We start from the raw sequence: 131,073 nt of genomic DNA, 5'->3' as shown, positions 1-131,073 counted from the left end.
AATTGATTTTTATGATATTGCTTTGATTCAATTTATTTAATTTCCCTTTGGGATAATAAAGTATTTTGAATTTATTTTAATATATCATTTTAGTATATGATCAACTTTATGTAACTGAACAATGGTGCTGGCCCTTACTCATTAAATTTCATGATTTTGTACTATGTTTTCCTTCAAATGGTCTATGCCTCAATATCAATAGGATATTTCATTAATTCTTCTGATTCTGTCTCAAACATTCTATTTGCCTTGTGTTCTACAAAGGGACCTTTGTTGGTTTCATGTTAATTAAACAACCCTTTACAATCACTTTGATATTGTTCCACTTTTATTGTAAATGTCAGGAATGCTCTACATAAATAAAGGGCTATATATTGAAAAATAGTGTGTGGTGGCTTGATAATAATCGCATTGCTTCTCTGTATTTTTATCTTTTATTACCATTCACATTAGAATTATTCATAGTAACACATTTTGAGGAATAAATCAAGTTGATGTTCAGGAACGGTGCACGCTTGCATTTGCAGCAATATTTTCTTTCAATACTATAACAGGGGCTGGGTTCTTATATAAAGGGTTAATAGCCAGTTTTTTTACATAAGTAACCTTTAGGCAGCAGATGGTGACCTTTCTCCCTCCGCTGGCCATCCATGGGGTGCCGAGGCATTCCTTCACACAGCTGACCATGTGGAGAAAGGGCCCAAGTGACCATCTGCCTCTGGTGACCACAACAATAGGTTGCACCCTCCTGAAGTGTGCTAAGGACTTTGGCCTTTGTGTTGACTAGAAGCTGCTGAGCAGAGTGATGTACTACGTTCATTGAGGCTGTAAAGTTTGTGTTTTTACCACTTTGATTGGTATTATTTAAGTTATAAACAGTCCAAAGAGTTTGCAGGACCAGTTTAGAATGGAGATGCGCCAGATAGATAACAGGCTAAAATGATTATTTGCTCCAAAGTCCAGGTATTATGGTGATTCTAAAAATTAACCTAAAAACATTGAGCAGTTCAATTCAGTTTAGCTATAACACCAATGTTGGCATTATATGGTTTTAAACCAGCCACAGCTAAGAGAGAGATAGAGAGAGATAGAGAATAGATAGATAGATTGAAATTAAAATTAAGTTGAAAAACATAGAACCAATTAAAACAAATAAGGTCAAAAACAAGTATCTAGTAGTGAAAAGCAGTAAAATAGGTTCTATGATGAGTTTTAAAAGGCAGTCAAGGAGGACGTGGTTATTTCCAGTTCACAACAGCTCTATCAAGACACTTTAACAGCTGGAGATCCAATTTGTGTACAGAAATATGTTCAATTTAATCCAATCATTTTAGATTTAATGAAAAACCTTTGGTTTAAATAACAGCATGCATATTTGATCATATTTATAATACAATGCATCCAAGTTGAGTTTATTATGATGACAATCAATTAAAAAAAAATTTCTTTTAGGAATCCAGCCAATTCATTCACTAATTTTGCAACAATCCTTTCCTTTCTCTAAACAAGCACATGACAACAGGGAATGGTTGGCTGCATGGTGTTGTTAACTTTGCGGCAATTCCTTATTATGAACTTGCATGTGGGGATAGGAAAGAAGGAAGGGAAGAAAAGACTGCCTTTTAACAGAAGGAAACCTCCTCACTCAGTGTGAATAGCCATCTGCTGTGACTGATGGAGAGTTTGAAAAGACAGAGCAGACAAATGAACACAACCAAAATTCACAAAACAGAGGCAAATCAAAACAGAAAGAAAATCACAAAGTCTTTGTGAAGTTTCTGGTAAGGCTCTGAATCAGTTGCATGTTCGCCAGTTTTTACTCCTAGTTCTTTCAACATACTCCTATTTTTTATTGATAAACATATTTTTAGGATTAGGGTTTCACCTTGTTTATTACATAATTTCTCTTAAGGATTTGTTTTTGACAAATAATTCCCAAGATTGGACGAATCTCATTTAAAATTTGATTTAGTTTGTCTATCATTGTCAGAAGATTATAGTTCTCACTTCCGGTGGATAGTACATGAGTTTCTATAACCCATGTCCTTGCTGTAGAATATCAGTAAATATATATGACATTTCATTCAATTCAATTTTACTTACTCACACCAGTGTTGTAGTACTCGAGTCCGAGACTCGAACTCGAGTCCGAGTCATTAGCTAAATTTAGAGACTCGTGACTTGACTTGGACTTGAGCACTGATGACTCGAACTTGGACTCGGACTCCTACATTCAGATCATTCTGACTCGGAAATTGAGAAAAAGACTCGACTTTTGTTTATATCATTAGGCTATAATTTTAATATGTCATTAGAATATTATTTGGTGTATGATTTTAATATCTAAATGTCGTACCGCGCACGTGACGTCACCATCTAATGAGCAACGCCCCTTGCCGCTAAGGTTGGGCAAACAGGGTGAGAGCGCACGTAGCAACCAGCCCTTACACATGCAACAGATACAACGGTATGACCGACTTTTCACAGCTGTTAAACTTTCACAAGAGGATGTCCAGGCGCCCATTTTACTGGTAGAACTGTGGAACAACATACCAACGTTCAGCTGAAACGATGGATTGAGTTCGAGGGCTCGGAAAGACGGGCCGAGTTGATAGAAAGGTAAGTCGTTGTTTTTCTCCTGCTTGTGTTCATGCCGTCATCGCCGTTTTTTTCTGTTTGTAGTCACCGTCCAGAATCGGTATAAATTTTCCCCCGCCGAACATTTAGTCCGGCCCGGTGGCCAAATGCATTATCATTATCCAACGGCTGTATCCTCGCTGCATCGCTCAGCTCGACCGATCTGCTCCAGATCTGTTGTGAGTCATGGGGGAGGGCTGCCGAACGCGTTTGTGGGAATCGCCCGGTGGACGGGCGAGGAAAATGCGTAACAGCATCTGCGGTGGCGGGCGGTCGGCGGGGCGGGGCGCGAACCCCGCCGGCCGGCCGGAGCCGCGGCGGTGTGCGAACCCCGCCCGCCGGCCAGAGCCGCGGCAGTGGCCAATAGGCCGAGTGCGCTTGGCTGCGAGGGCCGATCGACGCCGCTTGCGGCTTTAACATCCTTCATATGCGGCCTATCAGCGTACCTCGAGTCGCTGTTGCGCGTTCCATAACAACAATGTTTAAAAAACCATGGTTTAGGAGACGTCTTAGACTTGAAAAAGTGGTAGTTTTACCGAGTAAAACCAAGGGTAACTACAAGCGAAAGAGTTATTATTGCATGGAATGTTACTGCTTCATGTCATACATCACACGTCAATAGTGACTCGACTCGGACTTGACTCGGATGAGTAGTGGACTCGACTCGGACTCGACTCGGATTTTTTTTTTAATGACTTGGACTTGACTCGGACTTGAACACTGGAGACTCGAACCTGGACTCGGACTCGAGGCATAGTGACTTGACTACAACACTGTCATCTCAAGGCACATTGTAAATCAATGAAATCATCAAACAATGCAGACATATTGGTCAAACAAATTCCTATCTAAGGAAACCCTGCAGACTGAATAGTGTTTTTACCAAGCAGCATTCACTTCTCGTGAAAGAGCGTAGAGCCACAGTGGACAGTGGTCTGCATTACCGATGGCTTTGCTGCAATGCCTCATACTGAGCATGCATGTAGCGACAGTGAAGAGGAAAACCTCCCTTTTACAGGAAGAAACCTCCGGTAGAACCAGGCTGAATGTGAACGGCCATATGCCGCTACCAACTGTGGGTTTGAGAAGAAGAAGCACTGTTAGAGGGGGTAATGGCAGATGATCTGCCCCCAGGATGGGATCACAGCTAACCCAAACGCCAGGCCAGACATAGCTAATATGGAAAAAAAGCCAAAGAGACCATAACGTTGAAATAACAAACGATGCAAATTGGAGAACAGTAGGAGAACTCAGCAGAGTTAGACAAATAGACCTAGATGTCCTCTAGCGAAACTAAGCCTATAGCAGCATAACTATAGCGATAGCTCAGGGTACCATAAGCCACTCTGACTATAATCTTTGTCAAAAAGGAATGTTTTAAACCTGGTCTTAAAAGTAGACAGGGTGTCTGCCTCACGGACCAAAACTGGGAGTTGGTTCCACAGGAGAGGAGCCTGATAACTAAAGGATCTGCCTCCCATTCTACTTTTAGAGACTCTAGGAACCACCAGCAGACCTGCAGTCTGAGAGCGAAGTGCTCTGTTAGGAACATACGGGTTAATCATTGCGCTGATATATGATGGCGCTTGATTATAAAGGTCTTTATACATGAGAAGGAGAATTTTGAATTCTATTCTAAATAATAAATTATAGAATTATAAATTATATATAAATTATAAATGAAGAATAAACATGATCTCTACTTTTAATTTTCAGCTGAACTCTTGTTGAAGCATTTTGGATCAGCTGAAGACTTTGAACTGCATTTTGTGGACTTCCTGACAGTAAAGAATTAGTAATAGTCCAGCCTTGAAGTAAAAACAAATGCATGGACTAGTTGCACAGCGTCACTCCTGGACAGAATATTCCTAATTTTGTAATATTACGGAGGTGAAAATAGAAACCCCTGCAAACCTGTTTAATATGGGATTTAAATGACGTGTCCTGGTCAAAAATAACACCGAGGTTTTTTACTTTATTACCAGAGGCCAATTTAATGGCATTCAGATGAAGTTTAAATTTCATTAAATATTTGTTTTTAACAAAGGGGAAAATATAGAGTTAAGTGCAGATTGGTACACTGCTCATAAAAAAAAACATGTTTTAAAATGACTCAAAAAAGCTGCTAATGTTTAAAATGGTGAAGGGGCAAAATGATGAGAAATAGTTTTCTTGGTTATTAAGTCTTTAAGTTATCGAGAGGAAACCTTTTATTTTCGTGAAATAACGCAATTGTCATTGTTATCAGTTCTTACTGCTTTCACTGTATATGTGGGCTGTTATATACATCCTTAAGCAGTTAATTACGTTACTTGGTACAGAAATGCTTGACCCAAGGGACTTTTGACTGATTACATTTCTGAAATGGTAAATATAAGAAAGTTTGTTCTGTCCTGATTCAGAAAAACACATTGAAGCCTTTGTTGTGTGGATTGAAAAGTGTTTCTAACTCTTTGCTTCTATGTTAATATGAGCTCAGTCTTCTCACAAAAGTAGAAAATGTCAGGCTGAGCTGGGTTGCATTGGGCACATGTCATTTCTTTGAGTTTGAAAAGAAACAAAAAGTGAAGAGAAAAGAGAAAAAGAAGGTCCTGGGAGGGGACGGAAGGACGTGAGGACTAATTTGCAGGTGAATTAGATGACACACTCCCCTTTGTGGTCATTGTGCTGCTCTCTGGCCAGATGGCCTCGTCAGCTCCTTTCAGAACTAAAACCCAAACACAACAGGAGCAATAACACAAACACACACTTATGAGGGATTTAGCCCCTCTAATGGACTAATTTGGAAATCACAGTTAATGTTAATGGATATAATTTTAAGCCTGGCAGCACATTCCTTATAACTGTGATTATGAAATTTTGCATAATAAGACCCAGAAAATGCAATTACTGTGTAGTAAATTTCTTCTTTTGGTTTCTAAACATTCAGCTCATGTCCCATTCCCCCATCCCTTTATAGAGACACTTATGAACCCATTCATCTGTGGCTAACACAGAAATACTGCCTTATAAGCCTGCAGTCAGTCTGAAAATGTATTAAACTGAAAATATGACCAAAAACTAGAGAACTTCCATGTCAATAAGTTTAACATTATCCTATTGATACAGAGCTCAGGTTAGTATAAAAACGAAATGTCGAAAGTTTTTTTTTTTAAGTGGAACTATAAAAATGAAGCTGTTTAATATTTCAAGTTAGAGTGCAAATATTTCGCTAATGAATAAATTAGAAAAAACGAATACCAGAATTTTCTTGAATTTATATTGGCATTAACAAATAGTTCAGTTGATTTAACTTCTCCATGTTCTCCAAACCAAGCTGAGATTCAATTAAATTTATGTTAATATATAGAACTATAAATTCTGATTTTGTGTAAAAAGTAAGGGGCCATTTTGGATTTCAAAACAAAACTGACCAGTGAAAAATCTATGAAGTGTGAATTCACAACTTAAGCTTACTTGTTATTAACAGAACTTTCAGATACACCTTCCATATATTCATACAGTTATTTTTGACTTTTGAAATGAAAAAAGCCAAAAATTTAATTGCATGTTGATATATATAGTACTAAAGAGTTTAATAGCTTGTAGGCTTGTCCTAAAGTGTTGCAAGCAATAGATCAGTTTTTGCTTTCAGGTAAAAATGTCACCTGTTTAGCACATGAATGGTTATTAACTGGTGGGCAGCGTGCCTAAAAATGTCATTCACCACAGAATTGACTAGTGAACAAGCTGATATGCTGTTATGTCTCCTTTTATCTGGATGGAAATTGATAATGATTGTTCTGACAGAAAAATCCATAATAAATGATTTATTGGCAAAAATAATTAAGTGAAATATTGCTTTGTGTCAAATACATCATTCTTTTAAGTTAGCACATCCATAAATAAAATAAATACAGATAAACAAAACAGAAAAATAGAATAACAAAAAAGATGGGTTGCTTTTTGATCCTTAGTTCAGTCCATCAAATTAGAATAGAAACATAAAAGTTTTCCGAAGCACGCTCATCTTAGAGTCCGACACTGAGTTTCCTTGTTGAAATTGGTTTGAAAAGGACTGATGATGCTCTTAGCTCCTATTGACCGTCTCCTCTTTGTAAAGTAATCTGCCAAAAAGAAGAAGAAAGACAACTTTAGTGACCCAAAGCTTCTGTTTTAACTATTTAACGATACATGTAGCGCAAAAAAAAAAAAAAAAATCTAATAAATCTTTCCTTATACCTGTAATTCTTGCATTATTTGACTTGACTGCAGGTTTGGAGAGTGACCTCTTCCTCAAGACAGGCTTCATTTCAGCAGGACGCTTGAGTGCGTTGGACATACTCAAGCAGTTCTCTTGGTTGGGACCAATGTGTTGATCATCCTCAGCTTTTGGAGAGTTAGTACCAACTGTTGGCTGCCGGCTCTCCTGATAGAAAGAGGCAGCGCGATCTGCAGGTATTTCCTCCCACTGAAACCTGCCCAGTTGCGGTGTCTCATGCTGGAAGTTGAAGTTCCACCGCCGGCTGTCCTGCTCCATGATCTCCTTCAGTTGCAGCTGTAAGTCCTGCCGCAGCTGGTCGTGGTCCACTGGCCCGAACAGACTCCTACAAACAGACTCTCTGCTTCTAATATTCATCATTCAAATAATTTTGAAGGGGTTTGGGTGGTAAGACTCCTCTGACAGAAGATGCTGTTGATGAGTTCCTCTGGTCTACTCTGGTCCACCGCATCCTGCAGGGCAATTTAAAGGCTACGGAGCACACATTGCTTTGTTTGTACACAATGAGCGGAGACTTCTGATTGGCCGCAGCTGTCTGTACCAGGGAGAAGCAACGGAGGGGGTGAAATTGGATCATTGTCTGATGGAAACCATTGAGACCCTTAAAGCCTCCAGTTCTTGACAAGGAGAGGTCAATTTAGAATTATCATGACAATAGAGATGTTTTTCCTGCTGAATGCACTGTTGGTCAATAGGGTGGAAACACTTTAAATTTGGTAATTGAGAGTTACTTCTGATAGCATCCAGAGCTTATCTGTTATTTACTAAATAACCAGTGGAACATGCCAATTGATGCTAATTTTAAAATCCTCATAAGGTAAAAATGTTAGACGCTGTCCGACTGGGTGCTCAATAACAATGAAAGTTCAGTGCAAAAAAGGCACAACTGTAACCGTCGGATGTGTAATCAATCTAATCTGCTATAAACGACAGGAAATGCTAGTTAATATTGCTTAACCTCTGTTTATCTCACACAGTGTTTGAAGGATTGGTACCTGTAAGGTATTCCTGAATCCAGGAATGTGGAACAAGCAAACCAAATCCAACAAAACAACCATTTTCTCGGTTTAAGTGCCTCAGAGCACATTGAATGGAGCAAATGAATCAGCACTTAAAACCCTTGGCACAACTCAGTTTAATTTTATTTATAAAGAGCTCCTAAACACAAATTGAAATCAAAGTTCCTAACAAAGAATGACAGTCCTGAGAGCAAACGGCTATGATTATCGCAGAAAACAGAAAATTGGATGAATTTAAAATGTACAAAGTTAGATAAATCATAAACAACACCATTCACCCACTCACACAGGACCCCTTCATACTCACAACAGAGAAAACAAAAGGTTTAGTGACAGGACTCTCTGGCATAACCCAGGATTTAGCCACTGATCTCTTGACAGCTCTAACCTGTGAATCACGCTAAGCTTTTGCAAGAACACATTGTCTCCCAAAATGTGAAACGTTCTAAGACATCCAGCTCCTTTATTTGCACTGCTTTGTGCATCTCTCCTTGCATTTTGTGTTTCATACACACTTACCTAGATACACCCTTTAAACTGCTTGTCAACACAAACACTGAATCAGCCAATCACACGGCGGCAGCGCAATGCATTTAGTTACCTACATGGTGAGTACAACTTGTAGAAGTTCAAACCGAACGTCAGCGCAACGAAGAAAGGGGAATTAATTGACTTGAAATGTGGCAGGGTCGTTGCTGACAGGCAGCTAGTCTGAGTCGTTCAGAAGCTGCTAATCTACAGTTGGCAGCAGCTGTGAGGACGAAAATGTGTTCATGTCAGAAGTCAGAGTAGAATAGGCTCTTGAGGGAAACAGCAGCTCAAATATCCACTTGTTACAATCAAGATATAAGGGATATTATCTCTCAACTCACACTCTGTCAAACCTTGATACAGATGGGCTTCACATGCAGCAGACCACATGGGTTGCTAACTAAGAACAGGAAAGGCAAGCCTAAATTCACCCTGAAATTTTATATTGGATTGAAAAAAAAAAAGATCTTTGCGTAATCTCATGGATCGCAGTTTCAGCTGAAATGTTGCCAACATAAACCACCTGATCATCATTTAAACACAGCTCAACGTGTTCAGTGTTTTGCGATGATGGTGTTCCTCTCCACTTCCATTGGGATAATGACCTTTCACAAAACTAAAATAATGTCAAACTGATATCATATACATGACAAGTCGCTATACTCTAACGACCCTTCACAATCAGCACATCTCGAATCCAACAATGAATGCTTAGGTGGACCAATGGATTCACATAATGGATGTTCAGCTGACACATCAGCCTAACCGATGGTCTAACCACATACAAGCAAGGTGTACCTAATAAAGTGACCAGTACGTGTAAATTTAGTCCTCGGTATTTACACCAGAAACATTTCTTTAGATTTTCTGAATAAGTCTTAAATAAATGTTGATTGCTATTGCAATAGATCAGGAGTTCATGTCAAGGTTTTTGACAGACCTTTACCAACAAAGCCATTAAGTGTGGAGGGCGCCACATGTTGTAGTGTTCTCTTTTTATCAATACAGATGTTACCACTGTGAGAAATGAAGACTGCTCCTATGAATGTCAGTAAGGATGCCACAAATGTATAGTGAGCAGCCTGCTTAAATGGTAAAGGTGTGGTCCTGATTGAGCAGAGTGGACTGGCTAACCAACATGCAAAGCAATGGTGCACAAGAGCTTCAGGGATTGGCCGGGGGGACGGCATTACCTTTACGGGACTTCCTGATGAGCCAGGTGGTTACCTGGAGGGGGTAACCTCTTAGTCTTCCCTGCCGTGGTTGAGGCGCACAAGGAGAAAGGTTTTCGAGTTGGCCATGCCGGAGAAACAAGACACACCTCTGGTGAGTGACTACTGTGATGTCTTTCTACCTTTTCAACATCATCTAAAAGTCTACACATGCAGGGAAATGATGAGCAGTTTTTCTAGTCTCTAAAAGCTGCGTCTCTGTCAGAGTATTGCAGCTTCTGCACTGTAAGGGAGTGAGTGCTTTCAGCGGCTCCCTTATTCAGGGGTCACCACAGCAAGTCGTCACAACTTGCAGACAGACTTTGTAGACTTTTTACACCGGATGTCCTTCCTCACACAATGGGGTATGAAACCAAGAGCCTCTCTATCAAAGGATGCAGAGTTAGGTCGCTGCAGCACAGAGGGACAACATCTTTGCTGTATGTCAATGATCATGAACAATTATGGTATAATCAGTTTAGAATTTGAGTATCTTATAAAACAGAATTGTGGGACTTTTTTTCTGGGGAGGATGTAATTACCCTGGTGCATTCTGTTTTATTTATGTAATTCAATGTTCCTAAAATTCCCCAAAGGGGACTTTATTTCATATAGGTTTTTCTTTGCAAGTCGCAATAATAATAAAAAAGAAATGCTTCAAGAATTCTCCCTGGAGTAGCGGCTTGAGACTGAGTGAGCAAATAACTTTATAACTTTAAATATGAAAGGAAAAGGCCTTTTGACAGAATCAGGCTCAGCGAGGATGGCCTGGTCCAACTTCTGTGTACCAGATTTTGGTCTTTAAGGCTGCAAGAAAAACATGGAAGATTTTAATAGGACATTTGTCACATTCTTGAGGGGTCTGAATTCTGGTTGTCAGGTGTACATATTCTCATCCTTTCCTTGTTCTTTAGTTTTGCCATTTCCAGTGTTCTTTCCAAGATGTTGCCCTGTTAGTTCAATTCCTTTGTTCTTAGTTTTCTAGTTTATTTTTTTAACTGTTTGGAAATTATTCCTGTTCATTTCTTCACTGATTTTCGTTGGCTCTTGCTTGATTCTCTTTTTTTTTCATTTATTTACTTTTTGCCTGCCATTTCCATTTCCATTGCTCTGGTGTCAGTTCATTTGCTTGAGTAAGAATCTTTGTAAGTTTTCTTTATTTTTCCTATGAAACAGAGTCTAACTTATTAACTTGTTTTTAATGGTAATTGTCTTCAATACTTGCACAGGAGAGGAAGCTAACAAAGCTTTAACTCTTGAGATACACAAAGTAGCATAAACTTTCAACTGTATTTCCGCTCAGACTGTGGGAAAGCTCAGAATGGTGGACCTTAAGCAAAGTTTAAGGTGTGTGTGCTTGAACTGAACCTGACCTGTGGGGGGTGGGGTTGGGTTGGGTTGGTGCCTCTCCACAGCAGCCATTGGGTGAGAGACGGGATGCACCCTGGACCGGTCGACAGTTCATCACAGGGCAACACACATACAGACACGGGACGTTTAGAGAGACCAAATAAGACATGTACTACCTCAGTCCCATATTCAGAGCACAGACCCACATGCACACGGCTCCTCATCCTTTTCTCCACCTTTGCATGCAAATGACCCTGTTTGCATACCCAGTAGTCGTTTTCCTCCCAGACTCAGACCTGTAGTCAAATAAAGGCTTCCATGGCAAGCTGCGTCCATAATATCAAACAGACTGCAAACCAGACATTCACTTTCTTTCTGTGCATCATTCCCAGCATCACCGTTTTGTTCCAAGGTTCACAGAATTTTTTTCCCTTACTTTAAATTGGACATGCTTGTCTCCTACTTTCCTAACAATCTTTCATAAGTGCCTGAACTGACCATGCAAATAAGAATGAAACCCTGTGTTTACATAGGCAAAGGGGAAATCTTATCAATAAAAAATGTGTTGGCATAATCACTGGGAGGCATTTATTTCTAGGAAAATATTTATTCAAAGATGTACTTCCTGGTGATGTTTCCACTGTAAAAAAAAGGCACAGCAAAATCCAAAACATATTTTAAAAACAGGACAGACTGCTTTTTAACACTAAATGATCTAAAAGTATGAACGTTTTCATAAGAGATGTGGAAGCTGTTGTCATGGGCGTTGCATTTCTTTAGGTGGAACCAGAGTTTTTGTCACTGAGTTAAATGTGAAAGGTTTCTAGCACCTGATTTGGTCCAAAACCTTCAGCTATCTGTAAGAAAGCTAAACATGAAGAGGGATATATTTACCTGAAGACATTAAAGGTTTTGCAATGGTTGAGACAACGTTCAGAAACTAAACTTGGCATGAAATCTACGGGGGTCATGTGAATAGTGTCGTGGACCAGATAAGTCCTCATGGTCTCATAGATGTGAGAACTTTATGCAAGCCAACGTGGACAATTATTAATTAAAAAGTCAACCAAAACTTTATTTAGGAAGTGCTTTAACATACCATAAAGCAACCAAAGTGATGCACGGGTGAATAAAAATGTAAGATAAAAGCCTAATAAGAGCAGTGGGCAATATTGGCCTACTGTTAAAAGCCAATGTAAATATGTTTTCTAAAGAAATTTAAATTCATTAAGAGTTCTGGTAGACCTTACAGGAAGAGGGAGGCCGTTCTATAGTTTAGGAGTTGCAGCTGAGAAGGCTCTGACTCGCCAAGACATAAGTCGCGTCTTAGCAACCCCTAAGAGCATCTGATCTTCTGATCTCTACAAGGACTATAACGATGTAGGAGCTCAGAAAGATAAAGAATAACCCTGTAAAGATGTGGGATTCAAACAGAGATCCACAATGAAGACTGAACCCTAAATTTACTAAAGGTAATGCATTTGTATATATGTATATATGCGTGTGCTGGCTTATGCAACCAGGTTTCCCAAGTAAATGTGGTTGCTTTACAGTTGAATTCTGCAGGATGTGTGTGATATTAAAGGTGAATAAAAAAACATTTTTTTTCATGATCTCATGTTTTATCTCATAGGAAAATGTTCTTTTGTAACACGTTTGTAATATTTTGAGTTTCCCTGTAAATGTAAGAAAGACAAATTTTGTTGATTTTGTTTTAATTTTTTTCTTGAATCAAACAAGTTTCCCGTTTCATAAGCCCAGCGCATTTAGTCCTGTTTGATCTATTTGAAGGAGCATGGTTGCTGTGTGTGTTTTTGCTCAAGCAATTGGACTGGATAACGCGCTTTGCATATGAGGCGTGAATGAAAATTGTGCCAGCTTTGCATTAACCACAAATGCCTATTACCCCCCTCTCCGTCCATATAAGGGATGTGAGTGGTGAGTGAGTTTTAATGGATTTAGTGGAAAACGGGCCTAATGTCTGTGTATTCATTTGTTTGCAGAGGCCACTGCAGCCGCAAACACGATGCCTCCAGTGTGGGGACATTCTGGAGTGGTCAGAGGAGCACAGGTGTGTCAAAGCGTTGTCTTGATTGTTTGTGGAACACAGCACGAGCGTCTCACCATGAAAGAGCACAAAAGTGTTTTGTAAAACTAACTTTATCTTATACTTGAAAATAATCTATTTTTTTTCTCTTTAAATAAACCCTAATTGCATTCTTTCAGATCAGTGCACTAATTTGGCGGCTTGCGAAAGGAGGCAAACATTTGTGCATGACTAAAAAGTCTTAACTGGATCCAAGTAGATTTTTGATTTTAATTATTCATGAGAAATAGTCATTTCTAAGCTGCTGAATAGAATGCTTTGTATAACAACGTAGCTCTTAGCTCCATCGTTAGGAAGGAGGATTAGTGACAACGCAGCCAAACCATAAAGCTTTCAGGAGTCCTCCACTGATCTCAATTACTTGTTCTATCAAAATTCAATCTACAAACTATACAAGTTCAGGATGTTTTCACTTTGTCTAGAACTAACAGGACTTTATACATTAAAAACAAAACTTCATTTCATAAACCTCTAAGCAAGACCCACATGTTAGACAAGCCATCACATTGCACCACATTATTATTCTAAATGCTATATGTCAAAATCACTTTACTGGAACCACAATAGCCAGGAGAAAAGAAATTTAGTCTCTATTTATTGCTGCACCCTTTACGGTTGCTATGGCTATTTGCCTTCCGCTTGCATGACTGCCTCAGCTGCAGGTAGGGCTTGTGAAGGCAGCGTTAAAGAACTGCAAAAATTGAGAAGGGAGGGACTTACAGGTATAACGTGTTTACAAGTCCAGTCTAAGTCCGTCTTTTGATTGATAATGCCAAGTTCCATTAGTCAACATGAGACTGCCGTCATTAATAAATGCGCTGTTATTTTAATGATTATCTGGGGAGGAATATGGACATATGTGGAGCAAGAATTCATTTAGACAGATGAATGTGGCATACACTGATAATAAATCTACAATGCTTTAACAATATATTTCCCCACTTGCAGATTTTTTCTGTTTTAACCTATTTGTTATAGTGGTTTCAAATCATCAAACACATTTAATATCAGAAAAAGATAACCTGAGAAAATACTAAATTAAGTTCTCAATTGATAAGGGAAAATGCAAAAAGTAATGGCACCCTAAACCTAATAACTGGCTGTGACAACCTTGGCCTCAACACTTTCCTTCAAGCATTTCACTACCGAGGATCATGGCACAAAGTTGTGAGTCTGAAGGCGGCCGACGGAATGGATGGATTGGGAGAGAGGATGGGTCACCCATTGTTGGCAGTCCTTTTCAGCCTCACGAGAGGGATTTCAAGCATTAACAGCATGTTTAAGATCAAGCCACAGCACTACAATCAGATTTATTTCCAGGCTTTGATAAGGCCACTCCAAAACCATACATATTTTTCTTTGATTTTTTTTAGCCATCCAGGAGTGGCTTTGCTGGTCTACTTTCTTGTCCAAGTGCATACCCAAAGTGCATTTAATTTTAAATTCACAAACTGATGAAGTTGTCCTTCAGGATGTTCTGATAGATTTTGAAGCCGTAAAGCAGCCCCAGATCATCATTCTACCACCACTATGTTTGACTGTGGGTAGTGGTAATATATTACGAGACAGACAGCTTCCAAAAACTCAGTCCACATCATGTTTACAAAAGCTTTTTTTCTTACCAAAAAGATGCAATTGTTTCTTTTTCTCTTTTTTTTTGTTCAGTAATGGTTTCGGACTCAGAACATGGATGCGTTTTTTGCCCTGTCTCTTTGTTGTTCAGTCATGAACATAAACCTTAACTGTCAAACCTGAGGCATAAAATAAATATATTTTTTGTGACTTCTTGAATGAATTGCTGATATGCTCTTGGAATAATTTTGGCAGACCAGCTTTCCTGGGAAAGTTTAAAGCCATTCCATGCTTTCTCCATTTGCAGATAATGATTATTACTCTAGTTCACAGTTGTCCCAATGATTTAGAAATAGTTTCCTTTGTTTGTTTGTTTTTTGCCTGTTCTTGAGTTAATTAATACATGAACTCATCATTTTAAATACGTTCCTTGTATTTGCTCAAAGTATCTTTGTCAGATATTGAATTTGTTTGATTATCCGATACATTAAGTCACCAACAAAGGCAAAGGGAAAAGCACTTTGCAAGAGAGCAAATGCATTTTCAAAGCACAGCACACAACACAGTTTAGAGGTTATTGTCCCAATCAAATTTAAATCCCCTTATGGGGTATCAATTAATGTTGATTTGTGCAAGTAATAAGATATTTAAATTTACAGTACATGTCCTATCAAGGCACTTTACAATAAAAAAGTAAATTTTCAGTTGAATCATACAAACCGATTCCAAGTTAAGTACACATAATTCAATGGATCCTACGTATTATTACAATGCAGTTAAGTTCAGTTTAACTGTCAAGTAGGTTAAAAGGTTTTCCATCTGAGGAAACCCAGTGAATTGCATCAAGTCATTGACTTTCTAAGCCGCTGCGCTCCTACTGGCAAACCAGATGACGCTTCTGTCAAGAGAAAAAAAAACAGAAAGAGAACATAAAGTTAAACATTAAAAATAGCAGCAAATAATGCAGAATTGGAGAGCAGTAGGAGAATGTAGTAGAATGAGGAAAAGTGGTCATTATGTCCCTGCATCCTAACCCTATAGCTGCATCACTACAGAGATACTGTAGCTCAGGATAACCTAAGTCACTCTAATTTTATGCTATATCTAAAAGGGAATTTTAAGCCTAGTCTTACAAGCAACCAGGGTGTCTGCCTCCTTTCTGTACCAGTGTGGCTTTACTTACCTGCAAGTGTCACTGACATCTTATGAACTGTTTTTTAGAATATTTGCCACAAAGTGAATAGCATAATAACCTTGGTAGATAAAACTGTGTTTCAGGACAGATTATGGCTTGGTAAATTGTTTTTCAAGAGGTGAGGTGGGGGTCATATGGAATTAAATGTTTCCTGTTTTGAGCTAAAGATGACTTTATGACACTGAACAATTATCTGTGTCTTTGTAGTGTCCTCCTTGGCTGCTCATGTTGTTCCACAGTGGATGAGGCTATTGAGAAAGTAGCCAGAGGCCTGGGCAACAAAATGAAGAAGAAAACTCACTGGGCAGCCGGGAGAGTGGGTGACATTGACTTTATTGGACCTACAAAGACTAAAGGAAAGGTGAGATTAAATAATGCAAAAGGAATAGATAAAACATAATTAAATAAAAAAAAGCTGCAGTCTCATTAAACCTTGCAGAAATTGATTTGTTCCTAACATCACATTTCTCTTGTCTTTGTGCAGTTTGTGAGGGTGTGCAGCAGCACAGACCCCGTTTTGATTTACAAGATGCTGACGGAGGAGTGGGGCCTCTCTCCTCCACACTTGGTAGTGGCGTTGGTGGGAGGAGATGAGCTGGCTCAGATGAAGCCCTGGCTCAGGGACACTCTTAGGAAAGGGCTTGTGAAAGCTGCACAGAGCACAGGTTATAATCAATGGGCCAAAGCTGACCTTGGCTTTTCTCCGCAAGGGAATAACATGTCTCTCCAGCCTTCTGCTGAGTTGTGACAGAATTATTATCATCAATAGCATTACAGTATATATATTTCACCCAAGACGTTTAAAATTTAAATCAGTTTGCTTATTTGCACTTGGTTTTTTTTTGTTATTCACAATGTAAAATTGCATCGTTCACTTTTAGCAGAACCTGCGCATTATTATTTATGAGCAAATGGACAAAAATCTAATTTGCAACGACTGCTCTTATGTAATCTGAGAAAGAACCCTCTGGTCTGATAGCTCCTAGAAACTCGCTTATACACTTTCTTTTTGACTTAGCATGAAATGCCCAATACACTTGACATGCATGCATGAAGTCACATTAATAATGGCCTTTTAGGGTTGCATTTGAACTATCAGCTATCCAGTTTTGTCTGATGGTTCTTTTTAACAGCAATAATTGGATTTACACATTTAAATTATTTGTGTATTTTCTATAATCCCTTCATACAACACTAATGATGCTTTGTCAAATGTCCCTTGGTGAGTTCAAAATAAACCACACACTATCTGTATTCATCAAACAGGTTCTGTCAATTCAACCCAATAATAATAATAATAATAAGAAGAAGAAGAAGAAGAAGAAGAAGAAGAAGAAGAATAAGAATAATAAGAAGAATAATAAGAATAATAATAAACATTAGCATTTACTCAACACTGACTGATTCTTGCCACTGACTTGGCTTTTGACCATAGGCTCCAAATTTTCAACAGGGTTGAGTTTAGGGACATTTTAGAAATATTTGCCTGCTTTATTAATTCTAAAACGAGCTTTGATGTGTTTGGCATTATTGTTGAGTTAGGGCATTCATTTATGGCCAAGCTTTATCTACCTAGCTCTTGTTTAAGGGTAAAGTGGACGACTTTAGAGTCTGTCATGCTTTTTAATTTTTCCATCTCATTCCTGCAATGCAACAGCACTATAGGAAGCAAGACAGCCCCACAGAACGATGCAGTCACCAGCCCCATGCTTGACAGTGTTTTTTTAGGTTCGAAAGCCTCAACTTGAAAACTTTTCAAAACAGATTTCTATTCATGGATAATGGAATGGCAAAAGCAGGCTAGCGTCAAGTTGGAACAGCCCTAACCTCAGCTCTGTTGAAAATGTGTGGACTATGTTTAAGACCTGGGCCAGTGTCGGAAAGACAACCAAAAAAGGATTATTTTTCTTTGTGTCTGTTGTATCACCATTCCACTATGGAAATAAAATCATGCATGTGCATCATTAAAAGCTGCATATATGACATTGATTGCCTTTGATTAGTACATATGAACTTCTGAGCAGCCCCTCTTGTGCAACTGCTTCTCTGTTCTTCAGGGGCCTGGATTTTAACTAACGGCCTTCGCTTTGGGATCACCAAGCATTTGGGCCAGGCAGTGAGAGATCACTCCTTGGCCAGCACCTCCTCTAAAGTGCGTGTTGTGGCCATTGGCATTGCACCCTGGAACATGATCCACAACCGAGAAGCACTCCTCACTGCCAAGGTTTCTACTCGCACTGCAGATACATAATACATGGCCACTAAAGGCCACACTGTCATCTCTCAGCAACCTCAACAAATGTGTGCTCTCCTCAGTCTTTGTGCACTCCTATAATGATTTTCTTAAGGTGGATGAGCCAGCAGTATACAAACCGCAGGACCTGCCCCATGGCTCAGTGTATTCCCTGGACAGCAACCATTCTCACTTTGTGCTTGTGGAGGAGGATCCCAACAGACCAGGAGCCACCAGTGAAATGAGAGTGAAGCTGCTCAAACACATTTCCCTGCAACGCACAGGTTATGGAGGTAAAATCCCTCAGGCCCTGGCTAAGATAATCTTTTGTGAACACAGGGAAATAAAATTTCATTATTTATCATTACTTGATTAAAAGTTCAAATTTAGCATTGCATTTTACTTGTGAAAAGTAAGGTATAGTTAACAAGAAAACACAAACATAGGTGAATAGCCAATTCCAAACAATTGCAGCCTTCATTGTTTTAAATTATACATGCATTAAGCATTAAGCCTTTTTTTGGATTGTGATGTAGTACATAATACATGCTGCTGCCTCATATAGAAATATCCTAAAAGAAACCATGCTTTATATTTTATGACCCTTTGGTATACCGTGCTAAAATCAAAATGTTCCAGCACTGTAGAAAAGTGCAATAGTAAAGTTAAGTATTCTTTTTCAGCCACTAAACTTTACTATTTCTTATTCAAAGCCATCACTGTGCAAAGTTAAAATAAAACAACCAGAAATACAAGCAGCAGAAGCTTTGGGGCGTTTAGAGATACTCTGCTAATCTCCTTTCCATTATTCAGAGATCAGTTAGAGATTTTTATTTTACATCTATCTCATTATGTACTTTTTGGAATGTGATAATTTCTAGAATATTTTTCACACTATTTATTTAAAGGATGATGTCAAGTTGGCTCTAACCCTGGAAAAGATAACTGAGCACCACAGTATAACAATATACTAAATGGTTTTAGCTTTTTAGATGCTAAAACTATTTTAGGTGTGAAAACGTATTAATGTATTTTAGTAATACAAAGTATAGAACACAATTCACTGTGATCAGCTTTTAGAAACCAGATTTTTCTGCAGCACTGCATACATTATCTCTGTTTTTAATTATACAGACTTGACCGCTCAGCTTGTGTGCAAGACATTTTTCTCGCTGTCCCTAAACATTAGGCATGACACAACATTAGTTTCTCACTTAACTCATCAGGCACTGTATGCACCATACACATGCTGTACATGTTTTTTTTTTTTTTTCAAAGTTGCCAAAAACAGGATCAAAATGAATTAAGTATATGTTGATATATTCCACCTGTTGCATAGACTGTGGGAAAGAAATGATGCCTGTTAAATATATTTGTTTACAAAAATCTCTTGGTTTTTTCGATGTAGGGAGAGTGCATGACTGAGAATATAGGGCCTGTTAAAAGTATTTGTACCTATCAAAAGCACAAACTCCTTGCGATCTTGTATAATATGGATTACACAAAGTCTTGCATGGTTGTAAAGTAGAGGGGAAAAGATTATATGATTTTCATAATTCTTTCCAGATAAAAACCTGAACAGGTGTTGTGTGTTTATGTTGAGTCCCCAAAGTCTTTTTAAGGTCTCAAACAGGCTTTTATCCAAAATGCTCTGCATCTACTTCCATCCATCCTTCAGTCAACTCTATTAAGTTTCTCTGTTCCTGATGAAAAAAGTATGCCCACAGCATGATGCTGCTACCACCATGTTTCACCATGGAGAAGTTGAATTCATTTTCTGCCACAGGGCGTTTTTTTTTTTTTTTTTTTTTTTTTCTGTTTCTTTGGTGTCAAACTGCCAAGTGGAAAGTGGAATTTTGGTCTAATTTTAAATGTGTTGATGAATTCTCCTAACTGGGCTTTGGATATAGCTGCAGCTACTCCATAGATACCGTGGCCATCTCAGCAGCTTTGTTGATAATTGGATGGATGGATAACTATGTCTTTGCAGTTTTGCCATGGTCATCCATTTTTGCGCTCCGTGGGATTTTTAGTTTTATTTGATTTTTTTAAGTTTGGGCTATTGTTTAATTAACTAAGCCAGTTTAAACATCTCCACAACTGTATCCCCTGATCTGCCTGAACTATTCATTGTTCATCATGGTGCTGTGTGTCCACCAAAGTTCTCCATTAAACTTTCAAGGCCTTCACAGAGCACTTGTAGTTGTACTAGGATCACCTTACACACACACGTTGGCTTTGTTAACCAACTTGGCAACATCAAAAGGCAGTTGGAGGAAGTGTATTTTATTCAAGGCTATTGTAGTACAGGGGACTAAAAAGGAAATATGTATTGTAATTCTTTTTCAGATAGTCATTTGAAAAAGATTTTAAAAAGCATGGACATTTTTCTTTCCACTTCACAGTAATGCACTATTTTGTGTTGCTTCAAAATATTCAAAAAATACACTGACGATTGTGGAGGGAGCGTTGAAAAATGCACAAATATAAAAACAAGATAAATCAAAGGATGGTTTGTTGAATACCCAAGGCCTAAATACTGTAGCAAAGTGTTGTAGGCGTAGATGTGGCAGCACGCCTTTCAGATGTTCCTAGTTTAAGCCACATGTAGGCATAATAAATGCTTAAACTTAAAATGATGTTAAAAAAAGGAAAGAAAGAAATTGTTCCAGGGTTATAAGCAGAAACTGAAACTATATAGTTGCTCTTTTTTGTTCAATAAAAAAGCATGACAATAATTGTTAAGCAACCACATGAAAGCAAAGTCTTTTTACCCCTCACACAGTTAAACGACATCAGAGTTGTAAAACATAAAAATCTGCATTTCAGGAACAGGAAGTTTTGAGATCCCTGTTCTGTGTCTCCTGGTCCACGGGGAGCCCAGGATCCTAAAGGTAATCACTTTCATGTCCTTATGCTGTGTTAGTCATTCAACAGTTATGGAGATATAGCCCAAAATCATCTCTCAGGAAGTCAGATTTTCTTCCTTTTAATGTCAGTGGTTTGAATTTGAACCACTGAACAACTCTGAACAAAGTTATTTAACAAATAACAAAGTTATGCTTGAGAATCTGACTCTGTGCCATCTCCCAAAGTAGCAGCCAAAGGCAGACTAAGAACAAACACTTGATATTATCATAAAACTGATCTCTTCAAAAGAAAAGAAAAAACTGCCCAACAATTATGTTGCATAAACATGGCGATAACAGAGAAGATGGAAGACTGCATCATTATCTAAAGAATGTGGCCGTCTACTGATAAAATTCTTTTATCTCCTTGCAGAGGATGTATAAGGGCATTGGAAATTCCACACCGTGGCTGATTCTGGCAGGCTCTGGAGGAGTGGCTGACATCCTAGTCACGCTGATGAACAGAGGCTGCTGGGACGCAGACAGTGTTCATGAGCTGCTGTTGGACACCTTTCCCAATGCCCACCACAGCACAGACATCAGTAACTGGGTCAAGCTGGTGAGAGCCATGTGCACAGCGGGGAGGCAGACACTTACAAAGATATGTACTTGTCAAGTATTGAGCACTGGCATAAAAGTGGGGCACACTGGGAAACAGTGAGACAAGCTAGTGTGTGGATTTCATGTTTATCTTAAGAAATTGGGTAATATCACCTCATTATACCAAGACAGACGAGAGAACGATTGATTGCTTCGTGTATCGAATGTTTTTTGTTACAGTTTTATTGTGTTTAAAAATAATGATATATTTCACTGATTCCTGGAAACTGACTGTCAACCTGCCCACCAGATCCAAAAGATACTTGATCACGGGCATCTTCTGACTGTCCATGACCCTGAACAGGAAAGCTCCGAGCTGGATACTGTCATTCTCAAAGCTCTTGTCAAGGGTAAAGTTCTTCTTGCAGAGGAAATCCTTTCCGTTGCACAATTTCTGGATTTCTGTCTCGAAAGAGCTGTGCCTCTTTGAGTTATTCATCGCCTTTGGACCTGTTGCCGTTTCATGTGCCTGTGTGTTTCTCAGCCTGTAAGAGTCAAAGTCAAGAAGCTCAGGACTTCCTGGATGAGCTGAAGCTGGCCGTGGCCTGGAACAGAGTGGACATTGCCAAGAGTGACATCTTCAACGGAGATGTGGAGTGGAAGGTCGGTAAATACTAGACCTTCTGTCAATCTGTTTCCTATCTTGTCATGTTTGTTGGTGCAGCAAATAAGAAGTTACATTTGTCTAAATGTATTAAACGGATTTTGTAGAACATCAAGTCCTGCCACGTCTTTCATGTATGTGTGTCAGTTTTGATGTGCTCATGTATTTTATGATATGTTTGGATTGAGATGAAGGGATAGAAATCAAAGTGTTCCACATAAGGATACGGTTAATTGCTATTGCAGGAATATTACCATCTTGTTGTTTTGTTTGTTTGTTTGTTTGTTTTTTGCTATTTCAAGAATCAACTGACCATTTGGAGATAACATTTTAATGTTCTGAGTTTTTTAATAATTATTAGCCAAACTATTCAGAGTAATATAAGCTTCCATCAGATGAAGCTGCTCCAAAGTCACTTTGCAAAGGTGACTGAATCCGTATGAGTGCAAGAAGAGCTTCTGCCTGAAATTGAAATAGCAGTGGTAATGTTATTACTGGGTCACGACAGCAATATAAAATGGCCGTTTAGGATATTGGCATCATGGCTCACTTCCCAGGGCAGCATGGCCTTGGGGGAATCACAAGAATGTACTAAAGAAAATGTTATATTTTCCACCACAGCTGGTGTTTTCAGCAGATTATTTACACATCCAGTCATTGGGGCGTAGACGCTCCCCATCTATGTTGTTGTGTGCTCTGTAAAAAAATAAATATATATACAATGCCTGGGTAACAAGAAAGTGGCATTGTTTGCTGTCCGATTTGTAGCTTCAGATTCATTATCTAATTTATTAGTTAGTAATTAATTCGTTTTCAGACGTGATGAAGGAAAATGCTGCCATGTCTTGTTCAAAAGGAAGAACAGGCTTGCCCAGGGTGCATTTCATGCTGGAATCTGCAATGGCAGCATTCAAGTCTAAGTGCAAACATTCCCAGCAGTGATGCTTATGTGCAGTACACCCAGGGCAGATTGCCATGAGGGCATCAAAGGATCCTGCTGAGTCCATGCTAACTTTTAATTTTTTTTGCATTATTGTGCAGTGTTAATGTATAGTACAACTAATCAAACCACAAACTTGTAATTCCAACCAAATTTCCATATACCGTACCATACTACTGCTATTTACCCCAGGCTGATATTTGGTATAGTATATAATACAAGCTTTCACTCAGGGAAAAGTTGAAGTCTGTGTTTCGGTGCACTCATCAATCAGTAAATATTGTTTTGAAGTTTACTATCACTATTATTTTGTTAGTTTGTCACATCATACTTGTAACATTTGCTAATTATCACAAATGAATGTCTTTGCCAACAGGGAATCTTTTTTTTACCTTAGACAACACACGCTTTATGGTACGGCAAGTCATTTTATCCATACGGCTGTGTAGTTATGATAGCTATAAATCCATTCAACACACCAACATTTGTATTTATTGACTTAATAACTGGCTGTTGATTATAAGGTGGCATAAAAGTAAGAACACCAGTGTGTGCTGTAGTAAAGAAGTCAATGAGCTAATCAATACAAAGCATTTCTTTAAATTACTTTATGACTGATTGTTTTAAAACCCTATCGCAGGCTTGCGACCTGGAGGAAGTGATGATGGATGCCCTCATCAATGACAAACCGGACTTTGTGCGCCTCTTTGTGGACAATGGGGTGAACCTGGGGGAGTTCCTCACCTACGGTCGCCTGCAGGAGCTTTACTGGTCTGTGTCGGAAAAAAGCCTCCTTCACAACCTGCTTCTGAAAAAGTATGAGGAGAAGCAGCTCCTGCTGGGGGCAGCGAGGACACCTGGTCCGCCAGGACACCATCCCACTGAGCAAGGGAAACCTCGCTTCACCCTTTTTGAAGTCGCCAAAGTCCTGAAGGACTTTCTGCACGACTCTTGCAAAGGCTTTTATCAGAAGATGCCAGCAGTGAGTGATATACACAGACTGTGACTTACATGGAAAACTGATTCAACCTGATAAAGTTCCAACTTTAAATATATGTTTTTATTCTAACAAATCAGATAAAAAAACAATAAATCTTGGTCCACTCAATTTACAGAGGACATTTAATCTTAAATTGACATTTTCATGCTAACTCTTTCTTTACCAGTTGGATTAAAACACAAAATGTAACCAATATAATGACCACAGTTTTGTATTGGTCACACCTCTTTCTATCTCCAGTCACATAATATATTCTCACCATAATTTCAGAAGGAAACAGCCTGATTATCAAGGTAAACCAAATCACCTAAAGAAATGCAATACCCCGAGGCTTTTGTTGAAATACGACTTTATTTTTGCATTTGCAATATTCCACGGTCTACAATGTCTTTCGCATCCTAATTGTCTTTTGGGCTTTGTTAAATTTTTATGAGATGAAGAAAAACGAAGCAATCAGGGAAAACTGACCTCCTTCGCAGTCATAGTAATTGTTTTTCTTTTCAGTAGCGAATACCATAAATCGTAGGCAATGAATTTTGTGCAGACTGTCTGCAGCTGCCCCATTTACCAAACATGTTTAATACATCCAGTGTACTGTCTGTGCACCCCAGGAGAAGCCAGCAAAGGGCCGACTGTTCCATAGCCAGAAGAACCTTCCCGAGTTAGAAGAGCGCTGTGAACATCCTTGGCGAGATCTCTTCCTCTGGGCTGTCCTTCAGAACCGGCAGCAGATGGCTAACTACTTCTGGGCCATGGTCAGTCTTATCAGCTTCTTTGCTTATTTCAGCTCCAGCTTGTTGTATATCAATCAGCAGCACCCTAAATATGCCTGGCACTGGAAAAATCTACTCAACCAAAGCTGCAGGGCAGTGTGACTTATACACAGAGTGTGTAACTTAAAATGAAGGGTGACAAGAGGCATGACGCCAAGCACAGAGCAGGTGTAGGTCAGTCCTGCCATATGCAAATGTCACTCCAGATAAAAGAGCCCTGTAACTAGGTGAGCTAAAAAGCAATCTTATCTTAAAGAACATTATTGAAATGAAGGTCATGTTGCTTGCTGAGGCAGTCAGCCTGTGGTGAGGTAGGAAAAGCACGTCTAAAGTCCTGATGAAGTTAATGAGAAATATGCCCTGACATGGTATTGATGCTCTTTGAACGGGTTAAATGACACAAATCAATGATGATCCCTTTTTGATTTAAACCCATTTTCAAGACCCCCCACCCCCCTCCTCCTCCTCCAGTCATCCCCGCAGTGAAGCAACCAATTATTGTAATCTCAAAAGTGGTCACCTTAATGTGCTCCTTCCTGGCTTCTTATTTCAAATATTATCTTAAAGTCTGGTAATTGCATGCAGTGTCTGCAAGACGTTTTGCCTCTCGCACTGTGGCCTGGATAGCACCATTCATAATTTGACTGTTTGATGTGTCTCTCCCATTGAAAGCCTCATCAAAATTATTCTAGCAAGTCAGCTCATATTTAGTACATAGCCAACATGTATATTTATATATGCATGCATGTGTGGTTGTATATATATATATATATATATATATATATATATATATATATATATATATATATATATATATATATATATATATAGATAGATAGATAGATAGATAGATAGATAGATAGATATAGATATATATATAAATACGCATATTTATGCAAACTAAGAAGTCAAATGACGGACCAGGATGGATAGAAATTGTTGTATATTAATAAGGCATCGCAGAGTAAGATCCCAGAGTCTATGCATACTCTTCATTTAAACAACTGTATTGCCAGTTTTGTGCTGATGTACTTGTAAGATGTTATTAACTGGCTGTTATCTGATAAGGATCGAACAGGCAGTGTTACAAAAAAAAAACTTATTATGAGATATCCGTTGTACAAGTAGAGTATCCTTTAAATGGTATACTCCTATGGGCCAAAGTCTTCCTCTTTAAGAGAAAGCCATCAAATTGTAAATCCTTACTTGCAAGCAAATAGTTCAGCAGCAAGAGAAATATGCCTATATGTCATCTCTTTGAGAGATGGAGGTTAATGCTGATAATAATTAGTTTTAAAACATGACATTCTTCAGATACGTAAATGAAGGGAAATCACCAAAGCTTCTTGAAACACATTAAGGTTTATTAAGCAAAACGAATGCAGGTAACTCTCCACATACACAGTGACTATGCCTAATAATCTTCAGATGTTTCCCCTGAGGCCAGAACTCACGTGGAGGGAGAAATGATCACCCCATACAGGTTAGAGACTGTTGTGCACACCTCCTCAGGTCACCAAAGAAAGGAAATTGCACTACATGGGGAAATCACACCCGTGATTGTTAAACAGTGTGAGAAAGACAGGTCACTGGTATCGTTGCTGGGTATGCCAACGTTTTCAGCCATTCTCTTCATTATCTCAGGGTGCCCAGGGCCAATTTCTCCTCTCACAGTATGGAAGCACATGGGCATAATAATCAAAAAGTCTGGCTATAAAGGATTGTTTAAAGACTTTGTCTCTTGTTCACTGAACATTTTAGATTCTGTGTAAAACCACAAGACATCTAACACATTCAGGCCCAGACAGATATTATGGCTTCGGTTTATTCCAGTAAGTGATTAAGATCCTCACACAAAGATGGCAATCAATATTTTAAAACACAACTGTACTTTCAATCAGGAAATGTAACCTGTTGTAAATCAAGTTAGCCGCGATAAATTACTTCTGGCTCTCTCACTGAAATGAACTGAAATTGAACCCTGGGAGGAATGAGAGAAAAGCCAAATTAAATGTAGATTTAATTGTGAGCAGTGTTAAAGCCGCATTAGAGAACAAAGTGGGTTATTTTCTTGTTCTTCGATGACAGGACAGAGGTAAAAAAAGGGCCATGAATACATTTAAAGGGGTAGTTCAGGATTTCTGTGGGGACATTCTGGTGTGCCACAAATGATCTATGAGCGACGTGCCCTTCAAATGCAACATGAGAAAAGCGTTTATAATCCGCCTTACCTTTCTGTCAGGTAGTTAATCCAGCTGTGAATCCTGTACTTGTTCCATTATCAGTACATATTTTACACAGGAAGATCACAAGCGGCACGCCACCTCCCAATGCAAACATGTTGACAGTTGAAAGGTTGATAGAAAAGCATTTGTGTAAATTCATTTTTAAAGTCCACTGTGGTCTTGGCCATTAGCTTTTGGTGTCAGCATCAGCTAATTTGGATATATACTAAAATTTGAGAAATTCTTTATTGTCACCGCGTGTTACCGAGGAGAAATTGCTTTTTGGCTACTCTGGCTAGGAGTACACATAAAAGACAAACGAACAGGCAATTAACAAGGGTTACAGTGTTTTTTTATCCCCATTATAGCGTTCAAAATATTTAAAAAAATTAAAAAGATAAACATTCAAAAGTTTGTATGAACTAGTTGTCCTTCATGAGTCACAGAAAACAAATAATGAGCTAATAAGGTGCTTTTGTGCAATAATTTGATACTTCATTTACAGATATTCTGAGATAATAGTGATAATAGTGAACAAATATAATAAATTAAAGTGATTGTAACATATGATGGGCCAGTTATCCACACAGGTAAGATATTGACTGCTCAGAACATTTTAACAAAACCTCACATTAAATAAATCCATACCCATTTAAAACAACTGTTTGAAGTTATTATTTTTTTTTCTGTCCAGTAAATTTAACTCTGTGGTTACTGCCTCAGTCAAAGGATCAATTATAATCCATGACATAATGTGTTAAAATCGTAGCTGCTGCAGTATGCACAGTGATTGAGATGCAAAAATAAATCCCTCCCAAATTCACTAGATATTTCCTCCAGACCCATTTCTTGGATCCAGCTTTCTTTTAATCCTTCAGGGCCCCGAGGCAGTTGCAGCGGCGCTGGCAGGATGTAAGATTCTGAAAGAGATGGCACGCCTGGAATCTGAGGCTGAGTCCGCGCGCAGTATGAAGGAGGCCAAGTACGAGCAGTTTGCCCTTGGTGAGTTCCTAAACTGTCCGCTGATAAGAGCCGACAGCGTGGTTATAGAACCCAAAGGTCAAGCGTACCCTAACTTCACTCAAACCAGCGTTGCCTTCAAAGAAGCACAAAACAAATCCTTCTAGAAGAGATAAAAAAAAAATATCTAAATCTAAACGCAGGAAATTGTCCAACATGGAGGATTTAATCGGTTGACACTTTACTGACTGTTCTTTCTGTTTTGTCAGACGTCTTTGGAGAGTGTTATTCCAACAGCGAAGACAGGGCCTATGCCTTGTTAGTGAGAAGAACTCACTGCTGGAGTAAATCCACGGTTCTCAACTTGGCAACTGAGGCTGACGCCAAATCTTTCTTTGCCCACGATGGGGTTCAGGTAACAAAAAGATAACATTTGGCCTCTTGGGATTGGAGGCCAGGTTTTTGACTCAGCCTGGGATTCTGTTGCAGAACAATTGTGAAGACTGACTTATACATTTAGTTTACTTTGCAGCTTTCTCATTACCATTATTAATCAGCGCATTGTATTCCTTTAGATACTTCATGCAGCATATTTTTGCCTTGCTAAATTTCCCTCCAAGATATGTCCTTGTCATTAGAAAGTCATCATTGAGAGTTAATTGGTATTCAGTATCAGCAGGGAAAGTTAGCACGCAGCGAATAACATCTTTTATTTAAAGGACACAGTTGGAATATTGTTGTCTTTTTTTTACTTGGCAGCAGTTAATTATAATTCAGTACAAGTGTATTTAATAAAAAGATGAGAGATGACACGATTTTGTTAGGGTGTTGATGGCTAAGCATCAGGTACCTCTATGTATAAGAGACTGAACTCAAACTGCGGCTGTGGTTTTGAACATAGTTCGCATGCCGTGTGATTTTTCTCCTTTGCTTCGTTATATAACTCTTAATGTGTGTTGTCTGAGAAAGCAGTCCCAATGCTGCATGGTGTCAGAATAGACAGACCCATAGTGTCCCCTTGTGGTAAACCTTTTCCATGCAAGTTAATTTCTCTGCCAGAAGTAACCCTAACGACAACTCTCGCCACAGGCTCTCCTCACGAAGCTTTGGTGGGGGGCTATGACCACAGACACAGCCATCTCCAAGCTTGTGGTCTCTTTCTTCATCCCACCCCTTATTTGGACCAACCTCATTAAGTTTAGGTGACAAATGTGTACTAACGTAGCTTGAACCATGCAGATGAATTGTGTTTTTTTTGTTTTGTTTTTCCCCCTCTGTGCACTGACACTGGTTTCTGTTTTAGTGATGAGGAACTGGATAATCGTGACGGTAAGAAGGAATTTGCGGAGCTGGACAGCCTCGATACGGAAAAGGCTTTACTGTTAACGGACGATGATGACCCTTTGTGAGTTTGCCTTCGGCAGTGTTTCTGCTGTGAATCTGTTAATTGGCTGTCAGGAAAACTAACTGTCAGAAATTTGATTAAAATAAGCCTGATCGTTTTGTTTGTTGTGTCTTTAGCATTTAGTCCAAGGCTTTCAAAGCATTTTTCCTCACTTTTCTGTTTCTGACCTCAAAATACATTTCATCATCTGTTTGCAACATTGTATGTGCAATATCTTCGGATCAATGTCTTTGTGGTTTGGTTCCTTTTTTTCAGAGATGCTTCACCTGGAGGTCAGACATCCCAGAGCTGTGCCACGGTTTGGTGGCGCTTCTTGCTCCGACGCTGGCGTCGCTTCTGGAGCGCCCCTGTCACGGTGTTCCTCGGCAACGTCATCATGTACTTTGCCTTCCTCTGCCTCTTCACTTACGTGCTGCTCCTAGACTTCCGCCCACCGCCCCCGCTCGGTCCTGGAGCTCCTGAGATAATGCTCTACTTCTGGGTGTTCACCTTGGTGCTGGAGGAACTCCGACAGGTGACATATGTACAGAATTACACATGATCCCCACATAGTGGGCCTAATAGTTTTTCTCAAAGGTAGCTAAATACTACCAGTCCTTTTTTTGGGGGGGACGGTTTCTCAGGAATATTCAGTTATCTTATGTGGGGACATCACACCTTTTGTGAAGGAGCAGCACTTTTAGGAGATGTGCTAAAGCATTCGGTCCTGACAAGTCCGACACATCTGAGTGGGCGATGATGTGATTTTCTAGAGTGAGCTCATTCTCTGTGGGGAATTACTCGCTCTCTGGGAGCCAGGTCATAGAAGCATGATCGCTTCTTGCAGTGATCCCTTGGAGCCTTCCTCCCCTGGGCACAGAGGACCCATATAAGTTAGGACTTCACCACTGCTCCACACACGGTGCACACGTTGTGTAATTGTATCTCTTAAGCAGTGTGCCATACGCTGGAATTAGCTGGCACATTCGACGTTGAAAAAGCTACACTTATTTAACCAGGACCTGGTATGCTTTTGCAGATAAATAAGTTAAACATTAATGTTCTGGATTATTGTATAATAAAAATTAAAAAGAACATTATATTAAGGCAACAGTTTTTGTTCTGTGACAGAGTTTCTTCACTGACGAAGAGATGAACATCCTAAAGAAGTTTAAGCTCTACGTGGAGGACAACTGGAACAAGTGTGACATGGTGGCCATCTCGCTCTTTGTTGTTGGGGTTTCCTGCAGGTACTTAACAATAACGTCAATGAAGAAAGCCATCTAGTAAAAATATGTGGGGTTGCCGTTTGATGGTGTCAGCTGGAGTACTAAAATAAACGAGTGAATTATGGAAAAAAATGCTGTTTAGGACCGGTGTTTGTCTCTTATTCCGCAGAATGTCCAAGGGCACCTATGAAGCGGGAAGGACGGTTCTGGCCATAGATTTTATGGTTTTTACTTTACGTCTCATCCACATCTTTGCCATACATAAGCAACTCGGGCCCAAGATCATCATTGTGGAAAGAATGGTGACCAAGATCAAATGATTCTGCTGAGAAATTTCAATTCACAAAATTTCAGTCATGAATTAAGACATATTAAGTCGAGTAACGTGGCCATTAAGACGTAAAATATCCATGTCTTACAGATGAAGGACGTTTTCTTCTTCCTCTTTTTCCTGAGTGTGTGGCTAATTGCTTACGGCGTAGCTACACAGGCTCTCCTCCACCCCAACGACCCAAGGATTGACTGGGTGTTTCGCAGAGCCCTATACCGCCCTTATCTGCACATATTTGGCCAAATCCCCCTGGAGGAAATAGACGGTAAAGAACAAAAATAACACCACGTTGAAGGAAGCCATTAAATGAGTTTGAAAAACGAAGAAATTTTATTTTTTTATTCCTGAAAAATATATTGTAACTTTATTTATCACTGGCTTTCTTTCAACCTCTCAAGCATCTTAAACTTTTCTAATTTTCTTGTTTGTTTCTTCTCTCCTGAAATTTGCCCCAGCTGCTCGAATGCCAAAAAATAACTGCACGAATGACTCGAACGAGATTATCATGGGTCTTCGACCGCCGTGTCCCAACGTCTACGCCAACTGGCTGGTCATTCTGCTGCTAGTTATCTTCCTTCTTGTCACCAACGTGCTTCTGCTCAACCTCCTTATCGCCATGTTCAGGTCAGCCAAGGGCTCAGAATACTGATCAAATGAATAGCTGCCATGTAAATAATTAAAACTGGATTATTCTTTTTGAATCAGAGTGGCATGCAAAAGTATTCATGCCTCTTAAATGTTGTTTTTTTTACAGTTTATAATATGACAACCACAAACCTCTGTGTGCTTCATTGGAGTTTTATGTGACAAATCTACAGTTGGGGAGAGAAATTAAAATCTGAAATGTGTGTTGTGGGGATACAACAAACATGTAAAAGAGTGTAAAAGGGATAATGGAAATGTCAGTGTTTTAAAAAATTATAATATTTTTGAAAAAGTTATATTCATTGAAAGCTGAGTGGATAGAAAAAGTGAGCTTGTAGGTGGTGAAACCGTACAGCAAAAGTGTTGCATCTGTAATTGCAGCAAAAATGTGGCTCTTCAAAGTATTTAATCCATTAAGTCTGAATATACCTGTGCAAATTCTCAGTTATCTGGGTCATCGCAACAGCAAACAGGCATAAATTGGAGGCAACCAGACTTTAGTGTCAGGGACCAGTTTTTGCTGTGTGCATCCCAGACTGAACCGAAGGTGGTTTCTGTAATCAGCAAGCTTTCTGGAAATGCGCTCAACATGAGGGTATCTTTCCCAAACTGTAACGCAACATGTCTGTGCAAATTTTATCGGGGTCATCGCAACAACAAAAGTCCGGTTGCCTCCAATTTGAGCCTGTCTGCGGTCAAGTCTGAATAGAAACAGATCACTGGACATTTCAGAAACATGTAACCTGTTCTTGTACGTTAACAATCAGTCACTACTTTATGTTGGTATACATAAAATACCAGCACATAAGTAGAGGTTTGTGGTTGTAAAGTGTCAGAGTCACAAGTGATAGAGCCTTCTCTGTAGCTGCTCCCACCCTTTGGAAGTCTCTCCCCAAATACATCCATAATTGTGCAGACCTGTCCACATTCAGATCACAACTAAAAACGCACCTCTTTAGAAGAACTGCTTTAATGTGTGCACTTTTTTAACCTGTAGTCTGCTTATCCTGTGTTTTGTAATGTCCAGGGTTATGTATTTAAGTGTTATGCTTCTAGATTTTGGTGTATGTGTTGTAGTTCTGATTTAATATCTCCGTCTGATTACTGTAAAGTGTCTGAGTTTTTTTGAAAAGCATATATATATGGTTATTATTTGTTCCCCAATTTGCAGCTACACCTTCCAGGTGGTGCAAGGTAATACAGACATCTTCTGGAAGTTCCAGAGATATAACCTGATTGTGGAATACCACAGCCGCCCTGCACTGGCCCCACCCTTCATCATCATCAACCACATCTTTCAGCTCTTCCTCTGCATGGTCAAACGGCCCGAGTCCAAGCAGGAGCATCTTGGTATGCAGGTTCTAGAATCACATTTCCATTTGGGACTTTTAAGCCATTCCAAGTTGTTATTTTTTTGGCTAGTTTATGAAAGATGAAATACTTCAAAGCGCAGTGTTGTTTTCTCTGTGCCTTGCCTTTTATCTTCAAGGGAATTCTGTTAGAGTGTTTGGTTGCCTCTGCCTGCATGTGCCTGAGTGCTTGTTTTCTTATGCGTTGGCAGAGAGGGAGCTGCCGGCAGGACTAGACCAGAGGCTCATAACATGGGAGACGGTGCAGAAAGAGAATTACCTGGCAAAACTGGAGCGCCAGCACTGGGAGAGCAGTGAGGAGAGACTCAAGAGTACCTCCTCGAAGTAATTATTTTTGGAGTTTTGAGGAGTGAAAACCTGTCAACTCTCAGTCTGTCAGATCGTTATTAGCTAATCTGTTTCATCTCCCTTTTAAACCTATACGTACACTCTGTGTTCAATGCCAGACTATTTTAAGCTCAAATTTGATGAATTTGCCAATTTAAATTTTTAGATTCAACCTCTTTAAGCGTTTGTGTTTTTGTTTAGGGTTCAGAGCTTGCTAAAGATTGTTGGTGGATTTAAGGACCAGGAGAAGCGGCTGGTGTCAGTGGAAGCTCAGGTAGATCACCCTGAGCGTTGTATGGTTGCTTTTTAACCACCTTTTAGGCTGTGACAGTCCTGAAAGACAGGCTGGATAACCCTCAGTCATTTCTGTGCTTCTCTGCAGGTCAGGTACTGCGGAGAGGTGCTGTCCTGGATGGCGGAGTGCTTTTCACAAAGCACGCTCAAATGCGGAAAGGATGCCCCAAAAGCTCCAAGTCAGTCAAACACCACAGACCTGTGACAGCTGACAAAAATGATACAAGACAACGGAGAGTCTTATGTCCAGTTTTGCACTAATACTGCGTTAAATTTTAGCATCTCTGACAGGCAGCAATGCAGACAGCACTGCAGACACACCTCAGAGTCGCCCGGAGCAAGAAGCCAGACATGAAGAGGAAGACTCCAAACCTGGTCACCCAGGATATGGAGCCAGCAAGAAATTTCCCTACATTGATGAATAATAGTCACAACGCTGACTTGTAGCAGATGGCCGACCCAATTCTTCCTCTTCTCCTTACACTTCTCCTTACATCCTGACCTTTCAGTAGTTTGTCCTCTTTTTATGTAATGATAGAGAAGCTCTGGTCACTTGGTTTATCCTCATTTAAAGGAGTGCAAGTGTGTTACCATTTTATTCCAAAAGAACTGTCCACTCGTCAAGCTGGAATAGCCTTTATGATTGCGTTTATTTCAGCAGGTTGTTAAAATGCAGGAAATGAAATCAACTTTCAAACGTGCCACTTGCGTATGTTAAAATGTGGGTTCCTTATACAGAGAGCATCAGGAACATTTGAACAAGTAACGAATGACAATCTTGAAAAACCAACCCCCTCCCTCCCCCTCAACATTATTGAAACACGTAACATTTACATACTCAGATCATGACATCATTGCAAGACAGAAAACAAAAGTAAACCTTTACACAGTTAGCATTTAAAGGCTCAATACATTGCTTTGTGACTGCGAGCGATTACATTACACTTCCATACGTTCGGATTCAATTCACTGTGATCACATTACCCAGGAACCGGTGTGAAACAAATCAAACACCACAAACAATCATATTAAAATCAACTCGACTTACTGCAGCCAAACAAAACTGTGACAAAGAACCCCCAGAACATCTTCTGATACTGCATGACGGTATGCCTTTCTTTTTCTTTTCTAATTTTCTCAACATTTTAAAGCCAGGTTGCTCAGCGGATTTGAAGCTTTTAAAGAGTACCCCAAGTTTAAAAGGGCTGTTCTCTGGATGACTTTATGGAACATGTCGACTGGGAGTTTTCATTTCAGCACAGTTAAGAGTTTTAGCCATTTTCTATCTTCTGAAAGCAAACTTTGCTCATAAATCTTCAAGCTTTGCTCCCACCTCCACTAAATATAAAAGTGGATGTTAGCCTCTCATTCGGCTTGGGGAAGCATGTCTTCAAATGTCAGGCTTGTGGTATACATGTTTTTATGCCTCATCTTATCTCACTTATTTGAAAAAATAAATAAAAAGAAAACCTCTACGGGCTTTTTCCTTGCTCATCTGTCAATTGAGATTATATTACATAAGCGTTTCTCTTGATGCTAATAAAGTTATTTCCACACAGCTCAAAGCTATTTCTGCAGGCTTGCTAGTTTTTTCTTTTTATTCATTTGCATATTCTGCACTTGACACATCTGTTTTCACACGGATCCCAGAACGGGTGGAAAACATATACGGGAAATTGTGTTTTGAAACCTTTCACACTTGAAATTTGATTTCAGTGTTTTCTCTTACTTCGGACTGCAAGGTTTGTCATGTGCAATTCTGAATCAGCTGCACTGTATTTTGTTTAAGGATCTCAACAAATTAGATCAAGAACCCAATTTTGAATTATTTCAGTACTTTACCCAAAAAAGGAGAGAAACATTTGTATTTTAAAATTAAGGATTATTTTAGATTTACTTTACACAGGTAGATGGAGTCCACATCAAAACTATAAATGTGCTGAATTTCGTCGGCAGACTCTGCATCCATACTCATATTTAGATCTGAAAGTGCTATATATGCTTTTACCTGTATATTGTAAGATGAATATGTTCAGTCTTAGCATGCTCTAACAAATAATAATAATAAAAAAAATCTGTTAGCATTGGAGGGGGAATAATATTAGACACTTTTATGTAAGGCATCAATTAGAATCGGAGTTGAATACATATTGAGAGAAACAGTTGCAGATATGATACAAATATTAGAGCTGTGATCAAAAAATAAATTGGTACCTAGAATTATTTCCTCAAATGAATGAAAGCCAGAGATCCATTAAGTGAAAAAACTGCGTTGAAGTGGTTATCAGATTATTTGAAACTGTTATTCAGAAACTCATTGTGTCTGAGCCGTACCGCACCTGCTACCGTGCATCGAAGAAAAATCCCAGATTAAAATCCACCAGGTCTTGAGAGCAAGACACAGAGGTCCCTAAAAGACATTCATGGAAACTACAAAGATTCAGACACTGGAACACGAATAAATACCAGAAGATTCACTCTGATGAATGAGAGCGGATATGATTTTTGCCACTTCATGATAAACAGGCAACACTGAAACACTGGTAGTTGTGCTCTCTACAACTGGCATGACAACAATCCCACGCAAAGGAGCTTGACCTCATTCTCTCGAAAGCGACGCTTCGGGTCCTCTCGGCTGTACGGCTGGTCCCTCTCGATGAAACGCGCTATCGAAGCGCGGCGTAACCTCACAGCGGATCAGCAGAGTGTCGTCTTTTATGTAAGCTCTCTGACTCAGCTGCTGCAGGTGCATGAAGGTGACGTAGCCAAATCCTTTAGGGTTGCGCGGATTTATGGGTTTCTGAAAGGCTTGCAGGTCTGGCTTTGTCTCCATGACTTCCATGTGATGCTGACTCTCGGGTCCCTGGTCTAATATGGCAAGCCGGATCGTCCCCTGAAAAGGCCAAGTCAGCTGCCCGTCAAACGTCCCTTGCATTGTGTGGACGAAAAGCGAGATGTAGTTGGAGCAGCGCGGGGCGTTGGGCGTCTGCAGGTGTAGGCGCAGGCACAGCTTGTAGCCTGGACGGCCCGTGTAGAAGCCGGGGCTGTGCTCGACCACTGGCAGGCCCGCTTCTTGGTTGCGCTGCAGCGCAGAGAAACCCCTGAGGCGCCAGACGAAGATGCCGTGGCACTGCTGGGCCTCCAGATCCTTTATGGTTTCCTCTAGCGTCGAGACCCTACGCCTGAGCTCCGCCAGCTGGCCTGTCTGCCGAAAAAAAAGGGGGTCATAAGGTTAGTTTTAAAAGGCTTTGGTAATACATGGTATACTAAATTGAAGACCGTTATATTTATATGAACAGATCAATTGTTCTGTAACCTGTTCTAATCCACCAACCCTCTCCTTGACGAGGTATAACGCAACATCTATTTATATGGAACAATTTAGGGAGATGCATAGAAAGTCTCTTTTTATGCAGAAAGCAATGAGTGACACAACTCAGCCTTGAGCATTTATGAGAAAGTGTTGCCTTACATTTTAATCTCTGATCAATCCTCTCTAAAAATGTACATTTCTAATACATATAATCCACAATTTGGAACAAACACATTTCTTCCATTTATTACGGAAGCATTGCACAAACCAAAGCCCACCCCCCCCCCACAGACCAACACAGTGACAAATTCTTCAGGTGATTAAGCAGTAAGATAAGATCTGTGTGCAGCAGATGGTCCGAAATAAATAAAATAATTTTTTGAAAGACAGCCTACATTTTAGCGGAGATCTTGCAGATAAATAAATCTACCGAACGGGTTTTTTGGCTTCCAGACATAGCCGACATTTAATGGAAGGCATCTCTTGCTGACTTGCATACAAACTTTAAAAGGTAAAGTCAAAAATAAGTCTGCACTGTGTACGGACAGAATGTATAAGAGGGCTTAACAGCCAGAAATGGAAAGGATTCCTTATATTTCTTGAGCACGATGTTAGTCTGACTCACACACAAGACAGTTCAGTGGTTTGCTGATAAATCAAACCAATACTGTGCCCAACATCAATGTACAATGCAATAAATTCCTCCTTTTTCTACAGATGGATTTGTTATTAGAGACATTTTCCAGAAATGATAAAGAGTTGCTTCCCCCCCGTTTCATCGCACTCGGCCCGCTCTTACTTGCGTCTCTTTTAATATGATGAGCTCACGCAGCTGGTGATCCTGCTTCACCAACCGCCCATCCATCTCTATGAGCCGCTGCTTCTCCTCGCTGGGCTGGCACGAAGCTGAGCTGATGCTGCAGCTCCCCGCTCCTCTGAGGCCGCTGCAGACTGGCACCGACGCCGCCGCCGCGCCGACATCCTCACAGGAAACGGAGCTCCCCAGCGTTCGGAGGGGTTTGGGATTGGTGCCGTTGAGGCTGAGGCTACGCAAATACTCAGCCATGTAGCGCATATGCATCTGTGTGAACTCTTGCATGTGCTGGGCCAGGTCATGGCGCTGCATCTGCAAAGTTGAAGCACTTTTTGGTCAGACGCATTTGGTCACGTGACAACTAACTGCTGGGTAACAACTTCTCGATAAATATATATATATTTTTTAAATTGTGGAATAAAACTAAATCACATACCCTTTCCTTACATCCAAAGATACTAAAGTTACAGGCAATGGGTGCTTTTGGGCAATCTGTATCACAATGGGATTCCATCTTAATAAGAGAAAGAAGAAAAACAGTCAACACAAATCAAGTTTTTAAGAAAAGCCTTTAACAAAATCAGCTACGAATGCATGACGGAAGACTGTTACAAGTGAGTTGAATTTACTACAACTGAACTGATATTTTATAATTCAATCATATGTGCATTGTGACTGGATGTGGAATACTTCCCTAAAGTTACAATAAAGAGGAAAGCTGGTAGTTGTAAACAAGCCCAACGGCTTGCAGCTCATTTCCTGCACCAGACTGATTTGTGGCTCTTACCTGGTCTCTGGTGAGATCCATCTCACAGTATTGGCATCTCACGCTGGCAAACGGGCACAACTGCTCGTGCAGCTAAATGACAAACCAGAATAAGATTATAAGAAGACCGATCCCTGTTGTTTTTAGTAATAATAATTAGTAATTATTAGGAATGGCCTTGTACTGAGGTAACATTTTGAAACACCACTGGACAACCCGCCATTGAGCTGCATTTAAAATGTTATTTTTTTCCCCCCCATTATTCTTCCTGTATATTCAGACTTGCATTTAAATAGATTTAAACATGACAATATCTATTGCCAAGCATGAAAAATATGTTTATTTTACATAACATTAAAGTGAACTCTCACTCCACAAGTTCAAAGGTCAGTACTGGTAGCCCTTTGTATGACAACACCAATAAAGTGGCTCTCAGATTCAAAAAGGTTGGTAACCCCTGGTTTAAAGTCAAGCTAAACATTATGGAGAAACAAAAACTATTAATTTCTTATGTTTAGAGCAATTTCAAGTTAATAATCTGTTTTAAATACAAATTAATATAAGAAATGTTAATAAACTTGATTAATAGCCAATAAGAATAATTTTTTTTTTAAATTGGCATACATGAAACACAATTCATAGCAGCATTTTGGGGATTTAGGGAATGCAAAGTGAACAAAAAAAAAACAAACAAAAAACATCTCAAGTATTGATATAATATTGTACAAAACCTATTTGTAACAGTGTTTAACCGGGCAAGACTGTTTACAAAAGCACAAAAAAAATGCTAATCAAGTTTGCATGACTGCTTGGAATGTCTTCTTTATCTTGTAAAAGTACAGTGGGTGGGACTGTGTGCTGTACTGTCTGTTAGGTCACATGTGGTACTGAGTCTCCCTTTTTTTTCGTCATCATCATTGTCTGGTCCTGGATAAAATGCTGTAAAAGTTTTACTGCCAGATACTAGTTCAAAGAAGGTCCTGGGTTCGAATCCCATTCTGGGCTCTTTCTACATAGAGTTTGCATGTTCTCCCTGTGCAAGCACGGGTTCTCTCTGGGTACTCCAGGTCCTCTCACAGTCCAAAAACATGACTGTTAGGTTAATTGGTCCCTCTAAATTACCCTTAGAGTGTGTGTGTGTGATTAGTTGCCCTGCGACGGACTGGCAGCCTGTCCAGGGTGAACCCTGCCTCTCGTCCACACCCCACTTGCGAACTTGCACGGATAAAAAGGAGTACAGACAATGTATGGAAAATGGTTGTTACAGGCAAAACAATGTCCTCCGTGACATTTATTTATTGTTTTTCTTTTAATTTTGATACATGAATCTAAGCAAAAATATAGGATAAACGGCAATTAAAGTTAAAAATAGTTTTCAGGCGTTTACTGTGCAGCATACTATACCATTTACCATTACACACTTTCATTTTTTTTTTATTATTTTTCTTGTTACATCTGTTTGAAAATCATTTCTAGTGAACTTTGTCTTTTATACATGGTAAATGTAAGGGAGACTTCTTTCAGCCAGCTGGCCAACCTTGTGCAGCAATGTGTGGAGGATGGGCATCACTGTGCTACTCTATTCTCCATTTCACTCAGGCCATTCTGGTGTTTTCTCTGGCATCAAGGACTTTGTGCAAGACATCAGTGCCTGCAACTGTGCCTCTGTACAGGCCAAAATAACCTTTTCGCTGTTCCTATTAAAATAAAATAAGCTCCTCATTTTTTTTCACCCAAGGTCATCATGCTTAAGAATCCATAGCAGCCCAAGCTTAACGGTGAGACGGTATTACCTGTTTCTCCTCAAACACAATGGATGCCACACAGTCTGGGCATGTTGTGAGCCGTCTTTGGCACTCAGCTGTTCGGTGCTCCTCTAGGTAGCTCTTTCTCACAGGCTGCTGGCATTGTGGGCAAGGCGCAGTGGCAAACTGACACCTGGCCAAATGATTCTGGAAGGAAAATAACATTGTAAATCAATTAACTGCATCACGGTCCCTTTAAAGGTAAAAAAAAAAAAAAAAAAAAAAGACAACCACGGAAAGGTTCTTAGTTACTTAATAAAATCAGAAAATAAATATCAACATAGATCAGGAATATTTGAGTGACATTTAGACAGGATGAATGACGGTAAAAGATGATGATTACTGAAAGGAACTAATTTTAACATGCTCCATCAATTTTAGGGGAAGCAGGAACAATCATAGAGACAGTGGGCTGTTTGCTACTGTGATGAGTTACGAGTTAAAGATAAGGTGCTTGTATCCTACAAAGTGCCTTGCATCTCGGTCCTGAACACACGTCAGCAGTGCAAGCATCCAAATCCCTTTAAGACTGCAATTCAATGTCATTTTACAACACAGGCCTGCTGGGACCGTTGGTTCCATTCGTTTGGACGAACTGCATTCGAAATCAGCTTTTCCGCCGTTAAAATCCTAACCTCTAAATGTCGGAGCTCCATTTTGTCAGCACAGCCAGAGTTTGGACAACGAACAGTTAGCGATAAAATCTCCCTTTTGGCAAAGTTATCAGGAAACAGTTGGTCTTCTGACAGCATTTCATTGTCCACAGGGCACCGCTGTCCTGTATCACTGTTTTGCAAGAGGAAGAAAAGCAATTAATTAGGCAGGGTATTAACATAATCAGCATCCACATGGGGCTTTATATTTAGGCATGAAAACAAATGAAATGTTTCATTATATTCACAAAATGGAGGCCGTTAAGTCGTTTACAGATGGCTGTACTGCTAATAAAAATAATAAAAATAAATCTGTTCAAGAACAAATCATTATTTTTACGTTAAGGAATGGGTTAAAATCCTCTGTTAGGTGTTTGCTTTAATCTAAAGCACAGCAAAATAACTTACCGAATAGACTTCTCAATACAGCTCTTGCAGAACCGGTGACCGCAGCGTGTTTGAATGGCATTCCTTAAGGCCATAAGGCAGATAGGGCACTCATATTTACTCTCGAGGGGTGGGTCAAATTCCACATCATAGCCCTGAAGGGGAGCAGCAGCCTGGAGACTGCCAGATGAGCTGTTAATTAAGGTGCCGGGACTCTCCGATGGACTTAAAAGGGATTCCCTTTCCTTTTCCAGCATTGCCAAGGCACATTCAGACAGCTCTCCACCAACTGCTCCTTCATAGCAGTCCTCCTCCAAGCTCCCCTTATTGCTTTCAAAGCAGGCCATCTGTACAGCGTTTGTGAGAGCCAAAAAAAAAAAAAAAAAAAAAGCTGGGAAAAAAATGGACAAAAATATATTTTTAGATATCTCTCAGCTCAGGATTCCACTCCAACTTGTGATATAGATGTTTCAACAGTACAGAAAGAAAATCAACAACATAACCTTTTCATTTGTGCGACAACTGAAAAAGATTTATTACTTGAGTTTCAATTCAACACATGCGGTTCATTTATAAAATGCCAATTCACATGAAATATCATCTAAGGGCTTGTTACAAAACAAAAGTCACATTTTTCTTTTCAAATGAAAGCCTGCTTGCTTTGTTTATCCAGCAATCTATACAAAAAACACAGTTAAAAACATCTACGTATCCTGCGTCCTTTTTTAACTGCCCATTTTAACTTCCTCCCATCAACGTAACGGTTTAACTTCCTCCATTAATTTACAGACCCGAAACAATGAACACCAACATTTATACGTCCCTGTTTTGGAGTTTTGAGCTTTTTGTAGGAATCTTTTTTTCTTCATAACCAATTACTGTTTTCTAAATAGCTATGTCAATATATGCAAATATGTGTGTCATCATATTCAAAGCTAATTAACTTTCAAAGACTTGGGTAATTAAAAAATGATAATTTGTTTTGGCCATTGATAATCACATCATGAGGCTCAAATCAACCTTTTTGCCCTTAAATGCATTTGTTATGCATTTGGAGTCTCTAGGAATGTAGAAAAGTTAAATGTAGTCTGTCCAGGTGCTGCATAGATATATTTATATTACGTTTGGGTCGCGTTTTTCAATCCATTCGGTTTTCTTTGTTCCCCTTTGCTCAGAAGAATTAGGCAGCCAATGGCCAAAAAAGGATGGCACAGCACAGAGGAGCATCAGCAGGCCAAGATTTGGTGGTTTCCACTCACATGCAGGTCACCGGCCAGTCTTTTAGAGATGAAGACGTTCTCATCCTGGGTAAGGATCAATGCTGGTTTTAAAGAGGGGTAAAGGAGCCATTTTTGTGAAGAGAAACCACCAGACATTAAACAGGGGTGGAGGCCTCCGAGTCCAATTGCCCCCCTCTTACAATGCTGTAATTGTGAGTATGACTCAGCCGTCTGGAAACAATAAGCGGATAAACGATCGATTGCCGATCGGTTGTTAGGCTGATGGTCCTCTTTTGCACGTGAACAACCAGTTTTTATTGTTACAGTTGAACTTGTTGATCCACTATTCAAAATGTACTGCTTATAAGGCTGGGTTTACCTGTAGCTCCTTAGACTGAAAGAGTCTCTCGGAAAAGAGACGCAATGTTTCTGTCATGGTTTAGTTTTGGTCTGGCTTTTATCCCTGTTATTTTTCAGTTTCTCCTCCTCTTACTCAGCAATCAGTCATACCTGTTAGGCACTAATTAGTCTGAATTCACTTCACCTTCCAGCCTCCCTACAAAAGCCTTCCTCAGTCTTCTCTTTCCGCCGGTTCATCTTCAGTCTCCATCAACACCACGCCTGTCTAGTCCTGTTCTCATCATTCTCCACGTCTGTCAGCCTGTTTTGTTGCTGGATTTCCTGCCTCCTCTGTGCTTCAAGTAGGTCTCAGCTAGCTGCTGGATTTACTGCAGCCCCGGATCTCAAAAACTGTCCCTGCTGCTCTGTTGCTGGACTGCCTGCTACCCCTGTGCTCCAGGTCTGCTACGCTGTGCTCCAGCAGTCCCACACCCCAAGAACTGTCTCGCTCTGCACCTCTGCTCTGACAGCAGCCCAGCATCTCCAAGAACTCTCTCTAGTTTCTTCCAGTCTGCCTGCTCCTGCACCTATCATCTCCAGTCCGGTTACTAACTCTGGTCATCATCATTCTACTCATTACTTTCAATAAAATGCAATAGAACAAACTGTGTGCGTGCTCTGTCTGGGTTCACGTAGACAAATCATGACAATTTCAACAAAACTCTTCCAGAGTACCGACTCAGCGTCTTTTTTTTTATTATTCCACAGAATATGAACCAGAACTGCTAAACAATTCCCTCCCACCCTATTAGGATTTTGGAAGAACTTAAAAGCGTGACGTGTTCCCTTTAAGGTAGAATATCACCAATTAACTCCAAAAACGGCTTTCTTTCAAATGGCATGAAAAACAAAGTGGAAATATGTTTATTTTGTTTTAGTAATGAACATCTCCGAACTAGCTTCTAATCAAACTTAACACCATTCTCACTTAGCATGTGAATGACTTTATGCAATCAGCCATCCGCTGTCGATACGTGCTTCCCTAGGAGGAAGGATCACTACAAAGCCAATGGATTAATTCAATCAGCCTAAACTCTTTACTGAATCTCATGACAAACAGAACTTGACTGCAATTTATTTTACCAAGGAGTGACTTGGAATGAATGCAACTGAATTTAATCTAGACCGCAGTTTCTTGCATTAGTTGGATCAGATTATAAATTTACGATTATGAATTTTATCCGTTTGTCATGTGATGTCTTGAAATTACATGTGTTACAAAATCACAAATCACTCCCACTACTGTATTCCTCCAGGAGGAATACAGCAACAGGCTAGGGTGTGGTGGCCTAGCAGTGAGAACAGCAGGCTTGCATTGGGAGAAGGCTGGAACCCAACAGATTGCCACCATAGGTCCCTGAGGAGGACCCTTAGCCCCAGATTCAAGTACTTAGTACAAGTACTAAGTAAAGGTTTGGGGCTACACAAATAAGACTGAAACCACCATGAAGACAACAGAAAAGAATGGCTGCTTACAGATCAAATGTCCTGACTTTGCCTATCTGTTACCACTAATAGTATATATATATATATATATATATATATATATATATATATATATATATATATATATATATATAAACTTTGATTACACACCTATGAGTTCTAGTGGTTTGCTAAGAGGCGTTGCACGCTTCCTCTGGCAAAAGTTCTAACTACGTGACTAAGTTTGAAATGTTCATTAGCATCGTTAACTTATAACAGTGTGAAGCATTGGCTGACAAAGTGATCCAACGCCAGATAATTTTCTCAAGACGGACGTTAGTTTCTGCCCAGAGGAGCGTTAGCCGCTGTTTCACCTGACTGTCATGCCTCCAGATGCGGAACTGCAACCTCGAACATAGCGGCAATAAGATCACAGAAGCACGATAAATGGCACATCTGCTTACCGAAGAGGCCGGGAGCACACGCACGGCTCCCCGGCAGCGGGAACAACCTTGTGTCGGTGGGAGCCGGTGTTTTTACCTGCGAAGTTTAGTCAGCCTTTCCTTGAAATGCCTCGAACTTTTAGTTTCGGATTTCCTGTTTTTTCTTTTCCTACGTCAGCCGGCCGACTCGATTCTTCGCTCGTCGACGGGCACGCGGGCGCCCCCGCGCGGCAGGAGGCCGACATTGCCGCAGAGCAGCAGGAGACAGAAAAATGGCGGACCAGGGGAAAATCTGTCCCGAGCCGTTGCCCTGCCGTGTCAACCACACGCAGAAAACGTTGTTGCAGGGGAAGCTTTTCGTCTTTCTCTGTATGCTCATAGTGGATTCCGGAGGAGCCACCACACATTGGGTCGTCACAGAGGACGGGAAAATTCAACAACAAGTATGCCAGTTAGCTTCCTTGACCCGCTAACGCTTTTCCTAGCTTCTACGGCTAAGTGTGTTTCTGTCAATTAGTAATGACGACTTTCGCCGTTGAGATGCAAAATGGCATTTAGTGGAACTGACTTAAGACTTAAAAAGCTCCGGCCATGTTCCGTTCAAAAGGGTGCAGGCATCGGTTTAAAATAAATAAATAAATAAATAAAAACTAGATGTATGTATGTGTGAGTGTGAGTGTGGTAGCTTGATGTGATTAAGTAAGATAACGCTGCTCCGTCAGTTAGTCATTGGGGGGTCCAGTTCTAGATGATGACCACATTATTTCACAGGGATACCGGTTCCTGTCGTGGAAAGCGAACTCAACAGGAGTTAACGTCGATGTCTGGTGCTAACAGCTAAGGATCCCGGTCAACTTTGACAGGCAGTTCGTTTTTAGGCGTCAGGCTTTTGGCTCTGACAGGATAAACGAGCATGGCTGGGATTAGGATCGGTACGAACATATTCTCCACTTTGACACTCATTCAGAAACACTGTATTCTCTCTGAAAGACCTAAAATGACTTTTTTTCGGGTTGAAAAATATAAGCCAGCTACAGCGTTTTAAATAGGAAGTCCCAGGTTAATTAATGCCCCCAATTAACAGTTAATTTTTGAAAAAATAAAATAAAAAATGGGCCCAATATAATAAATAAATACCCTTTTTTTTAAATGAAACATGCAATTTTCAACACTTGATCTTAGTTTGATGCTCTGCATTTTAGTGTTTAGAATAGATGTCAGTTAATCGACTTGTAAAAAGCTCCTTTATTCATCCAAATAGTTAATGCAGAATGGGATATTTTGACCATTACGACAGAGACACAAACTATGCTGCCTTGAAAAAAAAAAAGACATTTAGCTAACATTATATTTTGAATGAAACAATCTAGTTAAATCTATGACTTTGAATTTGACTTTGTAAAGTGCCTTGAGATGACATGTATCATGAATTGGCACTATATAAATAAAACTGAATTGAATTCAATTGAATTAAATCCTGAAAAAAAAAATGAAATTACAACCATGTTTTGATGGCATCTGGGTCTTCTGTGGGCTTGCCAAGTATGCGCTCACATGTCAAATCAAATTCTACTTCTCTTTAGGTGAATAAAACACTGTTTGGCCAGACCAAAAAAAAAAAAAAACACCCTCTATATTGTTAACAGGAATGAAAACTTTGACAACAAATGATGAAATTATCAGAAATTATTTTTTGAATGGCTGATGCAACCAGAAGTGCAAAATATTTGCTTAAACATACACACATCCAGACTGCCTAACTTTGTTTTCCATGCAGGTGGACTCCCCTTTGAATCTAAAACATCCTCATGATGTGGTCATCTTCATGAGACAGGAAACCCGCGTAAACTACCTCAAGACACTGGAGGTGTGTCAATCGCTCTTAATTTTACTACAGTTGCATTGCGTTTTATCTTTGTCTGCTTACCAATCTTCAAGGCGTGTTGTGTTTTATGTTGTCTGAGCAGAAGCAGCTAGTAGCACAAAAGATTCACATAGAGGAAAATGAAGACCGAGACACCGGTCTGGAGCAGCGACACTACAAAGAGGATTCAGACTGTGTAATGGCTAAAGTGCCACTTGGGGACCTGGATCTGTATGATGGTACTTATATCTCCTTGGAGAGTAAAGACATAAGGTAAGCTTTACCGAAATCCATATACTTGTGCTTAGCCGTTGTAAATGCCATTTTTATGAAATAATCAAAATTTTCTCCCTCGTCACAGCCCTGAAGATTATGTCGATTCACGATCTGCTCTGCCCCCAGATCTAGAGAAGCCAGACTGCGCTAAAGTAATTGAACTCCCTTATAGCATCCATGCCTTTCAGCATCTCAGGGTGAGCAGTTGTTGACTTTTTTGATTTCACCCAGTAATTCTTAGCATCCTTAACAATCTGATCAAATATATTTAAGAGGTCTATTTAGAGAGTGCCATAACAATTCCATAAGCTTCCAACCTTTCATCGATGTGTCTTTCAGTCTTTAGTTACAGCAGTCAAGCTGTTTGCTAGAAGTCATGGAAGAACAAATATATATATATATATATATATTTTTTTAAATCACAGTATGGGAGTGGAACTAAAATATTATTCAACACTAAAAGTGGTGATATGGTGAATTTTTCTTTGATTAACAGACCTTGCCTTAACAATTTCACACTTTGTGGAATGTGGGAATAATTGATTGAGTATTTTATCTAGTTTATTCAGTATTTAAATGAAAAAAAAAGTAAATCCTTAACAATATGTCATCCTTATTCCAGATGCAAAGTTCGTCCATAGTAGAGTAAAATCAGAAAGATAGAAATGCATACAAAAAAGTAAGATAGCAGCTTCTAAGAAAATAAGATGAAAAAAAAAAACAAAAAAACAGCATGATACAGTTCACTGAATCACAAATAAATGATGACGTCAGCGATTGCACAATCTCGAGGTAAATCTGACTGTACTCTGTGCGGTGTTGACTAAAGCTGCAATTATGCCGTTGAGTCATACCAGCCTACACATACACCTGTACACAAGGTTTCTAAGCACAGCAAGGACATATGTGCACAACATCATTTGCAAGCATATGGCTCACACTCCTCCATCTAGGTAGTTTGAATAGTAGCCTCGTAAGGTAAGGTAGCAACAAGACATTCAAAGTGCTGTACATGGACAGAAAAACTTTACAGACATACAAAAGGAATAAGCCAAATAAATCCTTGATTAGAATTCTTTCATACATTGACAAACATACAGAAAGACTTGTTTTAATTAATGATGAGCTAATTATATTCTTGGGGATTTAAGATCTAAAGTAATTTTGTCCAACCTTTCCAAAGCTACTTCTTTTATTTCATTTTTATAGCGTCGTTGTTTGCTACATACAGTTTCTGCATCCAAGCCTTTTTTGTATTGTGGCCACAAATGGTCAGTGTACATGATATATGTTTAATAGTTGTTGTTTTTTTTAATCCTAACATATTTTTTCTGTTGTTAGTTATTTTATAATATATGTAAGACAAGGAACACAATTGTTTTTTGGAACTATATAAACTTTCAACTTAAGGAACCCATGTATGTTTTATTGAATCACCAGAAATGGCACAGACGTGTATTCCGCCTTGTTCAAAATCTGAATATTTCAGCTCAGTTTAGGTTCAACAACAGTTTATAACTAAGGTCCCTCGAGTAAATATGTATTTCAACTGTGCTAGTTGTACAACACAGGTACATTCGGTGTAATAAGCCTTTTCATCTGGTTCCTTGTAGGGCGTACAGGAGAGGGCAAACTTGACCTCCCCACTTCTTTCTAAGGATGATCCCATTTTTAGCTCTTTGCCTAAAAAGTTTGGTCGCACTGTTGACGAAGTGGGCCACCGCATCCATCAGAGCCTGCTAAAGGTAAAGCCTCCCAGAACAATGTTGCCTCTTTTAGTGTATAGATGGTTACAGTTTGGTTTTATATCTGAGAGTCTTTGCAAAAGCCCAAGTTTATAAAGAAAAAATGTTGCTGCTTTTATAGAATTGGTGTTTGGAAAAAGAAAAAAAGCATAAAATCTGATGTCTTTCTGGGCTGACTATTTTTATATGACATATTATGTATTTAAATTGAACTAATCTCCCAATTCTACTCGTGAAAATGTCTGTACTGATAATACTAAAATGTCACTGCAGCATTTATTCTATTTACAGTCTGCATCTTCATCTCTTTATGAGCCATAATAGGCATCTGAGATTCATTGTTCTATGTAGCTTAACTTTACTGTTGACAAATCTAAATTCTTTAGATGCCTGACTGTCATATGAGTTTTTTTTTTTTTTAAAATGGCATTACTATTTTTTTTTCTTTTCCAGAATTCATCTTCCTGGGTGTTGTACAACATGGCATCGTTTTACTGGCGTATGAAAAATGAGCCTCAGAGGGCAGTGGAATGTGTAGTGCGTGCTTTGCATTACTCTCCAAGGTAATACCAGGCGGGGCAACAGGCCTCTGCACTACTATATTGTGTACTGTGAGTATGCTCACAGGTGTGTGTGTGTGTGTGTGTGTGTTGTTCTTACAGGCAGCACAAGGATATAGCACTGATAAACATGGCCAACATCCTGCACCGTGCCCATTTCTCAGCTGATGCCGCTATTCTCGCCCACGCTGCCCTTGACCTTACCTCAGATCTCTTTACTAGTCATTACACATTGGGCAACATTTACGCTGTAAGTAAAAGTGAAACCTGTCAGCTTCACCGAAGGCTCGTGTGTCTCGATCAAAGAGGGAGGGTCATATGCCCAGCGTTTTACACTTTCCAGCTCAGATTTTATGCCTTTATATGTGGTAAATAACATTCCTGCAGCGGTGGGTGTTTAATAATTCTTTTGCTTATTTATCTCATAACATAGTTGGAAATAGAGGGATTTCTGTGCACAGTTTTCTACACATTCTAAGTCAGTTGTTTTGATGTCTACATGAAAAAAATAATTGTTTGACTTGTGCCACATTCATAGTCTTGATTTATACTCTGTTGCTGTTTCACCAGATGCTTGGGGAATATAACCACTCAGTGCTGTGCTATGAGCAGGCACTGCAGGCCCAGCCAGGCTTTGAGCAGGCCCTGAGGAGGAAACACGCTGTGCTCTGTCAGCAAAAGCTGGAACAGCGCCTGGAAGCCCAGCACAGGTAGGCCAGTGCTTGGACGCATGCTCTAGCAGCTCGTTTGTTCTTTTTTCATGCACTGTATATTTCAATATATTTCATGCATTGCATGATTTTGAAAGACTCAAATGTTAATCTCTAGGCTTCTGCACCATGTTTTGTATGTCTACAAAGCATTTTCTTTTTTTAATGCTTTTTCAAATCTCTTTTCTCTGTTTGCCATCATAAGTGACACTGTGCTGAGTGGACATATGTAGTTGAAATGTCGAGAGTTGGCAAACTGTCAGTTGTTTTTTATTTTTACATTTTGCTTGTTATTTTTTGCTAAAACACTTATATGTCAAGGTCCTCACTAGAAGGGCTGAACGATTTTGGAAAATAATCTAATTGCAAATTTTTATCTTAATATTGCGATTTAATGCTGTTCTCAGAATATTATTCAAGAGAACAGCCAGGTCCTCACCAGGGTTTTTTTTTTCAGCCTAACACTGCTTCTCTGGGTTGTTCTCTGGGCTGTTCATCCAGCTAATAACAGCTAGCGCTAGCTGATGTTGTTCAGGAGGTTTCTACCTGCACTGATACACGTTCAGGAGCTTTAATGAGTTTTCTGTGTTGCTCTCAAAGGTCCGTGTCGTACTGTTCCATGTCATACTGACCTTTACGCTCGTAAAAGATTTGCATAAAGGTCTAATTTCAATGTGTTTTTGACAACTTTCAGTGTAACCGTCCGTTACGCTGAAACGCACTGGCGAGAACCCCGTATGTATTTCTGACAACCATCATGTTTCCCCTGTTTTACTTGTGTGGTTGTAGATCCCTTCAGAGGACACTGAACGAGCTGAAGGAGTACCAGAAGCAACATGACCACTACCTCCGCCAGCAGGAGGCGCTGGAAAAACACAAGCTGCTGCAGGAAGAACAGATCGTACGCAATATTATCCATGAAACACAAATGGCCAAAGAAGCTCAACTTGGTGAGATACGACTCCCGGTACCAAACAAGGCCACGGAAGAGCTGAGAAAAATGATGTTTAAACAAACTAAAATTAGGGTTTTTACTTTTTAAAGCATGTTGAATGAAATGCCTGAACAGCACAAGAATACAGTTTTTAGAATTTTGCTGATAGTCATTCCAGTTATTTGGTAGATATATGCCACTAATTATAATAAGCAGAAGTTTAATATTAGGACAGCAGATAAACCTTGGAAAAGACATTAACAACAGGAGATGTATGATGCAAAATGTGTGAAAAGATGTCCCTCTTGTGGAAAAATGATATCATTGTAGTTTTGTTTTACTGTGTTATCAGAGCTTTACTGTTGGTCACATCTTAGTGGTTCAGCTATAAGCCACATCATCTCGTGAAATTCTGTTATCCTGTTTTGAAACGGCACAATAGCTAGTTACATGATCCTAAAGTCAGTGTTTACATGCCTAGTAACCGCAAACACTCTTAAGACACAGATGATGCGACAGTTTTTGAACACCGTGTGATTGTTTAATGTTTGGTTTGTTTCAGGAAATCATCAGATGTGCCCGCTGGGTCAGCAGCAGCGCCGTCTGTACTGCCCCTTCGACCTCCCTGTGCGCTATCATCGGGGGGACCTTTTTGAGCACATCCACCATGTCCAAGTGAGTTTTGGGATAGAAAAAAGTAGAACATGTAGTGCAAGTCAAAGGTAGACACAAGGAGTCATTCTTATCATTCTTCTTCTTATTATTATTATTATCGTATTTTTGTTTAAAGGTGCATAGTGCAGGCTTGAAGTTCAATATGATTTTTATTTCCCATACATGCTTCTGCAATTGTCCAACATGTAAAATTTGTTATCCTCTGTTTACCGCGGTTGCCTCTATAGGCTGGATTAATCAGTTTATGATATCGCTCATTCACCTGACGTCTTTGTTGAGTTACCGCCTTAATGGCGTACCGCGCACGTGACGTCACCGTCTCAAGAGCAACGCCCCTTTTGCCGCTTAGGTAGGGCATACATGTAGAGAATGCCCGTAGCAACCAGCTATTACACGCGCAACAGAAACAGCGATATGACCGACTTTACAGCCGTTAAACTTTCCCTAGACGATGTCCCAGGCACACGGTTTACTGGTCGAACTGTCGAAGAACACACCAACCTTCAGCTCAAACGATGGCTTGAGTGTCGAGGGCTTAAAAAAACGGAAAACGGGCCGACTTGATCGAACGGTAAGCTTTGTTTTTTTTCCCTGCGCGGCGGTCATGGCGTCATCGGCCGTTTTTTTTGTTTGTAATCACCGTCCAGGAATCGGTATATGTTTAATGTTTGTCTTATTTGAAATGTTTTTGAGTAAGCTATCCTGGTAGCAGGGTATCATGTTAGCGCCTGCTACCATGATAGCCTATATGCTGTCATGGTAGCAGGCGCTTCATTATTAACATGTCGGCCACCAAAATACTCTTACCTTGACTTGATGTCGCTGGAATTGGGTCAGGATATTCTTCGGTTGGGTCCTTTCCTCCAACAAAATGCTTGCTACATATGTAGGCCGACCGCACCGGTGTACCCAGCGCACACATTTCTCCTTGGCAGTCTTGAAGAAAACATCCTTCATATGCGGCCGATCAGCGTACCTCGAGTCGCTGTTGCATGTTCCATAGCAACAATGTTTAAAAACCATGGTCTTAGATTTGGAAAAAGCAGTCATTTACCGAGTAAAACCTAGGCTAACGCACGTCTCTTTTACAGCGAAACAGCGGAGGACTATGCAAGCTTGCCCCACTGCGTACCACGTGATGTGACGTCATTGTGACGTTACGTTTCTAAAAATAGCTCGCTCGCGGTACGCCATTGATGCATTATCCAGAGAACACAGGCTAACTTCAATATTTATCACTCTATGCACATGTGACCTTTGCAGTGCAGTCGCTGTGGCAGATGCTTTTCCTCTTTTCCTATGTCATTTCAACTTGTCACCATAGGCGGCAGACATCTACAAAAATCCTTACCCTATGCTCCTTTAAATTATGGTAGTTTGGAATAAGTGATGCTTGGTAGATTGCAAGTGACCCCACCCAGTTGTGCAGTCTTCATTATGGTGATTACCATAAAAGTGAGTTAAGGGAAATTATACTCCCTCTCTGTGTAAATATATAGACGATCCAAAAAGCCTAGAATATTTCAAAGTGATGTTGGAGGACAAATTTAAAAGCCCAAAAAAAAAAACAACAAAACTGAAGAATCCCTTGTTAAATCTAACGTTCTTTTTCTCTGTTGGATCAAAGTTTGGAGAGGCGGTCTCTGTAGCTTCCAGCGTGGCGCTCGTATCAGAGCGCAGTTCAAACCAGACGGCTTCCAGCCCCCAGCTGCGTCCTACTGTGTCCGGTGATCAGGACCCTGCTGCAGTCCTCTGGGGCAGCCATCAGGATTACACACAGGTAACTCGGACACTGAAAAGTATTTATTTATTTTTATCCAAATAATCAGACCCAAATGGAGGCATACATGTTTGAATTCCTCTGCTTTATCCCCTTTATTCCGACTACTTTTGTCCATGTAAACGTAGCTACTGTGAAGCTATTTGATACCCTGGATTCTGAGGTGACTATAGGGGATTGTGGTCATATAGTGAATCACAAATATAAAATTATGTATAATCAGCATATTTATGGCAGGAGATGATGTAGTATGTGTAGTACTAGTATAAAAAAAAGAAAAGTGGCATGAGAATGGAGCAGTGAGGAACCCAAATAAATCAAACAAACAAACATCTGCACTCATCCTACACCAAACTTATACAGCAAATAACTTAAACTTAACTTTTTTTTTTTTTTTGGGGGGGGGGGGGGTGTGATTAGCTAATTATAATACAATGTAATACAATTCACCATTCTAATATTTGACAAGATTCGGTTCATTGCAATAAACAGTAGCTGGCTCTATTTTTGTAGCCAGGACAGCAAATTATGGTAAGAATAATGTGAACTAAGAAGTGCTGTTAAACTGAAAATAAACAAAAATAAATGGAGACGCTTTAATGAGAGAATTGCATTATTCTAATATCATCAGAGCACACAGAACTGATCAATTACTAAACAACACTTGCACAGCTGATTACATAGCTTTATTTTAGGAATATGTTAAATCAAAGGTAGAGATTTCGAGGCAGATCATTTCTGGAATTGCCTACACAGTTTTTGGTATTTCTGAACTCTACTTTAATAGTTTTTTTCCTGAAATGGCCCATGTTTCTATTCTTACGTTTTGAATGAATTTGAATGAGTGTTGAGAAAATAAGTGGATAACAAAGCCCTGCATTATTTGATATTAAAAGATTACAAATTAACTCATTTAGCTGCAGGAATTGATTGATGGATCTAAAGTTTCAAGTGTGTCTCTTCTTCTGCCAATGCTATGGTTTTTAAGGAAGAGTAACTGAAACGTTGTTTTGTTTTCAGGACACACAGAAGACGCTGTGGCCTCAGAGGTCAGACTGTGCCCACAAATACCCAAATATACCACCTGCTCACCTGCTGCCAACCTACTACCTTTCACCTGAGACACAGGGCCTTGGGTTAGTACACATTCCTGGATTGACTATTGATTGTCATTCTTTTTTCCCCATGATCCTCAATTAATGGTTGGAAAGTTAGTTTGCAGCTTAAAGATATCTGTAGCTTTTCCAAAAGATTCTCGGTGTTATTAAGGTGTAGGTCTTGACCTGGTAGAGGACAATCCACGTGTTAAATTAAATCTCTTTCACAGTTTTGGTCCAATAAAACATTGCTTAGTCATCTTGAGATGTCAGAGTCCAAAAATCTATGATTTGTAAAGCAATATGTTTATGTTCAGATATGTTCAGTCACTGGCACATGGACAGATAAACCCCCAGTGGAGCTCAAGCATCTGCCCTTTTGCCCTGGATGTGAAAAGAGGCTTTTCTGCTGAAGCCAAATTTTTTTCTTCATTCACCAATATTTAAAAATGACCCTTTCTGTTATCAATACCCCCACTCCAGAAAGCTGTTTTGATATTTGATGGGCATTTATTGGAGTTGTTATGTGAATTCTGCTCAGACCTGATCTGCAGCGTGCACATCCCTCTGCATTGCCTCTTTCTCCTCCTTCTCTTATCCCTCATGTGGTTCTGAGGAGCAGGCCAAACTATTCTGACCCGCACCATCCGCCAGTCGGGTAATAAAAGGGTTTGTGCCATCCATAACCACAATACTTGACAATATATCGCCACTGAAAACATTACGTGGCTACTGGCTCGTTTCATAAAAAAAAAAAAAAGCAGGGGATCGTCTAGGTGTCGACGCTGCGGAACACGTAGAATTGCAGAAATATTTTACAAATCGTTCTGCATTTGTAAAATATTAATTATTAATTATTTTGCATACATTTTCAGTTTAACAATTTATAAATATTTTATGATACAGTTTTTTTAAATAAATAGTGTTTTGATATCAAGTTAGAAATGTTTAAACCTATTTTATATTTAATTTTTTTATGTAATTTATTCAAAGTAGAGTTTAGATAAATTTCAAGTTACAATATTGTTTGATGATTATTTTATATATGGCTTGATTATTACAAAGCATCCTCAAAATGGACTCGTTTTGTTTGTTTTTGCCTTGTACTAAATTATTTATTCAATTTTAAGTTATTCTGTCAGATGTGTGATGGTTGATCAGATGTGTATTGATTGTGTAAACACAAATAAATATAAAAGTTAAATATATCCTACTGTTTTTTAATTTATTTATATATATAAAATTTTTATATTTGCTGAGTAGTTTTTGCGATGCCCTTTTATTAGCTTGAGCAGCTTTCCAGAAAAAAAAAATACCTGAGCACACCGTCAGCTGTTCTGCTTTTTTGGTCATATATGGTAAATGATCTACATCTGTATTGCGCTTTTATTAAATGAAAAGACTCCAAAGTGCTTCACAGTACAGGTACATTCAGCCATTTACTCAGACATTCACACGCTGACGGTGGGGAGCCACATTTTAGCTACATAAGTAGGGTTGATAACGGGAACCACCGGGTCCTCTGACCACCGTCAGCAGGCCAAGCAGGTGCATTGTCTTACCGTTCGAACTGGCAACACACTGGTTACATGACAAACTCCTAGCTTCTGAGCCACTGTCGCCACAATATATACACCGTTGTGCCAAGATTAATCCATCCAAGCAACTACATGATGCTGAGTTTTCTTCGCATCGTATGGGTGGATGCTTTCGCTGTTTTACTCTGTTGGTTTACACACGATAGAAGTGTCCTTCCAAGTTTAAGGTGTTGATCACATCTTAGCCAGATTTGGTTAGTTTCATTAGCTGTTTTATTCGCTGGATTCCGCCTGTACTTTTGACAGTTATTTAAATGGGGGAAAAAAAGGCTTGAATGTGATTGTTTAGAAATTGAGAAGCAACCCGGTAGACCAGTCAGGGTTAATTAAGGGTTCGCTATGCGAAACTGCCTCCGGGAACTTCCATTTTTCAGCTGTCCTTGTTTGAAAGACGCCAGGACACTCCTCGCCGAGGCACAGAAATGGAACAGGCAGCAAATCTCTTAGGTGTGTTTTCACAGAGAGTTTAGGGAAACAGTTCCTAAATGATCACGACTTGCTCCCTTACACTTTGATATGTACTCTGGTTTCTTGTGAAGCAATAGACCAAGCATAAAAATAACAGCAGATGCATAAATCTGGAACTGCATTGATTGTATCAATAAATAAACCTTTTACAATTTTTATTTATTGTATTTTTTTTCAGCCCTTTGGCATCTCTTCTGTATAGCAGCACAGCCCTCTTTCCAGCTGGCGGTCCACCTGACTGTAGCCCGGTCCCCCAGCCATACCCAGCCTTCCTGCCTGCCTCATTAGACTGGCCCCTGGAAGAAAAGGAGTTGCCAGATTCCTTTGCGTCTGAGGTATGAGTCTGTTCACCGTTTGTCATAAACTGTCTGACCGTGCGGCTCTGGAGTCACTGTAGTCTCATTTTTTTTTATTCTCTTTTCAAAAATAAAATCAAACAATACATCCTAATCTTTGTGTTTACAGACGCTACAGTCACGCAGCGGAGGATTTACACTGGAGCAAGTTGGCGATAGGATAGCACAAGCTATGAAAGAAGTAAACAAATCTTATCATTACTTTCTTACATGAGCATATTGCATCCAGTATCATATTTTTCAAACTATAAGGCACACTTAAAATACTTACATTTTCTCAAACATTGATGGTGCGTCTTATAATCGGGTGTACCTTTATAGTTCGACAAATACGCTAATATACACAATCTTAGTCTAGCATAATTGAAAATGTAAAAAAAAAAAAAGAGGCAGATTTTGTTTAAGAACTGAAAAAAAGAGTTTATCCACAGTTCAGCCGTTGCTCTCACACTTCTCAGCATCACTTGCTCCTAAATCTTCCTGTGTTGGGCTAACGGAAGTCTGTTTGTACAGGCCACTATCCCCACCTGGCTGGTCCACTTTGAGGCGGCTCTGTTTTGGCAGGCCAAAGGCAACGGCAGTCGTGCCTTGCAGTGCCTGCGCCGGGTGTTGCACTCGGCTCCACCTTCTCACCATCACGTGGCCCTCACCAATGCTGCTAACCTCCTGCTGCACTACGGTTTGACCTCCCAGGCACAAACACTGCTGGACCATGCGTTGGCACTCAATGCATCTGAGGTAAAGATAATCTGGTTAGAAAAGAAAATAAAACTTTTAAAAACCTCAATATGTACATATTCTAGCATTAAAAATTGCCTTAAGGAGAATATAAGTAAATAAGGGTTTAAATATACACCCAAATCAAGACTAAACTATATGACAAATTTGAACAATATATACTGTATGTGGGAAAGCAGAATTTTTAATTTTTTTGTTATTCACAAATAAAGTAAGGGTTTGAAAATGATAATATTGGATCTTATAGAATTTCGAGGCAGTGTAGAATAATCCTCTCCAGATTTGACTAACTCATTTAATGCATATTTTAAACATGCTTCATAAAAGTTGGTTCCTAAGTGTCAAACTATGTTTTTAAGAATCTTTGGTCAATAGAGTTATCAGCTTCAGGTTTGATAAATCTTAAGAATTTAAAATATTCAACCAGAGATTATCTAATGCAGCTTAGACTGATTAAAATATCTCCTTAAGGATAATACAAAACCCAGAAGCAGACACCAAATGCATCATCATTAGCTGCCAACAGGAAGCCAACTGCGGTATTCACACAGTGCAATAAATCATCTGCATCTGGTCTGTAACTCAGTCGCAATTTCTTTGTTCTACCAAATAACCAAAGTTCTGCCACACAATAAATGTAATTTACAGGGGCTTCTTCAATGCTTTTGTAATAGAAGGGTGTGTGTTTTAAAAGACATGCCTTTAAATGCAGAGATTATAATAATAATAATAACTTATACTTCTCCAGATTTCCTTTTCATCAGAAATATTATGTTGTAATGATACTGCGACATCTTGTGGCAAGAGATTTAGTTAGACCCCAAGAAATGACACACTAATTCCCCAACCTTTGCTTTACTAGTTGACCGTCTTGCGTCTGTACCACAAGGACCCGACTGTATACCGCAAAAGAGTGTGGTCACCCAGGACTGGACGATATATATGGAAAAAAAAGCATATAGATAAAATATAAATCATATTTATCTATAATTATCAACAAAGTCAAAACATATATTTTAAGTGCAGCCCTGACCGTTCTATGCTCTTGCTTAGCGACCTGTTTTTAGATATAGAACACACAAACACTGAATTCAAACTCAACCCTTTATTCAACCAACTTTTTACCAAAACTGCAAGTATTTAAAAAATGGAAAAGAACGCATGCTCTCTGAACTCTTTGAAGGGCGCCGAGCTTAAGGGCGCAGTGTTCCTGGGTCTGCGTTGTGATTGGTGGGGAGAATGTAATATTAAAATACATGGCTAGAATGCAAAAGGAAGGAAAACTGTTCTATTGAACTTTTTATTAACCTTTTTTTCTTTCATCAATATACGTCTATCAATCGATATATATTTTTATTGAATTATCGTCCAGCCCTATGGTTACCCATAGTTTATGCTAAAGCCATGATAGGTATACAAATTTAATGAAAATCCAAGATCATGACTCTTTAAAGAAATATTTTCTGAAGCTGTTTCCACACATCTGTAACGTCTGATTCTACTAAAGTGACATCATATTATTATGGACACAGTAATTCTTTATACAGACCTCCCAGTGGGGAAAACGGAAAATGTCAAACAGCCTAAAGAATAGTTCTTATACATGTTAAATATATCAGTGTAGAAAAAAGTCCTTAATTTGTTTCTATTTATCCACATCAACGTGTCATACAGTGTGTCTATAACAATTCACATTTGCCAGCCAGATGCACTTAAAAACCTATGATCTTCCCTAGAACTGAAGACAATGTTGCCACACAGTTGCATGAACTGAACTCACTGCTGTATAAACCCATCAGACATCCTGCCGGGATTAGGTTTTTCATGTAAACATGGAATTTAGCTCCAGATTTCTGAACCTAACAGACACGCAGTACTTATTAGAGGTGCAACAGTACACATATTTGTATGAAAAAGATCCGGTGCAGGCCTGTCTGTTCGGTATGCGCGTGTACTTTAAAAAATGACACCAAAACAAAACAAAGAGGCGTCCCAGCTATCACTGCAGTCTATTCGGGAACAGAATATGCTGTATTCAGGTGCAGGTGAGACATTAGGTTGTCAAAATATCAAAGCAACCACAAAGGCGTTTATCCATGCTTTAATCTCGATTTGGGCGCAGTCAGCTTTTAATTTAAATTCCTTAACATCAACGTAGACTGTTTTCAAGTAGTGTTGTATATTTTATCTATCCAGACATTGTTCCACCTTCTTATAATACTTTATTCATCGAAATAAAAGTCTCCAGTCATCGCTACACTTTCCACTGTTTTAACTTTTAGATCATATTAAAAGCAAATTTCAGAAAGCATACCTAAAATGGACAGATCTGTGACTTTAAAAAACAAATATGTACCGAAATTGAATTTTTCATTAGAGTTACTCCCCTACTACTGGCATATATTTAGTCTGAGAACAGATACTGTTCTCAGTCTTTCAAACGTACGTCTTTTTTGTTGTTAATTTTTGACAGATTCTGGGTTTTTTTGTCCTTAATTCGTTGCAAGTCAACAACATTTTACTGAAGATAACCTTGCCATGACACAAATTCAATATGTTGTTAGCGATGGAGTTGTTGGAGTCGTACATCCATGTTTAGTGATTCATAATGATGCAGTTTAATAGCAGCAATGTTAGATATTACTATATACACAGTAAAAAATAGAACTTCTTGCTGATATAATGTTTGACATAAGAAAGGTGCCGTACGCCATGGAAGTCAGTGCAGATGTCACTTTAAACGCTGCAGTTTTTCTACATGCATGTCTGTGCTTTTACATACCTTGTTCTATCTACCAGATACACGGACGTCTGTTTAATCTCAGTCAGTTTTTCTCATGTAGCACCTGATTTGAGTTTTTTTTTTTTCCTCCCTCAGCCCCACGCCCTGCTCAGCCTGGTGAATGTGCATTTGGCCCAGAGCAATGTGACAGGAGCTCTGGCCTTGTTCCGCCACATTCTGGAGACGACCCCGTCCTCGTCGTCTTCCTTCTCGTCCTTTTCCGGCTGCAAGCAGTGTCGCAGCAGCCTGCCTTTACTACGTTGTCTTCAGTTCTACCCCTCCCTTTACAATCTTTCCCAACGACAGCCGTGCTCACGTAAGTCCCTTAAATAGAGTAATTCATTGTTTTTTCTCTAAATAAATTAAAAAAAATGTTTATTTTACTGGAACGGCACAATAAAGCAAAATACTCTTATTTTTTTAAATAATTACTACGATTTAACTGATCTGAATAGATTGTGAAGCTATCCTTTTGATAAGCACCAGGTTTTCCTCTGTTAGGACTCTGCTAGTAATGTGCTTGTAAAGGCACCACAAGGTGGCATTAGAAGGCACCAAGTCATTCGCTAACCGCCAGCATTTTTCATTACATTTGCACCTGAAAATACTCTGGTATATCAGAAAAAAAACAGTTAAATAATAAGTTCACCTTGGTTACAGTGAGGTCACAGAAAACTTTTTACTGAGGGGAAAAAAAAGTTTAACAAGGAAATTTTCCAGAGCTTAAAACCTTTTTCTCATCCCTGCTTTCCGCTGAAAAGGGAAACCAACAAGTTTCTGCCTGATATGAGCCTTGGACTTAAGAAATCCTTTTTATCATCCCTGAGAGTTGTGAGAGTTGCTGTAAAACTGCTTTACTGTATGATGTGTTCTTTATTTGAACAGAAACCACATGTTTTTTTTGGGTTTTTTTTGTTTAGTGCAGCTGAGGAAAAAGTGCCTTGAAGCGGAGAAATTCTGCTACTCAATAATTTAAGCAACTGAAAATAGCTAATGGTAACCTTAGATAGGACTATATTTTACTGTCTAAAGTTAAATATTGTTGGCGGTAAAACAAACCCCGAGTTTTTGAGGTCATACAAGCTCTTACAGAACTCAACACCCACAGAGTTAGAGTCGGGCTTTAAAACAGATTTAGTTTACATATTATATTTTATTAAATGACATTTAAAAATTATAGAATTATGCCTGTTTATGTTTCAAGCTCTTAAAATTAAAGATTTCTGTTAGAAAGATAACATGAACCACGTTTCTACATCAGTTCCTTTCAAAAATGTATTTGGATGGAGCCGGTTTTTAAATGCAATACGGAGGATTGCAAGAGTTGATTCCATGCTGTTAAAAGAATTGTAGCTTCGGTAAACAGTGAAAGTCCACAGAGTCTGAAAACTAAAGACTGAAAAACAACCAAACATAAAATGCATTGTGTTCTGTTGTGAAATTGCTTGCAGGGTTCTTTGCAAATGTAAAATCAGTCATGCCGTATCTCCCCGATGCTTCAGTGCAAATTACTTTGTCACACAGTTGCTGGAGCAAAATTAGGATTGCATAGATTGTCATGTAATCAGAATTTAACATCTAGATTGAAGTTAGCATGCCGTTTTCTATCAGTATGCTTTAAAATCCTTTAATGTGAACTTAAATGAAAGTAGTAAAGTTTTGAATAGCAACTGAAGCTTTGTTTATGGTGATCCAGAGGAGGGAACCTGCATGACTGAGAAAGACTTTGGCATACAGCTGGAGGAATGGGAGGAAAGCGAAGAGAAGCAGGATGCCAGAGCCAATTCTGCCGTCGAAGACACGCTGCTCTTTGAAAGTAAGACCAGATTTTCTCTGATGCCTTCATTAGATAAAAAATCCTGTAGCAACCAAATTTTACTTGAGGCCAGATTCGTATTTAAGACAAAGAAACCAACAAATGACAAAAGGTTTTCCTCAGAAACTAACTCTGCTATGCTTTTCTGATTTAGTTAGTTTAACCTCATAATGATGCTAAAAGTAGGCTGCAGATGGCATTTTGATCTTCATTAGTTGGGTTTTGACGTCAACACAAACTTCTCTTCTATCCACTGTAATCCTGCCGTTTCCCCCTGATCATTCAGATGTTGTCCTAGACAGTAATGGCTCAGGTGAAGCAGTGACGCAGCAGCAGGCATCTCCCTCCACAACAGGTGCTTGCAAAATGCCGTCTTCCTCAGGGGATGGCGGGGTGGAGAAAGAGGACGAGTGGCAGCTGAAGGAGGACCTGATGGGAGCGTTTGAGGGAGCGCTGGACGTGGGAGGGAAACGTGGAGACCTGCAGTGCATTAGGGTGCTCAAGAACGAGCGCGTCTCGGGGGCCCGTGACGATGGCGAGTGGGTAAGTGTGGAAACTGCGCTGTCCTGAAAAGTAAGTTGGAGAAACGTGACGTCAGAGATTGCGTTGGTTAACTGAATGTGTTATCGCGTTTTCTATGTTCTTAGATCACCGTCCAGGTAAAACGGGTCCGTAAAACCAAGGCCGACGGGTCAGAGAGCGCCACCATCTCTGATGACAGTCAAAACGAGGAGTCGCTGTCTGGAGGAAGCTCCGTACTGGAAATCAGCGGTCCGACTATTCCATCTCCCTGTCCTTCAGGTAGTAAACTCGTACACACAATAGCAGGAACGTTGAGAAAATCTGACTCAGCTTTAGCCGGCAAGTTTGTGGGTCCAAACAGGGAATCTGACTTTGGATTCCGACGCTCAGATCATGTTAAGAAAAGAAAAGAAAAGTTACTCTATAAGGATGTCTCTGTGCTTTTTGAGCAGGTCGTTGGAGAGACTACACAAGTCTTGGCTGGCCTGGACCAGAGGAGTGCCAGCGCACGCGGAGAGTTGACCTCACGACTGTAGCTAGTACTTGGTTGGCTGTTTCTGCCAAGAATATTGAGTAAGTCTATCAATATGACAAATACAGTGACAGTCGCAGCAGTCAGATTACGTTTATGGTGTATTTATTTAGACACGCTGCCAATTTGCAGCATTAGTCGAGTCAAGATGAAGTTCAGAGAAAGTGACGCGTTTCTTTTTTTTTTTTTTTATGGTAAAAATAGGAAAGAAGGCGACAACAGAGCATGTCGTATGTTTGTCATGTTCGCTTAGCAGCAGGTAAAACGAGTGTATAATCCTTTGCTTTGTGTGTCCCATCACCACCTCTCCGCAGCATCACAGAGCACATAGACTTCGCCACCCCACTCCAGGAGCCTGCAGCCGAACCGTTATGCAACGCCAACCTAGCTGCCAGCATGCACACGCTTGACCACCTGACAGGCGTGGCCAACCGCGCCTCCATCCATTACACAGGCGAAGCGCAGCTACGAGAGGTACGTTAACGCCGAGACCAAATGTCACACAAACCAACAAGTAAAATACTTTCGAGCGGCATGTCGGAGATTGCAATGACAAGAGAGCTTTAGGAAAGCTATTTGCTGCTATTATTAACTGAATTTGTTAAAACATCTACTATTCTTATTTAAAAGCATTCTGTTTCACTCATGCTATGTGATAAAGTACGGCGTACATGTCAAAGGTCCATTTTCTGGGATTTCGGTCCTTTTATCGGCTGAGATTGCAGTTAATGAAATGCCCAGGTGTTAAATTTTCTTCTCTGCCTCACTGTAGTCTCTTTTGTCACCTGTGAAGGTCCTGCAGAACCTCGGTAAAGATAAGTTCCCCCCCCAGTCATTTGAGCAGGTGGGAACCCGCATTGCTAAAGTCTTGGAGAAGGTGAGTCCGTTCAGCTGATCTGCAAGAATTTTTGAGTAAAGTATATTTATGAAGAATAAGTTTTAGCTTCAATTTCTCTGGCAGAGGTTTTGTTTTTCTAACATTTTTTTATATACCGTCTTTACAGAAATGTACATTTTGAGTGTATTGAACCACACAAAGCACAAACCAAAATATTTATTACATTTTAAAGGGGCCTGGTCACATACTATGACCACAATTTTCTACGCCAGTAGCTCCCTCTGGTTGCATACAGAAGGTTTCCGATTAAATGATCGTGGCATGTTGGCTTATTAGATTATATTTCTGTGTTTCACACTTTGGTTTTGCTCTGTTTGTTAGTAACCAACAGAGGTGGGTAGTAACTAGTTAAATTTACTCAGTTACATTTACTTGAGAAACTTTTTGAACAAAATTTACTTTTAGGATAGGTTTACTTCACTGTACTTTTAACTATTTCTTGAGTTATATTATTACTCAAGTATCGCTACTCTTCAGTAAGATTTCTGGCTATTCTTATCTCTGTGAGTAAATTCCATAAACAAAGAACAGTAAAGAACAAACATGTTTTAACCAAAAATGCACCAGAGAGAGGCACTTAGTTCATGTGAGACTTCTTGTTTGTACACCAGATTTGTTGTTTTAATTTTATTTTCTATCTGCAGAGCTCATCTGACTGAATTTATTTTGTAATTATATACTTCTTACAACATTTACAACAACTCAGAAAGGACAAGTGAACAATATCAGGACAAATGCGTGGGGTATACTGTTTTATTTGAAGATTAATATATGGGTTTTGTTTTTTTATGGTCAAAATACGTGACTAGGTCCCTTTTAATTTGAACGTTACTGATTGGTAATCTCTTGAGCTGATATCTTCAGGTCGTCCAACATTAAAGTAGGATTTTTTTCTTTTGAGGAAAGGAAGAGAAAGCAAGTCCTGATGGCTGGCAGGCCCGAGAGATTGATGACTAGACACTCTCATGTCTTGCAATCTGTTCTGCTAAATATGTTTTGTTTTTACTACTGTAAGGATAAAACATGCAAATATCTTGTTCCCTTTTAGTTGTCAGAAAAAAAGAAAAATCAACAGCTTTCTAAAATGCCACTAAAACTATTTAAACTCAAAGTTTTTTCTTTTTTTTTCACCAATCAGAATCAGACATCTTGGGTATTATCCAGCATGGCGGCACTATACTGGAGAGTGAAAGGTCAAGGCAAGAGAGCCATCGACTGCCTGCGGCAAGCCCTCCACTACGCCCCTCATCACATGAAGGCAGGTTAAACACAATTATTCAGTCTTTCTCTCCAACAAATGAATATTTAAATGAAGTATATTTATTGTATCTCTTTCTGCTCTTGTATTACGGAGCAGGATGTACCACTTATCAGCCTGGCCAACATCTTTCAGAACGCTAAGCTGTGGGAGGATGCCCTTACAGTTGCCTGCATGGCTGTAGAAATTGCTCCGCACTTTGTTGTGAACCACTTTACCCTTGCCAACGTCTACATTGCAATGGTAAAAACACTGAATCAAATAATTTGCTTTTCCTTCACATGCACATTTGTGGTAAAATACCCTGTTGCTCAGGTCTTGTTGTTTTGCTGCCGGCGCAGCAGCACTTTAAGGCGTTTGTTCTCCACGGTCGCTGTTTTCTTTCTCGATGACAGGAGGAGTTTGAGAAAGCCATGCAGTGGTACGAGTCCACTTTGAAGCTGCAGCCAGAGTTCGCCCCCGCCAAAGATCGACTGAGAACCATCCAGTGTTACCTGCTCACCAAGAGGGAGTGTCATCAGCCTTAAGCCTGGCAGCCCCATCTCAGGCGTGACCCAGTGATCATAAACGCATCAGGCACACGCACACGTTCAGACATTCTCTACCACAGAATAATTTGAATAAATTGAAAATATAGGAAAGTTGAAAGTCAACAGTCATAATTTTGTGCAATCTGGGCCCTTTTTTTTTTTTTTTTTTTATTCCTCCGTTGGTGGTCAAACCCACCCGTATTGATTGGGTTGAAATAGCCCCACACAACTGCAAGAGCTTTGCCATTCAACAATCAAGAACTTATGATGCTCATATCATGTTTTTTTTTCTTTTTCTGTTTGCTTAACTATAAAATATAAGGGATATCAAAGTGAGTTATACTTTTAAAGTCCAACTACTTCTGATGCAACTTTTAATTCAACCTGGGCCAACTAGAAAACATTATTGTTGTTGTTCTTGAAGACATTTTAAAAATAGCAAATAACATCCTGTTTTTACCCCACTGTTCTCAAGAATAATGGCATATAATATCCTGAAGGTGGTGCCAGATTTACATGTAACGTATTACAATTGTAACTGAAGAGGATGTGATGCAGTATTTTCAAACATCTTGTTCTGGGATGATAGGGATTGTGCTTCTCAACTCAGAAGTTAAACGAGTTTTAATTGAGTGATTAATGCCCTCTCTATGCTTCTTAGAATAAACGGGAGTCCTCGGTTTATGCACTTTTTCTTTTATCATTCCTATTTATATTGGACCTACAGATTGATTTTGCTACGAGCTAATTTAAATATAAAGGTGAAAATTTCATGCTGTTTCATTTGCTTCTCAACATGTGGAAATTACCTGGCAGAAAAGGATTCGTCATTCTGTCTAAAAAAAAAAAAAAAATCAAATCTGTATTAAATGTACAGTATTAAAGACAGTGTGTGGATTTCCTGTTCTTTCTCAGCATCGCCTATTTGTGTCTTCAGGAAGTGGTTGTGCTTTTTCTAGGCTAAAATAAGCGATGGACATACCGTTTTACTGCTTATAGGTATGAAAACCTGATTTAAGCTGAAAGACAAAACCAGAAGTAAATATAACACCGGCGTATTCGTGGCACTGCTTGACTTTTTGCTGCCAGACACCATTTATCAGCTCCTACATAATCTCCCTTTCAGTGTGATGGCACCGGTTTCCTTTTATTCCTATTAAACCATCATCTTTTTTTTAGATGCTTTTAACACAAAATCTTAAAGGAAAGGCCACCAGTTAAATTTTTTTTGGGGGAAAAGGCATTTTTCATTATAGAACATGCAGGTTTTGATTTTCATTCTTGCAATAAATATAGAAGTTCAGAAAGAGACCTCTAGCGCTAAGCTTCATCTGTTTGTTTGAACATTTTGTAGAGCTGGGAAACATCAGGGGATAATTAATATTTTTCTGATGGCTGTTTTATCTTCTTAAATATTGTAAACATATTTTTTTTTAAGGCTGTTTTTGTGCGTTTCATTTCCACAAGTTTCAGAAATATTCACTGGATCCTAAGCCCTCACTGCACTGAAATTGGTGAATGACACGCGATCACATGTTTGACAAACCGAAACTAGTTTGTTGTTGAGAAGTCAAAGAATTTTAAATGATTTTTAATTCAAAAAAGAAAAAAAAATTTAAATCCGCCAAGCAACTGTATTCACCCCTTTAACTTTGGCTCCCCTAAATTAAATCCCTGACACTAAAGTAAATAGAGTCCATCTACGCATAGTTTATTCTTATACTCTTTTAGTATGAATAAAACTGTTCTGTTAAGGCCTCCGAGCTTTGTGACAGAACTATGGCGCAGTATAATATATCTGGAAGATCTGCAGAGAGCCACTGCTCAGTTGGCAGAATCTGTTGACAGGACGGCTGTTAACGATGCACTCAACAGTTTACGGGGGGATATCAAGAACAAGGCCGTCTGTAGTCCTGTTTGCAGTGTGCCACTTGCCATGCTGTGGACAAACCACACACATAAGGAGATGCTCTGGGCATATGACGCCAAACGTTTTATATATATGATTAGAAACTAACATGGCATCCTGAATGCACAATCTTAACATTTGCAATCAGGTGGTGGCAGCATCATTATGTGGACATTCTTTTTTTTTTTTTCTTTTCTTTTTTTTTTTTTTTAGCAGGGACACAGAAGGAGGTCAGAGTTGATGAAAAGATGAATGAAACCAGGTCCAGGGCAGTCTTGGAGGAAAACCATATCCTAATTTATAATTATTGCTATAATTTTAAAGTTTAAAAGGCAGGTAATAGAAGCTCCACCAGGATCCATAACAATATCCAGCTCAAACAAGAATGAAGAAGGCTTCAATGAAGGCTTTGTTTTTACTGGCTTGTGCTGCAAAAGTTGTTTTTGAAACCATAGTTTTAAAGATATTAAAGTCTAAAGGTTATCACAATGTTACAAGCTCCAACTCTATCCCACCGACACAAAAAAAAGACGCTATAACTTATGACTTGTTTCTTGTTTTAGCTTAAATAAATGTTAAATTATATTGGCACAAACAATTGTGTCACCAACACAAAAAAAACACAAACCATCTACACTTTTTTTTGTTTGAGTTAAGTAATGCAAAACAAAACCTGCTTGACCTTTGCAAACATGACTAGACTTTCATTAAAGTCATAGTGGAACAAAATGTTTTCCTGCACAAACGTTTGACACCATTTTTCTTCAATTTAAAGAATGTGGAGGGAGGGACCTTCACTCAGATGATGGACCTGCCCTGCCCCAGAGCTCTTGATTCCCCTGGATGTAAAGACATTTTTGTCAACTTAATCTTTCAAACTTTCTGCCTGTTTTAACATAACTGTGCACCAGCGCACAAACCAGGAGCCATAAGGCTGTGGACAAGCATGGTTATTGAGAACTTGGTTGACCATGACCGTTTCCTGATCTTAACCTTCATGTCCAACATTGATCTCAGGTCTGGTGGAAGCAATGGCCATATACTACCATGATCACATTTATAAACCTTAGCAGCCTTCTACGTAGAGTTGAAGCTTACTTGAATAAAGTGAGAAACTTGCTTACCATCAATGGTTATCAGATTTATCCCTGAGCTCAAAGTAATTTATTTTCCAGAATCAGTTTTAACATTAGACCTTAAGACTCATATATTTAATTGGTTTTGCATATTTAAATGTTTTCAACATTAAACTTGAAAGCAATACTTACAGCAGTTATGGATATACAGTATACAGTATGTAAGAACAGTGAAAAGTACTTCCAATTACAATACCATTTACTGTGTTTATTTGATCTACAAATGGCTCAGTGAGCTCAGCAGGTAGAAAATAACATTGCAATAAAGCTTGTTTACAAACAAGTCTCACTTTAACGTAAAAGCTAAGCTTTGTCTCTCTGGTGCATTTAAAACATGTATGTTCTTTATTTGTGAAGTTAATCACAGTAGATAGAGTAGCCAGAGCAGAGTAGTCAAAAATGTTACTCAAGTAAGAGTAGTGATATTTGAGTAATAATATGACTCAAGTAAAAGTGAAAAGTACAGTGCAGTAAAACTACTCCTAAAAGTATTTTTTTTTCAAAAATGTTACTCAAGTAAATGCAATTAGTTACTACTCACCTCTGTTCACAAGTCATCACCTGTTGTTATTTTTCTTTAAAGTCAGCCAGTAATCTAATAAGCTTATTTTAGTGTCTGTGTTTTTTTAAGAGAGTTATGGGTTTACCAGGATCAAAGCATAGGTCTTGAATTTCCCAGAAGATGGATGTGGCCAAAAAAACAATAAAGAGCTAAAAAAGTATTCTGTATATAAAAGGTTATCTTGCACTCTGGAAAATATTTGCTGAAATATGAGTAAAGCAAAACATACCTGAGATACTAATTACCCCCTAGCTGTTTGGAGCTATGCATCGGAACGTGGTGGTGTCTCTGCAGCACGAAGCCTCGTGAAATAAAGAGGGAACATTATGTTCATTCACTTAGGAAGGGACAGTCACATAGTTTTCATGTGAAAAGGCACTTCTTTCCTGCTGCACCCACCTCCCAAATACGCGTTCTAAAAATGGCTCAAGCACAAAACAGCCTTCTATTTTTAGAATCCTGTGAAGTAACAAGATGGTTGCAGAGGAGCTGAAGTGTGTGCACGGAATCCTATAAATAAAAAGAAAAGCACATGCAAGGGAAAATTTGCAGCTACAGAGCCCTCCCCTCTCCTTTAGATCCACTGTGGACGAAACCTGCTGCATTGCAAATGGATCATATTTATTGTCATCCCCGCTGTCTATTTCTGTGCAGTCAACCCTCTTCTCCACTCTGTTTTGGAATGTTTCTCAATGAATAATTGACTGAAGAGGTATTTTCGACCATCCTGTCTTGGGTGCAGTGTATAAATAGCTCATGTGCTGCAAAGCGTGCATGGATTTGTCAGGGGTGTTAGGCCTGGGAGTAGGAGCTCTGTTATGTAATAGGCATGTGAGTTGGCACGCCACAAAAACACTGCATTGAATGGGGTGTGTGTGAAAGCTCTGTTCCCATTGAGTGTTTTAAGAGCGATTGTACACTCACTGGGAGTCCTTTGTTAAATCTTTTGAAGCTGAGGCAGCTAATTCTATTACCGCAATGGCAAAAAGGACTTGTGCATCTTCTATATACACATAAGTACTTATCTTGATACATTATATTCCAGTTATGTTAAGTTTTGATTGAAATATTTCCCCCACCCCCTCTAAGACTGCCACTCTCCAAATATGTGCATTCAAAATTACAATTTGTACGACTTTTGGTATGACCACCAAAAATCACAATACTTTCTTTTTATCTGTGTGCTCATAATCAAAGGAATAATAGCACTGTGAAAGAGTACTATTTGGGTTTTAAAAATATATTCATGACACTTCTTGGGGATGAAAAATACTGTATGTTCACATCTTAACAAAGCACCTTTATACGTGCTCAAAAGTTGTGTTGTTTTTGACTTTTCAGTTATTTGTCTTTATACTGAACTTATGATGCTCATGGGCATGTTGTTTGTTCGGCATATGCAAGTACCGTAAATTTAGCTCAGCATGGCTAAATTTAGAAACACTGAATGAATGTGATGCAAGACATTATGTAACAATAGTGAGGTCCCTGCATTGACATGAAAGACTATTTATAAAGGCACTGAGATAAAGTGCACCAAGATTTCAAACACAGGCAGAATTTTGTTTAAATTTCATTTTGTTTGCCCGCCAGGAAGTTGAGACAACACTCATCAAATACAATGATTTCTTTATTCAAATTAGTTTACAGTTTATTAGTTGAGCAAAAATAGTAAATGTGATGTCCTGATTAATTAACATCCCTGATAAAGATGTGTAAAAAGCGTAAATTAGTATTTTGTTGCAGTAGCATAGTCCTACACAGATTGTATTATTTTGTTTTATTTTCTGATCTCCCTTACTGTCCTAACCATGTTTGGTATATAAACGTGATTTGTCTTCTTTTGTCACAGTTCCAGTTTTAAAAATAATTAAGACATTGCTAAGACGGTGGATAAGGGCAATTTTTGTCCTTCCTGAATTATGAAGATAAACACAATGTGTAAAAAAATTGCACGTTCCCTCATCTTTCTCATTTTGAAGAGTGGCTACTGTAGATGGGCTTGGCTGTTGCATCAAATGTATCATGATAAAATGCTAAATTACTAAAGTAATTCAAAATAACTTGACCTTCTTATCAAAATAATAAAAAAAAATAATTCTCCTGAGATTTAATTTTAATATGATGTGACTGCCACTTTTTGATGTCGATGATTTTAGATTTATTTTTCATTACCACTAAATAAATGCACTGTATATAATAATATTTACCAGATTTCTCCATTGTTTTGTAAATAAACTTAGTTTCTAATCTTTCTCTCTAAATAAAAGCAAGCCTGGTATTGTTGTCTCACAGCATGAAAATAGCAAGTTAGACCTCTGGGTCACCTTATTATGTGGAGTTTACCCTTTTACCCCCTTTTTGCATGTGTGGGTTTACTCAGAATAGACTGGTGTCTTTCTGTTGTTCCGAATATCCAAAAGATATGCTGGGTTATTTTGTATACTGAATTAATCAACACATGAGTGTTAGAGTGCATAGTTATATGTCTCTTTTTGCCCTTCTGTAAACATAAGATCTGTTCAACGTAAATCCTGCCTCTCCCCTTTGGATTTATGGGATAGGCTTCTTTATTTTACTCGATTACAATATTTGACTTTGCTTCCAAACAGAGTACATGCACGGTGCGAAAATATAGTCAATGTCATTTAGTTTTACAGTTCTTACAGCATGAAAGGTTTTCTCTCTCTTATCAAGGCTAGATTATGCAGGGTTGCAATCATCAGTCCATCTTCTGATCATTTTCACAAGTAGTGTGTGTCCCTGAATCGTGTTCCAATCAGTATTGTTTCCAAAGTAGATGCAAATATCACAATGGGATGACAAGGAACAGGAAAATAAATAGTTTTACTTTAAAACATCCCTAGAAAAGATTGATGATTAATTTTATTTTGATTTAAATGGTTCCATGAACTTTCTGCAGTCGTGTACACATCTTCTTAAAGTCAATTTGATAAGATAAAAAAGAAAGATGACAGTCTAAATAGTTTTTTGGATGCAGCACCATGGACAGCTCCATCTGAAACGGGTCTACAACCCTGGTCCTCAGGATCCACCACATGTTTTAGGTGTTTCCCTAACTCCACACACCTGACCAAAATAAATGGGTGATCAACAGGCCTCCACAGCCCTTGATGGCTGCCGAGGAGTTAATGCAATCATTTGATTCAGGTGCAGTACAGCAGAGGCACATCTAAAACATGTAGGAAAATGGGTCCATAGGACTAGGGTTGAAGAACCCTGCTCTAAAAGATGCTTAAACAGATAGGTGGTGAATAACAAACCTCAAAACTGTGTTGTTGTTGTCCTCTAACACCGGCTTTGGGATTGTATTAATTGTAACCCAAAGAAAGGATAGACATATATCCACTGCAAGAAGAAAGCACAAACCTCTCACAAATCATCTGGTCTTTTCCAGGTTGAAAACTGTTTTAGACCTTACCTCAATCCTAGGAAATATGATACAATGCTCAAAGAACCTGCACGCAACCCAAAATCAACATCTCAGTCTCTAAAGATCATTTAACAAGGTAAATGATGTAGTGCCAATATGACTTCAGAAAAAGACTGAACACGTACTGCTTATTTGGTATGGTTGCTGGGTAAGATCCGATCCTCCATACTATGGCATCACAACTTGAGTTTGGAGAGTTTCATCTGAATAAACCAAAGATTTCTGCAACAATATACTGTATGTTCTTATGACAGAGAAAGCCAAAAGTAGAGAAATGTTCCCTTGATACACTGGGCAATGTCTGAAGAAAACCAAACCCAATATTAGCACAGACTACTTATACCAGTTGTCAAGCATTGTGTTTAAGCAGTGTTAATTTGGGCTCGTTTTGCAGCTTCATGATCTGGCTACTTCACACCTTTATTGACTATTGCTGTTAAAGGTGATTGTACAACCGTTTTGTTCATTAAGTGTACTTTGCTTTTCACAGTCAACTTTTATAGTTTGGCATAATTTGGTTAAAAAAATGTCAATGTTAATTCTGTTTTGTATATTTTTTGTATAATTTGGTTTACTAATTTTTTGCTAGTTATTCTTTGCAAAATAGCTCATGTTTTGTCAGACTAAATGGAAAGCATATGTAAAAATTGATGGTAAGGTTTTACCACCGATTCTCAATTAGATTTACCTCTAGACTGGGGCATTTTAGTACATTAACATGATTTGATAGAACCCATTCCACTGTACTCCAGTGAATCTCTCCCCCAGTCTGAGACCTGTTGGAGACTGTGTTTTTTTCCGCAGTCTCCAACAGGTTTCCGTCCAGGATTTCCTTGCATGGGACTTCAAATAAACTGTGACCAGCTTCCCTGTACCTGCTAAAAGAAAGCATCCCCACAGCATGATGTTGTCACTATCATGTTTTACACTTAAATAATGTGTTCAATTTGATGTGCAATGTTATTTATATATAGTGTTCTGCATGTAAGCAAAAAAAAAGTTGATCTTTGATTTCATCTAACCAGAGGTCTGTACTCCACATGCTTGTTGGGTCTCATATATGAATTTTTAAAAACTGTAAGCAGGGCTTCTTGTGGCAGTCAATCAGCAATGGCTTCCTTTTTTGCCACTCTTCCATTAAGGGAATATTTCTGAAGTTCATGACTCACCGATGCCCTACCCTTAGATTCTCCCACCTGAGCTCTGGATGTCTGCAACTTCTCCAGAGTAACCATAGGTTGTTGGCTGCTTCTCTGCTTTATATTGTTCTTGCCATGCCTGTTATTTTCATTAACCTAGTAAAGACCAAATTAATTTATCATTTACATAAATTTAAATCTATCAGAAATTGGTAGTAGTGTATATAAGTTTGCATGTACTCAGTTGCGTTTTCATGAGTAACTCATAGAATAAGATGTACTTATAGATGCAGTTTTGCAACATTTTCAAGCAATTATATTTTGAAAAAAATACTTCTCTTACTTCAGTAAAATTGCTGGCTACTTAATCCATTGATAGTAATTCCACTAATTGAACCACAACCGTGTTTTAAGTAATGACATATCTGGCATGGAAAACACACCAACACAGTTTAGGTTAAGATTAGACTTTTTATATGTACACACACTTCATTGTGTTGGTTTTAGTTTCTATCAGTAAAAGTAGTGTCATTTGGATGTCAAGTCAATAAATGGTAAATTGTATATATTGTCATTGTAAGTACTTTGCACTGTTCATGCATACATACATTACTTACTGTAAGTCCATCCATCACTAGGTTAAACCTCAGTTCAGGAATTGCACGTCTTCCGAAGTTCTTGTTACTGTAGAGAGCACAAATATCCAGAAAAGGCTTGCAACATTGCGCAGAGCTTATACATTACTACCAAAAAAAAAAAAATCCCTTGTATCATACAATTAAACACAGAGCCCCCCCCCCCCCCCCCCCCTCTGTATTTTAGTTTTTGTCATTGCACATCCACCCAGTAGTTTGATATCACCCTGTAGTATCATTTTCAGGAGAACCTAGGCAAACTTAAGAAAACTTAATGGAGGAGACTGGATTGCATAGCAAAGCAATTGACTTGTATCAATCAATCCAGGAAAAAAAGCAGTGTTGTAGTCAGCAAGTGTAAATAACTTAGTTGGAAAAATTGCATTTTAGTAACATTGTTTCATAAAAAGGTGTTCACACAGACAGAAACATATAGTGCTTGTTTGACAGGTCTATGTTTTAAAAGTTTTTATTGTAAACTTATCAAAAACCAAGGACTTCATGTTTTTGTGTGTTTTTAAATTATCTCTGATTTCCAGATTGTCATTTTATATATACACATATAAACAATATATATATATACTTTCCATCTGCAGGGCTGATCAGACTCATCACATCAGACCTCCCTCTATTGTTTAGGTGTGTGTCAGCATTATGTGTTATTGATAAGTCTGTGTGTTTATGTTAGTGACATATTACATTTGCACGTTGGAGCCAATGCGTGCAGGAATACACATATTTAACCAGGGAACCTAATAATAAAATCTGGAAAAAAGAAACGAGTTCAGTCTCCTGCAAATGCAATGCCATGAAAATCCTGCAGGTTGCAGCTTTAATGAATGAGACAGTGTCTCCATTCTTAAAGAGACACGGGTTATTAAAAATAATAAAATATAACGTACATTTTAGTTCATCTATATTTTATTCCGGGGAGGCTGTAATCCGTCCGATGAAAACAGCCTCGGGTTTATATTCCGCCTGCTGTACAGTAGCACCTTGAACAGAGAAACCCGCAGCGCCAGGCGTGTTGAGTGTGGGAGTTAAAAATAGCATCATCGGTCGGCCAAGCGGCGCTCCGTTACTACGCGTTTCAGCATTCTGCCCTATGCAGGGGGGAGTCTGCAGGACTGAGACCGCGGCAGCCCTCCACCTTTTTGTGTAGCTCCGCATTATCACCCTGTAGGCCACTTAGGTTGTTCCGAAGGAGTAAACCGAACCTGAAGTCCATTTAAAGCACATTCACAAGCTTTATTTGAGCTCGTTCGCACAAAACTCACCACATTGTGCTCCCGACGCTACTGGTTTACTCCCTGTAAAAAAGAACAGACATTTGACAGTCACCAAACCGTGGCCACTTCGGTTTAGTGAAAGAGGTGTAGTCCTTTTTTTTTGGCTCATCCTCCACTCTTTCACATTTCCACTGGCTAATTGGACCCTCGACGGTATTTATTCATATTAAAGGCAAAAAAGCAGGCTTTGCTTCCACCTTCAAAGTGGGAGATTCTCTACCTGACGTCAATGCCTTTGTGACTGACGCAGCCCGCAGCAGAAGGAAGTCTGTTTTAGTTCTCCATTTGTTTAGGCGTTAAAAATAAAAAGAACACCCAATTACCCATCACCAACCTCTACAATTTTGGGTGCCTTAGAGTATTTTAAACAGGTTTTTTTTTTCATTATGATTTTTTTTATTTTATTTTCACAGATGGGTGCGTCTCTACGCGCATGTGCACGCGCGCGCTGGGAAATGAGGGTGCCACCATGCTCTCAGCGACAAATCATGAATTAATAATTAAAAAAAGGGTCGGATTGTGCACATTATTATCCCCTTAACCAGCCCGGCCGGAGCTGTTTCCCGCTGGCTATCGTATATCGGATAAAATATTTAAAAAATCGGGCGGGCTTGCGCGTGCGCGCGTGCAGCCCACCGTGCAAAGAGGGCTCGTGCTTGCTCTCAAACGCCGCACGCTCGAAATTCCTCCAAGGAACCTCTGCGAGCTTTTCTTTTTTCATCACGCGCGAGCTAAAAATAGAAACGGGGTTGGATCGTGATCCAGAAATAGATAGGGGGCATCACTCCTATAAAAGGCATACCATTCAAGAGTACAGTGAGAGAAGAGAAAAGCCGGAGCAGATTTAATGGACAAAGAGGCTGTTTAGTCCCTTTTTAAAGCTGCTTTCCGTGTTTTTTAACAGAGGCTCTGCTGCTACAACGGTGAGTTGATTCTACCTCTCTCTGAAGTACACTGCTCTGCATCAGTAACATGCATTATTTTTTTTATTTTTTTTTTGTTCTCTTTTGACAAAAAAGTTTGGGCTTTGCATCAATTTTTATTTACATGAGATGCCTGCTCGTAACGCGTCTCGTTTAACGAGTGCTCTTTGTGAGAAATGGTGCCATTTTTTTCTGCTGGAAGGGACATCAACTGGTGTGTGTTTGCAGCTACACGGGGATCACCCTCGGTTATGATCATTGGGATGGGTGGAAAAGTCGTGAAGCAGATAAGATTGCCGACATCAGTCCTGCTGCTGCTACTTTGAGATCCCCCATTCTGAGATTTGTTGACTGCTTTTCAGCCTAGTGTGAGGGGAGCTGTCCTTTTGCTTGTGGTGCTGAAAGTGTTCTCTGGTAGTGGTTTGCAGGTTTACACTCCGCGCAAATACAAATACCGCCGTGGGCATCGCTGATTAGTTTGATGCACCAGAGTTTATGCTTTTTGATGTGTTCGATCTTTACGCTTTTTGCAGCGTACTGCAATCTGATCACATACATGAGTGATTTTTATTGTCATGCAGATAAAGGGGTCGCCTCACAAAAGCGGCACATGTACAATTTGATTCCGTTTGCAGATTTTCTTTTTTTTTTTCATCTCTCCTCCCTTTTGTGCATGATGAGCCTCGAGTCGTGACTGCTAAAAGTGAGTAAGGCGCGTGCTGCGTCAGTGGCGTCTGGCTCCGGTGCGCTCGAGACAGATGGGGAGAATCGTGACAGGCTGGGGAGACGCGTCCTCGGCTGAAAGACTGGGCGGCCCAATAAAAATGAAGCGAGGGTGGGGCCCCTACATCAGCAGCTCGGGATTTGGAGCCAAAATTAACCCTTTGCATATAATGAAAAGTTTATATTTATTTAAACAGAATGCGCTCTGAGTGACGCATCCAGTTAGGATCCACACACCAGATCACAATGAAGAGACGCGTGTTTTCAGCTGCGGCTTAATTGTTTTCAGCCACTTTGCTGTCCATGACAGCAGATGTAGTCCAGAAACTGTCAGGTGCTTTGGCCTTCTGCATTTAGGTGCTCTTTTTCCCTGCATCCCTATTGGTGGATGACTGGGTACCCGGTCCAATCAGACCACGAGCATTCCACTGCTGCGTGTTAAAGTCTACAACGGCGATAAGATACCGCCTCTCCTCATCGCCGCTCTTTTTAATAACAAGGCTGCGTGTTGCAGCAAACCCAAGAGCAGCTAGACCAGTGTTCAGATCAGATACAGTTCAGTCAATGCACAAGTCAAACGCACAGTGCAAAAGCTGAGGACACTTTGAAGATGAAGACCCTCGGGGAGTCGTGGACTGGAGATTGACTGATTTGTAGCAGCTGTCCGTCACGAATCTTTTTGCGGTCTGGGCTTGCTGTGCATACATGAATCCGGGAAGCCCTTACCCCAAAAAGCATTCGTGGAGGACGTTAACGTCGCTCGTGTTGTTTTGGATGGAGGAGTCCCACCGCTGCTGTCAAAACAGGCTGTTGTAACACCGAGAGCTGGACTCTCAAAGTGCTTCTGCACACACACACACACACACACACACACACACACACACACACACACACACACACACACACACACACACACACGCTCATTGAATGTAACAGGGAGTTATTTAGCTAGATACTTGAATTTAATTATTATTTATATGCGTCTGCATCTGAACGAGTAAAAAGCAAACGCCGAGATAGACACACGTCTTACACACAGTTCCCTCTTTAGCAGTTGGTCTGCAAAACTACACATAAAAATGTTGCTTATTGCTGTGCAAAGAATTAAAAAAAAAATAATAAAAGGACAACCTGAATTTTATTTAAAAACTGTTATGATATTTAAGTCTTTGTCTTTGTGTGGACTGATTTTTACCAAATTAATCTTACCAATTTATTGATTACACTGATTCTGCATAATGTCAACTCTATCTATCTATCTATCTATCTATCTATCTATCTATCTATCTATCTATCTATCTATCTATCTATCTATCTATCTATCTATCTATCCATCCATCCATCCATCCATCCATCCATCCATCCATCCATCCATCCATCCATCCATCCATCCATCCATCCATCCATCCATCCATCCATCCATCCATCCATCCATCCATCGCTGAGCCAGCTGTGGGTGAAACTACATTACCAACATGTTTTAAAAACACAACCATTATTATTTTGTATGCCCATTTTTATGCTCATTGTTTTTATGCCCATCATTCAAATATCAAATTGTATTATTTTTCTGCTCAGTTTGCTCTTAGTATTATGTACAATTAATACCATTTACAATAGGACAAACTTCATCTGAAAATACAAGTTCTTGTTGCACGTTTTTTTATTTAATCTATTCATGTTCTGCATTTATCCTACGTCACACATTGATGTGTCCATGTTTTCAAATGTGTCTTTCATTTACGCATCATTTGAAAAAAAAAATATAATATTTTATTTTTACTGTTTCTGCTCCCTCATGTTGTGTTTACTTTCTTATTTCTTATTTACCCTTTAACTCACAGGCTCCCCACTCCGCACGCAAATATAATACACATTTGGAGACAGCAGCAGTGGCCAAACAACAGCTAGGTCAGCAAGTGGAATCTACAGAGTGAGTGAGAATACCTGTAAAAGAATGTGAACATATGTTCACTATATTCTGTTTCTGTTTTTGTGAAATGCTCATTCATCCAGGTTGTCTCTCTTTCTCTTAGACTACATAGGCTACAACATTTCAATTGATTCTTGTAACTTACCTTCAAAGTTTGTTCTTTTCTTTTTTTTTTTTTACTAGCTATTAACATAAATTATAAAAATGCTATCAGAACTAAGTGCATCAGTGCCTTCTTATTTTTGCAAGTTATGATTAAAGTGTCCAGTCCAGCCTGTCACGATACTACTCAAACACTTTATTAAACATTACAGCCCATAATGTCTTCTACTGAATATTTGGACACAAATCATTTAATTATTAGTGCTCTTGATATTTTTCCGGCTCATACTATGGTTTTTTATTCAATTGTCCACACATGTAAAATTGAATAGTGTGAGACATAATCGGCAGATCCCTTAAACGCAGACTTCCTCCTAGCATTGAACAGCATATAAATGATTGCTTTATTTTTCTAACAAGTTTACATGTGATTTTCTGTGACAATCTTCCACTGACATAAATGACTGGACCTTACATTAATCTTGAAGTTGCTCTAATAGCCTTTAGTCTGAGATTTGACCCACATCAAGAAGCAGGCAGTAAGCTCCCGCCATGCTTTTCTCAGGAATGGTGAAGTTGTCTAGTACCTTCCAAACCAAAGACTACCCTGTTGTGAACCATTTAATTTCTTTGCAATATTTGTCTTATACCAGCATCAGTTCATGCATATTGGCTAGATGTGGCGTTTTGTCCGTGGTCTTTATGCTGTTGGGTTTGAAGTTATTCTCCATACTAAATAATAAAATAAACAATGATTAAAAGATGACATTTTTTTTTGGATGTCTATTTATTTCTGCAGGGTTACAATGTATTACCATGTGTGCTCCTTTATCATAAGACGTCAGAACATGTGTTTTATATCTTTCTAAATCAACGCAAGAAATAGGAATTACCATTAAACACTGTGGTGACCTTTGACATGCTGTAATTTTCGTCATTTTCCTAATTTATTATTTTTTTTGACAGAGTGTGAGTGTGTTTTAATTTGAAGCTGGGTGACAGTGCTGCACATGTGGGAGTGTACAAGTATCTGAATACGAGACATTTAGATCATCTTAGTTATTTACAAGCAATAGACTAAATTTATTAAACCATGCATGCATGTGTTCAATTGTTCTCTCTGCCCTGATGAGACAGCATGTGTCCTGTGTGTCTCTGTGCTGCACTGTGACAGACTGACGATCTGTCAAGGGTGTACCCCATCTCTCGCCCACTGACTGCTAGAGATAGGGACCAGTCCCTGTGACCCTGCAAGGATAAGCAGGGATATACGATGGATGGATGGATGGATGGATGGATGGATGGATGTGTCCTCAGCAGAGAGATATTCTATTGAACAATTAATGGAAATGCTGCGTTAAGTTATCACAAAGATTTGACGTGGAAGCAAGTGTCACCAAACACCAGCGTGAAACATATACTGAAATAAAATGAAAAAAATCTAGCACACATGAAGCTTAAGTGTTCAGTGGAAAGTAGTTGTAGCATGAATCATAATGTGCAGTTTTTTTTCTGTCTCTGATGTGCTTTGTTTAATAAAAGGCATGGAATACGAACAAAATGGTTATGAAATGAGTCAGAGTTTATGAAAATGTACGTCTGTGTTTTTTTTAGATCCACATGAATGGAAAACTTATTTTTTTTTACCACATTTTTAATATCAAACCATTAATACACTCCTTTAAATGACGGTAACAAATTAGTTCTCTTTGATTTTATATTTCTACCTCACTCTGTCATGTTGTTTTTACTCATTGTTGATGTGTACAATTGTGCATACATTGTATGACAGTTTAAAATAAAAAGATTAATAAAGAAAAACTTTTGGATTATTTGTGTGTTCACTTTCTCAACATATGATTACCCAGGTATTGTATACTAAACACTGCTACCAATGTTAATTGTTGTTCACAGGAATTCTGATTAATAATAAAAACAGAATAAGATCCCACTCAGCATGAGCATTTTACATTTCTATCAAATAATTTCTGGATTCTATGAAAATATAATAATCTGCATGTGCTTTTGTGATACTTTGCTTGGGAAGATCTACATGGAATAACTATCAATCAAAGCCAGTGGAAATTCTGTGCTTATTTTTTATTTTTTTGTTTTATTCTAAGGTGAATCAGAAGCATGCAACAAAGATGATACATAAACATGAGAGCATTGTTGTCATTTTATGAATAAAAAGAAGAATTTTATGAGCATACAGCTAAGAAGAACTGTAATATAATAAAATTAAGAAAGCATCAGCCTGTGGTGCTAATGTGCTGTTCAAACAAACATTTTAAGTTATGAAATGTTACAATCTGTGGCACTTTTATTCATGAACCAATCAATGCAACAGTTGGAAGGAACACTCTTCATTCACCTCCAGAACACTCAGTCACTAAGGCAGGTGCAGCAGACTTGCAGGACTTGCCTGTGGGCATTCACAGTGACGATCAGTTGCAACCAAGACAATGCTCTGATCTAAATTTCACTCAGGTTCCTTTGAAAGTCCACAGCCAACAGTTTAGACCCATGTTTACAATTGGTGCATTTCTATTTTTAGTAGCAAGGCGCTTATGTAACGCTCGCACTAACATTATGGACCACTGATGTCTGCTGCATCTCGACAGAATGATGTTCATCGTATGCGTGTGTGTATGTGTCTATAACTGTACACTAAGTTGGACATAATTATTTATTATAATGTCTGTTAGGTATACACCAAAGAAAGCAAAGGCAATTATTTAGTATTAAACATCTATCACACAAATTAAACACATGGTGGTGTTGCACTGACATTCATAAAGCAAAGTTTTTTTTCTTTAGTGCCATTGTTGACCTAAGCGTTAATATTTTGAAGCAAGCATAACCAGGTTCTCGAAAATGTAAGTCAACAATTCTAGTATAATTATAAATAGTCTATATAAAAGCAGTAGCTCTTTAATAAAAAAATAAATAAATCTGCAGGCTTTAAAACAAAGCTGTGAAAACACACACGTGAAGTAAAATCAGTGATCAGAATTTTAGGAAAAACTAAATTTAACACATTCTTAGAAAGGTGAAAATTTGATGAGTGTATATTGGTAATTTAATTGTATTTTTTTTTATCTATGGCTGCATATTTACATTTTTATTTATTCAACTAATTTTCTTAAAATGAATAACAAAAAAATCATCTAGGTTATAAATCATGTTCCATGTTGATGTTTGAGTTTCATATGTACATCTTTTACCAAAGATGCTAAAAAACAAGCAAAAGTCTGATATTCTTTTTTAATATAGTCAAAAAATATAGATCTATTTACCAGAACATAACCTGCTGATTTGATTGTAGTGTTACATAACGCACAAAATATATCAAACTACTAAAGGGCACAATTTACTTAAAATGATGCATATTAAGTGATAAATAAATATGTTGTGTAATTGCAAATCAAAAAGGTTTAGTTTGAACAGCAGCTGGACATTTTTTTTTAAATAAAGAAAGCATGAGTGGAAAATTCCAACAGAGTGACAAAAAATCCTTAAGCAAAAATAAAATTAGTGTCTGTGTACTTGAGAATTACAGCACCAATTTAAAATATCTCAAGACATAAAAGCAAATGAGATAGGAGGTGCAAACACTGTATAGAAATAAGGGGTTGTAATGGCATATATTGAGTATATTTTTAATTGATGTGTTGTATGAGCTGTACTTACTATAGTCTGTTTTAACATTTTTCTGCTTTTTATATTTATCAAATTTGCTCTTGAAAATAAGACCATGTGTTTCAATAAGATGCACTTGCAAAAATAAAGATGGTTTAAAAAATATAAAACAAAGTTCAGATGTACAAATACAGAGCTCCTATGAAAACATCACCAGGTGTTTTCTATATACAGTCTTATCACCTGAACATACAGGAAATAACAATACATTTTTATTGAAAATCCCCTTGTTAAAGGAGTTCACAAAAACAGTTTAAAGTGCGAAGGAATTGCAATTAACAGGATATGAAAGAGAACATAAATTTAAACTACAAATTAACTAAAACCTCTTTAACACGCTAACTGTTTTTATACAGTAAAAAAACACTGAAATGTCTAATTTATCTTTACGGACGGTACGCATTTCAATCATCGAACATGTTGAATCCTTGAACTAGTGTAGCTCGACGGTAGGTGGTGCTAACGCTCCGGATTTTCACTGTTGCTAGGAAACGCACCAAAGAAGACAAAGAAGAAGAAAGGCCCAATCACAGACGGCCAAATACAGCTGCGGAAGTGCCTGCCTGACACGGGCGTCTTAGCTCCTCTTCTCTTTGCACGTTCAGCAACTGTCAAGAGGTTGAAAGTCCAGGCGCCAGTGTCGCTGCAGCCTACAGACAGAGAAGTGACCGGTGCGGGGATGTCGCTCAACGGAGAAGTCTTGATCCGGGCCGCGGAAGCGCCGCTCTTCTGGCTCGGTGCCCTGACCGCGGCCTGGCTGTCCGTGTGCTCCGTGTGCCGGCTACTGTCCGGCTTCAAGGTGTGGGTGCTGGGCAACGGACGTCTGGTGTCTCCCAACAACTTGGGAAAGTGGGCAGGTGAGAGTCTATGACGGTGGGAAGACTTCTGTCAAATATCAGGACAGCAAAAACTACACCTAAAGTTGCACAAACTGCTAGATGTGGAGTTCTAGTTGGAGTCAGTCTTTTTGACAAGGCTTCGGTGAAATGAGAGTTGTAACAAAGCGATGTTAAATGCGGAATGGTGATAGCAAATCTCGGATGTTGATGTTGTTGTCTTGACATGACACCGTCTCAGAAAATGAATTAAGCTTAAACAAACGAGTAAAAGAAAGGTACAGTAAACATGGCAAAAATAAATTAAGTGTTCAGTCTACGTTTTCAAATGTAAAACAGTAAAAGTTTTGAATTGTCATTCAAATTTTTTGACTTTTTTTTTTTAATCGGATTACAGGGAGAACACTTTATTGCAGGGGTGTCCAAAGTGTGGTCCGGGGGCCACATGAGGACCCTGTACTGATTTTGTGTTGTCCCTGACGTCCTAGAATCATTTTAAATGTTGCCCATTTGCACAGGTGGTTAATGCAGACAGAGACATTTTATTTTTATGTAAGACATTATTATAGTGAAGTAAATAGGATCCAGTGACTTTTCCTCAAAAGTAGACTCTGATGTGCTCGATTCTGCTTTTAATTATTGAACTGGTTTTAATATAACCAATGTGACTCAAACGAGTAACACAAACTCTGTTTTTATTGCTGAGAATTGACAAAATATAATTTTTTTTTTATAGTAGAGCACATATTTTAAAACTGGATGTAAAAGATGCTACACCCTTTTTAAGTTTTGGGTCTATAATGATTTACACATTCCTTTACTCCAAAAAATCTTTTTTTTATATTTTTTTTACTGAAGTATTACATGCTTCTTTTTTGTTAAGCTTATAAAATTCACAATATTTTTTATGATTTATTTGTTCATTTTTGCCCCATGACTATTGACTTGACAACTTTGGCACAATGTTTGGACACCCTTGTTTTGTTGTAAAGATGCAGCCAGGTCCATTACTGCAAAATTGAAAATGTTCCTGTCATTTATTAAATGCCTAAGAACTAAGCACATTCTCTGTCTAAAACTCCCATCAATAGGTACATAGATTTCCCTTTTTTAAGAACCAACAGCTCGGCAGCTCTTGCTTTAATTACAGCTGGGATGTCCCGTCTTAAACCATAATACTGCAGCGTGATTGGCCCGAACCGTTTTTGGTTCAGGCCCAAACGATTGAGAGGGCATGGGACAAGAGAAACTGTTGTTTGTCAATGCACAAATACTGCGACAATTCAGCTTTGCAGGCAAGGTTAAGAAACTGATAAAAGAAAATATATGAAAGGTTATATTATGAGTAGTGTTCAATAACACAAACCTTTTTTTGTTGCAGTACCGATTGTATTTTTTTTTCTCTTTCACCTCCTTGTTCAGGTTTTCATGTTTATATATGACAAAATCCGAGAACTATAGCCGGTTGATTTCGTTTTTTATTGCTTTCCATCACACTAATCAGATTGTACCTTTCCATTTTTTTCCGACATTCCTGCCAGATAATCTTCACACCTTCTTAGCTTTAACAATTGAGCTTCCTCAGTCTCTATTTGATTTTTGGCTGTGACATCCTGACAATAAATTTTTCTTCCTTGTTTATCTGGTTCAAAGCACATTGTATCCAGTTAATCTGTATGGGATTAACCCCTTAACCAATAGAGAAAAGTACATTTAAGTTATTTTTTTTTATTATTATTTTTTTCCCATACTAGGTTTTGACGATAAAGTTAATTATCAAAGAAGGAAGACAAGAAAAGTTGGAAAGGGTATTTGTCAGGATTTGTAGGTTTAGGGCAAAATGGTTTGTATCCCTAAATTTAAACCTCTGACCAGTAAGGTTTTTGTTATTTATTTTTTATTATTATTATTTATATATGGGTTTAAAAAAATACCCAAAGAGTGGTGCAAACATTGTAGATGTCTGCAAATAGAGGAGCATAAATATATACCCTTTTCTCCATTTTACTACTGGTTTCAGGGACAGTTGGTCTTTAGAGTAAAGATTGTTCGTTGTAAGTCGAACTTAGAATGGCCTCGGAATGAGAAAAAAACACTGGCTGAATCTGCATGAGAACAATGTGTGCCATTTAACTTTAGCAAACAACATGCAGTTGTAGTTGCCTTGGGGGTTTAAAGATTGTAATGACACGCTTTGTTCCAGGGTAGAACGTGTCTAGTCCAGGGGTCTTCGAGCCTGGTCCTCAGGACCGTCTGTCTTGCAGGTTTTAGACACCACAACTGAAACAATGATTTTAGGATGGCCTCAGCATTCATCTAAGGCTGCAGGGGCCTATTAATCACTCAGTTATTTAGGTCGGGTGTGTAGAAGCAGGGAAACGCCTAAAACATGCATGGCTGTGGGTCCTGAGGACCAGGCTTGGAAGACCCCTGGTCTGTGTATTAAATGTATCATCTTTGGAAATGGGAAGGGGGAAATTGGTATCTCTAATCATAGTTTATGTAGTTATCACAGTTTTATAATTCATAAGATTATGTTACTGGGGGAGTGGTGTCCTAGTAGTTTGAGCAGGGTGCAAGTTCCCCAGTTCGAATCTCTCACACTGCCCACTGGGGCCCCGAGCCAGACCCTTAGCCCCAGAATGCTCCCTGGGTGCCCCAGAGGCAGCCCACTGCTTCCTAAAAGGGATGGATTAAATGCATAGGGCAAATTTCTTCAGAATACATGTTGCAATGATTAATAAAGCTTATTATTTTTTGTTAGTTATTGTACAGTTAAAATGCTGTCGGTCTACATGTTTAATCGATGTGGCTACAAAATGTTACAAGGAAGTTTTCTATGATTAAAAAGTGTGACACATCCATGTAACGTGTTTCCTAAGACTGTTTAATAGTTCACATTTGTTGAGTCTGTGGTCTTTAGCCTTCCCATTTTGCAACAGTGAACCCATCTTGTCCTATCTTGTTTGCTCCAGCAGTAAATGCAGGGCGCTACCTTTTTAAACAGTAGTAAGCACGGCATGTCGGGCTTTTTTTTTTTTTTTTTTTTTTTTTTTTTGTGAAATGTTGTAAATCCTGTGACGGGATTGTGGTTCGAGAAGATTATCAAATCAGATTCAATACTCTCCATCGGTCCACGCTGCTCACTGACTGAACGTTGACATTTGAACCGGCTACCTGACGTTACCTAACACGTGTGAGCCAGAAGATCAAAGTTCATATTTCTACATGGATGCTGCAAGACGGGATGTGTTTGAAATGCAGGTCCGCTACAGATCCTGTTGGTAATCTAAAAGTTAATGTGTTTTGGCCCGTTGGTGTTTTTATTGTAAAGAAAAGACAGACCGGGGATTGATTTAACTCTCTGCATCTCTTTTAAGCCGCAGCGTCACATCAGTCTGCTGGAGAGAGACAAATGTTTTGAAGCCAGAAACTGAATTAGCTTTTGATCTTTTTTTCTTGTGTGTGTGTGTGTGTGTGGCTATAAATGGAACTTCATCAGTGGGAGGAGGGAGTTTATTTTTGGATCACTCGTGCAAAATGATTCAGAATATGCAATGAGGCAAAAGGAGCCTGTTGGCCTCCACTCTTACTTTCATTCACAAACTTTCTCTTAGTGAAGTAGACTTGATTGGGAGGACAGCCTGGTTATATAACAACTTTAGAGTCATTCATAAATGAGGCACACATGAGGCACGGTATCCTCAGGATTCTGGTTCAGCGGTTCCTACATTTCACGTGTGTGTGTGTGTGTGTGTGTGTGTGTGTGTGTGTGTGTGTGTGTGGTTGAGCAATTTAGCAGAAGAAGGGAGCAGCTGTGAAAATACTAGTGAGCTGTTGCAGTTACATCCTAATGAAATGCACTTGCTAGACAAAGGCCTCTGAGATATTAGTGCTATGGAGTCTTTACAAAATCATGTAATTCTTACGTATTGTGATACACAAAAACTTTAAGTTGGAACTTTCACTTATATTGCTTTACTCAGCTCTGCATTCGCACCGCTACATATTTCAATGATTCACTATGTAACGTATAATTTGGAGCCGGTTAGTGTCTCATTTCAGTATTTTTATTTAGTTAAAAATTAGTGATCAAGATTTCTTGCAGAGGAAAAAAAGTGAAAAATATGTAGAGAGATCAACTTCAGATGAAGCTGTATAACCAGAATGATGTGAAAAAGTTGTCTTATTGCTATGCTGGCATATTTAGATGCTTCATCATCTCCATTGTTACAGGCAGAAAAGACACTTAGAGAATATAAAGGATTTCTCTGCTTCAGCTAAATGACACATAAAAGTTATAAACATAAGCGTTTAACTTGCTGTCTGAGGCGTGTGCAGCTTGACGTGTTTATTTTTTTTCTTTCTTTGTAGTTTGAGCCCAGCATGGCCTGACCCTAAGGGTTAACATGCTGAGATGTCCACTGCTGAGAAGACGCATAGCTCTCTTAAATCTTTTTACACTTGTGAATAATGTTTATTTTAATATTTGATATTTCCTGTTCTTTGGAAACGGCCTCATAATCCCTCCCAATTCATGGACTTTTCTTGCCTTAAACAACTTATACATTTTTATAAGAAATATAATAATTATATTTCTTGTGTCCTGACATGCCAAATCTTTCTAAATGAAGTGTCAAAGATTTGCATTTTTTTTTTGTTTCACTGTCATGTAGTGTATAGTCGAGCTTGCTTCAAGTACAATAAGCAGCTCCAAGATTGATCAAAAAGTACACAATAGAACAATAACATTCCCTTTAAGATATTTGTGTGTGAAGAGAACTTAGAATATGAAAAAATAACTTCCTTTTCACCATCAATATTTCTGCCTTAATAATCATTTTTAAGCATATTCCTTTTGATAAGCGCTTCTAGTGTTAGCTGTGTGCAACATGAGCTGTTTTCATTAGCTTTCAAGTGTTTCAGACCTCTCAAAGTTCTGTTTCCTGTCTGACGCCTTTATACGCCTTCCCCCTGCCATGTTTAGAAATGTAGCACCGCTCCTCTAAAAAATTTAGTAATCCTGGTAACATTCTTATATTCTCTTCCCTTTGCAACCTTGGATTTCTGGTCTTGCCTTAGTGGAGCTCTGTGTCTCCCTCTGCTGGTCGTTACCTGCAAGAATAATTAATTGGACTGGCGAGTTATAATTCTAAAGATAAAAATGGTATATCACAGTTTAAAATTACATAGTTTGGATTGTGCTTTATGCATGATTTAATAAGGGCTGTAAAGCAAGTAATTTCCTTGCTCTGAGCTCACCTATAAAACCAACATTCTGGGCTTTTTGGGCTTGGGTAATGTTCAGTAGCTTTACTCTGTAGTGTGTGCGTTTGTAGCAACCTGTTCTTAAAATCTTTTTTTAGCCTTTTTTTCTACTGTAAAGCTGATGTGCTTTTATTTTTATAACGTGACTTACTCTAACATTTGTCGGTCCCCTTATCTTATTTTCAGTGATTATGACCAAGGCCTTAATTCAGCCGACGCTGGTGGTGACCTGAGAAATGAGCGGCTGTGTTGATATCCGGGGCTCACGTGCACATAGTAGCAGGATCATTCAGGACACTCACCCAGTCTGACCTAGATTTGCAGGAGACAACTGCAGCTCCAAAAATAGATCTTTATTTGTTTGAGTGAAGGGAACATGCAGTCAGCTGTAAAATCTTTCTTTTTATTCCTGTCCCGCCTGGAAATAACAACAAAAAAAATGTTCATTCTTAAAACGGATAAAAATAAACCGGCCTCATCATTTCGCCTACAGACTCTCTCGTACCCCCACCCCTTCTCTAACTATCTGTGCTATTTTTAGTTGCCCCCAGGATCCCCCATGTTCGCGTCTGTCATTTTCTTTTTTTTCTTCGGCCGCTCCCTTCTGTATGGCGCTCCTGCAGCCCTAAAGGATGCTTGGCTTCTCAGCATCATCTGCACCGAAGAACATCACACAGCGCGGAGAGGAGGTGCAATAAAAGAGACGAGTGGTGGAAGAAAAAGATTAAACGGTGTAAGATGAAAAGAAAACTTGTGCTTTAAATTTCATTATTTTTGAAGGAATATTAGATCTTAAAGAAAGGACATAATCATTTCATGACAACAGTTGATGTTGCATTATTAACTTCTGGGCCAATATTATTGCATCTAAAACGATTTCAGACTCATTGAGCTCAAGACTTTAGAAAGGGAAGCGGTTTGTGGAGTTGTCGACAAAGCATTAGATGAAAAATGAGTAAGGAAATTTGGTTTAGGTAACCAAATTTACCGATGGTAAATGGCTTGTACTTGTATAGCGCTTTAACTAGTCTTGACGACCTCCAAAGCGCTTCACACTACAGCAGCCATTCACACCCTGACAGTGGTGAGCTATGTTAGTAGCTACAGCTGCCCTGGGGCAGACTGACAGAGGCAAGGCTGTCATGCACCGGTGCCACCGGGCCCTCTGACCACCGCCAGCAGGCAATGCAGGTGAAGTGTCTTGCCCAAGGACACAACGACAGAGACAGTCAGTGTGGGAGATCGAACCGGCAACCCGCCAGTTGCTAGACAAATTCCCTAACCTCTGTGCCATGTCGCCCGCTTATGATAACACTGCAAATCAGAGTGATGGTGTATTCACTCTGATTTGCAGTGTTATTTTTTTTCTCTGACGTATAGCATTTGTAAATAAGCCAAAAAGGTAAATTATTGTCTATTGTGGCACAGAGGTTAGGGAGTTTGTCTTGCAATTGGCGAGTTGCCGGTTCAATCCCCCACACTGACTGTCTCTGTCAGAGACGCCGGCGCCAGTGCATGGCAGCCTCGCCTCTGTCAGTCTGCCCCAGGGCAGCTGTAGCTACTAACATAGCTCACCACTGTCAGGGTGTGAATGGGTGAATGACTGACTGTAGTGTGAAGTGCTTTGGAGGTCGTCAAGACTAGTTAAAGCGCTATACAAGTACAAGCCATTTACTATTTTAACAGGCCATTTTGATTTATACTGAGGCTAAATTACTCACAGGGGTACTTTATACTAGTTCGGTGACTTAGAGTTATCAGAGTATAGGGGCGGCTGAATATAAATTCAACGATTTATATTTGTAAAAAACAAATGAAAATGCATAAAATCTAATTAAGATAATAAATGCCTTTACTGTCCCACAATGGGGAAATTTGGGCAAAATCACATAGACACTTAAACATTAGATTAGTAATATGAATAACAAGCTAAGTTCTAAAGCAAAATAATATATTGTGCAATTATTAATAATGCAGCATACAGTGCCATATTATGTTGAGGTTTGTGTTTATAACATGACATTGAGGAATGATCAGGGATACTCTATATATCAGCATTAACATTGGTATTAGCCAATGTTGGCCAATTTTAACACATATGCCTCTGTCCAATAGATAAAACTAGGCTGATATAACTGATTATTTTCTTTTTTATTGGGGGGTTGGCCACCTGATATGTGATGGTGATGCGACGCGGGATTTTGGGACGTTTAACTGAAGCAGAGAAGCAAAGGCAGGAGTGTTTTATTTATTTATTTTTCTTTCTTGTTCTTAGATCCATTTTAGGAAGCTGTCCATTGACATGGGTACCCATGTGTTAACTGGCTGTAGTTTGAGTTTTTTGGCTTATAACTCCTAGTGAGTTCCTGGATATGAGAGGTGGATTAGACAGTTTAATGGCCAAAAACAACCTGTAAGGATCCACAGCTAAAACAAACATGTAAAGGTTAATTTATTACTCCATGACTGTTTATTATGAAACAAAAAGTGACCAAACTATAAAAGTAGTCTTTGGGGAAAAGAAGGTTCGTTCTATGATTTATTAGCTTTAAGAACTTTAAATGTTTTGTAAATAGAAAAATATTTAACAATTGCTGTAAACCTGTTCAGATGTCTCTTCGTAAGCCTCTCCATGGCTGCACCATCTGTGCCGGGTGGTCCTCTCCAGGGCAGATCTGTCAGCTCTCTGAAATGTTCATTATTTGGTGATAATCATTTCAGAATGAGAAAAATATTTCACTTATCATTACCTGTACGTTTCTATTCCATGTATATATTTTTTTTCTCCCCTTTTTTTTTTTTTTTTTACTAGAGATCTGTGAAGTCTACTTAAGATGTCATAGTCATATTCTGTGATATTTAGTGTGATGGCAAAACTCACAATAGAAAGTATAATACTTGAAAATCCGTAAATCCTTTTGGTGTAACTCACCTCATATTGTCAAAGCCTTATAGAACAAACACTTGTACTTGTATTTGTACTTTTGTATTTGTATTTCCACCAAAGCACTTAGGTTCTGGTAGTGCAACTGCTGCTAAAGGGTGCACAATAAATTATGTGCTCTGTTTTGAAACATAATAGCAGCATTTATTGATGATCTTATGGAACCAACAGTACAACAGGTTGTGGGGGTGGGTGGGTTCAGACATCATCAATTACAATTCATCATTATTATCCTAAATAGCGCTGAGTGTGTTTGCACGGTTGTTTCTCCTGTGTCTCTGCGGTGGACTGGCCACCTGTTCTGTGTGCCCCACCCCTTTCCTCCCTTTGACCTTTCAAGCGGGGCTGGATAAATGGTCTAATTCTTGTTTTTCATTGTAGCAGTCCCTACTTGTGGCATATTACATTATTATTTTATTTATTTATTTATCTGTTGCTCATTTGTGCCTGTCCTGTTAAGGATAAGCAACAATACATACAGATCCAGCATAGTGGATGTATTTTAAATCATTTCAATATTTAAACACAATATTTTAAGTGCTATTGAACACAGAAGGTTATTATTTTATGGTTGGGGTTCTCTCTAAGCCTTGATGGAGAATATTGTTTTTTAAAAAAACGTCTGTAAATGAAAGCACAAATGATTGAAGAAAAGTAGGTTTACCCATGAATAAGATGAGTTTCTCTATAATGGATTCGCTTTTAGGTTATACAGGGACATATTATTGCAACACTTCCTGTCTCAATCCACGTTTTGTTATATTTAGAAAGGGATGTGATGAATCGTTCTTTTTTTAAAGACATGGACGGCTAAAAATAGTCTGCTGCTGCTGTTTGTGCCAGGCATTTCCAGGGCATCTGCTCGCGCTGCTGCATATGACAGAGAACCTTGCTCTTTCTTTTCTTTGTCCTCCTCTGTCACAGTAGCAGCTCTGCACATCTCTCTGCAGAACACCTGTCTGAACTGACACAGGCTTTTTGGCCACAAAAAAAAGCATTGTCTTTTTTTATTTATTTTTGTCAAGCTCTTTGTGCTTGGCCATCATTGCTGTTTTTTCTTTTTTTTGCACAGCATCTTCTCAGACACACAGATGTCTGAGAAGTTTCTGTAGGTGGCACTGTTTGTCTGTGTATTGATGCTTCTTTCCTTTCTCCTCTATTGCTGTAGTTTGTCTCGTTTTCCATGTGCCTTTTCTGTCTGTGAAGAAGTTTTCCTTTTTTTTTTTTTTTTTTATAAGCACTAACCCAAGAGTCAGACATTTCTGAAAGCTCTTGTTTCATTTGCCTCTGCCCTTCCTCCATTCAACCAGTTTTCCACTTGGCCTTGCTGGTGCTTGGCTAGTCACAGTGTTTATCTAATATCAAGTGTGTTTGATAGGATAAGACTACACAGTGATCCATTGTTGTGGCTTACGCATAGTTTCACATCTGTTAAATCAACAGCTTTTGCCACCTTTGAAGAGGGGACATTAGCCAGGTGTAAGCTAGTTGTGAGCTTAACACCAAAATCAATGATTGTTTGAAATGTCGACTAAATAGTACCTCGTAAACATTCATTCACACTTTCTTTGAAATTATTTTAGGTGTTAATCACAAAGTTCAGTATAATGTGATTTTTGTGTGACGGATAAAATATGTGGTTATAAGAGATTGTTGCAAATAAAAAATCTGAAACCTTACTCTGATTCCCCTAAAAGTCCATTGGCTAGACCACTTGGGTAGGATTTGATCTCCATATAGATGCATGTTAACTGAAGGTCTCCTGGCTTTTCATTTTTCATTTCACAAAATGGAAATAAAATGGATTGTTTGAGAGTGCACAATTTCATTTACAGTACATGCCTACAGTGTTGTAGTATTTTGTTGAGAAGCAAACAACAAATATGACAAAACAACAAAACCTCAACATGCTTGACTGTTTATTCCCCAGAGTCAGTACTTTGTAGAGTAATTACAGCTGCAAGTGACTTTGGATAAGTCTCTCTGAGCTTGCCACATCCTGCAACTGGGATTTTTTGGCCATTCCCCGAGGCAAAACCGGTCCATGTTGGATGGTTTTTCTTGTAAATGGTGATCTTGGAGTCTACCCACAGATTCTTAATTGAGTTATGGTCTGGGATTTGACAAGGCCGGGGCTGCACAGCGGTGCAGTTAATGGTACCTGGGTCCCATGTTCTCCCTTTGCATGTGTGGGAATCAGACTATGCTATGTTTCTTAACTGTTCTGTTTATTTTTTATTTATTTTTTTGTTTTTGTTTAGATTGCACATTTGACCTTACTGTCCAGTCTATATATGTTTTGGTTTGATTATTGCTATCTTTGTGTACTAGAGATTGATGATGCAGGGTTTTTAAGGCCGATAATGATTATTTTGACATCAGGCAAACCAATATCCAATACATGGGGCCGTTTTTCTTTTCTTTTTTGGGGGCCGATTCTTGAAGCCGATAATGCTTTTTCTTCTTTCATTTACGTGAGAAAAATGACACAATGATAACAAACTTTACACGTGTCAGTTTAAACCAAAAGGAAACATTCATTAAAATCAGCATAGTTCTAGACTTTTTACAAAGGTTTCCCACCTGTGTTCAGACGTTGTAATGACACCAAGGTTGTGAACGGGAGAACAGAAGATACAAGACAAAAGCGCAAATATTGACCAAATGTATCGGCCGGCCGATATATCGTTCGACCTTTAATGTGTATCCTGTATGCTTCCATTTGTCACTTTGCTGCTGATACACCTGGATTTCCCCATTTAGAGACGCCAACGATATTTAGATTTGATCTTATTCTAAAGAGCAGCAGAGTTGTTGGTTGTAACATAATTAAATGTGAAAGGGTTTGTCATATGAATGCTTTTGCCAGGCCCTGTAAGCTGCAAACCCATCCTGTTGACACTCATATGGCTGAATTAAACGTCTGCACACAAGATCCAAAATCTGGTTGACAGTCACCCTGGAAGAGGATGATGTTACAGTAGTAGATTATGATCATTATTTGACTCTACAAACGACATCAACTACTCACTGAGTGTATGAACAAGTTAAATCACACAGCGTGTACTACTGTCACCCCTTTTCAGTTTAATTATACCAAATTTATGGAAAAAATGCTAATTCGGTCTGTGTATGTTCTTTTTTTTTTTTCCCACTTGCAGTTGTAACAGGAGCCACAGATGGGATTGGGAAAGCATATGCAGAGGAGGTAGGATGCCATGGAAAAAATGTTTATTCAGATTCAGTTTGCATAAAATGTATCTTTTTTTTTTTTTTTTTTGTATGCATGTGAAGTGTGTTGTACTAGTTCTGTAGTTTTTCATAGACTTCAATGTCTTTTATTTATTTTTCTCCGTCTGAATTAATTTAACCAACGCTGCAAAATTGTCAAACATTTTTACATGTGAAAATGGTAAAGGTTAACCGAACCCAAATTAGAGATGCAAGTTGATGTGTTTTTTTTTTTTTTTTAACCCTCTTTTATCTATTTGTCTCTAATTTTTTGTGATTTCAGCAGCATGCTTTGTTTGTTGTCTTTGTGGACTTAGTTTGTTTTTTTTCCCCCCTCGGCTTCTAAACAGCTTGCCCGCAGAGGATTTGCCATCGTTCTGATTAGCCGCACTCAGGAAAAACTCGATGAGGTGTCCAAGGCAATCTGTAAGATATGTGCACTTTTATGTTTTGAAATCATCTTTGATTTATTTTTTTCTCTCTCTCTCTCTAACATGGCACATCAGAGTAAAATATATTAAAGGTGACAGAATATTAGTGTATTTAAACAATTATTCAACTCAATCTTACATTTCTGTGTCAAGGGAAATCAATAGTGCCTGTCTTCCAAAGAAAAAGACTAATATAGGTGATCCATTAAGGCAAGCAGTTGCTGGACTAGGGTTTAACCATCATGATCCTTGCAGCTGTATAGCCTCATTCATCCTCAGCCTGAAGTGTTTTATCACCCAAAGGGCCTAATTGACAAGTGACTAAATGATATAACACTAAATTGAGTGTCTTACACATGATCCTTTCAGTACTGTAGAGATGCAGCAGGGGCTTTACTTAGGAGGAGTAAAGCCTCCTGCTGGAGCTAAGTGTGAAACCATACAATTAAATAAAAGGGATACTTTCCTTGATGATGATTTGAGGCTTGAGTTATTTTTTCTTTCTATGCTCTACTTTTCCCACTCTAGGAACATGTTTGATAGGCATTTAAATTAACCCTTTTACTGTCTCCAATACCCTTATTTACTAAGCTGAAATGTATGATTGTGCCCACAGCAAGCAAATGTGGCGTCGAGACCAAAACGATTGCAGCAGACTTCAGCGCTACAGATATTTACACCAAGATTGAAGAAGGCCTTGCGGGACTGGAGATTGGAGTGCTGGGTAAGTCTCCAGCTCACTCAGCTCACCTAAGTTTTATGTAGAGTTTAGTTATATGAACACAAGCATAGACGATTCCAGCTGAATTGCTCTTTAATCTTCTAGTAGAAATATAAGGTTTGCATGAACATCTTAATAAATTAGAATGAAAAGATGACTTTGATTCTGAATTTCAGTTTAAAACATGAAACCTGTTGAATAAATAGCAGTATATTTAAAGCATTTGTTTCTGTTAATCCTAAGACTTGTGCCTTGCAGCTGATGAAAAACCCAAACTTTAGTTTCTCAGGAAATTTAGAATATCACAGAACGGCAACAGAAAAAGAAAGCTGACTAGAACTGTTGTCCGGCAATGACCGACACCCTCTACTAGGGTTTATAAGTCATCCCTGTAGTTTTACTAAAGGAGTCGGTTGTTCACGTTGCTGTATGGAAGCATATTAACAGGACATTGAGTTGAAGGTAAATTTTAGCTTTAAAAAAGACAGAACACTAACCGAAATATCACTTAATCAAACTTTATAGAACTTTACAGAATGTGTAGCAATTAACACTTTACAGAGGTTAAATATACAACAAAAGAGGAGAGGCACCAAGTTGCTTAAGGGCCATTAATGGTTGTGCAGTAAACAGTCATTATGGTCTGGGAAGACATATGGCATTATCCCACATTGTTTTCTCTAGTCTAAAGTCAGCGCAGCAGTCTACAAAGATGTTTTTGAGCCCTTAATGCTTCCCCCTGCTTGCAACGCATGCTGACCAAAACGGCATAAAGAATAAATTGGAAATGGTTGAAATAAAAAAAAACAGATTCAACAAAAGAGCTGAAGGCCATTATTAAAGCAACCTGGGCATCCTGGACAGCTCAGGACGGCCTCAGGCTGATTACCTCCATTCAACGCCGTATTGCTCCTGTAATTCATCCAAAGGAGCCCTAACTAAGTATTGAGTGTAACTGCTAATCAAGTGCTGTACAATTTCAGGAAAATGTTGTCATCTTAAAATGACTTGTGATAAAGAAATTATTAAAAAATGCTGTTGGTGTCTGTCTTCTTTAGTTTCATAGTAAAGATGGTCCCCAAATAAAGAATGTTTAACAAAAAATAATGAAAATAAATACTCCCATCTCTTTTCTAGAAACACATTTTGCTTGAAGATGTTAAATCAAATATAATCTGTAATTATCTAACATGAAGAGTATGAGAGCATTGTAACTTTAGAATAGCTAATATTTATTGCTATTAAAGCAGTTATTTGAACTATTGATGCTGCGTACAATCTTTGTGAGAAAATACATTTGCGATATATTCTTTAAAAATGCATATCTTCATAATTTCTTTTTGTTAATCTTTATTGAATTTTCTGAGAAACTGTTGGATTTTCATGAGCTGAAAACCATTATCATCAAAGGCAAAAGGAATACATGTTATATCACCATGTGCAATTAATCTAAATTATTTTCACTTTTTAACTCTGATAAATTACTTTGTTTATATTTTAAATTATTAAGAGTGTTAGCCTTGAGGTTGACTACACTGTTAAAAGCTCACTTGTAAGTTAAGTTGGCTTAAAATCATCTGCCAAATACATAAACATAAATTGAGACACACCTTTATATACAGCTGGTTTAACGACTCTTTGCTGCCCCCAAAAGATAAAAATGTGAATAGCATGTTCACCGTTTTTTTTTATTCTTATTTTTTAAATTTTATTCATTTTTGAAAAATAAAATAAAAATTCCTGGCCTGTGGTCTGGGTTATTCAGTGTATTTTCACTTTCCCATAACTGCTCTTTTTCATATCTATTCTATAGTAAACAATGTGGGCATATCCTATACCTACCCCGAATTCTTCCTCAACCTTCCCAACCTGGACACTGTAAGTCTTTCCTTTGTGTTTGAAATATATACACATTTAAAGTTCTGAGTTTGGTTGCATCACTTATGTCACAGATAAATCATGGTGGGATCGATATAGGTCCATTTCAGAGTAAATAATTGTTTTGTAAGTGGAATGCTTTGCTGTCATTTTATGAGTCTTGGTCTTTTTAAACCGGTGAACTGAACTACTCATAATTCCTTCAGTCATCTGGGCTTGTAAGAAATGGACTGTTGTTGTATGGCCTTCTAAAATTATAAGACTAGTTTAACTTTCCCTCCATGTCATAAATTAATTCTTAAACTGTTAAAACGATTAACTACATCAATGTGGCTTGTTTCTTATTTCAGTTTATCGACACAATGATCAACATTAACATAACATCGGTGTGCCAGGTGAGTGTGCTGAATGCTTTTTGATAACTGTGACCAAAAGGGGGGTTGAACATTTTTTAATGTCAGCATGAAAGGAAACCAACCATTTAAAATGAAATCGTGGTTGCGTAAGTTTCTTTGCCTACCTGGTGATATTTAGATAATGCACTTTTAGCTGTTATTACAGCCTGGACTCCATGTGTTGAAGAGGTAGATCTGCTCTCAAACTGACACTCTTTTTTTTTTTTGCTCAAGTTGCAAAGATTAAAAAGTGGAAAACTTCAGCAAAGATTAAAGCCTGGTTCACTCGGCAGGATTTTCAGCCGTTTAGACTTTTATGCCGTTCCAAGAGGTGGTGACTATTGGGGTGTCTCTTAAAATAATCTTAAGAGATTATCCTGCCGTGTGTGGTGCGTTAAGAGAGATCGGGTCCGCTCAGTGGGACAGCTCCGACTTCAAGTCAGGGATATTAAACACGTTGGGTTTTCTTGCCCCGATATCCTACCGTGTGTGGTGTCTCCAGAGGACCAAAGAGCAGCCTGTTGAATGTGACGTGTAGTCAATCAGTGCATTGAGGGATTGCCCGAGAGGAAAAAAAAACAAAAACTCTGCTATTTCATAGTGAAGCAAGCTCAGAGCCCCTGGTCGCGTTGTCTTCACTTCTTTAACCAACGCCTTTTTCTTTTTGTCATGTTTACTCTATTAAAATTTGTCCAGATTATCCCCATTGTTCTTCTGGTCATCCATGTTTATTTGCTCTGAACTCATGTTTGATCTTGAGAGGATTCAAAAGATTTCTCGTCTTACATCTGAATGATCTTAAGTGAAATCTGTTTGTGTGTGTGTGGTGTGTTGAGCTGGCCGTCTGAGCGGACACCATACGCTGTACGAACAAACCTTTTTTTATCTTTACGTGTGGTGTCTCTCAGGATTTGAAAATCGTCCGATTTATTTTAAAATCCTGCCGTGTGAACCAGCCTCAAGTTATGTCCTGCTCAGTCCCAGTCTGTATTCAATAGACCACATAAAGTTTGTTTTCCCCAGTGGTATCTGAGCCACCTCTGAGTAATTCCATTTGTCTAAGCAGATTCAGATTGCTGGGATAGTTTGTGATCTATGTATTACCAGTTAGTCACACAGAGCTGTGAACACTAACTCATTCACGCACGCACAAACACATGCAAAACAGTGACATAAAGCACAGTAAGTCACTTCCGTCCCCAATATCCGCATGTAGCTGCTCCCAGAGAAGCAGCTAAAGTACACCCACTCTTTTAACACTTAATTTAGGTCATTCAATATTTCTCCAAATGGCTCCCTCTGCTATCATTAACATTTCCTCCCTCTCTTTGTGTTACCTCTCTGACCACCTCTTCACACACCTCCCACACAGATGTATGTTTGCAGGCACACATCCACACACAATCCACAACAATAATCATTCTTTATCTGTCCTGAGTTTTTATTCGGTGTCTCTGACTTTCATTTAATTGTTCTTTTCCTGTAGATGACTCGTCTTGTTTTACCTCAAATGGTAGAAAGGTAAGTTTTTCTTTTTCTTTTTTTAGTTTTTCTTCCTCTATACCAACAATTCCTCCAGTCACTCCAGAAATTAACACTTTATTAATTAACACTTTGCCTTTTTCACAATGTCTTCTATTGGAGACTTATTCTAAAATAAGTCTCCTTGTTTCCGTTTGATGCTTATATTGTATATTATATGTTCTTTATTGTATTTGCGTGCCTAGGACTACGGATGAAAACTAGCTTTGTAGCTATAATCCGGCATATTTACATTTGTTTTTATACTGATGTTCATTAATGTGCTTTGTCCCTATTCAAATAAATAAATAAATTGAATAGTTCCCCTAAAACAAGTCATGTCTAAATTGCCTATATTTGCAAATTGGAAGCATGTGTGAAAAAGTTGATTTAACATACCATATTTTCCAGACTATAAGGCGCACTTGAAAGCCTTACATTTTCTCAAAAATTTATGTTGCGCCTTATATAGGGTTAACGTTACCTTACTGGCCGATTTTATGTGGTACAATGCACTCAAAAATTTGTTAAAATGTGTAAGTATGACTTTGGTAAGCAACGTAACTGATAGGACCCCTGAGCTGTCTACAAGACTGCCTGACTGTATTGTCTAAACTAGAAGTGCATTCATGTAAGGCCGCCCGCGGCCAGAGTATGCGCTAGCAAACAATAAACCAAGTAAGTTAACTCCAATATAAAAATTATGTTTTAATTTGCCCTAAATTTAGAAACAGGGCAGTGTAACCCAACTACTGTCTTCCCAACAGCGATGGATAGCTCTCCTCAGGAGAGAGCTGCGTATTCGGAGGGGAGGAGTGATATTACACACTTGGCAAGAATATTTAATGCGCCTTATAATCCAGTGCGCCTTATGGTCCAAAAAAATATGGTAATTTGCAATGAAAAACAATTATCTATATAAGGTCACACAGTTGACAGTTCATATCAGAGTGGAAACAAGATATTGAAATCAAAGGTATTATCTGTAGACCTCTGAGACTTTATTGTGTCAATCCCACAAATATGGGGAACAGCACAGAACTATTTTGGAAGCGGTGAATCCACCCAAAAAGGCACCGTCGTCTCCAGCATTCATACGAGGAAGAAGTTTGCAACCACTAGGACCCTCTTTAGATCTGGCCTCCTGACCAAAATGTTGACCAACTGTGGAATCACTATCAGAAAGGGCACCAAGAACCCAATGGCCACCAAGGTAGATTATTTTGGAGAATCATCCAATTCTTATCTCACTTACTCACCAATTTGTGCTTGTAATGGGAAAACTGGCCCTAGGGCCACCCACGTTAATTTAGAAAAGGGGTTAGATGTTAGACCAGGGGGCCATAAATGTGTTATGCTTCATCTCTGGAGAAAAACAAGCACAGCTCATTACCTGGATAACAGTTTGCCTACTGTTAAACATGATGGTGAGATGTGTTTTTGAATTGAAACGGGACAACTAGCTCACGTTGCACAAAGGCCAAGATGACAGCAGCTAAATATATGGAGATTAAGAACAACACCTCCAGAGTGCTTTGGAACTTGGGCTAGGACGACGTTTTCATCTTCCAACACAACGGCCGAAAGCACTCGGCCAAGATTACTGAATGGCATCAGGAACACTGAATTTCCCAGAGTGGGCCAGCCAGAGTCAGGACTAAAATCCAATTGAACATCTCTGAAAACAGTTTTAAAATGTCTGTTTACAGATGCTTCTCATGCCCGTGATGAGCATGAAAAGATTTGCTGAGAAGAATTGGAGAAAATACATTTATAGATGTCTCAAGCTTTAGAGTCATAACCAGGGAGATGTTATTGCTGCCAAAGGTGCTTTAACAAAATAGTTGTGAAGCTCAAACAACCTTCAAATTAATATTGAAAAGTGAATATTTACACATGGCATAGGACTATTTCAGATATTTGTACGTGTTCAGTAAGAGCAGGAAATGTGATGAAAGTGCAGCGCTAAGTAAAACCATGAATATATATTTTGGTCTACATTTACAGAAGTAAATCAGGTCCCATCATAATTGTTCTTCTGCCAGGAGAAGGAATTTTGAGAAATTAATCTACAGTTTAGTGAAAAAGTGGTTTCACCCTTAGAGATTTCTTAGCTTTTCTTTTTTGTTAAACTTGTATGTTTCTGATCCTCAAACAAAATGTATTATCAGACAAAGTAAACAATTAAAACCTGATACCTTGTTGTGCCACCTTTTGTTGGCAGAAACGGTTATTAGCATTCGCGAGAGCTGGTAATGAGTGTTGTTTTTTACATTCCTGCGGAGGAATTTCGGTGCAGAATTGTTTTTAATTCAGCTGAACTGGAGGGTACTTGAGGAGAAACTGCCTGTTTAAGGTCCTTCCACAGCATTTTAAACGGGTTTCTGCTTGAACTTTGAATATTCAGTGCAGTTTGTTAATGTAGCACCAGCTCACAACGCATCACCTTAAGGCACTCTTACAAACACAGTTCTGTTGAATCTTCCAGACAGATTAGAAGATGCAGCGTTCACTCCTCCTGGATGAGCAAATGATGACAGTGGACAATCACTTGTATCGTTGATCTGGCAGCAATCTCTCATACCAAAAATGCGCGTATTTGTGTCACTGCAATTATACATGCCAGCTAAATTTGTCTTTTGCATTTAACTCGTCATCCTTTGGTAGTGGGCAGCTTTTACAGTGCCTGGGGAGCAATCTGGGATTAAGGGTCTTGCTCAGGGACCCACAGTGGAAGCCTGCAGGGATTGAACAGGGTTCCTGTAGCCTTCTCAGAATGCAAGTACATTGATGGATTAAACATTGCTCTAACTACTAGGCCAACACTGCCCCCCCAAAAAACAATCTCTCAGAAGCAGGATGTAGCTACAGTTTAAAGGAAACATCCCCTTTTTAACAGGAAGACTCATCCAGCAGAAGTAGAACCTGGCTCACAGTGAATGTTCATCTGTGACATTCTCCTTCAGGATTTTCTGATAGAGAGCAGAAGTCATGGTCTAATAATTATGGCAAAATTCCTCGGGTGCTGAAGACCCAGCGCTACTCCAGGTTATCATACCATGACCACCATGGGTTATTGTTGACATGAGATGTTTTTTTTTTTTTGTTTTTTTTTTCCTTTCTGACATTCAGTTGGTTTGATGCCAGATGTAGCGTCCTAAATGTCCAAAACATCCTAAAGGTCAGCTTGTTTGAACAGCCTTTTAGTGCGTTCCATTTGTCCCCGGTAGTTGGAATTCTCAACCTCCAGGTCGGAAAATTTAACTGGAACGGCCCCTAAAGTCGGTGTTATGAATTGGAAAATCGATGTTATGAGTTGGGAAGTCGGTGCAACAGGATGGTACCCACCTTGAGTATTCATGATGGCTGCTAATCACAGCAGCATTGAGTCATACTGTTTACTCAGACTGTTTGTAGTCATACAGGTGGTACCTTTCAGTGCTCATCAGACGTTTCAGCTGTTTATTTGCACAAAATACCGCCTAGAACAGTATTATTGTTTTAACAGTGCAAGCATCCATGTTTTATCCTACTGTCTGACGGAGGGAAACTGGAGCGCAAAAAGGCGGCGATGACGTAACTTGCGACTCATTAGTTCCAACCTCTCAGGCAAAAGGAACGCACCATTAGTCTCTTAGTAAATAAAATCCTTGTTTAACAACTGCATTTTTTTTTATTTACTCTGCTTACCTCTGTTCGAAATTCCAATGTGGTTGGAAATATTTAGTGACAAAAAAACAAAGACAAGAAATGTGTAAAGGAGCAAAATCGTAATTTTTTTTTACAGCACTGTAAGTCAAATGTGTGCAAACAAGATGCTTATTTTTAAGGATGATGAAGAAAGTCATCATATACCTGTTTTCTAGCTGATAAATGAACAGCTTTAATCCAGTTAATACCTTCAATATCACAAAAAATAATACAATTCCTGAACTGCAGGTTTTGTACCCCCAATACACCAGAGCTTTACATGTTCCTGTCTGTTTACATTCGTGTTCATTTGTAAATTTTTTTATATTTTTTTTATAAATATATATTACCGTAATAAGAAATTTTACTAATTTCTAGGATATTACTGGGGGAGCAACAAAACTGACACAGTTGGCCTGAACAATTCGGCCTTTGCCAAATGTGGCACCAACCGAATGCCGGTGGCATTTGGGTAAACTCTCCTGCAGCCAAAAGGGGGAGACAGTGTTGCTATTTCTGTTTGAAGCTGGAAGACAAAGATGCCATAATATATATAGAAGTATTTTTAAACAATGTGGAAAAATATAGGAAAAAAAAAATATGGTGTTTTTTTTATTCACTTACATTCCACATCAAATGCAATTATAATTGTGAATGGAGTGGTAATGATGCTTCATAATGTTTTTGCAACAATTGATTTTAATTTCTCTGCGTAACATGCTTGCTAATCCATTTTTGTACATTACATTTACTATAGTATCATTGCTATGCTAAAGATTTCTGCTTTGCTTATTTTCTTCCTTACAATAATGTTCATTTTCAGAAGGGGAAAATATCTGGATGAATCTACCAGGAGCTGAAGCAAAAAATGTCGTCAGAATGTAAACATTTAAGTATTGATGTTGCTGTATCTTTGATCTTATCATTATCCACCAGCTCTACTTTGATGTACTACAAGTGGAGTTTTGGCTCAGCATGCAAGCACATGTGCTAGCATATTCTTTTATCTTGCTGGGATTGATTTCAGACTGAAGTGTCTCCTGCCCCCCACATACTAGCCCCCTTTTCCCTTCTTTCTGGTGCAAAAGATTTTTTTTTTTTTATCATATTATGTGGTTTCTAGGAAAAAGGGAGCCATCCTAAACATCTCATCTGCCAGTGGGATGTACCCGGTTCCTCTCCTCACCGTCTATTCTGCCTCCAAGGTAATTGCAGTACATGGTTTATGACCTTCACGTCAAATGTTACTTGAAGGAATACATGTAGGCGCATCTCAGCTTCATAAACAGTTTGTTAACAAACGCTGTAGCCTTTGAGTCGAGGGCCACCTTGTCCTCATTTTACGAATTATTGTTTTATTGACTAACATTCCCTGAGGCAAAACGTAATCAATATGTGTAGGAATAGCGCAGCATCAATGTCTTTTAGTCTTATGTTCTTTTTGGTGACTGGAAAACAGTCTGTTCCTCACTGTTATAGTTAAGTGTGTTGGCATTATCCACCTATCATCCACAGTGTGTGTTCTGCTAAACGGTCAATGCACCGCAATCTGGAGAGACATTTTACGTTTTCCAGGTCTCGATAGTAACAGAATATTTAATAAAACCTGTAAATGCAGCTATTTAACACTTTCATTTCTTTTTCTAAGTGTCCTCCTTCCTATCCTACCTTCTAAATTCCTTCTACCTCCTCTTGTCCTTCCTTCAGTCCATCTGCCCTTCTTTCATGTCTGTCTGTCTTTTGGCAATTTCATTTATTTATGCATAGTATTTCTAAGATGGGTGTAATATATTAAGTTTGTTTTATGTCAAGGTAGATACAAATTCTGCTGGTGGACTTTTCAAAATGTATTCAAGTAACAGCAGGCTTGTGTAACTTATTTAAATAGCATGTAATTGCATACTTTTGTTTAAAACAGGCATTTGTGGACTTCTTCTCCCGAGGACTGCAAGCTGAATACAAAAGCAAAGGGATCATCATTCAGGTAATTAATGGGCTATTCAAATCTAAAGGTTCCTAAGGTTTTATCAGTTGCTGTTGGTTAATAGCTTAAATATGGGGTGGGTGAGAGGAAACTGTTAATGAGGCCAGTCACTGATGTTTTTATTATTTTTGCCTTATTTTTTTTTTAGAGTGTTTTGCCATTTTTTGTTGCCACCAAGCTGAGTAAAATCCGTCGTCCTACACTGGACAAGCCCAGTCCAGAGCGCTACGTTGCAGCCGAGCTCAACACTGTTGGGCTGCAGACGCAGACCAATGGATACCTGCCGCATGCTATTATGGTACGTCTTTGTATGAAACTGAAGCCTCTATTAAACCTATAACCAGTTAATTGAGTTGCCTCCAGTTGTAGTTTGTGTCGTAGGGGAAGTCCGATCAATAAAGCATCAATCTGATTGTATCACAGCGATAACAGTTTGAAGCATTTGCGAAAGGACTGACTTTTTGAACATGTGTAACTGTGAAATACTTGAAATTAAATCCCAACATCTGGTATAGTGAGTGTAAAAGAAGAAAAGGATGGCTTCTACTCTGAAAATAAAAAGCCACAATTTTAAACTAGGAAACATTAATTGATTATTCTTTTACAGCAGACAACTTTATAACTTATATCATGTCACTTTTAGTACCATAAAAGGTGTAACTAACAAGCTCTAAATGTACTTTGTGGATGCATATTTCCACTTTCGCTCATTTGAGGCACGGCAACAAGGAGGCTGATCTCCAATCAGCATCACAATGTGGCAGTTTACACTCACAAACCTAAATCTGTTTTTTCTTAAGTCAATTATATTTTAAAACAGAATAAAATTTTTAAGGAAATGTGTAATAACTTTTTAATATGTTACTAAATGCACAGGAGTTTAAACCTGTAGCATAATGCTCTGGGTACTCTTCCAGTTATGCATTTTTAGCTTCCCTTCCTCCACAAAGCTCTGCTCCAAAGGCTCAAGGTAACTCCAAAAAACTACAACCTCTTTACCAGAGCTCTTTTCTGTTTTTAAATGTCTTCTCTAATCTTTTTTGACCGTGGTATATGTTATAAAAAAAAAATACAAAATGTCCCCAAAAAAGTACCCTGTGTCCTGGGAAAGGTTCCTAAAGTTACTTAGGTAAAAAGCATTTTTTATCTTATTATTTTTTTGTTCAAGCCAGTAAAGCAGGGTACAAGAAAAGGTTGTAATACTTAATGGAATCATTTAAATTGATAGCACACCTAATATTGTCATGTTTCTGAATTGGGCTTCATTTTGAAGCAGAAATGAAGACATCTTCCAAACATTTTTCCAGCCCCTAAAACATCACACAGTCTTGTTCCATTTCCAAAAAACCAAGCACTGCTAAGAAACGTTTTCTCTGGTTTATCAGTAATAGCTGTAGCTAACATTATTTGCACACAATAGCAGAATAATCCTTATGCAGCCTGTTATATAACCTTGTGAAACAACTAAAACACCTTTAGTGCCGTCTCAATTACACTGGTAGATATGGAAGCATATTTGCACCACATAAGTTATCCTCTTTTTATTTTTTTTAAAGAATGACGCTTTGCTTGTCAGCATTATGGAACTGGGACAATATAAAACATGCGCAGCACGGCGAAGGTATGCCATGGCAACTGTATTCAAAGCTCATGTAGTTCCAGTTTGACTTTCTACAAAAGAGCCTCCTATGAGCTCACCTCCATCCACTGAGATAATGTTGTTCCAACAGCTGCTCCTAGCATCTGTTTGGAAGTAAACATCCTCCAAAATAATGGAGTGGAACGCTTCACTACCTTTCTGCATTATGTGCATCCTAATGACACCTTATCAGAAATGAGGCGGAAACTCCAGGCCTGGCCTGATTTTTCTAGTATGTGCCTTCATTCATCAGAGGTCTCAGATATGTCAGAGTCGGCGTACCGCAGAGGACTATGTGACCTAAATATCAACAATCATGTTTATCGATTATACATTGAGGTAACAACACTATTTATTTCAGCACACAGGTGGTCAATGAATTAGATTAATCATAAAAATGCTCGTATTAATCCTGTGCAGCCACTGGGTTGTGTGCAGATAGCATCAATCCAGCTCCGATCTGGTCTGCCTTCAGCCACAGTGTTTCAACCAGTCCACAAGCAGCGGACAAGCAGTTGCTCTCGTGTTTATCTGATAATCCCTCTCTGTTCAGCTGTGTCGCAGTGCTCTGCACGTTTTACAGTTTTAAGCCACAGTTCACCAGCATCTAATTTAGACTGCTGTAAAACTGCAATCTGCACCTTTTCTGGGGGAAAAACAACAGCTGTTCCGTTGACTATACTGCAGCTTATTTTTCTTTAGTTGTACAATTAGAATGGCATAGTAACACGCTTAAAATAGTAAAACTAAATGGATAAGTGAGTGGAGTGTGAAATGCCATCCTGTTGCTGCTGTTTTTTGACCAGCCAGTTGTTGTGAATTAACTTTGATGGAGCTGAACATCTTGGTCATCTTTAACTGGGCTCAATCAGCTTCTCATTTACTGGGTTTGTAGTCTTTAACTACATTAAAAGTAAACCACTGTTCTGCCATTACTGTAGCCCCGTTAGATTGAGTGATGCGTTGGTTTGGTAAATAAACGCCAAAGTACAGCAAAAAAAAATGATAAATGAATTATGGTTATTAAAAATTAGATAATTTTTTTTCAGTTTGGAGCAGCACTTAAAGAAGCTATATAAAATCAATTCCAATTTCCTTTTTTTTTTTTTTTAACACATTAAAAGAAAGCAGATCCACGAAGAAATTGAATGGGCTCTTTCTTTGCTGCCTCTCCGGCAAGTTACATGTGATTATACGTGGTCGGGTTTTTTGTTTGCATAATCAAGCCAACAAACAGATAAGCAGCAGTAATCACATACCTTCTCCTCGGCTCTCAACATGGTGGAAGAATGAGTTCATTATGTTTTCAGTTAGTCTGTGTAAAACTGCTGATTACACTGCGTAAACCTCCTTCTCGCTTGGAAAGAGGACTGAAATGCAGAAAAAATTTCGTCTGGTTTTACTGTGAAACTCTACAAACTACTTTGACGTTAAAAGTGATTTTACGTGGCAGGTGAAAAGTTTACATACTCTCCATAAGCATTGATGAGATTAATTTGGAGCTTTCTTATCTATTTCTTATTATCTATTTAAACCATTCTTCTTTCAGAGTAAAGTAGATACACAATAAAGAACTACAATGATGCACAAGTTGGAATTTATTATGGAAAATTAAAGTGGGGTAGATCCCGGGGGCATTGCAGAAGCTCATTGTTGGTTTTCATCATCCTCTAAAACCAGTTGTTGTCTGACCTGACTGTAAATGTTTTCAACAGTTTGCATTGGAGTAGGCAAATTTTAGTGACGTTAACCTGGTTGTCACCTTGTGCTGTTACTGGTGTTCACACTAAATGACGGGCTTGAGCGTTGTTCCTGGGGTGTTCTTGAACATCCTCCTAACCAGTTGTCTTACATCTGAGGGTGGCAGTTTTAGTTAAATGGTTAAAGTTTGGACATTAATGGATGTTCCAACAGAACAATGATCGCAGTCATGCATGAAAACCCTTCGTGAATGGACAAGTCTAACTTCTGAAATGACCGTCCTTGAGCCTTGGCCTCAACCCCTTGAAGATTTGAGGACTATCCCTGAAAACCGAGCAATTTAAATTAACGTTACGTCTGCTAGAAGACGTGTCAAATATCAAGTCAGAATTATGCCAGAACCCTGTTGTTGGATACAGAAACCACAAGGTATGAGTTGCTGCTTTCTAATGCTGGAGTCCCCAACTCCAGTCATCAAGAACAACCATCCTGCAACTTTCAGTTGCATCCAAATGGCTCAAATGGCCAAATTTCCTCCTCAGCCTGTTATCAGTACTTGTATGCACTTTTTTGACCCTCAATGGACTAGAAAAAGTCCACCATAAATTCTTGTTTTTGAAACCAACCTGAGCTCCCCATTTAAAAAACAAAACAAAAAGGGTTCAGATGCATCAGTAATAAAATGACGTTCATGGAAGACTATGAAAACATCTCATCAGTACTGCACTTTCCATAGTCACTGAAGTAGAATAGGTTTGGATTAACTTAATTTGTACTCTTTAACAATGAACAGGCATATAAATGTATCCATTGACCCCAGGAGTGTGACGTTCCAACCACAAAAAAACTTGGATTGTTCCTGTTGCCTTTTTAAAGTGGCATTAAAGAAAGGTCCAAATAAGGACATGCGTTTTGGGATTTCTGACTTTAACAAATGGCACGTAGTTCAGACATAATTTGCAAAGGGCATATACAATAAGATGGCACAATTGCTTGAATTTTCCCTTGTACAAACACGCTTGCCACATTTGTTGCTCCTGTGGGTTGGAGATTAATAATAAATGCTAATCTGTTATTTGTAAATGCCACCAGATGACCATGTAATTTCCCTCTGTAGGGTTGGGTGACTACAGCTCTGCTTCCAGCCAAGATGCTCAACAGCTACGTGATGGGGATGGGTCTGTCCCAGCGTGCTCGTTACCTCAAGAAGCAGAAGCAGGGGTAGGGGGATCAGATGGACGCTGGGAGCCGCAGCAAGCGATGGAGGGGACCAGCTGCATTAATGTCGCGTCCAACTGCCATCATCATCATGGACCAGGCAAAGAGAATGTGACAGTTTCTGGGCAATATCTCAGTTTTCCTCCTGCAAGTGATAGACGATGTGAGCCAGTCTCTACATGCGCTCAACCCAAACAGTTGTGTAAAGAAACCATTGGACTAACTGGTGCGTTCAGTAAACAGCTTTAATTAGACATAGCAACTAAAACAAGACCATCTGTTTAAGAACCGTAATGGGAAATTAATCTTACGAGAGAAAGGAGGATTTAAAGTTGGGATTATAAGATCCATGATGTCTCAGTCTTAACATGTGTGCTTTGTGGCTCCTGTTTGCTAAAAACACTGGACGTGTAACTTACTTTAAAACATGATTTATTGCAGTTCCATTTGGGTTAACAAACATTTCCTCTTTTTTTTGTGTTGCATATAGATTTAAATTCTTGTTCTTCAAAGCACTAACACAAAATCATTCCACAGCTTTAGCTTTATTTTTGGTTTAATGGGAGCAATGTCTCAGGTGTTTTAGTGTTTTTGACAAAGATACTCCTGTAGCTGAAGCAAATACTTTGATAAATGGAACACAATCTGTCTGCATTACCAGCAAAGATGAAACTGTGTAAAAATATAGAAATGTGTGACTGTTTACAAATTAAATTTTGGTCCGACGTTCGCCATCTGGTATTGTGTTGTCCATTTACTCCAAAGTATGTAATGGTGGTGGCTCTAACAAACCATTGGTACAGATTAGAACAAACAACATAGACTTCTTTCTGGATAGCTTTTAGGTTTATAGAATTTCAGATCTTCCATTTCAGTTCTTTCATTTCAACCTGACTGTTTTTTGTCCTGCATTGTAGAAAACTTGTACCCAACATTTCATACTTAATCCACAAGTGCAGCTTACAGGAGTTGCTTTGCCGCTGAACTTTTGCTGAAGAACTGTAGCAATATCTGAGCTGCTTGTAGTTTTGAGCGTCACCCCAGATGATTGACTAAATGTCGAAACCTAGATTGCTTTTGTTCTTCCTGCGATCAATAAATATGCTCTGATCAATTTGTCTCATTTTTTTTTGTGTAGTGTATTTTGCATTAGTTGGAAGGTTAGGTTTTATTGAGTACATTTTAACTTCAGATTGAAGCTTAAACTACTTTTTGAAGTGTGATTAGTATTAAATATGTAAAGGGAAATGCTATGCAATCCAATTCTAAAGATCCTGTATTATTTTCTCATGCTTGATTTTCATCTCATAAAAGACATAAATCTATTTATTTATTTATTTTTTGTCAGTTTGTGATTTAAGTTCTTCTGCAGAGTGAAATGACTACTAAGCTACAGGTGCATTGTATTAAACACAATTTCAGTAATTCAGTTCAAAAAATGTAGCATACCTTTATTATGCATAGAGATACACAGCAGGGAAGTATTGAAAAGATCCATGCTGCTCTCAGTTTAAGTATTTGCAATGGAGCCAATAGCATCTAATTCACACCAGATGCTGGTAACAACCCAAGTAATCAACACACATACAAAGAAATCAAAACAAATTAGTCCACAAATTAAATGAACTGGAATGGTACATGGAATAAGTATTGAACACGTAAGGGAAAGGGTGTGCAAAAAGGCATAAAAAGCCAAGTAAGTAGATGAAATAAGCCCGTTATGAAACATTGCTGCTATGTCTTAATATCAGCTGGTTTGATATAAACTAATGGCCTATAAAAAGGTTTCTAATTGACAAAGTGTTCACAAAGTGATACAATTTCTAAAAGAGAGCTCAACAAAAATGTGCTGCTGTTGCAAAACATGAATGCCAATGACTACAGCTGCATTTCGAGACTTCTGGGTGTTCAAATTTGCTTTGTTGGAGCCATAATCTGGAAGAGAAAAGAAGAATTTCATCATGAACCAGCCATGGCTAGGTGCCCCTCGTAGCATGTCCAAGAAGAGCAGAAAAGGTAGCCAAAAGAGCCGAGGGGCACTCTGAGCATCAGACAGACATGGAAACTGTGGGTACAGTTTTTCCCAAGAAAATGAGTACTGCACTCATCCTCAATTAAGACTCAACTGCTAAAGTCTGTTGAAGAATATTGTTTGCTGCAGAACCTTGGCAGGCCAATAAACAACCTGGAAGTATCTCATCTGATCAGACGAAACCAGCGCTTGACCTCTGGCTGTCACAGTACACACCATGATTGGAAGGAAGTATGGTTGCGAGCATCACCCTGAAAAGTCGTATTTATTTTCAGGTGGCGACATCATGGTATGGGCCAGTGGTCCTCGAGGTCCTGTGTTCTGAAACTTCTAGATGTGTCCCTGGTCCAACACACCTGAATCAAACGGCTGAATTACCTCCTCGGGATGCAGTCAGGTTATCCGGAGTCCTGCTAATGACCCGATTGTTTGACTCAGGTGTGATGAAGCAGAATGACCAAAGTTGTAGGGCACAGGAATTGAAGACCGCTGGTACAGGATGGCTTCCATCATTTGGAGCTGGCAGATCTCATATTTTTAAAGGAAGAATAAATGGTAAGATGGACCTGTGCATTCTTGATAAGAACCCAAAGATGAAATAATTGTTTTCCTTGAGTTGTTGTCGACATGTGGGGGCGGTTCTTGTATCAGTGGCCCCATTAGATGTATTTCATGTCACTAAATGGTTGATGTGTTAAATATCTATTTTAATAGTTGTATTTCATGCAGTCTGTTAATTATGATTATTATTAGCCATTATAATCAGCTACTTGTCATTTCAAGAGTCCGGGTTTGGTTGCTCTTTAAACATTTGTCAAACTAAAAAAAAAACTGCTTAATAGTAAAGTAAGGCATTTCATCTTTTCTTTTGGACTTGTATATAGAACCAACGTTTGTGACATTACAAACTGTTTCGTATGAACCCTTCTAGTAAAAATGTTCTTTATACCCTTACGGAGGAGTAATTGTTGCCTCTTAATCGGCACACATAACTTTCTTAAGTGATTGCGCAATTATTTGTCACAGTCTGCATCAGTGTGCTGCTTCTTTCCCTGTTCTGCCTACTCTGTCCTAAACATCCCCATCCGGTTCCCATGCCAACACTTTCTGGGAGGTTATTCCGGTGCACTGGTATGGAAGCTGCGGAAATGTGTCATCAGTGAGGATGTAGGAGGGGAGAGGCGCTCTGTGCGTGGAGGGATGCCCAAAGGAAGAAGTGAGTGGGTTGCTGAAATGTATAAAAGAAGAGCTCAGTGGTACTCAGACACAGCAGCTCCCTCAGACTTGTGCACACTTCTCCCTGTTTTTTATGGCAAAAAAAAAAAAAAAAACTAATTGAAAAAGGAGCTCAACTGGATCTCTCAAAGCATCTTATCAAACAGAATCCTGAGGGATCTTTTCAACAGCTCTCATTGATTAAATCCCACTGTTACAAGTTTTTATTTTTTTTTGTCATTTTTTGCATCATTTGTTCCAGAACACTTAGGACTGCTGATCAGATACATCTCAATTTTTACATCTTTCATCCTCTGCTGCGTCTTCTCTAGAGCTCTACCGTCTGCAGCTCAGCATCCCTTACATTTGGGCCTGTTTTCTCCATGGCGACCAGCATGGACACTGTTCCTGCCCATCTGCTGCCTTTAGCGATGGAGGAGTTCCCTCAGTCTCTGGCCACGGCTTGCGTCTGCAGGGCTGGACAACGCGAGCCCCGCCTACGCTGTGTCCAGTGCGGCGTCATTGAGGAGGAGGAGGAGGACTACTCCACCCTGGAGGAAAACCAGGCTCAGCGCTCCTTTCTGCAGACTCTGGAAAGCCTGAGAAGGAGTACCAGATGAACTCCTCCAGCAAAACTTTTAGCCTGACGTCTTTGACCTATTTGAGTTGCCTGCGACAGTTTGGAATCCAACTGATGTCGGAAAATGGACTCTGTGAGCGGTGATGCACTCAAACAACCGTCGTTGGACTGGCACTGACTGTATGAGGCAGAGGATGAGACTGATTAGTCCTGACGTTAACAGAGGGCCTAAAAGAGCAACTTGAACTGCACTAGCAGCAAATTGTATATGTTCAAAGTAAATTGGCTGTGCTGCATAGTCCTTTTCTGCAAAGCAATGTCTAAAGACTTGCACATTATGAACATTTGTATGGTTTCTCTTGAAGTTTATGTTTACATTACCTGCTATCAAGATATTAAGTTTCATGAAGTTCATGTTTTAAGATTTATGTTTTCCTTTAACAAAAAGCTGATAAATGTAATGTGCAGGCAACACATTTTTACATATTTTGTTTCCTATTAATATTTATTACTATTACTTGAACATTTGTTTTAGTGTCATGCAAAAAGCCCTTGAAATGTTTTCAGCCATTCCACTTGGGGGAAATATTAATATATTTTTTGGTGTTCAAAAGCCAAAACAGCTTTATTTTAACTGCATAGTAACTCATTGTTCCAATAAACGTTTCTGTTTCTGACCTTATTCAGTTGTTATAAATCCGTTGCTGTTTCTGGAAATGATATTCTTATTAATCACAAGGAACAGGCAAAACATTGCAACAGTAATATACTGATTATTATAGAGTTGACCTCAAACGGGCTCTGAACAAGGCAAAAGCGTTGCCCTTCGGCACGAGCAATTGCGATCTTTTTCTTCTCACAATGTAGCTAATTCGTGTCCATCACCACTAATAAAACGTTTTCTACGCAGCCTGGCTTCGCCTTTGCAGCACATTTGCACATCCTTTCCAGCATAAAATGCCCCCCAAAATATTCTGAACAAGCTATTATGAAAAGAATGTTGCCCCAATCATGCACATATTAGATTGCAATCTCCCTATTTCTTGATCATTTTCAGAAAATAGCCAGAGAGGTTTGCAGATGAGTCGCTTCAGTAACACACATTGTGCACCATCTGCAACCTGTTTAGCGTTTGGTTGTTTGGAAAATACCTGCTCTAATTAATTTGCTGCTGGAAATATACTCTTTTATTTCTGCTTAAGTAGTCATCTCTTAAGTAGTAATGTTCATTACTTAATTTGGCATATTTAAGTAAAAGAATCAACTAAATAATAAATTAAGAGCATTTTTACAAGTATGTTCTTTGCTGAAATTCCAAAATTTGATTTCCACCTCTTTGTATAACTCCCAAACTGCCGATGCAAATACAAAAGACAAATTCTTTTGCTTTTTATCTATTTTTTGCAGTTGTCCTTTTCACTTGATTAGTAGCTATCCATGTGAGTGTGGACATGCCGTTCCTGCCCTGAAAGTTTCTTTAAAACTTGTAGCCTAATTGTAATGAAAAAAAAAAAAAAAACGCTGAGCGTTTTCAAGCATATCTGAAGTATTTTTCTTTAAGCAGTCCAGCACACCAAATCTTGTCTTGTGAGTTAACAAGAGAGCTGCACACATGACAGCTGGAAACGCGCTGATCTAAAGAGAAAACTGCAGGGTTTTTGAAACTTTCTCTTACAGGAACTTTCAAAGTAATGAGACTAAAAGCAAACCGCAAAGATCGTATTAACTGAAAAGAGACGTTGTTATTTTTACTGTAACGTGGTAGAGCATTTGTTTGATCTTTTTTTATACATAAAAAGATATTTATTTGTAAATTTGAGATGAGAACACAAATTATTGATTAGTTTCAGCCAGAAACTAATCAAATAGAATAAACTTTATTTCCATGTCCAAATCACAAAGCATTTGAAAGCAACACATTTGCTCTGAATAAGGCTATAGTTAAATTATCTCTTGCACTCTTTCAATTTCCTATTTTTTTCACAAAGTCGGTTTACAAAAAACTAAATAAAAAAATAAGAATCCAGAATTTTGACCTGCATGTTGGTGCAGTTATCAAAATCCTGTTTTGGGTCTCTTTGTGTTCTTTGTCTGCACCTGCAGCCCTATAGGTCCAAAAGATGGATAGCAAGTGGTGATGTATTTTTGATGTATCAATGGTCATTAAAGAGTCTTATTTATAGACAAAAACAGAAATAATGAAGATTGGTTTTGAATATTAGACCACATGGCAGATTGGAGACTCGGCCCTCTGCAGCTCAAGATTCACAATCAAATTTAAAGCTACCTTCATGCCTCCGTCCTGGTTTTCCTTTTTGTTTAGCGACTTTTCGCCATTCTTGTTGTTGATACGTGCAAGCAAAACTGCCGGCAGACACAGAAATTGATGAATTTATTTATATGAGAGCAAAGTTTATATTGCTCCAAACATATTTCTTTTGTTATTGGATAAGCAGAAATGATTGGAGATAAAATATAATTTAGGTTCCCCTGAGGTCTGCAGAAAGCTTATTGTTTCTTTTATTTTGTCCTGTTTTTTTTATTTCATTTCATAAGCTTTTTAAAAGTAACAAGCGCTCGAGCAACAAACCACCAAAGAGACACCAGGTCAGTCTATTTAACCTTCAGAAGTAGGCTCATCATACCATATGTGCCTTTGGCTTTGCAGATAATTCATATTAGTGTTTCCCTTTTGGTGATACCCGTGGTTTAATGGACTGGAGCCTGCATGTCTCAAAGGAAAATGCTGTTTTTCATGAGTTTTTTTTTGGCATGGTCAACCATTTTGAATCTAAATGGAATTAGAACTATAATAATGTATTTAAATCACTGTTTAATGAAGTTCATTTGAAAATAAAGAAATTCCAATGTACTCATGTACTAGTCTGTGTCCACCACTGGGTTGGTTATGTTTGTTCTGTGTCAAACTTAACAATTAAGCTCAAAAGATTAAATAACCCTGCCAGATTTAGTTTTAGTTCATTTTACCAACATATTTCTTCTGACTGGAAGACATTATGATGTCTTAGAGTGATCCAGCTGTAGTAACGACTTGATTATTTATGAGAATCTATGGAGGAGGCTAAGGATTAGGGTAATGGCAAATAGACCTTCATGCCACAAAGATTTACAGCTCCTTACTAAAGATTAATTGTTCAATTACCAGAGAAAACACTAGAAAAACTAGTCAGCAGTTATCAAACAGGTTTGACCATGTAATCCCAATAAGGGCATTTTCATTGATAATTGAGCAGGGAATACGTATTTTTGGCATGTTAATATTTGATCACATAAAATGTAAAAGAAAAAATGTATTTACTTTTTCAAAGTCACTCTGTTTACATTGTTTCATTGTCTTCTTTGATACAGCTGTCTCATTTCCTGTCAGAATCAAATAATTTTAAATCTAAATCTACCATTGGTATGCAAAGGCTTTGGCTGAACTATGCATACAAAGATTTTTTTTTTTTTTTATATTTCCCTCTAAATTTGCTTGCTTCTGTTAAGTTTTACATTAGTCACTGCAAAATGAATATCACAAAAGGTATTCACAGAAAAATTTGCTTGCCTTGTTTGTGTCCTCTTTGATATTTCACAGGTAAAACTGTTTACAGTGAGCGCGATCAACCCCTCCTACTGTGAGCTTTGTGTATTAGCATATGTACTCGTCACCTGCTCATTGTTGTATTTTACAGAAAAGAAGCTGTCTGCTCCGAGCTCCAGGTCTTGTGAATTTTAAGACGATATGCATAATTAGTTTCTCTGAAGCGTTTATGACTCAGCCTGCCTCTGCTGCAAATCACTTGGATTGCTGAGCTTAGATTTATCCTCCTCATTTCTCTAAAAGTTTCTCCCCCTCGTGGCTTCAGGTGCCCAGCAGGGGGGAATGGCCACATGGTGCTTGATGCCGCTGGCGTTAGTTCTAACTCTCCTGCAAAACCTTGCAGCTGCCTTCTTGCATAAAGCATTGCGTAGCGTTCACCTCTAGGCTTTTTGAGTTTTCCTGTGGGGCGTTTTCTATCATCACTCTTCAGTTGTTGCTGTGCTGAGGTTTGTATCTGCTTGTGGTGAATGACAAGCTAAGAAACCGGCAGCAAATATCAGTTCTCAGCAGGCTCCTTTTTCTTTCTAATGTAATGCGAATTGGGTCCATGTGTGCTTGAGAAGCCAGTAAATAAATAATAAAATCCACGCTGTAACTGACAGCAGCAAAATTCTTCTTAATGATTTATACATAATCTCAAATAAATCCTTGTAATACTCCCAATTTGTGACTACATGTTTTCGTGTACCAAAGCAGCTTTAGGCATGACCTGCATGTTAGCTTTTTTAGCTCGCTCCCTCTTTTGTCCAGCTATAATAACACCTTTATGTGTTTATTGGTTTTTGTTGCCCAGCAACATTTCATGTCTATTTTCTTTCCCCTTGCTTGCTGCATGGAGCGTCACTGGGTGTTGCTTTATCAAAATGCAGTGCTTAAGATCAATCCAATAGACCCTGAGTACATGAGAATCATATGCACCTGTCATTATTCCACAGTCTCCGCATATTTGTACCTACATAATTGGACTTGCCCTTCTATTTCCCCAACAAATCACTGGCATGTTTTTGGGTTCACTTCGTTTGGGCATGGCATGCTATTAGGGGTTATTTGTATAATTTACTACTTCTAATTCCAAGGCTCAGCCATATTGGCAGCAACATTCAAGACTAAATTGAGTGTGAAGATTGAGAGGAATTAATGTCTGCTGGACCGCGGGCTGAAAGCATGCCTTCAGTGGGCCCTCGGCCACCACAAGGACAAGAGTGTGAGCAGGATTTGTACGTTAAAGCTTGACTTAGCAAAGTCAATAATTGAGCTACTCTGTGGGAGTTGGACCGCCCAGGAGTAATCATCCATTCTGTTTTGCTAAAAGAAAGCAGTGGGAGAAATGCGAGCCTACAGGACTGAAAGGCTCAAAAAAAAAGAGAGAAAGAGAGAAGAAAGAAAACAAATGCATTATTAAGGCAACATAAGTTTTACCATGTTATTCTAACCTTCAGAAAACTACTTTGAAGTCAGATATTTGTAGTTAGAATTATCTGTCTTTTTTTCTGTTCTCCCATGAACAGGTTTCGTGAGATTTTTCTGTGTTTTATAATGCAAAAGACACTGACGGCTTCTCAAAAGTAAAACATGGAGAAATAAATCGTCTCGCTCACATCTGCGTCTCCAGCAACACTAAAATGAGCACTGTTCCTGGGTCCCTTTAAGAGGAATTTATTTATTTTTTACTACAGACTATGCAGCTCAGCTCAACAGGTGACATTTTTTAAAAGGAAAACTACAGGGGAAAATCAAGACAAAGGGATCAATTGGTCACAGTCAGGGGGATAGTTTCATACATCAGCCTAAGCTCTGCACTGAGTTCAAGTTTAATGTTGCACAGCTGGAGGTGTATTCATAGCGGCCGTATGTGATGTTTGCACCCGTGACCGAACACAAATGAAGATTAATTTAGTAAAGACCACAATTCAAATGACACACATCTCCTGCTGTTTGTTTAAGGTGACTTTAAAATGCTAGCCCCACGTTTACATTTCAGACTGTTTGCTTCGCTGTTCAATCATAAGCATATAGAAAGAACCGAGGGGGAATTTAAAACAAAATCAAAGTCATTCAGTGTCAGCATATCCGTACGAGAACCTTTGTGGAAACTGGTATCTACAAGTAAAAGTTTTTTATGTGTCCTGTTTGGACTCATCGGTTTACATACACCGACAGAATGTCAGATATTTGATCAGTTTTGAGAATACAGCAACTCATGGTTAGTGGTTGGGTGAAGCAATTTATTTTTAAAACAATCATAGTGACAAAGGAAACCACCCAAATGACTCTAATTAACAGTTTACATGAACTAGTTCTTAATACTGTGAGTTGCATCTTTTAACATCAACATCTAAAATATTTTATAGTAGTTGTGGATGAGGCCTTTAATTTACCCAGATTTGAGATCGCCCCTAAATGGCGTCGAGATGTTGATGTCAAATAAACTTCAAGACATCAGCTGTCCACCACCAAGTTTCCTTTTTGTCCTTTTGACTCTTTTAAGTCCTTTTAGACTCTATTCTTTGTGGTTGTGGTTTTAAAGTTCAATTTAGAAGATCTTGGGGGCTTGGTCATCTTCAAGAGCATCCTTCTTTTCATCTTGAAACAGCTACACTGTATGTCAGCTGCAGTTATTTGTGGGATTTTTATTTATTTGTTTGCACCCTTAGCAATTTTTGTATCAGTTTTGACAGACCTTTTTGTTAGTCTACAGTCCAGGGCTTGGTTTCAACAGAGTTCCTCATTTTTCACTTCATATTTTGGGTTTGAAACCTGCTGAATGGTAATCCCAAATTACTGGATGTGTTTTCAAAGTCCTTGGAATATTACATAAAGATCAACTGCTTTCTCTCAAACAAAATTGGCAAGCAGATCACAGGTAAGGGAATGATGCCTTTTGTAGTCTTTCAAACTCACGTGCATCAACTTATGAGTATGTTTCCAGTTATTTTTTTTTTTATTTATTATAGCAAATTCTATATTTTGTTTACTATTTGCAATGTAGATAAAGTAAACACAATGATCATCATTAAAATCTTCATATTTTGATAATTAACATCAAAAGGTTTTACATGGTCTTTACAATGTTCTTTACATCATAAAAAAAAATAATAAAACATATGTTTTTTTAATCATGAAATGTCTTCAGAAATTCAATTAAGTAGAGCATAGAGACCAGCAGAGTCAATTTGCAGTCTTCAGTGGTCTATTTCTTAGGCTCCACATAACAATTTTTGAGTCATTGATCAATTAAAAGTTAAAGGGGCCAATGCACACACAGTGACCATCTCTTCGCATTCCTGTGAGATGCCGGCACAGCACACTGCAAATATTCTAATTATCTCAAGAAAGAGCACAATTATACACAGAAAATCTTTATCACCTTTTTTTTCATTTTAATCTTAAAGGCAAGGCAAATTTATTTGGATAACACTATTCATACAGAAGGTAATTCAAAGTTCTTCGTGCATAACAATAAAAGTGCAGAGGTTAAGAAAACTGCAATAAAGACGGGCAATTAATTGAAACAACAGTAATGTTTGAGCATTATAATAATTAATAATTGAACTTTATTGATCTCACAAAGGAGAAATGCACATCTGCACCTTAACCCATCCCCTTGGGGAGCAGTGGGCTGCCACCATGTCCGGCGCCTGGGGAGCAATCTGGGGATGAGGATCTTGCTCAGGGACCCAGAGTGCAGGCTAAGGGGATCGAACCAGGTACTTGCAACCTTCTCAGAGCGCAAGCGCACTACTCTAACCACTAGGCCACCACTCCCTCATTAATTAAAATAAATGGGATAATAAATACTAAGATTCAATACAAATAAACAGCAGAGACATGAAAGGACTGAAATACAGTTTGACCATTATTGGGAAGCTGCAATGAACAGGAGGGTTATCAGTCCGAAAGTTAAAGAAGCCGACAGTTGCTGCACTTTTCAGCTTTTCAGGGAGTTGGTTCCAGAGCAGAGGAGCGAATAAAGTAAATGCTGTCTGCACTTGTCTAATTCTAGTTACGAAAAAACAAGAATGCACACGTTTTTCTGTATTATGTTTGGACAGAAAACAGTTTTCTCTGGCAATGTTTAAAGATGGCTGTGTGCTGATTTTGTAATTGTGTGAATGCTAAAATATAAGTGAGAGTCCGTAACTACACCTATGTTCCTGGCATGCTCTTTCGTCTCATTTAGTCTGCCAGACTAAATGAGACTAAATGCATTTAGTCTCTATCTTGTGCTTTTGGGACCAACAACAATAAAAGTTGTTTTATTCACACCAGGCTGGAGAAAATCCTGACCGATCCATTCACTGACTGTGTAGTCTTTTTTTCTTCTTAATGCGTTACTTTAAATTTAGCTATGGTAAATGGCAGGTTCAAACATAATTGAATAGGAGATTTTGTTTCTCAGTGATCATGAAAGCAAGTTGTTGAGCACAAGGTTGATGTTTATGTTGTTACATATTTAAGATATTTAATTTGATTATTTCTTAAAAATAATGTTTTTGCAACTCTCTGTTACTCATTTTGGGACAAACTCAACAAACACAAAACTTTTTTGTTTACAAGAACAAGTTTTTACATGCTCTCTCTCTCTCTCTCTCTCTCTCTCTGTATATATATATATATATATATATATATATATATATATATATATATATATATATATATATATATATATATATATATATATATATATATATATATATATATATATATATGTATTGTGACACTTAAGGTCTCAAGGTATGGTGTGTCATTCAATGCTACTGTAGTGAATATTAATCTTTTTTGGAGTTATTTCGGTGACAGAAATTTGGAGGGTGTATCAACTGTAGTCATTTGCATGCCTGTCCTATAAGCTATACCCCCTTAGTGATATAATTTTTGGTCATGGAAAAGTAGGCCTTATAGACTTTGAAGTATGACTATGTTTTAATATGAACACACACATCCAGGGGGAAAACGTTTGCAAGGGTGTCAGTTAAGACATAGAAGAAACTAAAAAGTGCTTTGCCAATTCCCTTGGGTTTAATAAAACTTGAATCACTGTTCATTAGCATCCCCACCTCTGTAAAAGTTGACATTATGGCAACTTGATGGCCTGGAGTGCAGGTGTGTATTTACAGAAATCCAAAGAGGCAAACCTCCATTGGAGCTTTACAGTCGTTGTTGTCCCAGCAAATTCAGACAGAGAGTGTGCTACGCTTATAGAAATAGCAGAAAACCCAAGAGCTCCATCTCAGACTCTATGAGCTACAATCAGCATGCTAAATATTACAGCTCATGAAAATGCAATTAGTAAAAAATTAAATAGGTAACAGTTTTTAGTATAGGTGCTGAGGGAAAGGCTTTTTTTCTCTTCTAAGAATATGGCACTTATCCAAAATTGAGAGTTACATTTGAATGAACCATAAGACCTCAGGGACAATATCCTTTGGGCAGAGGAGACTAAAGTATAGATGTCTGGCCATAATGTGCAATGGAATGTTTGGAAATAAAATCAAACAGCTTATTAGCTTATTGAAACGTGGTGTTGATTTGTGACAATTTCTACAGCTTCAGAATCTGGTACAGTCAATGGGCTAACCATAAACTTCTCTGTGTTTCAGTTTTCCAGGGTGAAATCAAAAATCTTTATTGTCACTATGCGTTACATTCCTGAAATATTAGATGAGACACTGGCTCAGAATGCAAGCAGATTAAACATAACAAGCAGGCACAAGAAACGTAACAAAACATAATTTGTTCTAAGCCTTACTTTTACAACTCAAAAATAAAAGAAACATTTACATTCAAACATTTTGATGTGTTGAAAACAGCTGACTGAAGTGCTGGGTGTAAATGTTTTACAATGTGCGTAACAAAGAACAGAAAATAAAGTATGTCTTCAGGATTGTGGAGAGGACATAAAGGTATGGTGCCCAATAAAAACTCTGCTGTGCTCTAGCTCTAGATTCAGCAAAACCGGTTTTTTAGTTTGTTTCTTGCAGAACCACTTTTTTGAACCCTGAAAAGAGTAAATAATCAGAGAAAGTCAAACATTGTTTTTTTAAGGTTATTTAAAGCTTAGATTAACTTTGTGATATATTTATGACACTTTGTTACCACATTATGCTTTGGCTGTTATTACAGATTGACAATTGGAATAATTCTGTTTTCAAGTACTACTATTTTCTAGTCTACCATAATTTAACAACTTTTGAAGGTACCTTTTAACCAGACAGCCCAAATAGCAGGTCCTGTTTTTACCAGATTCATTAAACTAGTTTTTTTTAAATGTTATTTCTGTGTATTGAACATCATTTACACATTTTGCTGTCACTATGCCGAGTGCTTTATACATCATGTGGCAGTCAGATTTATCTTGCTTTTATATAAGACCACATTTACCCTACGGAGTCTGAGAGCTTTTCCTGTCTGCATGACAGCATTCCATTCATCCGAGGTTGTGTGTTTTTGTAGAGCTGTGCTTTAAAGAGATTAGAATAATACCTACAAAGAACATTCATTGATAGGATGATTCCATAAGCACAATAAACTAACTCTAATGCTATTACAATTTGCACAGGCTCCTGTTAGGTAGCTTTGTCTATGAAAGGGGAACAGGATTGTTGTTTTATCCTTTCTTTTTCTTGCTTTCTTTCCTTGCCTCTTTGCTTTAGTGACAAATAACCTCCTTCAACCTCCCACAGTTCAACTTCGATATGTGACTTCCTATATAACCATTATGTGCCGTTGTTCCTTGACACATAAGAAATAGCTATGATACAAAACAGTAAGTTAAATATCATATGATACAAGTGGTTTAACTTATTAAGATAGACAAAAAAATCTTGCAATTATTTTGATCACATATTAATATGAAGGTAAACTATTTGTGACATTTTAAATTGCCTCAAAATACAATTCAATTCAATTTTATTTAGACTGTGCTAATTCACAACACACGTCATCTCAACACACTTTATGAAGTCACATTCAATCAAATCATCCAGACAGATTGGTCAAAAAGTTTCCTCTCTAAGAAAACCCAGCAGATTGCATTGAGTCTTGACAAGCAGCATTCACTCCTCCTGAAAGAGCAAAGAGCCACATGAGCAGTCGTCTGATGGCTTTGCAGCAACCCTTCACAATGAGCATGCATGACGCGACAGTGGAGAGGAAAACTCTTCTTTAACAGGGAGGGAAACCTCCAGCAGAACCAGAACCAGGCTCAGTGGGAACAGTCTGCCTCATCTGCCTCAACCGATTGGGGGTTAGAGAAAACAGAGCAAAGACACAGAAAAGAGACAAAAAAAAGCACAGAAGCACAAAGGTACACCAGACCAGGTGTCCCTACCATGAAGAGAGAAAAGACAAAGAGAACATTAGGTAAACGTTGAAATAACACAATGCAAATTGGTGAACAGCAGGAGAACTCGGCAGAGTGAGAGAAATAGATGTTGATGTCCTCCTGCAGCCTAAGCCTATAGCAGCAAAACTACAGAGATATCTCAGGAAACTAAGCCACTCTAATTATAAGCTTTGTGAAAACAGGAAAGTTTTAAGCCTAGTCTTAAATGTAGACAGGACCATGGAGACTCATGGACCAAATCTGGGAGTTGGTTCCACAGGAGAGGAGCCTGATAGCTAAAGGATCTGCCTCCCATTCTACTTTTAGAGACTCTAGGAACCACCAGCAGACCTGCAGACTGAGAGCGAAGTGCTCTGTTAGGAACATACGGGGTAATCAGAGCTCTGATATATGATGGAGCTTGATTATTAAGGGCTTTATACGTGAGAAGAAGAATTTTAAATTCTATTTTTGATTTAACAGGAAGCCAATGAAGGGAAGCTAAAATAGGAGAAATATGATCCCTTTCTTTGATTTTCATCAGAATACTGCAGCATTTTGGATCAGCTTAAGGCTTCAAACGGCATTTTGTGGACTTCCTGATAGTAAATAATTACAATAGTCTAGCCTTGAAGTAACAAATGCATGGACTAGTTTTTCAGCTGGACAGAATATTTACAATTTTTGCAATATTCCATAGGTGAAAATAAGAAACCCTGGAAAAGCTGTCTGATAATTTTACCATTCACACACACACACACACACACACACACACACACACACACACACACACACATATATATTATAGATAATTGGAGTTTCAAGATTTTTATTGACAACAAACTGAAATATGCCTGACAGATAACATTTAAACCAGCCTAATGCTTTCCCCTTAATCCTTACAGCATGTTCAAGTCTTTCTAAGACAATATTGTGATCAACTGTTTCAAATGCAGCACTGAGATCTAACAGGACAAGTACAGACACAATATCATTAGTGACCTTCACCAGTGCTATGATGAGCTCTGAAGCCTGACTGAAACTCTTCAAACAAGTCATGACTTTGTAAATGTTCACAAACTTGATCAGCAACTATTTCCTCAAGCAGTTTAGAGAAGGAAAGAAGATTAGATTTAGGTCTTTAATGTATTAACTCATCTGGATCAAGAGATACAGTGAACAATTATTTTCAGAAATCATCAAGCAAATTGTAACATCAGACACAGGTTTGACATATAAAGAAATAATCAACCCCTTTCAAATCATGAAATTTTAAACCACCTATTTGGAAACCTGGGTTTAGTTCCACTGCTCAAGCCCAGGCTTGAGATCTTCAGGATCAGTAGTACCAAGAAATTACTTAGACAAAATCTTTCTGACAACATGATGCAAGTTAAAAACTCCAAAAGACCAACACATCATGCTCCCATCTAAAGAAAATAAAAATCAGGTGAGAAACCAAGTTTTCTTCAACTATGGCTCTGGAAAGTCATCCGAAACCATTGTAAGGCTTTGGTACTCTAGTGAACCCCTGTAGTCAATATCCACAACTGGAAAAAAAAACAGCTATGGACCTTAACAGGATTAGCCAGCCTACGGAAATCATTCTCAGAAAGCATTGACGTTTCATCCAGGAGGCCACAAAAAAACCCAGAACATCTAAAGCTCTGTAAACATTACTTGCCTCAGGATCAGCCTCCATGATTCAACAATAAGAAAGAAACTGGACACAAATGGCATCCATGGGAGGGTTCCTGAGCCAAAACCCACCGCTGACCAAAAACAACACATCTTGAGGATCCCCAAGACTTTTTGAAAAATATTGGAGGACTGATGAGGCAACAGAGATGAGGTTTCTGCCAGGTTTGCATTATATTTGGTGTAAAGCTCACACAGAGAATTGAAAAAGAACATCATTAGCAACAGTCAAACACAGTGGTGGTACTGTGATGGCCGGAGGCAGCTTTACTATTGCAGAACATTGACAACTTGCTCTAATTGATTGAGCCATATCTTTTTTTCTCTACCAGCCAATTGGACTATCAATTTGTGACCTTCAGCTCAGGTCCACTTAGGTTTGTTTGTTTGTTTAAAACCTGCAAGTATAATAATTCATATTCACATTTATAATAAAAAAAAGATACCTGATTTGAAAAGGATGGAGAGAAGCAATGCTTATAAGGTTCCAACCCCCAACTCCACACTACTCACTCTTTAAAGAAAACACTAAAGTAGACAATAAGTATTGACAATGCCGATCCTACCTAACACAGGCAAAGTCCGACAAAACAAAAACAGGCCCAAACACACTTCGATCCATCTCTTCCCCAGAACATATAGCCCAGGTTATGTTTAAGGAAAATATTCTGAAGTACATAAGCAAGTCCAGCCCTGAAAGGCTCTAAAAAAGATAGCTTTGGTGTGTGGATTTCTTCCTTAATAAAGAAAATCGACATTGCATGTTGCGTTTACTCAAGTTATATTTCTGATATAAAACTTTGTGTGATTATCTGAAACATTTAAGAATGACAAAAAAGAGAGCCATAAACTCTAGAGGAAATATGAAAGGGGGAAACACTTTTTACAGCACTGTGTATTTTACAGAAACAGAATGTGAGAATAAGAAAATGAGTACACCCTTGACTATTACGGATTTAACAGGTTAAGAACTGATCACATGCTGAGTTTCATAAATGTAGATGTTTTGAGAGATTGCCATTCTGAAGTATTCTGTCCTGTGTTCTTGCAATGCCAAAGAGGAAACACACTACTTTGTAAAAGTACTATAGTACTGTAATTTAAATGTTTTTTGATCTTACTTTATGTACAACGTTTTCTAAGTCTGTAATAAAAAGAGACAAGTATAAAGAAAATGCTATCTGCATTTGTATTCAACCCCCCTTTGCTATGAAGCCCTTAAAACGTCTGGTGCAACAAATTACTTTCAAAAGTCACATAATTAGTCTTAAAACACCTAAACAAAGTCCACCCGAGTGCAAATTAAGTGATCTATATGTATAAACACCCTTTTCTGAAAGGTCCTAGAGGCCGCAGCGCCACTAAGCAAGAGGCATCAGACACAATGAAGACTAATGAGATCTCCAAAACAAGTCAGGAACAAAGTTGCTGAGAAGTGCAAGTCAGGGTGGGGTTATAAAAAATGTCCAAGGGCTCACTCACTAAAACACACAAACCAGGCAAAGAGGCCATTAATCAGAGATGCAGCACAGAGACCAACGGCTCCATGTCAACCAGTGGATAACCATTAAGTTACTCCTACTGGTCTACAAGGCTGTCAACCACACTGGCCCAACCTACCTCCAGTACCTTCTTTTTCCTCAATCTGCATCTCGGTCACTCTGATCTGGCACCCAGAATCTCCTCACTGTCCCCCGTACCAAGCTATCAACCATAGGTGTCCAAGCCTTCTCCACCCTGGAGCCTCGGCTGTGGAATCAGCTGCATGAATCAGCCAGGATGGCAGACTTTTGTTTCATGCTGCCTTCAACAAATACGACTTCACCCATGATTTCCTCATTTTCAACTGCAATTTGTTGGCCAAATACTATTATTTGAGATGTATTATCTTTATAATCTTGATCAGTATGTGTTGTTCTAGATTGTTTTAAACCTAGTTTAATGTAGAACTGTGGAGCGTGCTAAACAAATACAATTAATTGTTATTATTATTTGTCAGGATTTGTCTTCTGAACCCGGGTTGAGCACACACACACACAGAGAGCACGTTTAGACAGTTTATTGAAGGTAAAGAGTGCTGGAAGGGGAAAACCAAAGTCTGTTATTGGACTGGAGGAGGTGGTACTGGAGTAAGTGTGGCTAGTCAGGTTAGCGGACCACTGGAGACACCATGGCACAGAGCAGAGCTTCTCCAGAGCAGCTTGTCAGGTTAGGAGTTCACACGAGACACCTGGGGCCTGTTTCAATAAGGAGGTTCAACCAACTCTGAGTTAAAACTTGAACTCTGAGTGGACTTAGCCTGAGATGGGAAACTCTGAGTTTTGTGTTTCAGAACAGCTGAAATGAGTTAGTTCAATCAACTCTGAGTTCACTGACTCTGAGTTAAGTGCGTGCACCACAACTATAAAAAGCCATTATCAATGGAGTGCAGATATTACGAGTCACCATGACAACAGCGTCAGACAAAAAAAAGGTGTGCATATTTCTCACCAGCAGAACTGGATGTGCTTATGCAAGCATATGCAGAATTTGAACATGTATTTAAAAAAAAGCTAATTAGTAAGTAGACCAATACTTTCTAGAGACAGTAATTATTACATTAATCTAATTAGACTTGTTGAAAAGAAAATTTGTAGTTAGTAATTAAGAACTATTTTAGAGTAACTTACCCAACTGTTATAATATCAGAGGTGAAACTGGAAGAACAGTATTTTAATAAACCTAATTTAATTTCCATGGATAGGTGCAATCCTGCAGGCATCAAATGAACATGGCAGCAGCTGAAAATGAAATATAAAAAAATACTTCAAGCAGGTAAGCCTTGAGCACATCATTGGAGTAGAGTAGCTACCTGGCTTTACAAACATTTGACATATTAAATGACTAAATGGCATTCAGTGTCTAGCAGTGCAGTAGCATTTTTGACATAGGTCTAAATGTTCATTCTCATTTGACTTCTACTCAGCCAACAGAAAGAAGGTAGAGGCTCGTAAAACAGGGGGAGGACCTGCACCACCACCCCTGACAAATGCAGAAGAGATGGCCCTGAGCCTAAATGCTGGAAGGCCAATGGCTGAGGGAATTCCTGGAGGAACTTCATCAGAGCCAGTCACTCCAGAAGATTTAAGTGCCTTCATAAAATGTAAGAGGTCTACCTACAATGTTGTTTTTTATATATAGACTAAATGTGATATTTCCATTTATATTACTTTGGGTTGGGTTTTTTGTTGGTCCCAACAGATTTGGAGGGTAATATCTGCCTCTTGGAGCCTCCTGTCCCAACAGTACCCCATACAGTTGTCAGTAGCCTACTCCATTCACCATCAATTATGACAAATAGTATTATAAAGTCTACTCAATGAAATGCTCATCTTCACAGGATGATGGGGATGAAAAAACCATTTCTGCTGCCACAGACAGGCCTACAGAGGTAATTTTAATATTATATCTCTACACATCAAACAATCTACACATTGACATTTATATGTGGAGTAGCCTATAGAATCCAAGTTTATATCTATAAATGGTCATTCTTATCTCTACCCCCCAGAGTTATGGAAGAACGGCAGGAGGAAGGTCCATCAA

The 131,073-nt window shown here is 38.7% G+C and overlaps 5 protein-coding genes and 1 long non-coding RNA gene across 7 annotated transcripts; 4 read left to right on the top strand and 2 right to left on the bottom strand.

Moving 5' to 3' along the window:
• Positions 1 to 6,506: 6,506 nt before the first annotated feature.
• Positions 6,507 to 7,312, bottom strand: cdkn1ca (cyclin-dependent kinase inhibitor 1Ca). Its single transcript, XM_012854174.3, has 2 exons — positions 6,859 to 7,312; positions 6,507 to 6,743 (listed from the first exon to the last, which is right to left on the bottom strand). Exons 1-2 carry the CDS (start codon positions 7,256 to 7,258, stop codon positions 6,643 to 6,645), a joined length of 501 nt encoding a protein of 166 aa, XP_012709628.3. The 5' UTR covers positions 7,259 to 7,312; the 3' UTR covers positions 6,507 to 6,642.
• Positions 7,313 to 9,747: 2,435 nt separating this feature from the next.
• trpm5 (transient receptor potential cation channel, subfamily M, member 5) lies at positions 9,748 to 35,272 on the top strand. The gene is made up of 26 exons (XM_012854206.3): positions 9,748 to 9,774; positions 13,013 to 13,080; positions 16,091 to 16,244; positions 16,368 to 16,548; positions 17,941 to 18,107; positions 18,232 to 18,409; positions 20,946 to 21,010; positions 21,399 to 21,584; positions 21,876 to 21,975; positions 22,110 to 22,228; positions 23,810 to 24,151; positions 24,781 to 24,924; positions 28,046 to 28,169; positions 28,397 to 28,542; positions 29,217 to 29,329; positions 29,431 to 29,532; positions 29,788 to 30,046; positions 30,643 to 30,761; positions 30,910 to 31,042; positions 31,162 to 31,336; positions 31,527 to 31,695; positions 32,888 to 33,066; positions 33,278 to 33,410; positions 33,615 to 33,687; positions 33,796 to 33,886; positions 33,987 to 35,272. Exons 1-26 carry the CDS (start codon positions 9,748 to 9,750, stop codon positions 34,130 to 34,132), a joined length of 3,693 nt encoding a protein of 1,230 aa, XP_012709660.2. The 3' UTR covers positions 34,133 to 35,272.
• Positions 35,273 to 35,763: 491 nt separating this feature from the next.
• traf6 (TNF receptor-associated factor 6) lies at positions 35,764 to 45,120 on the bottom strand. Its single transcript, XM_036135977.1, has 8 exons — positions 44,952 to 45,120; positions 41,467 to 41,825; positions 41,041 to 41,191; positions 40,394 to 40,552; positions 38,622 to 38,693; positions 38,271 to 38,348; positions 37,820 to 38,146; positions 35,764 to 36,912 (listed from the first exon to the last, which is right to left on the bottom strand). The coding sequence occupies exons 2-8, from the start codon at positions 41,790 to 41,792 to the stop codon at positions 36,307 to 36,309; spliced, it is 1,719 nt and encodes a 572-aa protein (XP_035991870.1). The 5' UTR covers positions 41,793 to 41,825; positions 44,952 to 45,120; the 3' UTR covers positions 35,764 to 36,306.
• Positions 45,121 to 45,164: 44 nt separating this feature from the next.
• On the top strand, positions 45,165 to 66,955 carry ttc17 (tetratricopeptide repeat domain 17). Of its 2 annotated transcripts, none has more exons than XM_012854240.3 (25): positions 45,165 to 45,375; positions 46,710 to 46,799; positions 46,900 to 47,069; positions 47,158 to 47,269; positions 48,686 to 48,817; positions 49,271 to 49,380; positions 49,480 to 49,627; positions 49,948 to 50,087; positions 50,877 to 51,037; positions 51,584 to 51,696; positions 53,324 to 53,476; positions 54,497 to 54,612; positions 56,818 to 56,974; positions 57,105 to 57,176; positions 57,509 to 57,733; positions 60,612 to 60,831; positions 62,212 to 62,331; positions 62,687 to 62,874; positions 62,979 to 63,132; positions 63,306 to 63,426; positions 63,700 to 63,859; positions 64,179 to 64,262; positions 65,422 to 65,541; positions 65,641 to 65,784; positions 65,937 to 66,955. In XM_012854240.3, the coding sequence occupies exons 1-25, from the start codon at positions 45,205 to 45,207 to the stop codon at positions 66,066 to 66,068; spliced, it is 3,513 nt and encodes a 1,170-aa protein (XP_012709694.2). In that variant the 5' UTR covers positions 45,165 to 45,204; the 3' UTR covers positions 66,069 to 66,955. The 2 variants fall into 2 exon arrangements, with proteins under 2 accessions (XP_012709694.2, XP_012709679.2); XM_012854225.3 differs by having other exon boundaries at positions 62,618 to 62,874.
• A 9,696-nt stretch (positions 66,956 to 76,651) lies between these two features.
• Positions 76,652 to 79,975, top strand: LOC118562886. The gene is made up of 2 exons (XR_004930862.1): positions 76,652 to 77,118; positions 79,686 to 79,975. It is a non-coding gene; the product is annotated as an uncharacterized LOC118562886 (long non-coding RNA).
• A 4,122-nt stretch (positions 79,976 to 84,097) lies between these two features.
• Positions 84,098 to 112,149, top strand: hsd17b12b (hydroxysteroid (17-beta) dehydrogenase 12b). The gene is made up of 11 exons (XM_012854254.3): positions 84,098 to 84,435; positions 95,788 to 95,834; positions 96,208 to 96,283; positions 96,905 to 97,012; positions 98,823 to 98,887; positions 99,238 to 99,282; positions 100,769 to 100,803; positions 105,617 to 105,698; positions 106,412 to 106,477; positions 106,626 to 106,775; positions 110,935 to 112,149. The coding sequence occupies exons 1-11, from the start codon at positions 84,258 to 84,260 to the stop codon at positions 111,040 to 111,042; spliced, it is 960 nt and encodes a 319-aa protein (XP_012709708.2). The 5' UTR covers positions 84,098 to 84,257; the 3' UTR covers positions 111,043 to 112,149.
• Positions 112,150 to 131,073: the final 18,924 nt, after the last annotated feature.

This window comes from Fundulus heteroclitus, chromosome 4, assembly GCF_011125445.2.
Source record: "Fundulus heteroclitus isolate FHET01 chromosome 4, MU-UCD_Fhet_4.1, whole genome shotgun sequence".
Taxonomy (NCBI): Eukaryota; Metazoa; Chordata; class Actinopteri; order Cyprinodontiformes; family Fundulidae; genus Fundulus; species Fundulus heteroclitus.
Note: the sequence above shows the minus strand (reverse complement) of the source record. Positions and strands in the feature narration are given on the sequence as shown.

Bases quoted from the DNA above. Each gene is read 5' to 3' on its own strand.
- cdkn1ca (XM_012854174.3), bottom strand. From the start codon at position 7,258: ATGATGAATATTAGAAGCAGAGAGTCTGTTTGTAGGAGTCTGTTCGGG. The intron at 6,744-6,858 runs GTATAAGGAAAG...TCTTTTTGGCAG, and splicing joins AAATAATGCAAGAATTACAG to ATTACTTTACAAAGAGGAGA.
- trpm5 (XM_012854206.3), top strand. From the start codon at position 9,748: ATGCCGGAGAAACAAGACACACCTCTG. The intron at 28,170-28,396 runs GTGAGTTCCTAA...CTGTTTTGTCAG, and splicing joins GTACGAGCAGTTTGCCCTTG to ACGTCTTTGGAGAGTGTTAT. The intron at 31,043-31,161 runs GTGACCAAGATC...CATGTCTTACAG, and splicing joins TCATCATTGTGGAAAGAATG to ATGAAGGACGTTTTCTTCTT.
- traf6 (XM_036135977.1), bottom strand. From the start codon at position 41,792: ATGGCCTGCTTTGAAAGCAATAAGGGGAGCTTGGAGGAGGACTGCTAT. The intron at 38,147-38,270 runs GTATGTGATTTA...TCAACTTTGCAG, and splicing joins TCTTTGGATGTAAGGAAAGG to ATGCAGCGCCATGACCTGGC. The intron at 36,913-37,819 runs GTAAGAGCGGGC...TTTTTTCGGCAG, and splicing joins TCATATTAAAAGAGACGCAA to ACAGGCCAGCTGGCGGAGCT.
- ttc17 (XM_012854225.3), top strand. From the start codon at position 45,205: ATGGCGGACCAGGGGAAAATCTGTCCCGAGCCGTTGCCCTGCCGTGTC. The intron at 63,133-63,305 runs GTAGTAAACTCG...CTTTTTGAGCAG, and splicing joins TCCATCTCCCTGTCCTTCAG to GTCGTTGGAGAGACTACACA. The intron at 63,860-64,178 runs GTACGTTAACGC...TCACCTGTGAAG, and splicing joins GCGAAGCGCAGCTACGAGAG to GTCCTGCAGAACCTCGGTAA.
- hsd17b12b (XM_012854254.3), top strand. From the start codon at position 84,258: ATGTCGCTCAACGGAGAAGTCTTGATCCGGGCCGCGGAAGCGCCGCTC. The intron at 98,888-99,237 runs GTAAGTCTTTCC...TTCTTATTTCAG, and splicing joins ACCTTCCCAACCTGGACACT to TTTATCGACACAATGATCAA. The intron at 106,776-110,934 runs GTACGTCTTTGT...TTCCCTCTGTAG, and splicing joins ACCTGCCGCATGCTATTATG to GGTTGGGTGACTACAGCTCT.